Source organism: Coregonus clupeaformis, chromosome 40 (genome assembly GCF_020615455.1).
Source record: "Coregonus clupeaformis isolate EN_2021a chromosome 40, ASM2061545v1, whole genome shotgun sequence".
Taxonomy (NCBI): domain Eukaryota; kingdom Metazoa; phylum Chordata; class Actinopteri; order Salmoniformes; family Salmonidae; genus Coregonus; species Coregonus clupeaformis.
In genome coordinates, this window is record NC_059231.1 from 18731297 (window position 1) to 18875475 (window position 144179).

The window sequence follows — 144179 nt, forward strand, 5'->3', positions numbered from 1 at the left end:
AGCTCACAGAACGGGACCGCCGACTGCTGAAGTGCGAAGCGCGTAAAAACAATCTCTCCTCGGTTGCAACAATCACTACCGAGTTCCAAACTGCCTCTGGAAGCAACGTCAGCACAAGAACTGTTCGTCGGGAGCTTCATGAAATGGGTTTCCATGGCCGAGCAGCCGCACACAAGCCTAAGATCACCATGTGCAATGCTGGAATGGTGTAATGCTCATCACCATTGGACTCTGGAGCAGTGGAAGCGCGTTCTCTGGAGTGATGAATCACGCTTCACCATCTGGCAGTCCGACGGACGAATCTGGGTTTGGCGGATGCCAGGAGAACGCTACCTGCCCCAATGCATAGTGCCAACTGTAAAGTTTGGTGGAGGAGGAATAATGGTCTGGGGATGTTTTTCATGGTTCGGGCTAGGCCCCTTAGTTGCAGTGAAGGGAAATCTTAATGTTGACATCTTTCATTTCTTTAATTCTATACTAAATGTCTATCGAGTCTGTGTGTTTTGTAACAGTTTGCCTTCAAATTGGAAGGACCAGTGCCAGTATGTGTTATCCTCAAACACAGAATCCCAGAGCTCACATGTTATTACATTGAGAGTTTCCCTGAGTCATGGCAGTCTGCAATAAACAGATGTTAAAACACTATTATATAATTATATCCTCCCACACGTTCTGGGATTGTGTGTATGTGGGACAGTTACAGTGGGGGAAAAAAGTATTTAGTCAGCCACCAATTGTGCAAGTTCTCCCACTTAAAAAGATGAGAGAGGCCTGTAATTTTCATCATAGGTACACGTCAACTATGACAGACAAATTGAGATTTTTTTTCTCCAGAAAATCACATTGTAGGATTTTTAAAGAATTTATTTGCAAATTATGGTGGAAAATAAGTATTTGGTCACCTACAAACAAGCAAGATTTCTGGCTCTTCTTTAAGAGGCTCCTCTGTCCTCCACTCGTTACCTGTATTAATGGCACCTGTTTGAATTTGTTATCAGTATAAAAGACACCTGTCCACAACCTCAAACAGTCACACTCCAAACTCCACTATGGCCAAGACCAAAGAGCTGTCAAAGGACACCAGAAACAAAATTGTAGACCTGCACCAGGCTGGGAAGACTGAATCTGCAATAGGTAAGCAGCTTGGTTTGAAGAAATCAACTGTGGGAGCAATTATTAGGAAATGGAAGACATACAAGACCACTGATAAGCTCCCTCGATCTGGGGCTCCACGCAAGATCTCACCCCGTGGGGTCAAAATGATCACAAGAACGGTGAGCAAAAATCCCAGAACCACACGGGGGGACCTAGTGAATGACCTGCAGAGAGCTGGGACCAAAGTAACAAAGCCTACCATCAGTAACACACTACGCCGCCAGGGACTCAAATCCTGCAGTGCCAGACGTGTCCCCCTGCTTAAGCCAGTACATGTCCAGGCCCGTCTGAAGTTTGCTAGAGTGCATTTGGATGATCCAGAAGAGGATTGGGAGAATGTCATATGGTCAGATGAAACCAAAATAGAACTTTTTGGTTAAAACTCAACTTGTCGTGTTTGGAGGACAAAGAATGCTGAGTTGCATCCAAAGACCACCATACCTACTGTGAAGCATGGGAGTGGAAACATCATGCTTTGGGGCTGTTTTTCTGCAAAGGGACCAGGACGACTGATCCATGTAAAGGAAAGAATGAATGGGGAAGGAAAGAATGAATGGGGCCATGTATCGTGAGATTTTGAGTGAAAACCTCCTTCCATCAGCAAGGGCATTGAAGATGAAACGTGGCTGGGTCTTTCAGCATGACAATGATCCCAAACACACCGCCCGGGCAACGAAGGAGTGGCTTCGTAAGAAGCATTTCAAGGTCCTGGAGTGGCCTAGCCAGTCTCCAGATCTCAACCCCATAGAAAATCTTTGGAGGGAGTTGAAAGTCCATGTTGCCCAGCGACAGCCCCAAAACATCACTGCTCTAGAGGAGATCTGCATGGAGGAATGGGCCAAAATACCAGCAACAGTGTGTGAAAACCTTGTGAAGACTTACAGAAAACGTTTGACCTGTGTCATTGCCAACAAAGGGTATATAACAAAGTATTGAGAAACTTTTGTTATTGACCAAATACTTATTTTCCACCATAATTTGCAAATAAATTCATGAAAAATCCTACAATGTGATTTTCTGGATTTATTTTTCTCATTCTGTCTGTCAAAGTTGACGTGTACCTATGATGAAAATTACAGGCCTCTCTCATCTTTTTAAGTGGGAGAACTTGCACAATTGGTGGCTGACTAAATACTTTTTTTCCCCACTGTATACTGTCCAACAATAAGATCTGCCTACATGACAAAACAATTCTAGGCTTGTGTTCTTTTCACTGTCCAGAGTCCCTCTGCATGGGCCCGTGGGGCCATTGTGCACTACAGCCCAGTAAACCCACTACAACATGAAACACAGGAGGTCAGGTGTAGAGGAGAGAGGGATAATGGAGTCTTTGTTTCTAGGCTGTTTTAATTGTGTTGACACTCCATGACTTAACATCCTGCCGTCGACGTGTGCCAAACTGGAGATGGTGGTGCTCTCTCTCTCTCCCTCTCTCCAACACACAGTCTGCAGCTGATCACCAGATCTGGGTTCAAATAGTATTTGTTTTCTTAAAACAAAAGAGGGTTTTGATTGAATCTACCACGAGTGCCAGGTGGGTGGGGTTTGCACTTTTGGGACTATCCCATTGTTTCATTGTGCCCGGCAAGCTCAATCGAGTACAGGTTAATGGCCCAATGGAGCCGTTTTTATATCAATATCAAATCATTTCTGGATAACAATAAAGTACCTTGCTGTAATAGTAATGCAAACCTGCTGATTAGAAGGTCCTGTGTAGATTGTATTTTCAACCAGGAACTATCAGGAAATAACACTGATCAAATTTGTTCACAGTTTTACATTGTTAGTTTCATCAGCTGTTGTACAATATGATACAAAACACAGGAAAAGCTTTAAGTATTCGAAAGAAAAAAAAATATTACTTGAACCTAGGTTCGAAGACTGCATGGCATGGGGACAGTGTGTTTCTTCTCTATCCCATATTATGAATCCACTAGGCCAATGCGGGTCCCTCTGGGTTTTCCATCCCTGCTGAGATCATGTTGATAGTAGCCTAACTGCCATAGTGTGTCTCTCCTAGAGAGGATGTCAACATAAAGTCAACAGCAACTTCAACGCATGTATCACTTTACTTATTTTATAAGATCTTGGGTCGTATGATGTAAATGCATTTCCAAAACTGTAACACAGGGCAATGGATGCACATGTGGTTCCCCTCAAATTTGTCAGAGGTTTATTTTGTCCATCTGTAACACCCTGTCTGTGCCAGATTTGTCCATGATGTACATTAAAAGTATCAAGCGTTTACTGCTTGATACTGATACTCTCTCCATCCAGCAGATGGCGTTAAAAAGCAATGTACTGTTTATGAGAGTGCGGTTAGTGGACGTCATCGGCCATTGTTACTCCAGAGATGTCATGTCCCATAATGTCCAGCATGTGGAGCCACATGATAAGATATCTTCTCCTGCCTAATAAAAGGAGAGAGCAACAGCATGGCTTCTGCGCAGATAGTTCTCCATCTATTCTCTCCATCTTATCTGTTAGGTAGATCTACCTCTGTCTTTGCCCTCCCAGGACATATATGTGAATGTGATATGAATTCAGAGACAAATGGTCATAGTTTATGCTACCTAACTCAGGACAAATATTATGTCTCTGTGTTAGTTTAACTGGACCTGTTGTTGTGTGTGTGTGTGTGTGTGTGTGTGTGTGTGTGTGTGTATGTGCATGCATGCATGTGCATCAACATTTACAAAGGTAGATTTGATGTGATGGACTGCTCACACATGCTCTGTTGAACACTACAACACAGTTGGCACGATGGGCGCGGGCATGGGAGCGCAGTGGGATATGCATGGAAGCGTGTGGATGCCAATGGTGGGGCCTGATGATGATGAGGGCACACACACACACTAACACACACATACACATACTAAAACACACACACACACGCACTAACACACACACACTCTAACACACACACACACACACACACACACACTTTAGTGACACAGCCTGCGTGCATGTTAAAACCTCCCGGTCCCCGTATTGTCTTTGGGTCCAGACAAGGGAACTAGGCTGCAGTATTTACCTCATAAAGACATGCTAATCCATACTGAAGACTAGGTACTGCTGAACCTTTTTCTGCTGTACCCTCCAAAGAAAAGAGAGGAGGCTAGCTATGTTTGCTGCTACCGGTTAATAAGAGAAGAATGGGTTAGTAAATTGGCTTTATAATATTTTTACAAAAGCAATTTGACTACCTTTGGGGTCCGGCGTTGTTTACAATGTGTCACAGCATTGTTCATTGTGACTGGTCTGGAGAAAGGCCTTTGTGCTTCTGAAACCTCAACATTAAACAGTCAAATATATCCTTTCTTTTTGTTTTCTATAGTATAAAGGCCTGTAAGGGATACGCTTTACTGTGTACTGCCCATCTTAATTCTTCTCTGCACAGCATTGATAGGACGTGAGTGTTTTAGGTTATTGTGAAAACAATAACAGCACTGACTGGATAAGCTAAAAAAGCATGTTGAAATTTGAGTGTTGACTTTGCGTCTGTGCTTTCCTCTTTTTTGAGGAGATACATGGGATTGGGTAGAGTAACAGGACAGTCAGACAGTTGAGGGAGAGTTGTTATGTGGAATGTCCCTCAGAGGAATCAAATGATAATGTCTCGCTTTGAGAAGCTCATTTAACATTCCTCTAATTCCAGTCATGTCAGTGATTGTCAGATATTGAATTTCTTCTTGGAAGCGGGAGTGCAGTTTGGCTGGCCCCAACCAAACGCATAAGCTCTCGTTGTACCACGTGGTCGAGGTCCCAGGCTATAAGTGAAGTTAGAAACAGTATTGAAAATAGCAGACACATCCAGATGGTGACCTGCTGATGCTGTGAGTTGTTGGTCAGTGCTGTCCCTCAGGATGTAGGCTGGTAGTTGCGGTCAGTGCTGTCCCTCAGGATGTAGGGTGGTAGTTGCGGTCAGTGCTGTCCCTCAAGATGTAGGGTGGTAGTTGCGGTCAGTGCTGTCCCTCAGGATGTAGGGTGGTAGTTGCGGTCAGTGCTGTCCCTCAGGATGTAGGGTGGTAGTTGTTGGTCAGTGCTGTCCCTCAGGATGTAGGGTGGTAGTTGCGGTCAGTGCTGTCCCTCAGGATGTAGGGTGGTAGTTGCGGTCAGTGCTGTCCCTCAGGATGTAGGCTGGTAGTTGCGGTCAGTGCTCTCCCTCAGAATGTAGAGGATGACGACTGGACTGAGTCATCTGGAAACTTCTGAGGTGAGAGATGGGAAGTGAAGAAGTTGAACAGAGCTGAAAGAGTGTAGGAATGGAAAGAGGAAATGAAGCAATAGCCTTAAGACAGCAGAGAAGTTAAAACAAAAGGGGGATGTAGGAATGAAGAATAGAAACAGGGTAGAAGTGAGGTCAGGTGTCCAATGGGAGCAGGTTTCTCAGAGGAGTGTGATGAGAGGTGAGATGTCAAGGTCCAATAGAGTACAGCCTGCTACTGCCTCACACACACACAGGTTATGTCCTGCTACTGCCTCACACACACAGGTTATGTCCTGCTACTGCCTCACACACACACAGGTTATGTCCTGCTACTGCCTCACACACACACAGGTTATGTCCTGCTACTGCCTCACACACACACAGGTTATGTTCTTCTATCCTTGTGGGGACCTAAAATGAATTTGCATTCAAAATCCTATTTTCCCTTACCATAACCCTAACCCCTTCCCCTAATTCTAACCCTAATTGTAACACTAACCCTAAACCTAACCCCTAAGCTTAAAATAACATTAGTCCTCATTGGGACGTGGGAAATGTCCCCACGAGGGAGAATTGTCCTTATTTTACTATCCTTGTGGGGACTTTAGGTCTCCACAAGGATATAATAACCATCCCACCACACACACACACACACACACACACACACACTTCTCTTCCTCTTCCTTGTCCACCAGGCATTCTGCAAAGACAAACATGAAACATGCCAGTCTGATCAGCCTCAATGCTATAATGTCGCATTTCCCTCCCTGCTCAATATAACAATGGAGAAGACATTGCAATGAAGTAACTCCAAATAAAAACCCACACATTTCTCTTCACCCTATCCTCTGACGGCATGACTGATGTTTACTTCTAACATACCCCTCCCCTATAGCGAGCACTGAGGCGTGAATAGCATCTGTCAGGATTTCCCGTTGAAGGACAATAAATGTAATCAATCAATCAATCAAATTGATTAAGCAGAGTCAGTGATTGGCCCTATTACCACTGACTTCTACTCTTAACATCAGCCCTTTCAATCCCCCTCATTACTGTCCAGACACACAGTTAGTTATCTTCAGTCTACATCACACTCCAGACCCACAGTCAGCTTCAGTCTACATCACACTCCAGACCCACAGTCAGCTTCAGTCTACATCACACTCCAGACCCACAGTCAGCTTCAGTCTACATCACACTCCAGACCCACAGTCAGCTTCAGTCTACATCACACTCCAGACCCACAGTCAGCTTCAGTCTACATCACACTCCAGACCCACAGTCAGCTAGTCTACATCACACTCAAGCTCCACAGTCAGCTAGTCTACATCACACTCCAGACCCACAGTCAGCTAGTCTACATCACACTCCAGACTCCACAGTCAGCTAGTCTACATCACACTCAAGACTCCACAGTCAGCTAGTCTACATCACACTCCAGACCCATAGTCAGCTAGTCTACATCACACTCCAGTCCAGTCGATTAAGCTTAATTAAAGTATTGATTGTGTTAAAGACAGCTGATTGGGCCTGATCATTCAGAAGCCTTGGAGGGTTGTTGGATATTGCACAGGCCTCAGGAGTTATTGTCCTTTACTGTTCAACACACTACTGCACTGACCTTAGGGTTAGATTGTGGCTTCTATCAATGTAATTGTCTAAATAATTTATAATTCCCCATATATAGTGCCTTCGGAAAGTATTCAGAGCCCTTGACTTTTTCCACATTTTGTTACGTTACAGCCTTATTCTAAAATAGATTAAATAAATACAAATCCTCAGCAATCTACACACAATAACCCATAATGACAAAGCGAAACAGGTTTTTATTTCTGCAGCATTGAAGGAGCCCAAGAACACAGTGGCCTCCATCATTCTTAAATGGAAGAAGTTTGGAACCACCAAGACTCTTCCTAGAGCTGGCCGCCCAGCCAAACTGAGCAATCTGGGGAAGAAGGGCATTGGTCAGGGGGTTGACCAAGAACCCAATGGTCACCCTGACAGAGCTCTAGAGTTCCTCTGTGGAGATGGGAGAATCTTCCAGAAGGACAACCATCTCTGCAGCAATCCAACAATCAGGCCCTTATGATAGAGTGGCCAGACAGAAGCCACTCCTCAGTAAAAGGCACATGACAGCCCGCTTGGAATTAGCCAAAAGGAACCTAAAGACTCTCAGACCATGAGAAACAAGATTCTCTGGTCTGATGAAACCAAGATTGAACACTTTGGCCTGAATGCCAAGTGTCACGTCTGGAGGAAACCTGGCACCATCCCTACGGTGAAGCATGGTGGTGGCAGCATCATGCTGTGGGGATGTCTTTCAGCGGCAGGGACTGGGAGACTAGTCAGGATCGAGGGAAAGATGAACGGAGCAAAGTACAGACAGATCCTTGATGAAAACCTGCTCCAGAGCGCTCAGGACCTCAGACTGGGGCGAAGGTTCACCTTCCAACAGGACAATGACCCTAAGCACACAGCCAAGAGACAACGCAGGAGTGGCTTCGGGACAAGTCTCTGATTGTCCTTAAGTGGTCCAGTCAGAGGCCAGACTTGAACCCAATCAAACATCTCTGGAGAGACCTGAAAATAGCAACGCTCCCCATCCAACCTGACAGAGCTTGAGAGGATCTGCAGAGAAGAATGGGAGAAACTCCCCAAATACAGGTGTGCCAAGCTTGTAGCGTCACACCCAAGAAGACTTTGAGGCTGTAATCGCTGCCTAAGGTGCTTCAACAAAGTACTGTAAAGGGTCTGAATACTTATGTAAATGTGATATTTCAGATATTTAATAAATTAGGAAACATTTCTAAAAACCTGTTTTTGCTTTGACATTATGGGGTATTGTGTGTAGATTGATGAGGATGTATTTTTAAAATCAATTTTAGAATAAGGCTCTAACATAACAACATTTGGAAAAAGTCAAGGGGTCTGAATACTTTCCGAAGGCACTGTTTTGTTTATAGATATATTATTTTAAATCTATATTTTTAAAATATATTTTCCTTCTTTATTATTTTCCCCTAACCTTACCACCCCCTCCCCTAATTGGAGTAAACTTAATGGACAAAAGTACTTAGGCTTCTACTTCCAGCTTATACATACTATGTACATTTCACAGACACAGAAATATTCTACATTAGTTATCGCTTTTTTTGTTTTTAGTCCCAGCCTTCAGCTACCCTCAACCCCTCCCATCTATCACTGAAGACCATCCAGTTTTGATTTCTAGCTGCCATATATTTTTCAACTGTGATGTTTCACAAAAGTTCTGAACCTTTCTATTCTCATAGTTTTTATTCTCATAGATTGTAAATTAAAGATAAACACTTTTGCTAAGAGTATTGTTATATTATAGATGGATTGACTATGACTTTTCAAATCACCCAGCAGTACTATTTGCAGAGTTAGCTCCAAGTAAATGTTTCACTGGCCTTACTGGAAGTCCCTATAGCCTCCAATTTAACAGTGCTCTCTGTAAAGAACTAACAAATAGTGCCTACAAATATTTCCATGTGTTTATTGACATTACTTTGGGTTGTTAGTTCTTCTATGAATCTTATTTGCAGTTCATTTGAACACGGAAAAATATGCTGAATTTATGCAACTAATACAAATCTGGTTTAGCTGAGGAGAGAAGCACATGGTGAGGGTCGTCATGGGCGACAGCAGAGTGCTGGGAAACCAGGGAGGTGTTTCTTTAATGCCTGCTACGTTAGGGAGGTGTTTCTTTAACGCCCACTACGTTAGGAAGGTGTTTCTTTAACGCCTGCTATGTTAGGAAGGTGTTTCTTTAACGACTGATACGTTAGGTTAGGAAGGTGTTTCTTTAACGCCTGCTACGTTAGGTTAGGAAGGTGTTTCTTTAACGCCTGCTATGTTAGGAAGGTGTTTCTTTAACGACTGATACGTTAGGTTAGGAAGGTGTTTCTTTAACGCCTGCTACGTTAGGTTAGGAAGGTGTTTCTTTAACGCCTGCTACGTTAGGAAGGTGTTTCTTTAACGCCCGCTACATTAGGTTAGGAAGGTGTTTCTTTAACGCCCGCTACATTAGGTTAGGGAGGTGTTTCTTTAACGCCCGCTACATTAGGAAGGTGTTTCTTTAACGCCCACTACATTAGGTTAGGATGGTGTTTCTTTAACGCCCGCTACATTAGGTAAGGAAAGTGTTTCTTTAACGCCTGCTACGTTAGGAATATGTTTCTTTAACGCCTGCTACATTAGGTTAGGAAGGTGTTTCTTTAATGCAAGCTACATTAGGTAGGTGTTTATTTTATGCCTGCTACGTTAGGTTAGGAAGGTGTTTCTTTAACGCCAACTACGTTAGGAAGGTGTTTCTTTAACGCCTGCTACGTTAGGAAGGTGTTTCTTTAACGCCTGCTACGTTAGGTTAGGAAGGTGTTTCTTTAACGCCTGCTACATTAGGTTAGGAAGGTGTTTCTTTAACGCCCGCTACATTAGGTTAGGAAGGTGTTTCTTTAACGCCCGCTACATTAGGAAGGTGTTTCTTTAACGCCCACTACATTAGGAAGGTGTTTCTTTAACGCCTGCTACATTAGGTTAGGATGGTGTTTCTTTAACGCCCGCTACATTAGGAAGGTGTTTCTTTAACGACTGATACGTTAGGTTAGGAAGGTGTTTCTTTAACGCCTGCTACGTTAGGTTAGGAAGGTGTTTCTTTAACGCCTGCTATGTTAGGAAGGTGTTTCTTTAACGACTGATACGTTAGGTTAGGAAGGTGTTTCTTTAACGCCTGCTACGTTAGGTTAGGAAGGTGTTTCTTTAACGCCTGCTACGTTAGGAAGGTGTTTCTTTAACGCCCGCTACATTAGGTTAGGAAGGTGTTTCTTTAACGCCCGCTACATTAGGTTAGGGAGGTGTTTCTTTAACGCCCGCTACATTAGGAAGGTGTTTCTTTAACGCCCACTACATTAGGTTAGGATGGTGTTTCTTTAACGCCCGCTACATTAGGTAAGGAAAGTGTTTCTTTAACGCCTGCTACGTTAGGAATATGTTTCTTTAACGCCTGCTACATTAGGTTAGGAAGGTGTTTCTTTAATGCAAGCTACATTAGGTAGGTGTTTATTTTATGCCTGCTACGTTAGGTTAGGAAGGTGTTTCTTTAACGCCAACTACGTTAGGAAGGTGTTTCTTTAACGCCTGCTACGTTAGGAAGGTGTTTCTTTAACGCCTGCTACGTTAGGTTAGGAAGGTGTTTCTTTAACGCCTGCTACATTAGGTTAGGAAGGTGTTTCTTTAACGCCCGCTACATTAGGTTAGGAAGGTGTTTCTTTAACGCCCGCTACATTAGGAAGGTGTTTCTTTAACGCCCACTACATTAGGAAGGTGTTTCTTTAACGCCTGCTACATTAGGTTAGGATGGTGTTTCTTTAACGCCCGCTACATTAGGAAGGTGTTTCTTTAACGCCTGCTACATTAGGTTAGGAAAGTGTTTCTTTAACGGCCGCTACATTAGGAAGGTGTTTCTTTAACGCCCGCTACATTAGGTAAGGAAGGTGTTTCTTTAACGCCCGCTACATTAGGTAAGGAAAGTGTTTCTTTAACGCCTGCTACGTTAGGAATATGTTTCTTTAACGCCCGCTACATTAGGTTAGGAAGGTGTTTCTTTAACGCCTGCTACGTTAGGAAGGTGTTTCTTTAACGCCCGCTACATTAGGTTAGGGAGGTGTTTCTTTAACGCCTGCTACATTAGGTTAGGGAGGTGTTTCTTTAACGCCTGCTACATTAGGTAAGGAAGGTGTTTCTTTAACGCCCGCTACATTAGGTAAGGAAAGTGTTTCTTTAACACCCGCTACATTAGGTTAGGAAGGTGTTTCTTTAACACCCGCAACATTAGGAAGGTGTTTCTTTAACGCCTGCTACATTAGGTTAGGAAGGTGTTTCTTTAACACCCGCTACATTAGGAAGGTGTTTCTTTAACGCCCACTACATTAGGTTAGGATGGTGTTTCTTTAACGCCCGTTACATTAGGTTAGGAAGGTGTTTCTTTAACGCCCGCTACATTAGGTAAGGAAAGTGTTTCTTTAACACCCGCTACATTAGGTTAGGAAGGTGTTTCTTTAACGCCCGCTACATTAGGTTAGGAAGGTGTTTCTTTAACGCCTGCTACGTTAGGAATATGTTTCTTTAACGCCTGCTACATTAGGTTAGGAAGGTGTTTCTTTAACGCCTGCTATATTAGGTTAGGAAGGTGTTTCTTTAATGCCAGCTACATTAGGTTAGGAAGGTGTTTCTTTAATGCCAGCTACATTAGGTAGGTGTTTATTTTACGCCTGCTACGTTAGGTTAGGAAGGCGTTTCTTTAACTCCTGCTACGTTAGGTAGGTGTTTATTTTACGCCTGCTACGTTAGGTTAGGAAGGTGTTTATTTTACGCCTGCTACGTTAGGTTAGGAAGGTGTTTATTTTACGCCTGCTACGTTAGGTTAGAAAGGTGTTTATTTTACGCCTGCTATGTTAGGAAGGTGTTTATTTTACGCCTGCTACGTTAGGGAGGTGTAGATGACAGAATTAAAGGGAGACAAGACCAACTTTTCTCTGTTTCTATATGATCAGAGGACCATACATGAGGACGGTGGACTTCTGCTTATTGGTTGAGAGGGAGAACAGATGTTTGAACACATGCACACACAGACACAGCTGCCCTGGCACCTGAGTTTCAGAGCCAGAGACCCCCCAATTCATTCATGCCTTTCTTAGTTAACGTTCAGTGTCACCTTCCACCACACGCAGTTCATTTCCTTCAAAAAACAACTACAGACTGGCTGTTTATTTGTGTTATTTCAAAATGTGCCGCTGCTGCTGCTAGGAAGTATAATTTCACGATTGCTGCACAGGTGAAACTGCACAGGTAAAAATTGCAAGAGGGTCACCACAGGGAGTAAAAGTCAAATAAGTGGGCTATACTTTTGCTTTTACGTCACCCATTTATCCTGCTCTGTGTGCAGGATGACGTGTACATGTAGTAGTGTTGTAAATCTATTGGTCTCCATTGGTGAATTATCAGTGCTGTACAGGAAGGATGCTGGAGAACGTATATTTTACTGTTGAACTCACAAAGGTCTGGGCTAATGCATTTCCCCACAGGGTGCTAAGACACAAGTAACTGTGAGACAGTTATTATGTGACTCTTATTAGGTTTGGCGCACCCACACACACACGCTCCTTCTCTCTCCCTTTGTCTCAAACACACACACACACACACGCACATCTTGCTCACCCTCACAAAAAAGGTCACAGAACCCATTTGACGAGGAGTCGTCCCTCCCATCTCACACTGTAGCACTTTCATTACTCCAGTGCCATGTTAAAGTCCTGCCTCTTCCTGTGGGAATGGGTGAGGGAGAGTTATGTCCTATGTCAACACGGTTAACAGACCTTCCCAGTCTCTCCACCCACCCACCCTCACAGCATGACAGCAGGGTTAATGCAGCCATAATGAATAGTAGCCTGACAATGACCATACGGGTTGGATACAGCACAAACAGATCTGGGTCCAGGCTAACTAAACAGATCAAGACTAGAGTGCAAATGGAGTGGAACAACAACACAATGAGAATAGAGAGATTCTCAGTCACTTTATGAGACTCTCCTAATAACATCATCATCTGTTGTGCAAAACAAGGGTAAGAAAACGATTGTTCTTTTAATGTTCAGTACCATGATGCCAAAGTCGTCATCACCCCAAAAAATTTGCTCTTTTTATGTCATGAACCTGAACGACATTATTGAATATTTCCACATGTTATGAAGAAGGATGCATAGTTGACTGTCGGAAAAGGCATTTTTCAGAGTAAAAAAAACTAAAATATAAGTTGATGCCTTGTCTGTCTGTCTGTACAATGTATATATATTGCTGCTTAGGTGAAAGAGGAGTTATAGTTCATGTACTATAAAGTTGGTAAATTCACTCAAATTATCAGTGACAGACAGGGTTTCATTGTTCTGTCTACAAAGTTCATTTTGTTTATATAACATCCGCTTGTTAGCTGGAGAAAAGACTCGGAGCAGCACATATTATTATCTTTGTTCTCTTTAAACAAGTTCCAGACCAGGAGCCCATGAATGTTGTTGCTCGTCCTCTAGACTGTATTCTACTGACATCAGTAAATCCCACAGAGCAGACCAGAGCTCAGTAAATCCCACAGAGCACACCAGAGCTCAGTAAATCCCACAGAGCAGACCAGAGCTCAGTAAATCCCACAGAGCAGACCAGAGCTCAGTAAATCCCACAGAGCAGACCAGAGCTCAGTAAATCCCACAGAGCAGACCAGAGCTCAGTAAATCCCACAGAGCAGACCAGAGCTCAGTAAATCCCACAGAGCAGACCAGAGCTTTCAGTCACATCTCATCACGTCATGGCAAAGGCCACAGGTTCCCCAGAAACAATCCAGACTACTATTTTCACTTCTGTTTTAGTCCGTCATAAGTCCTTGGCAGATCAGATAGATGGTTGAGTTCATTTCTTCATTTCCCAGCCCTCCTGGTTCTCTACTTGGACCGGTCCTGCCGTGCCCCCGCCACACCAACACCCCCGTGTGGAGGAGGTCAGTGGGCTGCTCCGTTGTAAGACTTGCTGTACATACTGAAATCTGTTTCTACGTAGTCGTTGGAGATGGGCTGCTTGTACAGGGGGTTGGAGGCCTGGGGGGAGAGAGAGAGAGAGAGAGAGAGAGAGAGAGAGAGAGAGAGAGAGAGAGAGAGAGAGAGAGAGAGAGAGAGAGAGAGAGAGAGAGAGAGAGAGAGAGAGAGAGAGAGAGAGAGAGAGAGAGAGAGAGAGAGAGAGAGAGAGAGAGAGAGAGAGAGAGAGAGAGAGAGAGAGAGAGAGAAAAAAAGGGGGAGAGAGAGAGAGAGAGAGAGGGATGGAGAGATAGAGAGAAAGGGAGAGAGAGAGAGAAGGAGAGAGAGAAAGGGAGAGAGAGAGAGAGAGAGAGAGAGAGAGAGAGAGAGAGAGAGAGAGAGAGAGAGAGAGAGAGAGAGAGAGAGAGAGAGAGAGAGAGAGAGAGAGAGAGAGAGAGAGAGAGAGAGAGAGAGAGAGAGAGAGAGAGAGAGAGAGAGAGAGAGAGAGAGAGAACGAACGAACGACAGAAAGGAAGAAAAATGGGTCAGTCAGTTGATTAAACTGCACATGTCGAGGCAGGGTGGACATTTGAGCTGCAGCCTCTGAACTTTGGAACAGTCAGTGTTCCAAACAGTTTTCCAACTAACTGACAGCTCTGTTGTCAAAGAAGACGTCTGATGGTTTCAATCAACATACGTTTTTGCTCCGGCGGATGCTTCAACATAGGCTATTCACATTGATCACATATTAAGTGGTCATACCGATCGTATCATACACAACTATGTTCCCATTCCAGATCCCACATATGGCTTCAGTCAGCTGGAGTGTTATGATATAAGGAAACTGTTCCAAAAGTACACCACAATGAGATGAAATTACCTTTAAATTCCACAACTATTAGACGTCTACATTACAAAACATTTAAAATGGAATGTGCATATATCCTATCCTTCTCAGACAGGCAGGAGTCTCATTACTTATATAGATCTACTCTGGCCCCAAAACAGTCAGTCACAGTAATTCAAATCCATTCATTTGATAGATAGTCAGTGTAATAGATAGGATGACTAAAATTTAAATGTAAATGATAGTTATCCTTCTCATTGATTCCCATAACTTACAGTATTTAGCAAAAAAACTGTCAGTCTCATAAATTCAACCTTTCATATGTAAATCACTGAAGTAGGCAGGTTAATCCCCTTCCTCACCATCTCGTATCGTGCGCGGGAGCGTGCACTTTGGAAGCGGGCGAACTCTCTGCGATCGTGCATGGTGATGACCAGCTTCCAGATGGCCAGCAAAACGATGCCCACCAGTAGGATACTGCCCACTACCGCCAGGAGGACCGTAATGGCGTCCGGCGCTGCGCCACACTCTGGAGACAGGAGGGGAGGCACAAACAAACATAAACAAAGGTTTTTAAAAATCAGATATACACAGCAACAAAGAAAATACTAAAAGATATAGACAAGATAAATATAGAACGAGAGATATAGACAGGAACATAGAAAGACAGACATAGACAGGAAAAATATAGAAAGAGAGATATATAGACAGGAACATAGAAATAGACCTATATAGGCAAGAGACAGACAGGAAACACAGAAAAAGGCATGGACAGGATACAAAGACAGGAAGGGAGATATACACAGGAAAGTCACAAACTAACAAACATAAACAATGGCTCTTAAAAAACACGCCTTGTTTACACGATGACAAATAAATCTAATATCATAACCACACTGTCCAATAGAATGCATGTCCACAAGAGGGCCAGCCCAGACTGACACTCGCCAGATAATAATAATAAACAGATAGGGTCTATTTTCGTACATCAGCAACATATGGCCTTCTCTGTTTGTGTTTTCTTCCTCCATTTCTGTGAAAACTAATGTATGAGGAGAAGCAGCTGGCTGATGGGTTATGTCCATGTTTTCTGTAGCAGAGGATAGTCTTTGACCAGTACTGACCTGGCTCTTTGAGCGCTGTGAGGACTGACATGCCGTTGGCGTGTTCAGAGTACGTGAACTTCATCACACACTCGTTCTCCGTCTTGTACAGGCAGAGGACAGCGTTGGGGTCGTCTGTTTCTGTGAGAGGGAAGAAAAGAGAGGGAGAGAGGCGCTGCTGAGACACATGCAATAAAACAGCTGGCTAAACATACTGCTTCAGGGAGAGAGGGAGGAGAGAAAGAGAGAGGGAGGAGAGAAAGAGAGAGGGAGGAGAGAAAGGGAGAGGGAGGAGAGGAAGAGAGAGGGAGGAGAGGAAGAGAGAGGGAGGAGAGGAAGAGAGAGGGAGGAGAGAAAGAGAGAGGGAGGAGAGAAAGAGGAGAGGAAGAGAGGGAGGAGAGGAAGAGATAGGAGGAGAGAAAGGGAGAGGGAGGAGAGGAAGAGAGAGGGAAGAGAGAAAGAGAGAGGGAAGAGAGAAAGAGAGAGGGAGGAGAGAAAGAGAGAGGGAGGAGAGAAAGGGAGAGGGAGGAGAGGAAGAGAGAGGGAAGAGAGAAAGAGAGAGGGAGGAGAGGAAGAGAGAGGGAGGAGAGAAAGAGAGAGGGAGGAGAGAAAGAGGAGAGGAAGAGAGAGGGAGGGGAGGAAGAGAGAGGGAGGAGAGGAAGAGAGAGGGAGGAGAGAAAGAGGAGAGGAAGAGAGAGGGAGGAGAGGAAGAGAGAGGGAGGAGAGAAAGAGAGAGGGAGGAGAGAAAGAGGAGAGGAAGAGAGAGGGAGGGGAGGAAGAGAGAGGGAGGAGAGGAAGAGAGAGGGAGGAGAGAAAGAGAGAGGGAGGAGAGAAAGAGGAGAGGAAGAGAGAGGGAGGGGAGGAAGAGAGAGGGAGGAGAGGAAGAGAGAGGGAGGAGAGAAAGAGGAGAGGAAGAGAGAGGGAGGAGAGGAAGAGAGAGGGAGGAGAGGAAGAGAGAGGGAGGAGAGGAAGAGAGAGGGAGGAGAGGAAGAGAGAGGGAGGTAGGAGAGGAAGAGAAGAAAGAAAACAAGAGAGAGATCCAACAACAACACTGTGCAAAAACTGATCAACATGTATTGTTTTATTGGGAAATCACTCTTGGATGAGTGAGTGATTGCACTCCACAGTAAGGACAGAGATTTGCTTTGCTTTCTTGTCCTTGTTTTTGCAAACTTTTTCAAATATTCTGACTGCCTTGGGGACTGACTGAGGAGTCAGACTACCTCCAGTCCCATCCCCTCCAGCCTTTCACACTCGCTTTCTGCCATAGCCCCCTCCAGCCTTTCACACTCGCTTTCTGCCATAGCCCCCTCCAGCCTTTCCTTCTCCCCTTTGCTTTCGGTGCGAGATAAGTTTCCGGAATGTACATGAGGAGTCCATTAGGGGAAGTCAGATGGTTGGAATAACAGAGAGAGAATGCAGTGAAACAGAGCAGCCCTGGGACAGGGAGGGCAGAGCTGGGCCAGGCGACACAGAAGGAAGGGCCTTAAAATAGTTTAACAAACCATTCATATCATGAGCCAGATTTTCTACGTCTCCGCCAGGTATGCCATCATGATAATTCCCCGACAACTAACATTAACTTATTTATACATTCCTAGGCACAAGTTAAATATATCCCGCAATGCTGAGGTGGAGCGAAAAGCTTTTTTACGGACAAAAGCCCTGGGACTCTGTTTCACTTACGGGTCATGCTTTTAAAAGACATCACGCGATAACAGTTTAGCTTTATGGGTGCAGGTAGAGTTACATGTTTGTTTTGAGGGCGCGGTAGGGAGGAGGTAGGTAGGAGGGCATCTAAAGCCTGTCGCATGCTCCCCAGTCAAAACAGTTTGTGCATTCGGAAAATATTCAGACTTCTTGACTTTTTCCACATTTTATTATATTCTAAAATGGATTAAAATGTTGTTGTTTTTCTCCCCTCATCAATCTACACACAACACCCCATAATGACAAAGCAAAAACAGGTTTTTATAAATTTGAAAATGTATTTTCTTTTAATACCGGAAATAAAACATTTACATAAGTATTCAGACCCTTAACTCAGTACTTTGTTGAAGCACCTTAGGCAGCGATTACAGCCTTTGATTGGGTTCAAGTCTGGCCTCTGACTGGACCACTCAAGGACAATCAGAGACTTGTCCCGAAGCCACTCCTGCGTTGTCTCTTGGCTGTGTGTTTAGGGTTGTTGTCCTGTTGGAAGGTGAACCGTCGCTCCAGTCTGAGGTCCTGAGCGCTCTGAAGCAGGTTTTCAACAAGGATCTCTCTTTACTTTGCTCCGTTCATCTTTCCTTTGATCCTGACTAGTATCCCAGTCCCTGCCGCTGAAAAACATCCCCACAGCATGATGCTGCCACCACCATGCTTCACTGTAGGGATGATGCCAGGTTTCCTCCAGATGTGACGCTTGGCATTCAGGCCAAAGAGTTCAATCTTGGTTTCATCAGACCAGAGAATCTTGTTTCTCATGGTCTGAGAGTCTTTAGGTGCCTTTTGGAAAACTCCAAGTGGGCTGTCATGTGCCTTTTACTGAAGAGTGGCTTCCGTCTGGCCACTCTACCATAGGCTTGATTGGTGAGAGCTGCTGAGATGGTTGTCCTTCTGGAAGATTCTCCCATCTCCACAGAGGAACTCTGGAGCTCTGTCAGAGTGACCATCGGGTTCTTGGTCACCTCCCTGACCAAGGCCCTTCTCCCCCGATTGCTCAGTTTGGCCAGGCGGCCAGCTCTAGGAAGAGTCTTAGTGGTTCCAAACTTCTTCCATTTAAGAATGATGGAGGCCACTGTGTTCTTGGGGACCTTCAATGCTGCAGAAATGTTTTGGTACCCTTCCCCAGATCTGTGCTTTGACACAATCCTGTCTCAGAGCACTACGGACAATTCCTTCGACCTCATGGCTTGGTTATTGCTCTGACATGCACTGTCAACTGTGGGACCTTATACAGACAAGTGTGTGCCTTTCCAAATCATGTCCAATCAATTGAATTTACCACATTTGGACTCCAATCAAGTTGTAGAAACATCTCAATGATGATCAATGGAAACAGGATGCACCTGAGCTCAATTTTGAGTCTCATAGAAAAGGGTCTGAATACTTATGTAAATAAGGTATTATTTTTGTATGTAAATTAGCAAAGAAATCTAAAAACCTGTTTTCGCTTTGTCATTATGGGGTATTGTGTGTAGATTGATTAGGAATTAAAAAATATATAATTTTAGAATAAGGCTGTAAAGTAACCAAAGGTGGAAAAAGTCTGAATATTTTCCAAATGCACTGTATATTATGACAATGTTTTGGGACGTTTTTGTTCGTTTTGGTGTTCAGCAGGGTTTTTTAGGCTTTTTGCGTACACAAAACATTTTCTTGAAGCAACTCGAAATTCGGTAGCCGAAGTCTACGCCCCTTTGTTGGTGATTGGTCAAAAGTAGGGGTGGGAACTATGGACGGGATACTTCAATTAAGTGTTTTCACTTGAGAAGTAGTGCACCAAACATTTTAGGTAGAATTGCTCGACTAAGACCTCTGCAACAACGTCAAAATGAATTACAGATTTCTTGATTTATCTTAGATGAATTCTGACTATTTTGAGGAAGTGTTACTGGATATGTTGTTGCTACGGTGGCTCAAGAGGGACTAGTTTTTCAAGCAAATGTCATTAGGGAGTATGCGATCACAGACGTTCGCTTCACCTTGCCGAGTTCTGCTAGAAGCAAACCAAACCTGTTGTTATTATAAGCTGCTATCGGGAGGACAGAACAGAAGATATCCATATGCTCTGCCACGACAGACCCAGACTGACACTCGCCAGGTAATAACATAAACAGACGCCCACTCTGGACTGGAGAGGGTATATTTATTTTCATAATTAAATACAGATACGTGATGTGGGGGCTGTATTAGCACAGAGATGGACAGACACTGTGTGTGTGTATGTGTGTGTGTGTTCATGTGTGTCATGGGGAATGTGCTTTACTTTGGTCTGAAGCTTCCCTGTCAGAGCAGCTGGGTCATGTCACATTATCTAAAACAGCTGTAACAGTTGTATGTATGGCGTGTTTTGGCAAGGCTGTGAGTGTGGGAGACAGCTAATAAACAAAGGACAAGGGACGTGGTACAGTATGTAACGCATCCTGAAACTGTTGCAGATGCTAACCACAGATGTTGATACTCCTCTCTATGTGTGTGTTTGCGTGTGTGTCTGCAGGCCAGCTGATGTTAAAGAAGGGATCCAGCTTAGTTGTTTACTCACTAAGCGTTTCCAAGGTGATGATCTCATCCTTGCAAAGCCGCTGGCAGGTCTGGTTGTCGGACAGTCTTCCAGAGCTGAAAAGCCGGCATTCAATGCATTCCCTGGAGTGGAGACAGAGATATGGAGGGAGGGAGGTAGAAAGGAAGGAAGGAAGGAAGGAAGGAAGGGAGGGATAGATGGATAGAGAGATAAAGAGAGAGAGAGAGAGAGAGAGAGAGAGAGAGAGAGAGAGAGAGAGAGAGAGAGAGAACAGAGACACAGAGAGAGAGAGAGAGAGAGAGAGAGAGAGACTGAGTGTGGCATAATGACATGCATCATACGCATGTTGTGTTCACAGGAGCACAGAGGTGAACAGACTGTGTGTGTGACCAGGCTTTGAGGTTAAGGTCAGGTTAGGGTCAAGGGTCACACTCTAAAAGGTCACCTTTTACCTCTCTGAAATAAGAGCCATGTGTGACGATAGGAGCATGTTGTGAGGGTACCCCAGTCCTGACTCCTGACTGATAGCAACAAATTCAAATCAAAGTTTATTGGTTGCGTACACAGATTTGTAGATGGTATCGCAGGTTCAGCGAAATGCTTGTGGTTCTAGCTCCTACAGTGCAGTAATACACACATAATCAACCCCAAAAATAAAGACAATAAGAAATATCAGAAGGAGCAATGTCAGAGTCCGGTATATAAATATACACTCAGAGGCCAGTTTATTAGGTACAACACCCCATTCACGTAAATGGTTCGCACCTACAGACAGTAAGTCAAGTTACCGTGGCTTGCTATATAAAGCAGGCAGACAGGCATCCAGTTACTGTTCGATTGAACGTTAAAATGGACAAAACAAGTGACCTAAGCGACTTTGAGCGTGTTATGATCGTCGGTGCCAGGCGAGCCTGTTCCAGTATCTCAGAAATGTCCGGCCTTCTGGGCTTTTCACGCATGACAGCGTCTAGGGTTAACCCAGAATGGTGCGACAAACAAAAAAACATTCAATCAGCTGCTGTCCTGTGGGCGAAAAAGCTTGTTGATAAGAGGACAACGGAGAATGGCAAGAATCGTGCAAGCTAACAGGTGGGCAACAAACAGGCAAATAACGGCGCAGTACAACAGTGGTGTGCAGAACGGCATCTCGGAACGCACAACTCGTTGGTCCTTGTCACGGATGGGCTATTGCCGAATCCTGGTTCCTGTTGCGTTATACTGATGTAAGAGTCAGGATTTTGCGTAAGCAGTATGAGTAAAATTGTCCCATTCTGCCTGCTGTCAACGGTACAGGCTGGTGGCGTAATGGTGTGGGGAATGTTTTCCTGGCACACGTTAGGTCCCTTGATACCAATTGAGCAACGTATCCATGCCCCAAAGAATAACACATATACATATATATATATTCACACATATATATATATATAATAATAATAATAATAATAATATGCCATTTAGCAGACGCTTTTATCCATACATTTTTACGTATGGGTGGTCCCAGGGATCGAACCCACTACCCTGGCGTTACAAGCGCAATGCTCTACCAATTGAGCTACAGAGGACCATATATATATTTATATACACACATATATATACACACATATATATACACACACACATAAACATATATACATATATATACAGTCGTGGTCAAAAGTTTTGAGAATTACACAAGTATTGGTCTTCACAAAGTTCGCTGCTTCAGTGTTGAGATATTTTTGTCAGATGTTACTATGGTATACTCAAGTATAATTACAAGCATTCCATAAGTGTCAAGGGCTTTTATTGACAATTACATTAAGTTTATGCAAAGAGTCAATATTTGCAGTGTTGACCCTTCTTTTTCAAGACCTCTGCAATCCGCCCTGGCATTCTGTCAATTAACTTCTGGGCCACATCCTGACTGATGGCAGCCCATTCTTGCATAATCAATGCTTGGAGTTTGTCAGAATTTGTGGGGTTTTGTTTGTCCACCCACCTCTTGAGAATCGACCACAAGTTCTCAATGGGATTAAGGTCTGGGGAGTTTCCTGCCCATGAACCCAAAATGTCGATGTTTTTTTCCCCGAGCCACTTAGTTATAACTTTTGCCTTATGGCAAGGTGCTCCATCATGCTGGAAAAGGCATTGGTTGTCACCAAACTGTTCTTGGATGGTTGGGAGAAGTTGCTCTCAGAGGATGTGTTGGTACCATTCTTTATTCATGGCTGTGTTCTTAGGCAAAAATGTGAGTGAGCCCACTCCCTTGGCTGAGAAGCAACCCCACACATGAATGGTCTCAGGATGCTTTACTGTTGGCATGACACAGGACTGATGGTAGCGCTCACTTTGTATTCTCTGGACAAGGTGTTTTCCGGATGCCCCAAACAATCGGAAAGGGGATTCATCAGAGAAAATGACTTTACCCCAGTCCTCAGCAGTCTAATTCCTGTACCTTTTGCAGAATATCAGTCTGTCCCTGGTGTTTTTCCTGGAGAGAAGTGGCTTCTTTGCTGCTCTTCTTGACACCAGGCCATCCTCCAAAAGTCTTCACCTCACTGTGCGTGCAGATGCACTCACACCTGCCTGCTGCCATTCCTGAGCAAGCTCCCCGATCCCGCAGCTGAATCAACTTTAGGAGACGGTCCTGACGCTTGCTGGACTTTCTTGGGCGCCCTGAAGCCTTCTTCACAACAATTGAACCTCTCTCCTTGAAGTTCTTGATGATCCGATAAATGGTTGATTTAGGTGCAATCTTACTAGCAGCAATATCCTTGACTGTGAAGTCCTTTTTGTGCAAAGCAATAATGACGGCACGTGTTTCCTTGCAGGTAACCATGGTTAACAGAGGAAGAACAATGATTTCAAGCACCATCCTCCTTTTAAAGCTTCCAGTCTGTTATTCTAACTCAATCAGCATGACAGAGTGATCTCCAGCCTTGTCCTCGTCAACACTCTCACCTGTGTTAACGAGAGAATCACTGACATGATGGCAGCTGGTCCTTTTGTGGCAGGGCTGAAATGCAGTGGAAATGTTTTTGGGGGATTAAGTTCATGTTCATGGCAAAGAAGGACTTTGCAATGAATTGCAATTCATCTGATCACTCTTCATGACATTCTGGAGTATATGCAAATTGCCATCATCAAAACTGAGGCAGCAGACTTTGTGAAAATTAGTATTTGTGTCATTCTCAAAACTTTTGACCACGACTGTACATATACATATATATATATATACATACATACATACATACACACACACATATATATATATATACACACACATATACACAAACATACATATATATATATATATATATATATATATATATATAGACATATTTATACATATATATACACACACACATATATATACAGTTGAAGTCGGAAGTTTACATACACTTAGGTTGGAGTCATTAAAACTCGTTTTTCAACCACTCCACAAATTTATTTTTAACAAACTATAGTTTTGGCAAGTCGGTTAGGACATCTACTTTGTGCATGACACAAGTAATTTTTCCAACAATTGTTTACAGACAGATTATTTCACTTATTATTCACTGTATCACAATTCCAGTGGGTCAGAAGTTTACATACACTAAGTTGACTGTGCCTTTAAACAGCTTGGAAAATTCCAGAAAATGATGTCATGGCTTTACAAGCTTCTGATAGGCTAATTGACATCATTTGAGTCAATTGGAGGTGTACCTGTGGATGTATTTCAAGGCCTACCTTCAAAAATGTCTAAATGCCACGTTCGTCTGTACAAACAATAGTACGCAAATATAAACACCATGGGACCACGCAGCCGTCATACCGCTCAGGAAGGAGACGCGTTCTGTCTCCTAGAGATGAACGTACTTTGGTGTGAAAAGTGCAAATCAATCCCAGAACAACAGCAATTGACCTTGTGAAGATGCTGGAGGAAACAGATACACAAGTATCTATATCCACAGTAAAACGAGTCCTCTGTAGCTCAGCTGGTAGAGCATGGCGCTTGTAACGGCAAGGTAGTGGGTTCGAGCCCCAGGACCACCCATACACAAATTCTTTAAAAAAAAAATGTATGCACGCATGACTGTAAGTCGCTTTGGATAAAAGCGTCTGCTAAATGGCATATTATTATTATATTATAACCTGAAAGGCCACTCAGCAAGGAAGAAGCCATTGCTCCAAAACCGCCATAAAAATGCCAGACTACGGTTTGCAACTGCACATGGGGACGAAGATCGTACTTTTTGGAGAAATGTCCTCTGGTTTGATGAAACAAAAATATAACTGTTTGGCCATAATGACTATCGTTATGTATGGAGGAAAAAGGGGAACGCTTGCAAGCTGAAGAACACCATCCTAACCGTGAAGCACGGGGGTCGCAGCATCATGCTGTGGGGGTGCTTTGCTGCAGGAGGGACTGGTGCACTTCACAAAATAGATGGCATCATGAGGAAGGAAAATTATGTGGATATATTGAACATCTCAAGACATCAGTCAGGAAGTTAAAGCTTGGTCGCAATGGGTCTTCCAAATGGACAATGACCCCAAGCATACTTCCAAAGTTGTGGCAAAATGGCTTAAGGACAACAAAGTCAAGGGCGGCAGGTAGCTTAGTGGTTAAGAGCGTTGTGCCAGTAACCGAAAGGTCGCTGGTTCTAATCCCCGAGCCGACTAGATGAAAAATATGTCGATGTGCCCTTGAGCAAGGCACTTAACCCTAATTGCTCCTGTAAGTCACTTTGGATAAGAGCGTCTGCTAAATGACTAAAATGTAAAATGTATTGGAGTAACCATCACAAAGCCCTGACCTCAATCCTATAGAAAATGTGTGGGCAGAACTGAAAAAGCGTGTGCGAGCAAGGAGGCCTACAAACCTGACTCAGTTACACCAGCTCTGTCAGGATGAATGGGCCAAAATTCACCCAACTTATTGTGGGAAGCTTGTGGAAGGCTACCTGAAATGTTTGACCTAAGTTAAACAATTTAAAGGCAATGCTACCAAATACTAACTGTGTGTATGTAAACTTCTGACCCACTGGGAATGTGATGAAAGAAATAAAAGCTGAAATAAATCAATCTCTCTACTATTATTCTGACATTTCACATTCTTAAAATAAAGTGGTGATCCTAACTGACCTAAGACAGGGAATTGTTACTAGGATTAAATGTCAGGAATTGTGAAAAACTGAGTTTAAATGTATTTGGCTAAGGTGTACTTTCCTTCTTAATGCGTTTGAGCCAATCAGTTGTGTTGTGACAAGGTAGGGGGGTATACAGAAGATAGCCCTATTTGGTAAAAAACCATGTCCATATTACGGCAAGAACAGTTCAAATAAGCAAAGACAAACGACAGTCCATCATTACTTTAGGACATGAAGGTCAGTCAATAAGGAACATTTCAAGAACTTTGAAAGTTTCTTCAAGTGCAGTCGCAAAAACCATCAAGTGCTATGATGAAACTGGCTCTCAGGAGGACAGCCACAGGAATGGAAGACCCAGAGTTACCTCTGCTGAAGAGGATAAGTTCATTAGAGTTACCAGCCTCAGAAATTGCAGCCCAAATAAATGCTTCACAGAGTTCAAGTACAGACACATCTCAACATCAACTGTTCAAAGGAGACTGTGTGAATCAGGCCTTCATGGTCGAATTGCTGCAAAGCAATTACTAAAGAACACCAATAAGAAGAAGAGACTTGCTTGGGCCAACAAACATGAGCAATGGACATTAAACCGGTGGAAATTTGAGATTTTTGGTTCCAACCGCCATGTCTTTGTGAGATGCGGTGTGGTTGAACGGATGATCTCCGCATGTATATTTCCCACCGTAAATTATGGAGGAGGAGGTGTTATGTTGTGGGGGTGCTCTGCTGGTGACACTGTCTGTGATTTATTTTACCAAGAAGGAGAGCGATGGAATGCTGCATCAGATGACCTGGTCTCCACAATCCCCCGACCTCAACCCAATTGAGATGTTTTGGGATGAGTCGGACAGCAGAGTGAAGGAAAAGCAGCCAACAAGTGCTCAGAATATGTGGGAACTCCTTCAAGACGGTTGGAAAAGCATTCCAGGGAAGCTGGTTGAGAGAATGCCAAGACTGTGCAAAGCTGTCATCAAGGCAAAGGGTGGCTATTTGAAGAATCTCAAATATAAAATATGTTTTGATTTGTTTAACACTTTTTTGGATACTACATGATTCCATATGTGCTATTTCATCATTGTTATGTCTTCACTATGATTCTACAATGTTGAAAATAGTTTTTTTAAAACTTTCATGAGTAGGTGTGTCCAAACTTTTGACTGGTAGTGTGTATATACAGTGGGGAGAACAAGTATTTGATACACTGCCGATTTTGCAGGTTTTCCTACTTACAAAGCATGTAGAGGTCTGTAATTTTTATCATAGGTACACTTGAACTGTGAGAGACAGAATCTAAAACCAAAATCCAGAAAATCACATTGTATGATTTTTAAGTAATTAATTTGCATTTTATTGCATGACATAACTATTTGATACATCAGAAAAGCAGAACTTAATATTTGGTACAGAAACCTTTCTTTGCAATTACAGAGATCATACGTTTCCTGTAGGTCTTGACCAGGTTTGCACACACTGCGGCAAGGATTTTGTCACACTCCTCCATACAGACGTTCTCCAGATCCTTCAGGTTTCGGGGCTGTCGCTGGGCAATACGGACTTTCAGCTCCCTCCAAATATTTTCTATTGGGTTCAGGCCACTCCAGGACCTTGAGATGCTTCTTACGGAGCCACTCCTTAGTTGCCCTGGCTGTGTGTTTCGGGTCGTTGTCATGCTGGAAGACCAGCCACGACCCATCTTCAATGCTGTTACTGAGGGAAGGAGGTTGTTGGCCAAGATCTCGCGATACATGGCCCCATCCATCCTCCCCTCAATACGGTGCAGTCGTCCTGTCCCCTTTGCAGAAAAGCATCCCCAAAGAATGATGTTTCTACCTCCATGCTTCACGGTTGGGATGGTGTTCTTGGGGTTGTACTCATCCTTCTTCTTCCTCCAAACACGGCGAGTGGAGTTTAGACCAAAAAGTTCTATTTTTGTCTCATCAGACCACATGACCTTCTCCCATTACTCCTCTGGATCATCCAGATGGTCATTGGCAAACTTCAGACGGGCCTGGACATGCGCTGGCTTGAGCAGGGGGACCTTGCGTGTGCTGCAGGATTTTAATCCATGACGGCGTAGTGTGTTACTAATGCTTTTTTTTTTGACTGTGGTCCCAGCTCTCTTCAGGTCATTGACCAGGTCCTGCCGTGTAGTTCTGGGCTGATCCCTCACCTTCCTCATGATCATTGATGCCCCACGAGGTGAGATGTTGCATGGAGCCTCAGACCGAGGGTGATTGACCGTCATCTTGAACTTCTTCCATTTTCTAATAATTGCGCCAACAGTTGTTGCCTTCTCACCAAGCTGCTTGCCTATTGTCCTGTAGCCCATCCCAGCCTTGTGCAGGTCTACCATTTTATCCCTGATGTCCTTACACAGCTTTCTGGTCTTGGCCATTGTGGAGAGGTTGGAGTCTGTTTGATTGAGTGTGTGGACAGGTGTCTTTTATACAGGTAACGAGTTCAAACAGGTGCAGTTAATACAGGTAATGAGTGGAGAACAGGAGTGCTTCTTAAAGAAAAACTAACAGGTCTGTGAGAGCCGGAATTCTTTCTTACTGGTTATTGATCAAATACTTATGTCATGCAATAAAATGCAAATGAATTACTTAAAAATCATAAAATGTGATTTTCTGGATTTTTGTTTTAGATTCCGTCACAGTTGAAGTGTACCTATGATAAAAATTACAGACCTATACATGCATTGTAAGCAGGAAAACCTGCAAAATCGGCAGTGTATCAAATACTTGTTCTCCCCACTGTATATTTGTATATATTTATACAGTACCAGTCAAAAGTTTGGACATACCTACTCACCCAAGGTTTTTTCTTCATTTTTACTATTCTTTAACATTGTCCATTGCTTGTGTTTCTTGCCAATGCAAGTCTCTTCTTCTTATTGGTGTCCTTTAGTAGTGGCTTCTTTGCAGCAATTCAACCATGAAGGCCTGATTCATGCTGTCTCCTCTGAACAGTTGATGTTGAGATGTGTCTGTTACTTGAACTGTGAAGCATTTATTTGGGCTGCAATTTCTGAGGCTGGTAACTCTAATGAACTTATCCTCTGCAGCAGAGGTAACTCTTCCTTTCCTGTGGCGGTCCTCCTGAGTGCAAGTTTCATCATAGCACTTGATGTTTTTTTGCGACTGCACTTGAAGAAACTTCCTTGAAATTTTCCGGATTGACTGACCATGTCTTAAAGTAATGATGGACTTTCGTTTCTCTTTGCTTATTTGAGCTGTTCTCGCCATTATATGGACTTGGTCTTTTACCAAATAGGGCTATCTTCTGTATACCAACCCTACCTTGTCACAACACAACTGATTGGCTGAAACGCATTAAGAAGGAAAGAAATTCCACAAATTAACTTTTAAGAAGGCACACCTGTTAATTGAAATGCATTCCAGGTGACTACCTCATGAAGCTGGTTGAGAGAATGCCAAGAGTGTGCAAAGCTGTCATCAAGGCAAAGGGTGGCTACTTTGAAGAATCTCAAAAATAAAATATATTTTGATTTGTTTAACACTTTTCTGGTCACTACATGATTCCATATGTGTTATTTCATAGTTTTGATGTCTTTACTACAATGTAGAAAATAGTAAAAATAAAGAAAAATCCTTGAATGAGTAGGTGTGTCCAAACTTTTGACTGGTACTGTACATGTCCCAACCAGAAGCCATGGGTTAGAGGCAACATCCGCACCAAGCTAAAGGCTAGAGCTGCCACTTTCAAGGAGCGGGACACTAATCTGGACGCTTATAAGAAATCCCACTATGCCCTCAGACGAACCATCAAACAGGCAAAGCGTCAATACAGGACTAAGATGGAATCCTACTACACCGGCTCTGACGCTCGTCGGATGTATTTGTATTTGTATTTATTAGGGATCCCCATTAGCTGCTGCTAAGGCTGGGGTCCAAACATTAAAGCACTTACATTACATATAAACAAAAGATAAAACAGTACATCATATAACATTATTACACCACTACATATCTACAATACAAAATGTTTAATATCACAATGTGTGCATATGCATGTGTCTGTACCTTTGTCTCTTCACAGTCCCCATTGTTCCATTTTCACCTGATTCTACTGCTTGCATGATGGGGCTTGCAAACTTTTATGGACTACAATGGGAAACCCAGCCGCGAGCTACCCAGTGACGCAAGCCTACCAGACGAGCTAAATGTATTTTATGCTCACTTCGAGGCAAGCAACACTGAAGCAAGCATGAGAGCACCAGCTGTTCCGGACGACAGTGTGATCCCGCTCTCAGTAGCCGATGTGAGCAAGACCTTTAAACAGGTCAACATTCACAAGGCCGCGGTGCCAGACGGATTACCAGGATGTGTACTCAGAGCATGCGCGGACCAACTGGCAAGTGTCTTCACTGACATTTTCAACCTCTCCCTGACCAAGTCTGCAATACCTACATGTTTCAAGCAGACCACCATAGTCCCTGTACCCAAGAAAGCGAAGGTAACCTGCACAACAGATCCACAGATTATGTAATCTCAATCGCACTCCACACTGCCCTTTCCCACCTGGACAAAAGGAACACCTATGTGAGAATGCTGTTTATTGACTACAGCTCAGCGTTGAACACCATAGTGCCCACAAAGCTCACCACTAAGCTAAGGACCCTGGGACTAAACACCACCCTTTCTGACGGGCCGCCCGCAGGTGGTAAGGGTAGGCAACAACACATTTGCCACGCTGATCCTCAACACGTGGGCCCCTCTGGGGTGCGTGCTTAGTCCCCTCCTGTACTCCCTGCTCACCCACGACTGCGTGGCCAAGCACGACTCCAACACCATAATTAAGTTTGCTGACGACACAACAGTGGTAGGCCTGATCACCGACAACGATGAGACAGCCTATAGGGAGGAGGTCAGAGACCTGGGAGTGTGGTGCCAGGACAACAACCTCTCCCTCAACATGAGCAAGACAAAGGAGCTGATCGTGGACTACAGAAAAAGGAGGGCCAAACACGCCCCCATTCACATCGACGTGGGCTGTAGTGGAGCGTGTCAAGAGTTTCAAGTTCCTTGGTGTCCACATCACCAACAAACTATCATTGTCCAAACACACCAAGACAGTCGTGAAGAGGGCACGACAACACCTTTTCCCCCTCCTTCGGCATTGGCGTTTTGGTGCAGCCCCGAGATGAATAGAGCTGCCTCGGGAAGTTCAAACAAAGGATCCAGGTCAGGGAAGTTGAATTTCTGGTGAGTGACCGCCGATCTAATATCCAAAAGTTATTTCTGGCTGTAGATCGTACAAGAAACGTTCTGAGTAAATAATGTAAGAAAAATTTAAAATTAATAAAAAAATAATATGTTGGCTAGGAGCTAGAAACAGGACGACCGTGTCTGTCGGTGCCATCAGAATTTGTTCTTAACTGACTTGCCTAGTTAAATAAAGGTTACAAAAAAAACAAAAAACAAAATCCCTGGGATAGCCTGCTGATACACACTGAGACTGATTTAGGAGGAGTGATGAGATTGCAGAGTTTGGGTCATAACTGTTAGTTTCTTCGGGGGTCACGAATGGAATGGGATCTTAACATATTGCTCATGTGTCTTGTCTTACAGAACTAATTTAGAACTAATCTAGTGTGAGTTATATACGTCTTAAATTCTATTTAATGCATCGTCATCGATGCATGACCATGCTCCCGAGTGGCGCAGCGGTCTAAGGCACTGCATCTCAGTGCTAGAGGCGTCACTACAGACCCTGGTTCGATCCTGGGCTGTATCACATCCTGCCGTGATCGGGAGTCCTATAGGGCGGTGCACAATTGGCCCAGCGTCGTCCAGGTTAAGGGAGGGTTTGGCCGGGGTAGGCCGTCATTTTAATTAAGAATTTGTTCTTAACTAACTTTGTTCTTAACTGACTTGCCTAGTTAAATAAAACATTACAAAAATATGGGTCCTATCATGACGGGTCAAATATCACCAAATATCAGGTTCACATTAGAAACCCCTGGACACTTAGGACATGGCTGACCCTGATCTGCCTTCCTCCCTCTCTTCTCGCCCCTTATCTCTCCCTCCCTCTCTCTCTCTTCTTGCCTCGTATCTCTCCCTCCATCTCTCCCCCCTAACTCCCTCCCTGTCCCATACCTCTTTGTGCCACAGGCATCAGGGCAGGTGGGGCATTTCTCGCAGGTGTCCCCGAAGGCCCCTGGTTCAGTGCACTGGCAGCGCCCACACGCACAGCTGCCTCGCCCGCTGCAGATTTGCCCGTCGTCAGATACACAGGATGAGGTGTCAGTGGAGCAGTTACAGTTGTCCCCGATATAGCCCGCATGGCACTTACACTCTCCACAGTGGCACTCTCCGTGACCTGAGGAAGAGAGGACAGAGGAGGGAGATTGTGAGGATAGTTCTTCAAACAGAGTTTCAAATGGTATAAAAACTGGTCAATACGTTGGCGCCAATGTGATTTACACAAGATAACAAAAAACACAGAGATAAAATAATTTCTGAGACAAAGTGATTTGAAAAAATACACATCCATGTTCACACTTCTACAATAGGCCATTATCTTGAGAGGAAGAATTTCCAAACATTAACAAACCATCTGTAGACAATACAGCCAATCACACACACTTCATAATCTGCTTAACCCAAACTGTTATGGATCACAAAATCTGTGAAAAGCTGTTTCCTGGCCAGAAATGCATCTCCAGTGATGAACAACTAGACTGGATCACTTTCAGTCAGTCATTTCAGTCAGAGGAGAGCTTGGGCCTCTAATGCCGACAACGAGCCATGAAACACTAACAGTCTTTATAGGCTCAGTGGAGTCAAAATGCATTTCCCCCCCCCGTTTTATATCATATTGTACAACAGCTGATGAAACTAACAGTGTAAAATTGTGAAAATATTTTATCAGTGTTATTTCCTGACACTGTAGTTGCTGGTTGAAAATACAATCTACATAGGACCTTCTAATCAGCAGGTTTGCATGGGCGGGAGTTTCGGCTTTCAATGGTGACATTACCATGCAGTAAATTGGTTAATAGACCAATAAAAAGAGAGTTCCAAACCTCTCTGCCAATAACAGCTAATTTTCAGTTTCCCCCTCCCCACTCAGACCACTCCAAGACAGCCCTAGTAAAATTCTTGCTTGAGAATTATTTTTGCTAAAAAGCTATTTTTTGCCAATTTTAATGGAAATCTATCACAGTAAGGTACTTAATTGTTACCAAGAAATTATTTGATATCAATATAAAAATGGCTGCATTGGGCCTTTAATGGAACAAAGCTTATCGATATCGGAAGCTAGGAACCAGAGGTCAACCAAGCGGTAGCCCAAGGGTGTGATGTCACAGTGGAAATAATCACTGTTCAAATACTGACTTGTCTTAGTAGCGGCCCTGTGTCAGTGTGTGTGTGTGTGTGTGTGTGTGTGTGTGTGAGAGAGATGGGGTGGCCTTGTGGCAGATCTCACAGTAACAACAGAGAAGGTTGGGTTCTTCAGGCAAGAGAAAGAACAGCTGTAATTAAGCCCCAACTGCCGTGCTTCCACGATGACTTTAAACCAGTTGTTTCCACAAGGCCCCACAACGAGAGCGTTCACACTATGCCGCTGAAAAAAAGCAAAAGGCAACCAGCACAGAAGCAGAGAGATGGCAAGCCTCACTGTTACACAATTAGTCTACTTTTGATGATCAAAGACCAATACAATAGAAAATAACAAAATCTGAAATAAAGCAACTTAAAAGGCCACGTTTGGGACAGAGGCACTAGACAGGGGGGTTAGTCTGACCTGGAAGTCTAACAGCACAGCTGTTGAACTGAGCCCCACCACACCACAGCTGGTAGCTGGAGGTTACTGTCTGAGGTGGGAGTCTACTGCTGTAGGAGAGTACAGGAGGTAGAACTGATCTGCTCCCAGATCTGCTCCTACAGACCTCAACCCCGTTCAACCCTGTGAGCTCTAGTAAAAAGCAGGATGTCTTCCTTATGGAACAGAGTGACCTCGAAGGTTCTTTAGAATCTCCACCTGCAATACTTATCTATCTAGACATGGGATAGATGTAGCTGTAGCTCAGTTGGTAGAGCATGGCGCTTGCAACGCCAGGGTAGTGGGTTCGGTTCCCACGGGGGGCCAGTATGAAAATGTATGCACTCACTAACTGTAAGTCGCTCTGAATAAGAGCATCTCCAAAATGACTTAAAAAAAATAAAAAAAATAACAAAGTAAGGGGACACTGGGACAGGCCTTTATTGCGTGAGACAGAGCTTTCTCAGGCCCCTTCTAACAGAGAAAAAGCCAAGTCTGGTCTGATCTTCCAAGAAAGCTCTCCTAATGCAATCCAGCTGTTTTTGCCTAGTTCTCCCTCTCCTCTAATAGCAGGAGAATTCCTCTGAGATTAGGTATTAGGAGAGCCTTCCCTCATTTGGCTTATAATCTGGTGATCCCTGCGCGCACGACCCACGTGGAGTTCCAGGCTCCGGCAGCTTCTGGAACTGCCGTTCTGCGGCCAACAAGGCAGAGTTCATCTCAGCCTATGCTACCCTCCAGTCCCTCGACTTCTTGGCGCTGACGGAAACATGGATTACCACAGAAAACACTGCTACTCCTACTGCTCTTTCCTCGTCTGATCATGTGTACCCCGAGAGAATCTGGTCAGCGCGGCGGTGGCACAGGAATCCTCATCTCTCCCAAGTGGACATTCTCTCTTTTTCCCCTGACCCATCTGTCTATCTCCTCATTTGAATTCCATGCTGTCACAGTCACTAGCCCATTCAAGCTTAACATCCTTGTCATTTATCGCCCTCCAGGTTCCCTTGGAGAGTTCATCAATGAGCTTGACGTCTTGATCAATTCCTTTCCTAAGGATGGCTCACCCCTCACAGTTCTGGGTGACTTTAACCTCCCTACGTCTGCCTTTGACTAATTTCTCTCTGCCTCCTTCTTTCCACTCCTTTCCTCTCTGCCTCCTTCTCCCCCCCCCCTACTCACAAGGCAGGGCTTGACCTCATCTTTACTAGATGCTGTTCTTCTACTAATCTCACTCCAACTCCCCTCCAAGTCTCCGACCACTACTTTGTATCCTTTTCTCTCTCGCTCTCCTCCAACACTACTCACTCTGCCCCTACTCAGATGGTAATGTGCCGTCACAACCTTCGCTCTCTCTCTCCCGCTACTCTCTCCTCTTCCATCCTATCATCTCTTCCCTCTGCTAAATCCTTCTCCCTCCGATCTCCTGATTCTGCCTCCTCAACCCCCCTCTCCTCCCTTTCTGCATATTTTGACTCTCTATGTCCCCTATCCTCCCGGCCGGCTCGGTCCTCCCCTCCTGCTCTGTGGCTTGACGACTCATTGCGAGCTCACAGAAGAGGGCTCCGGGCAGCCGAGCAGAAATGGAGGAAAACTAGACTCCCTGCGGACCTGTCATCTTTTCACTCCCTCCTCTCTACATTCTCTTCCTCTCTTTCTGGCTGCTAAAGCCACTTTCTACCAATACATTTCAAGCCTCTGCCTCTAACCCTAGGAAGCTCTTTGCCACCTTCTCCTCCCTGCTGAATCCTCCTCCTCCTCCCCCTCCCTCCTCCCTCTCTGTGGATGACTTTTCAAAATGGTTGACGACATCCGATCCTCATTTATTAAGTCAAATGACACCGCTGGTCCTGCTCACACTGCCCTACCCTATGCTTTGACTTCTTTCTCCCCTCTCTCTCCAGATGAAATCTTGCGACTTGTGACGGCCGGCCGCCCAACAACCTGCCCGTTTGACCCTATCCCCTCCTCTCTTCTCCAGACCATTTCTGGAGACCTTCTCCCTTACCTCACCTCGCTCATCAACTCATCCTTGACCGCTGGCCATGCCTTCCGTCTTCAAGAGAGCGATAGTTGCACCCCTCCTCAAAAAACCTACACTCGATCCCTCCGATGTCAACAACTACAGACCAGTATCCCTTCTTTCTTTTCTCTCCAAAACTCTTGAGCGTGCCGTCTGAAGCCAACTCTCCTGCTATCTCTCTCAGAATGACCTTCTTGATCCAAACCAGTCAGGTTTCAAGACTGGTCATTCAACTGAGACTGCTCTTCTCTGTGACGGAGGCTCTCCGCACTGCTAAAGCTAACTATCTCTCCTCTGCTCTTATCCTTCTAGACCTATCTGCTGCCTTTGATACTGTGAAACATCAGATCCTCCTCTCCACCCTCTCCGAGTTGGGCATCTCCGGCGCTGCTCACTCTTGGATTGCGTCCTACCTGACAGGTCGCTCCTACCAGGTGGCATGGCGAGAATCTGTCTCCGCACCACGTGCTCTCACCACTGGTGTCCCCCAGGGCTCAGTTCTAGGCCCTCTCCTATTCTCTCTATACACCAAGTCATTTGGCTCTGTCATATCCTCACATGGTCTCTCCTATCATTGCTACGCAGACGACACACAATTAATTTTCTCCTTTCCCCCTTCTGATAACCAGGTGGCGAATCACATCTCTGCATATCTGGCAGACATATCAGTGTGGATGTCGGATCACCACCTCAAGCTGAACCTTGGCAAGACGGAGCTACTCTTCCTCCCGGGGAAGGACTGCCCGCTCCATGATCTCGCCATCACGGTTGACAACTCCATTGTGTCCTCCTCCCAGAGTGCAAAGAACCTTGGCGTGACCCTGGACAACACCCTGTCGTTCTCCGCTAACATCAAAGTGGTGACCCAATCCTGCAGGTTCATGCTCTACAACATTCGCAGAGTACAACCCTACCTCACACAGAAAGCGGCACAGGTCCTAATCCAGGCACTTGTCATCTCCCGTCTGGATTACTGCAACTCGCTGTTGGCCGGGCTCCCTGCCTGTGCCATTAAACCCCTACAACTTATCCAGAACGCTGCAGCCCATCTGGTGTTCAACCTTCCCAAGTTCTCTCATGTCACCCCGCTCCTCCGCACACTCCACTGGCTTCCAGTTGAGGCTTGCATCTACTACAAGACCATGGTGCTTGCCTACGGAGCTGTGAGGGGAACGGCACCTCCTTACCTTCAGGCTCTGATCAGACCCTACACCCAAACGAGGGCACTACGTTCATCCACCTCTGTTCTGCTAGCCCCCCTACCTCTACGGAAGCACAGTTCCCGCTCAGCCCAGTCAAAGCTATTCGCTGCTCTGGCACCCCAATGGTGGAACAAGCTCCCACATGACACCAGGACAGCGTAGTCACTGACCACCTTCCGGAAACACTACAAAACCCTACCTCTTTAAGGAATACCTGGAATAGTATAAAAGTAATCCTTCTACCCCTCCCTCCCCCACCCACCCATAAAAAAAATTGGTTGTCCCACTGGCTATCATAAGTTGAATGCACAAATGTGTAAGTCGCTCTGGATAAGAGCATCTGCTAAATGATGTAAATGTAAATAATAAACTTTACAGACTGGACAACAGGGAGCTAACAAACCAGCCTGAACATTACAGCACAACAACAGAGCTGAACTGCTAGCATACAGATTGCTGCTTCATCTATGGAACACCTACTAGGGTTATTTTGTTAAAGTTGTTCTAGAATCTAGAGAAGGATTCCATTCTGTTGTGGGACAGTAGAGATGTACACAGACTGACAGACAGGGCAGAGAATGTAGGCCACCTAACAAATTGAATTAGTGCTGTCTATTGGAGTAGGATGTTCACTTTGTTTTAAGGGCATACATCTCAATCATGGGTCATGAGTTCCAGCTTGAAGTGCCCCTTGGAAAGATGGTGCCTAAAAGCAATAAAAAGACAAAGCCTAAAATACGCTTTTCAAAATTAAAGAGGACAGTCGTTAAAGCCCTTTCAATTTGATCATAAACATATACATTGCCTTCAGACAAAAGGATGAATTGCCTTCATACCCCTTGACTTATTCCATATTTAGTTGTGTTACAGCCTTAACTCAAAATGGATTAACTATATATATATTTCTTACCCATCTCCACACAATACCCCATAATGACAAAGTGAAAACATGTTTTTAGAAATTGTAGCAAATGTATTGAATATGAAACACCTTTGGCAGCGATTACAGTCTTTCTGGGTAAGTCGCTAAGAGATTTCCACACCTGCATTGTGCAACATTTGCCCATTATTATTTTCAAAATTCTTCAAGCTGTCAAATTGGTTGTTGATCATTGTTAGACAACCATTTTCAGGTCTTGCCACAGATTTCCAAGTAGATTTAAGTCAAAACTGTAACTCAGCCACTCAGGAACATTCATGGTCTTCTTGGTAAGCAACTCCAGTGTAGATTTGGCCTTGTGTTTTAGGTTATTGTTCTGCTGAAAGGTGAATTCATCTCCCAGTGTCTGGTGGACAGCAGACAACCAGGTTTTCCTCTAGGATTTTACCTGTGCTTAGCTCCACTCCATATTAAATTTTTTATGCAGAAAAACTCCCCAGTTCTTAACAATTACAAGCATACCCATAACATGATGCAGCCACCACTATGCTTGAAAATATGGAGATTGATACTCAGTAATGTGTTGTATTGGATTTGCCCCAAACATAACACTTTGTATTCAGGAAAAAAAGTGAATTGCTTTGCAATAATAATAAATAAATAACAATTTAGGGGGTAGATCAGCTTAATATTGCAGATAGATTGTAACTTCCATCAATGTAATTGTCTGCATCACTTCCAATCCCCCATGTTTTTATGGACAGTACCAAAACAAATGATCTAATGATTCTATCTCTTCACAGAAAAATCTGCAGAGCTGGGAAGATTGTATCCCCCATATAAATAACATTATATTGGTAGCAAGAATTTTATATAATAATTTAAATTGAAAGATTCTAAGTTTTGAATCCGGTGTCGTTTTGCGTATCAGTTCTAAAAACACTATGCCATGGGATCGGTATGTCAAAAATCTCTTCCCAACTATTTTGCAATCTATATGGGACGGCTGTCAATCCTTTGGTCCTTAAATGAAACTGGTATACTTTTTTATTTATCACAGTTTTCTTTAACCAATTATGTTCTTTAATGCAAGGCCGACAGACAAGTTCCTTACTTACATTTTTTTTACAGTATTACTTAGTGCCTTGTTGCAAACAGGATACATGTTTTGGAATATTTTTTATTCTGTACAGGCTTCCTTCTTTTCACTCTGTCAATTAGGTTAGCATTGCGGAGTAACTACAATGTTGTTGATCCATCCTCAGTTTTCTCCTATCACAGCCATTAAACTCTGGAACTGTTTTAATGTCACCATTGGCCTCATGGTGAAATCCCTGAGTGGTTTTCTTCCTCTCCGGCAACTGAGTTAGGAAGGACGCCTGTATCTTCGTAGTGACTGGGTGTATTGATACACCATCCAAAGTGTAATTAATAACTTCACCATGCTCAAAGGGATATTCAATGTCAGCTTTTTTTTAAAAACCCATTTACCAATAGGTACCCTTCTTCGCGAGGCATTGGAAAACCTCCCTGGTCTTTGTGGTTGAATATGGGTTTGAAATTCACTGCTCGACTGAGGGACCTTAAAGATAATTGTATGTGTGGGGTACAGAGATGAGGTAGTCATAAAAAAATCATGTTAAACACTATTATTGCACACAGAGCGAGTGCAATTTATGTGACTTGTGAAGTACATTTGTACTCCTGAACTTATTTAGGCTTGCCATAACAAAGGGGATGAATACATTTTTAATGAATTTGTAATATATACAGCTGTGGAAAAAATTAAGAGACCACTGCAAATGTTTCTTAAATCAGCATCTCTACATGTATGACAGCCATTCCATTCCAGTGTCTGTTGAATTCCATCACAGGCACACCTCATTCTACTGAACTAGGTACTGATTAGGTGATCACATGAACCAAATCTTATTTAACGAGGAAAAGTATAAAAACCACTGCTGTGGTCATCACTATCCTCTTGCAATAGGACCAGCTGGATGGCAAAAACAGTGCTAACAGTACCTCAAAAGTAATGTTAATCAAAAAGTAACTATTGACCATGCCAAAAGAGTTGAAAAGGAAAGTTTTGAGTGAGGAAAAGAAGGGTTCAATTCTGGCTTTACTGGCAGAGGTATATAGAGAGCGTCAGGTTGCTTCCATCCTTAAAATTTCAAAGACGGCGGTTCATAAGAACAAGGTCAAGCAGCAGACATTGGGGACAACAAAGCTACAGACCGGCAGAGGGCGAAAACGACTCTCTACTGACCGGGATGACCGCCAACTCATTCGAATGTCACTCAACAACCGTAGGATGACATCAAGTGACCTACAAAAAGAATGGCAAACGGCAGCTGGGGTGAAGTGCACGGCGAGGACGGTTTGAAACTAGGGGTAGGGCTGAAGTCGTGCAAAGCTAGAAAAAAGCCCTTCATCAATGAGAAGCAAAGAAAAGCCAGGCTGAGGTTTGCAAAAGACCATAAGGATTGGACCATAGAGGACTGGAGTAAGGTCATCTTCTCTGATGAGTCCAATTATCAGCTTTGCCCAACACCTGGTCGTCTAATGGTTAGACGGAGACCTGGAGAGGCCTACAAGCCACAGTGTCTCGCACCCACTGTGAAATTTGGTGGAGGATCGGTGATGATCTGGGGGTGCTTCAGCAAGGCTGGAATCGGGCAGATTTGTCTTTGTGAAGGACGCATGAATCAAGCCACATACAAGGTTGTCCTGGAAGAAAACTTGCTTTCTTTTGCTCTGACATTGTTCCCCAACTCTGAGGATTGGTTTTTCCAGCAGGACAATGCGCCATGCCACACAGCCAGGTCAATCAAGGTGTGGATGGAGGACCACCAGATCAAGACCCTGTCATGGCCAGCCCAATCTCCAGACCTGAACCCCATTGAAAACTTCTGGAATGTGATCAAGAGGAAGATGGATGGTCACAAGCCAACAAACAAAGCCGAGCTGCTTGAATTTTTGCGCCAGGAGTGGCATAAAGTCACCCAACATCAATGTGAAAGACTGGTGGAGAGCATGCCAAGACGCATGAAAGCTATGATTGAAAATCAGGGTTATTCCACCAAATATAAATTTCTGAACTCTTCCTAAGTTAAAACAGTAGTATTGTGTTGTTTAAAAATGAACATTAACTTATTTTCGTTGCATTATTTGAGGTCTGACAACACTGCATATTTTTTGTTATTTTGACCAGTTGTCATTTTCTGCTTTATATGACAATATTTATATTTGGAATTTGGGAGAAATGTTGACAGTAGTTTATAGAATAAAACAAAAATGTTATTTTTACCCAAACACATACCTATAAATAGTAAAACCAGAGAAACTGATAATTTTGCAGTGGTCTCTTAATTTTTTCCGCAGCTGTAAATACAGTATCTCACAAAAGTGAGTACACCCCTCACATGTTTGTAAATATTTGAGTATATCTTTTCATGTGACAACACTGAAGAAATGACACTTTGCTACAATGTAAAGTAGTGAGTGTACAGCTTGTATAACAGTGTAAATTTGCTGTCCCCTCAAAATAACTAAACACACAGCCATTAATGTCTAAACTGCTGGCAACAAAAGTGAGTACACCCCTAAGTGAAAATGTCCAAATTGGGCCCAATTAGCCATTTTCCCTCCCCAGTGTCATGTGACTCGTTAGTGTTACAAGGTCTCAGGTGTGAATGGGGAGAAGGTGTGTTAAATTTGGTGTCATCACTCTCACACTCCCTCATACTGGTCACTGGAAGTTCAACATGGCACCTCATGGCAAATAACTCTCTGAGGATCAGAAAAAAAGAATTGTTGTTCTACATAAAGATGGCCTGGGCTATAAGAAGATTGCCAAGACCCTGAAACTGAGCTGCAGCACTGTGGCCAAGACCATACAGGGGTTTAACAGGACAGGTTCCACTCAGAACAGACCTCGCCATGGTCGACCAAATAAGTTGAGTGCACGTGCTCAGCGTCATATCCAGAGGTTGTCTTTGTGAAATAGACGTATGAGCGCTGCCAGCATTGCTGCAGATGTTGAAGGGGTGGGGGGGTCAGCCTGTCAGTGCTCAGACCATACGCCGCACACTGCATCAAATTGGTCAGCATGGCTGTCGTCCCAGAAGGAAGCCTCTTCTAAAGATGATGCACAAGAAAGCCCGCAAACAGTTTGCTGAAGACAAGCAGACTAAGGACATGGATTACTGGAACCATGTCCTGTGGTCTGATGAGACCAAGATAAACGTATTTGGTTCAGATGGTGTCAAGCGTGTGTGGCGGCAACCAGGTGAGGAGTACAAAGACAAGTGTGTCTTGCTTACAGTCAAGCATGGTGGTGGGAGTGTCATGGTCTGGGGCTGCATGAGTGCTGCCGGCACTGGGGAGCTACAGTTAATTGAGGGAACCATGAATGCCAACATGTACTGTGGCATACTGAAGCAGAGCATGATCCCCTCCCTTCGGAGACTGGGCCGCAGGGCAGTATTCCAACATGATAACGACCCCAAACACACCAAGACGACCACTGCCTTGCTAAAGCAGCTGAGGGTAAAGGTGATGGACTGGCCAATCATGTCTCCAGATCTAAACCCTATTGAGCATCTGTGGGGCATCCTCAAACGGAAGGTGGAGGAGTGCAAGGTCTCTAACATCCACCAGCTCCGTGACATCGTCATGGAGGAGTGGAAGAGGACTCCAGTGGCAACCTGTGAAGCTCTGGTGAACTCCATGCCCAAGAGGGTTAAGGCAGTACTGGAAAATGATGGTGGCCACACAAAATATTGACACTTTGGGCCCAATTTGGACATTTTCACTTAGGGGTGTACTCACTTTTGTTGCCAGCGGTTTAGACATTAATGGCTGTGTGTTGTGTTATTTTGAGGGGACAGCAAATGTACACTGTTATACAAGCTGTACACTCACTACTTTACTTTGTAGCAAAGTGTCATTTCTTCAGTGTTGTCACATGAAAAGATATACTCAAATATTTACATAAATGTGAGGGGTGTACTCACTTTTGTGAGATACTGTATATACAGTGGGGAGAACAAGTATTTGATACACTGCCGATTTTGCAGGTTTTCCTACTTACGAAGCATGTAGAGGTCTGTAATTCTTATCATAGATACACTTCAACTGTGAGAGACGGAATCTAAGAAAAAAATCCAGAAAATCACATTGTATGATTTTTAAGTAATTAATTTGCATTTTATTGCATGACATAAGTATTTGATCACCTACCAACCAGTAAGAATTCCGTCTCTCACAGACCTGTTAGTTTTTCTTTAAGAAGCCCTCATGTTTTCCACACATTACCTGTATTAACTGCACCTGTTTGAACTCGTTACCTGTATAAAAGACGCCTGTCCACACACTCAATCAAACAGGCTCCAACCTCTCCACAATGGCCAAGACCAGAGAGCTGTGTAAGGACAAATAAAATTGTAGACCTGCACAAGGCTGGGATGGGCTACAGGACAATAGGCAAGCAGCTTGGTGAGAAGGCAACAAATGTTGGCGCAATTATTAGAAAATGGAAGAAGTTCAAGATGATGGTCAATCACCCTCGGTCTGGGGCTCCATGCAAGATCTCACCTCGTGGGGCATCAATGATCATGAGGAAGGTGAGGGATCAGCCCAGAACTACATGGCAGGACCTGGTCAATGACCTGAAGAGAGCTGGGACCACAGTCTCAAAGAAAACCATTAGTAACACACAACGCCGTCATGGATTAAAATCCTGCAGCGCACGCAAGGTCCCCCTGCTCAAGCCAGCGCATGTCCAGGCCCATCTGAAGTTTGCCAATGACCATCTGGATGATCCAGAGGAGGAATGGGAGAAGGTCATGTGGTCTGATGAGACAAAAATATAGCTTTTTGGTCTAAACTCCACTCGCCGTGTTTGGAGGAAGAAGAAGGATGAGGACAACCCCAAGAACACCATCCCAACCATGAAGCATAGAGGTGGAAACATCATTCTTTGGGGATGCTTTTCTGCAAAGGGGACAGGACGACTGCACCGTATTGAGGGGAGGATGGATGGGGCCATGTATCGCGAGATCTTGGCCAACAACCTCCTTCCCTCAGTAAGAGCATTGAAGATGGGTCGTGGCTGGGTCTTCCAGCATGACAACGACCCGAAACACACAGCCAGGGCAACTAAGGAGTGGCTCCATAAGAAGCATCTCAAGGTCCTGGAGTGGCCTAGCCAGTCTCCAGACCTGAACTCAATAGAAAATCTTAGGAGAGAGCTGAAAGTCTGTATTGCCCAGCGACAGCCCCGAAACCTGAAGGATCTGGAGAATGTCTGTATGGAGGAGTGGGCCAAAATCCCTGCTGCAGTGTGTGCAAACCTGGTCAAGACCTACAGGAAACGTATGATCTCTGTAATTGCAAACAAAGGTTTCTGTACCAAATATTAAGTTCTGCTTTTCTGATGTATCAAATACTTATGTCATGCAATAAAATGCAAATTAATTACTTAAAAATCATACAATGTGATTTTCTGGATTTTTGTTTTAGATTCCGTCTCTCACAGTTGAAGTGTACCTATGATAAAAATTACAGACCTCTACATGCTTTGTAAGTAGGAAAACCTGCAATTTCGGCAGTGTATCAAATACTTGTTCTCCCCACTGTATATATATATATTGTGATGTCACGAGAGGCTGTGTCCTGGAGGGACGTTACATCCCCCTGAGGTGGCTGCAAACCCAGACAGCTATGGCTCCATCTGCTGGTATGGTCGGGAACCCCACCCCTCTATGGCCAATCTTCCCACGCAGCTGAAACAAATGAGGAGCTGATGAGCTGAAGGTTTGGGAAGGGAAGAGACACAGTCTCCAACCTGGGCTCTCTGGAGGACAAGAGTGCTGCCCGTCCACTTCCATGAGGAATATAAGGATTTGGAGATACTTACCTTTGGGAAATACTCCCCTTTGGATATATGCACCTGTGGAAATACGTGTGGGACATTTGGAAGGACGTTTTGCTGGGTTGGCCACTAGCTGCAACGTGGAATACAGTAAGACTGGGGAAAAGTTATTTGAGCGAGGAGAGTTATGATTTTGGATGTGGAAGAGACATCCCTGAACTGTTAACCCTTAAAGAGCCACCAGAGAACAGAATTGTGTTATACTTTCGTTAGTTTCCCAAGACCTTTAATAAAATCCTTGTTTTGGTTGAACCTGGTCTCCTTGCACTACTTGAGCAATCCCGCTGAAAGCTGTGTAGCCTCTCGTGACGTCACAGATGGTGGAGAATACAGGCACGCTCAAGCGTTAATAGTGCATGTCAGAGGAGGATACCGAAGGTTTGATCACCCAGTTTTCCAAGTTGGCCGTAGGCTCCCCGCCGACTGAAATGGAGGACATATTGAAAGCCCTTGTTGCTGGCCAGCAAGCCCAGATGCAAGCAACCGTGGCTCTCTTGGAGGAGCAAAAGACAGCCAACCTTCTGAAGGCAGAGGAATTGCAGTTGCAGAGACAGATGGTTGTCCAAAATACCCGCCCAATAAAGGCAAGTGACTTTATATCTAAGATGGGAGCTACCGATGACATTGAGGCATACCTGCATGCATTTGAGGCCACGGCCACTAGGGAAGCCTGGCCCAAGCAACAGTGGGTTGGTCTGTTAGCCCCCTTTCTAACCGGAGAATCGCTGAATGCTGTCCGGGACCTGGGCCCTGACCAGGTTACTGACTATGATGCCCTGAAGTCTGAGATCCTCAGCAGATATGGACTCACAAAGTTTGGTATGGCCCAGCGCTTTCACAGCTGGATCTTCCAACCAGACCAACCTCCTCGGGCGCAGATGCATGAACTTGTCCGAATCGCAAGGAAATGGCTGGATCCGCAGAGGAATACAGCAGCGGCGGTGGTGGAGGCCGTTGTGGTGGATCGTTACCTACGCGCCCTGCCTTATGAGGCAAAACGGTTCATCAGTCAACAGGCCTTGACCACGGCTGATCTGACTGTGGAAGCTGTGGGAAAGTACCAGGCCACAGCGGAGATGCTGAATGCTTCCCGAAAAGACCCCAGGAGGGCGGCCCCACCACAAATGGGAAGAACCCGTCCAAAGGACCCCAAGGTCTCGAACCCAGCCACGTCAGGACTTATCCCGGCTCCAGGGGGAGCCAGAAACCAGGCGGGTCCAAGAAGAGTACACCAGGAGGGGGAAACTCGACAGTGTTACCGGTGTGGGGAGATGGGACATATCTCCTGGCAGTGTGGGAAACCAGCCGATGAACCTATGCCCACTGCGGAGTCCTCCAGCTCAGCACCCACACACCGTTTTGCCTCGCTCTTGGGAGTCGTAGATGGCGGCCCAGATCGACCCCCCACCTGCCCGGTAACTGTGAATCACCATGATGTGGAGGCCTTACTGGATTCTGGTAGCCGGGCCACCCTGGTGCGTAAGGATTTGGTGGGCCCAACGTGTCTGACCCCGGGGAAAGTCCTCCCAGTTTCCTGTGTCCATGGGGACACCAGAGAATACCCCATTACTGAACTTACAATGACCAGCACACGGGGAACCATACACACGACGGCGGGGGTGGTTGATTCCCTCCCCGTCCCTGTCCTAATTGGACGAGACTGCCCAGCCTTTTACCCACTCTGGAGAGAGTCTCAGGAGAGGATAACCCGAGTACCTCGGAACCGGAGAGGCAAGACTCATCCTGGGAAGGCTCCGGTGCAATCCTCCGAGTTACTCACTCCCGCCCGGGCTCTGATAGGGATGGCAGGTGCCCAGACCGACACAGAGACGGAGCTACAGAATCTGGACAAAGAACTGTCTGGTCTGAAGGGGACCGCTGAGAGGTATCGTTTGTTAAAGCAACAGTTAGACATGAAGACAGAAGAGTTAGATATCCTCCAGGCTAAACTCCAACAGAGCTCCTTCCCTAAGCAACAGGAGGAGCTGGAGAGGCTGCGCAGGACCATCGAGGAGTGTGAGGAGACCCTGCGCAGTAGTAAGGAGGTCCAGAAGAAGGCAGAGGAGAAGTACAAGGTGTTGGAGAACAAGATGAAGAATGCGGAGGCAGAGAGAGAGAAGGAACTGAAAGCTGCTCAACAGAAGCTAAACTCTGCTAAAACCAAGGCGGATGCGTTCAGTAAGAAACTCAAGGAGAGACAACAGGAGGCTGAGTCCCTGGTCCTAGAGTTGGAGGAGTTGAAGAGAGAGCAGTCTGGCAAGCACCACGGCAATGCGGACGCCCTCTCCCGGCGTGATGCCTTCTTCGCTGCCTTTACCCGACGAGGACGTCGGTCCCGAGGAGGGGGATGTGTGATGTCACGAGAGGCTGTGTCCTGGAGGGACGTTACATCCCCCTGAGGTGGCTGCAAACCCAGACAGCTATGGCTCCATCTGCTGGTATGGTCGGGAACCCCACCCCTCTATGGCCAATCTTCCCACGCAGCTGAAACAAATGAGGAGCTGATGAGCTGAAGGTTTGGGAAGGGAAGAGACACAGTCTCCAACCTGGGCTCTCTGGAGGACAAGAGTGCTGCCCGTCCACTTCCATGAGGAATATAAGGATTTGGAGATACTTACCTTTGGGAAATACTCCCCTTTGGATATATGCACCTGTGGAAATACGTGTGGGACATTTGGAAGGACGTTTTGCTGGGTTGGCCACTAGCTGCAACGTGGAATACAGTAAGACTGGGGAAAAGTTATTTGAGCGAGGGAGAGTTATGATTTTGGATGTGGAAGAGACATCCCTGAACTGTTAACCCTTAAAGAGCCACCAGAGAACAGAATTGTGTTATACTTTCGTTAGTTTCCCAAGACCTTTAATAAAATCCTTGTTTTGGTTGAACCTGGTCTCCTTGCACTACTTGAGCAATCCCGCTGAAAGCTGTGTAGCCTCTCGTGACATCACAATATATATATATATATATATATATATATATACACAGTGAAGGAAAAAAGTATTTGATCCCTATCTATAATTTTAATGGTAGGTTTATTTGAACAGTGAGAGACAGAATAACAACAAGAAAATACAGAAAAACGCATGTCAAAAATGTTATAAATTGATTTGCATTTTAATGCGGGAAATAAGTATTTGACCCCCTCTCAATCAGAAAGATTTCTGGCTCCCACAAGTCTTTTATACAGGTAACGAGCTGAGATTAGAGCACACTCTTAAAGGGAGTGCTCCTAATCTCAGCTTGTTACCTGTATAAAAGACACCTGTCCACAGAAGCAATCAATCAATCAGATTCCAAACTCTCCACCATGGCCAAGACCAAAGAGCTCTCCAAGGATGTCAGGGACAAGATTGTAGACCTACACAAGGCTGGAATGGGCTACAAGACCATCGCCAAGCAGCTTGGTGAGAAGGTGACAACAGTTGGGGCGATTATTCGCAAATGGAAGAAACACAAAAGAACTGTCAATCTCCCTCGGCCTGGGGCTCCATGCAAGATCTCACCTCGTGGAGTTACAATGATCATGAGAACGGTGAGGAATCAGCCCAGAACTACACAGGAGGATCTTGTCAATGATCTCAAGGCAGCTGGGACCATAGTCACCAAGAAAACAATTGGTAACACACTAAGCCGTGAAGGACTGAAATCCTGCAGCGCCCGCAAGGTCCCCTGCTCAAGAAAGCACATATACAGGCCCGTCTGAAGTTTGCCAATGAACATCTGAATGATTCAGAGGAGAACTGGGTGAAAGTGTTGTGGTCAGATGAGACCAAAATCGAGCTCTTTGGCATCAACTCTACTCGCCGTGTTTGGAGGAGGAGGAATGCTGCCTATGACCCCAAGAACACCATCCCCACCGTCAAACATGGAGGTGGAAATATTATTTGATTTGGGGGTGTTTTTCTGCTAAGGGGACAGGACAACGTCACCGCATCAAAGGGACGATGGACGGGGCCATGTACCGTCAAATCTTGGGTGAGAACCTCCTTCCCTCAGCCAGGGCATTGAAAATGGGTTGTGGATGGGTATTCCAGCATGACAATGACCCAAAACACACGGCCAAGGCAACAAAGGAGTGGCTCAAGAAGAAGCACATTAAGGTCCTGGAGTGGCCTAGCCAGTATCCAGACCTTAATCCCATAGAAAATCTGTGGAGGGAGTTGAAGGTTCGAGTTGCCAAATGTCAGCCTCGAAACCTTAATGACTTGGAGAAGATCTGCAAAGAGGAGTGGGACAAAATCCCTCCTGAGATGTGTGCAAACCTGGTGGCCAACTACAAGAAACGTCTGACCTCTGTGATTGCCAACAAGGGTTTTGCCACCAAGTACTAAGTCATGTTTTGCAGAGGGGTCAAATAATTATTTCCCTTATTAAAATGCAAATCAATTTATAACATTTTTGACATGCGTTTTTCTGGATTTTGTTGTTGTTATTCTGTCTCTCACTGTTCAAATAAACCTACCATTAAAATTATAGACTGATCATTTCTTTGTCAGTGGGCAAACGTACAAAATCAGCAGGGGATCAAATACTTTTTTCCCCTCACTGTGTATATATATATATATATATATATATATATATATATATATATATATAAACAATTCCACTTTGACATTATGGAGTATTGTGTGTAGGCCAGTGACCCAAAATCTAAATTTTCAACATTTTCATTTCAAAATGTTGAAAAAGTGAAGGGGTGTGAATACCTTCTGAAGGCACTGTACAGCGTGTGTAAGAAGTTTCTAGTAAGTGGAATTTGCTTTTCTTTATTAATATTTACCCCAAAATTGCCCTGAGTGAGTAGTAACCTAACACATTTACAGAAGTGTCACATACACCAGGGCCTGTTTTAAAGGGTTCATGCTGTTGTTTATAAGGACCATATTTTAAGAGGTGAAAAAGTTGAGTCTGGTCAGATTAAAATCGTTCCTTTGGTTTACGGTCACGTCGCCGCGCTCAATGACTGTGGGTTACTGGTGGCGGCCAGTAGCACAACCATGATGGGTGTGTGTGTGTGATTTACTATCCTTGTGGGTACCAGAAGTCCTCACACAAGGATAGTAAAACAAGGAAAATGTTCCTGGTCCCCACGTGAAAAAATTATATTTTAGGCTTAGGGGTTAGGTTTAGGGTTACAATTAGGGTTAGGGTTACAATTAAGGTTGGGGTTAGAGGTTACAGGTAGGTTTGGAGTTAGGGTTAGGTATAGTTTCAGGGTTAGGGGTCTGGGTCTGGGTTAAGGTTAGGCTTACGGTTGTTTAGGGTTATGGTTAGGTTTAAGGTTAAGGCTAGATTTAGGGTTAGGAAAAATAGGATTTTGGATGGGAATCTATTCTTTGGTCCACACAAGGATAGCAATACAAAACTGTTTTTGTGTGGTGTGGGTGCCTCCTTGGTCTGGTGGCTGAGTCACTATGAGAGAGGCCTGGGAACATGTCCTTAAGAGAGAGCACTGCACCTCTGGGAAGTTCATAGGTAGAGACTGAATCTCCCTTTATAGTGCACTCCTTTTGACCTGGACCCAGTGCTCTGGTAGAAATGTGTGTACTTTAAAGGGAATAGTGTACCATTTGGGACACAGTCTGAGGCAAGATTACAGTAGATTAATCTTGGAGGTAATGCTCACTTTACTGTCTACCTAGCACACCGCTGTCTCAATGTTACGGCTTCTACTGTATGATATTGTTTTCAAACACTGAGGCAAGTCCTGACGCGCTGCCATCACACCCGTTTCCTCCATTGCTCTCTGCTCTGCTGCTCATTATTAAATGTGTGTGTGTGTGTGTGTGTGTGAGAGAGTGTTTCATGTAACAGTGACGAGGTTCCTAGATGAGGATCAGTAGAGCTGGTTTAATGCTGTGTAATCCTGTATGTAATGCCCCAGTGAGGGATATCAAGTACTTATTCTGATAGCATCAGGGTCTTTGATACCATTTGAGCACTTCCTTTGTAAGATCAGCACTGGTTGACTCATGGTCACAGAGCCCTACTAACTAACCTTTGTCCCTGTGTGACCTTTTACATCATAGGACCAGCTAGCTACAAGATGTAGATAGAGAAGAACATTAATCATCTACCTCACAATGCCTGCAGTCACTTGGGTACTGTAGGTATATTATTTTGTGGACAGACACGTAGTGTTTGTCAACAGACTGTGGGATGTGACGACTAACAAGGACTTTTGTTTGGTACTAAGTTTTTTCTGTCACTGATAATTTAGACAAATCACGATTTCGTAGGTGTTCGCATCTTTAGTAGGCTTGGACGGTATCCATAGTCATACCTTCATACCGACCTTGTGCCATCCCGGGATATTCGGTAATACCGGAACTCAAAACAAGGACCGCTATTTTCAAACCCTGGAGAGCCTCTGTAATCCGAAGGTTAGCAACGCTAACAAGTACATGTAAAATCATGTAGAAAATGCTAAATATATGCTAACAAGCGCATTGCGAACATTTTATACAGTCTCTGATATAAGCTATTTGTAGGAGAGACATCCCAGCTCCTACAGTTACACAAGTGACAAAAAAATGCTACTCACAGTTAGCTGCACGCACAAAACAATTATTAGACAGCAAGGCTCTTGGTCCAGGAGGGGATTCTCTGCTGTTACCAAGCGAAGCTTGATTTTGGAAGAAGCTAACCACTTAGCTAGATAGCTAACTAGCTAGTAAATTAGCAAACCAAATTAGCGTGCTGCACAACAGTGTGACTCACAAGGCTCTGGTCTCTCGTCGTTGTGTACTTGTAAACAAACACCACGTGACTGGGGACTACCTGTAAGCTTCATAATGAAAAATTATGTCACAGGTGAAATGAAAAACACGATCTTCTTTATCTCCTAACGTATTGCACAAGTTGACTGCAGGTATTTACTTAAAAAAGTAAAGTAGCGACAAATATTCAAATGTAATAAAAAACTTCAAAGAAATAGTTTAAATGGAATTGAAAAACCATCCCATAGCCCCGAATCATATTGAACCCCTTTTAGTTCCACATAGAACCTCTGGTTCCAAATAAAACCATTCAAAGGGTGCTATTTGTAACGAAAAATTGTTTTATCTGAACCATTTGGAACCTTTTTAAGGAGGGTTCTCCTACTGGGAGAAATGGCTCTACATCACTTTTTTTCCCTGAGAGTGTACCGCCCTGCTTCCGCTCCTCATTCTAGTATCTTTTCTAACACAACTCCCCCCAGAACTTAATCGAGCATCTGACGCAAGTAAGCAAGATTTTAGTTCTTGGTCTCCGAGATTACTCTAGGTATAACATCAGGTGCTACAATACTATGGGTAATTTTCTGGAATTCTGGACAAAAAACCCCCACTTACAATGGATATTGGAGATTCTCCATTGGGCATGGCATGGTTCACCAACAGACATGCATTGAAAAAGCATAGGGTAGTGTGGGGTTACTTGGGTAGAAATAAATAATTAAAACACCCAACTGTACGTAACAACTAGCACACATTCCAAAATCATCAATAAATTCCTCTCACACCCTGAACCAGATGCATGTTTGGAGTAATGCATGGGTACTGCTCTGGCGCTGTTTATCATCATAGTATGCGTCCCAAATGGCACCCTAGTGCACTAAATAGGGAATAGGGTGCCATCTGGGATGCATCATAGTCTTGTTGTTGTTGTTATTCATCAGCATTTTATATTTTTTTACCCTTCCTAATGACCTGGTCATCCTGACACCAGGCCAGCATAATGTGGCTGAGAGAGCAGACATAGGTCCAGATAAACAGAGCCATAGTGAGGGGAGCGCCGACCCACTTCATTTCAGGCAGACAAGCTTGGCACGCTGCAGCAGCTATCTGCAGCCATTTTTTCTCCTCCTCTCTCAGCTCTGCATGCTCGCTCTCCCTGTCAGGATGCAGGTCAGTGAGTTAACTTAATGCACATCTCGCATCAATGCCACTCCGGCCAAACAACAGCTCTCTGGCTGAGAGCCATGGAGAGAGACGGGCAGAAAAGTACCAGCCAACGTGTTGTCTATCCCTTTCACAGCCAAAGTCCAGCTAAGCCCAGCAACAACATCTCTTGGCAGGTTTGTTGTGGTGCCATATTCTTTCAATTTTTTAATAATGGATTTAATGGTGCTCCGTGGGATGTTCAAATTTTCTGATATTTTTTTATAACCCATCCCTGATCTGTACTTCTCCACAACTTTGTCCCTGACCTGTTTGGAGAGCTCCTTGGTCTTCATGGTGCCGCTTGCTTGGTGGTGCCCCTTGCTTAGTGGTGTTGCAGACTCTGGGGCCTTTCAGAACAGGAGTATACAGTGGGGAGAACAAGTATTTGATACACTGCCGATTTTGCAGGTTTTCCTACTTACAAAGCATGTAGAGGTCTGTAATTTTTATCATAGGTACACTTCAACTGTGAGAGACGGAATCTAAAACAAAAATCCAGAAAATCACATTGTATGATTTTTAAGTAATTAATTTGCATTTTATTGCATGACATAAGTATTTGATCACCTACCAACCAGTAAGAATTCCGGCTCTCACAGACCTGTTAGTTTTTCTTTAAGAAGCCCTCCTGTTCTCCACTCATTACCTGTATTAACTGCACCTGTTTGAACTCGTTACCTGTATAAAATATACCTGTCCACACACTCAATCAAACAGACTCCAACCTCTCCACAATGGCCAAGACCAGAGAGCTGTGTAAGGACATCAGGGATACAATTGTAGACCTGCACAGGGCTGGGATGGGCTACAGGACAATAGGCAAGCAGCTTGGTGAGAAGGCAACAACTGTTGCCGCAATTATTAGAAAATGGAAGAAGTTCAAGATGACGGTCAATCGCCCTCGGTCTGGGGCTCCATGCAAGATCTCACCTCGTGGGGCATCAATGATCATGAGGAAGGTGAGGGATCAACCCAGAACTACACGGCAGGACCTGGTCAATGACCTGAAGAGAGCTGGGACCACAGTCTCAAAGAAAACCATTAGTAACACACTACGCCGTCATGGATTAAAATCCTGCAGTGCACGCAAGGTCCCCCCTGCTCAAGCCAGCGCATGTCCAGGCCCCGTCTGAAGTTTGCCAATGACCACCTGGATGATCCAGAGGAGGAATGGGAGAAGGTCATGTGGTCTGATGAGACAAAAATAGAGCTTTTTGGTCTAAACTCCACTCGCCGTGTTTGGAGGAAGAAGAAGGATGAGTACAACCCCAAGAACACCATCCCAACCATGAAGCATGGAGGTGGAAACATCATTCTTTGGGGATGCTTTTCTGCAAAGGGGACAGAACGACTGCACTGTATTGAGGGGAGGATGGATGGGGCCATGTATCGCGAGATCTTGGCCAACAACCTCCTTCCTCAGTAAGAGCATTGAAGATGGGTCTTGGCTGGGTCTTCCAGCATGACAACGACCCGAAACACACAGCCAGGGCAACTAAGGAGTGGCTCCGTAAGAAGCATCTCAAGGTCCTGGAGTGGCCTAGCCAGTCTCCAGACCTGAATCCAATAGAAAATCTTTGGAGGGAGCTGAAAGTCTGTATTGCCCAGTGACAGCCCCGAAACCTGAAGGATCTGGAGAAGGTCTGTATGGAGGAGTGGGCCAAAATCCCTGCTGCAGTGTGTGCAAACCTGGTCAAGACCTACAGGAAATGTATGATCTCTGTAATTGCAAACAAAGGTTTCTGTACCAAATATAAAGTTCTGCTTTTCTGATGTATCAAATACTTATGTCATGCAATAAAATGCAAATTAATTACTTAAAAATCATACAATGTGATTTTCTGGATTTTAGATTCCGTCTCTCACAGTTGAAGTGTACCTATGATAAAAATTACAGACCTCTACATTCTTTGTAAGTAGGACAACCTGCAAAATCGGCAGTGTATCAAATACTTGTTCTCCCCACTGTATATACTGAGATCATGTGACAGATCATGTGACACTTAAATAAAGTCCACCTGTGTGCAATCTAACTAATTATGTGACTTCTGAAGGTAATTGGTTGCACCAGATCTTATTACAGTATGAAAAATGTATGCACCCACTAACTGTAAGTCGCTCTGGATAAGAGCGTCTGCTAAATGACTAAAATGTTAAATGTATTTAGGGGCTTCATAGCAAAGGGGGTGAATACATATGCATGCACCACTTTTCCGTTATTTTTAATTTTTTGAAATAAGTTATTTTTTTCGTTTCACTTCACCAATTTGGACTATTTTGTGTATGTCCATTACATGTAATCCAAATACAAATCCATTTAAATTACAGGTTGTAACGCAACAAAATAGGACAAATGCCAAGGGGGATGAATACCTTTGCCAGGCACTGTATATAGTGTATATAACACTATTGTGCCAATAGAAATCATACATGACGTCATTGACAGGACAGCGGTGTGCATACACAAACAAAACATGACCACACATCTTTTACATACCACACAGATTACTTATGGTGCAGTCCGTTTTCACAATAACAGATTTTTTGTGCCAAAAGAGTCTAGCACATTGAAAATGAGTAACTTTTTATTCTCTGGGGAATTTTGATTGGCAGTGCCTGCTAAAGGGCTATTTTTACGAATCCTCCAATCAGAGCGCAGATATTGGTCATGTGATCAGACTACCATTTCAAAAATATTTAGGAAAACATGGTAGATGTTTTTGAGCTCAAGCAAGAGAAAAATCTACTCCCATGTTGGAGTGAAATGTTCGCCATTCACGCCTCACTACACTATTTTATCATGATTCGTTAATACATACATACTTTCAGGTATCCACAAGTTTGCACCTATACTTGCAATAACTGGGGAGATGGGCTGGGAACCCTGTGAGGTGAGATGGAAGGCATGTATGGTGAGACTTTGGAATAGACTGTTGGATACGCCAACTGCCAGAATAGACTGTTGGATATGCCAACTGCCAGAATAGGAAAGTTTTTCAATGGGATCTATCCATAGGGGGAGCCTGGGCAACTGAAATGTCTGACCTTTTTCAAAAGGTTGACTGTGAACATCTGTACGAAAACCTAAGTAAGGGAGACATAGATTAGGGGAGGGAATGGTAGGGGAGGGAATGGCCGGCAGGGATGTAGTTCAGTTGGTAGAGCATGGCATTTGCAATGCCAGGGTTGTGGGTTCGATTCCCACGGGTGGCCAGTATGAAAAAAACCTGGAAAGCATTTCAATTAACAGGTGGGGGGGTATACAAAAGATAGCCCTATTTGGTAAAAGACCAAGTTCATATTATGGCAAGAACAGCTCAAACAAGCAAAGAGAAACGAACTTTGAAAGTTTATTCAAGTGCAGTCGCAAAAACCATCAAGCACTAGGATGAAACTGGCTCTCATGAGGACTGCCACAGGAAAGGAAGACCCAGAGTTACCTCCGCTGCAGAGGATAAGTTCATCAGAGTAATGGACATTAGACTGGTGGAAATTTGCCCTTTGGTCTGATGAGTCCAAATTTGAGATTTTTGGTTCCAACCGCGGTGTCTTTGTGAGACGCGGTGTGGGTGAATGGATGATCTCTGCATGTGTATTTCCCACCGTAAAGCATGGTGGAGGAGGTGTTATGGTGTGGGGGTGCTTTGCTGGTGACACTGTGATTTATTTAGAATTCAAGGCACACTTAACCAGCATGGCTACCACAGCATTCTGCAGCGATACGCCATCCCATCTGGTTTGGGCTTAGTGGGACTATCATTTGTTTTTCAACAAGACAATGACAACACACCTCCAGGCTGTGTAGGGGCTATTTTACCAAGAAGGAGAGTGATGGAGTGCTGCATCAGATGACTTGGCCTCCACAGTCCCCTGACCTCAATCCAATTGAGAAGGTTTGGGAAGAGTCGGACCGCAGAGTGAAGGAAAAGCAGCCAACAAGTGCTCAGCATATGTGGGAACTCCTTCAAGACTATTGGAAAAGCATTCCAGGTGAAGCTGGTTGAGAGAATGCCAAGAGTGTGCAAAGCTGTCATCAAGGCAAAGGGTGGCTATTTGAAGAATCTCAAATATAAAATATATTTTGATTTGTTTAACACTTTTCTGTTTACTACATATGTGTTTTTTCATAGTTTTGATGTCTTCACTATTATTCTACAATGTAAAAAATTGCAAAAATAAAGAAAAACCCTTGAATGAGTAGGTGTGTCCAAACTTTTGACTGGTAGTGTATTAATGTATATTATTTTACTGCTTTAGGGATATAATTATTGTTTGGATAACCTTATTTACTATTATGTATTGATTTTTACCGTAACTTTTTTCACTCTTTATGCGATGCGCACTGCAGAGAACACTGGAAGAAGAATTGTCACTGAATTACCACAGTTAATTATTGTAATGTTTGTTTATGTGTCAATTAATCCCATAAGGGATTGGTTGCCAATTGGCGATTTGACACAAAAATTAAATGTCATACATTCATTAATTCATTCATACATACTGTGTTCAGTTTGTCATGTTTAACTGGTGAAAATATCCACGGTTAATCAGTTAGCATGCTAACCAAAACCCATGCTAAGTAAACTGAACAAATAGGATAATGAACAAAAAGGATAATTCGCTAGCTACATATACATTTTAGTCATTTAACAGATGTTCTTATCCATCTAGCTAGCCATGTAGATTTTACATTTAGTTTTAGATAGTTTTTTTGTATGTTTAACTAGCTGGCTAGCTGGATGAATACCATTTAAACTTCCTAGCTTAGAATTGTAAAGTAAAACGTCTAGTAATCCTTATGTCTACATTGCCATTGACTTGACTGGCAGTAGGTTGATTGATGCCCACCTCTTTGTTACTTGTTAGTTAGCTGATAAATTCCAGTACAGATGTGGCAGTCAACTGGCAACAAGCTATAGGAGATGACTAAACTGAGGAAACTAAGTTAAGTTGAAATATGCTTCATATGAAATATATTGTTCATGTCTATGTTGCTCATTGCTCATCATTGCGCTAGTGTCTCATACCCCACTCCGTTGCCAGCAACACTGTTCGTTGCCAGCCACTGCGAGGACGATGAGCTGTCCGTCCTGTCTCCCTGTAACGCTGTCTTAGGCGTCTCATAGTACGGACATTGCAATTGCAGTCCTAATGCCTCCTTGCAGCATGCCTAAGGCACGTTCACGCAGATGAGCAGGGACCCTGGGCATCCATCTTTTGGTGTTTTTCAGAGTCAGTAGAAAGGCCTCTTTAGTGTCCTAAGTTTTCATAACTGTGACCTTAATTGCCTACCGTCTGTAAGCTGTTAGTGTCTTAACGACCGTTCCACAGGTGCATGTTCATTAATTGTTTATGGTTCATTGAACAAGCATTGGAAACAGTGTTTAAACCCTTTACAATGAATATCTGTGAAGTTATTTTGACTTTTACGAATTATCTTTGAAAGACAGGGTCCTGAAAAAGGGACGTTTCTTTTTTTGCTGAGTTATTAGGCTACTCCACTCTAAAATAATTCTGGCATCCATACAGTGCCATTTGATAATGCAAAGAGACATCACTTACAAAACACCAAAACGTTTTATGAATGACATTCAGTGATTGTCATTCATTAGGCCTACACAAGTATTGTAACCTGAATTGTTGCGTACACTGCTGTGCGTGAGCGTCTCGGTCACTCATCTCTGCCTTGGCAAAATCTCAGTGTTATCATCGAACCACACTGCATTTGAGTCTATTCGCTCATTTTTCATGCAGTTGTCTTGGAAACTTTGTTTTAATTATTGTGATAGTCTCATGTTTTACCGGTACGTTGTACCCCCACTATTTATTTTGCCAGTACCGGACCGGCTGACTTTCATCCCTGATTATAACCCAGATTACATATCCCCTATGTGGTGTTGCCGTGGTCACACAGGGATACTAGAATGTCCCCTGTAGCTCAGTTGGTAGAGCATGGCGCTTGCAACGCCAGGGTTGTGGGTTCGTTTCCCACGGGGGGCCAGTATGAAAAATGTATGCACTCACTAACTGTAAGTCGCTCTGGATAAGAGCATCTGCTAAATGACTGAAATGTCAAATGTAGAAGCTCTCCATGCTGATAGCCAGCCAGACTTCCTCCAGAGGCAGTGACTTCCTTCCATTCCTAGTGAAAACATGGCCTCTGCACTCCCCAACCCAATGCCCCAGGTTTCCGGTCTAGAAGTACCCAGAGTATTACAATTTAGCTGACGGCGAGCAAAAAATACAATTCCCATAGACGGCCCCCATTGAGAAGTCAAATTAGAAAATTGGAAATAAGACATTAGTCATCACCTTCGTATACAACACATCCATCCTGCTCTCAGTTGAGCACAGTGGTGTGAGGAATGAGGATGGTCACGAAGGGAGAAAAATAAACATCTTTAGATGATGTCAAACCTCAGCCCAGGGTAGTAGGGCTGATTCATGGTAGGGCTGAGATGATATGGGTAGAGATTGTGGAGAGGAAGTAGGTAAGTAACATCATATTATCAAGTCAGTCAGTAGGTAAGGATGGAAGCTGGGCCCTGCTGCACTCCAGTGGTAGGGCTGACTGATGGAGCGGAGATGGAGAGAGGAGATGTAAGATTGAGGCCTTAATGCGCTCCACAGTGTCACAGACTGAAGCTATAAAGACGTACTGTAGACTGGAGACATAGGCGCCTGTTTAAAGACAAGCTTCCTTTATGATCCATTTACAAGATATGGGAAAAGGCCTTGTCATGGATATTACTGGGAGTCTTATGGTGGAGCATTTTGATGTACAGAAAAAAACGTATTCTGAGATGTATTTTTAGTAGGGGTGGAGTCTGAGTCAATCACGCTATTTTACAAGGTTGAAAGACAAAATGAGAACTACTGTCGTAGCAAGCTTTGAAAATACACTTCAAAGGGCTAGATACATCTATTATTGCACTGGGCCACTCCCTTTGCTTGGGAAGTCTTTTCAAAATACTGCCTCTAATGAAGGCTTTGACGGCAGAACAATATCACCATAACCACACAATTTAATTATATGTTTTCAAATTAGATATGTCTTGCAGTCGCAGAGTATTTTGGTCTCTACAGTACAAAGAGCTGGCAATTGCCATAAAAAATATATATAATAATAGTAATCATAATAATAATAAAGAGCTGGCTTGTGATGACTAAGCGATTCATTTTGTTATCCAATAGCAAAGTATAACAAAGGTAAACAAGGTTTCAAATGCAGAATGCATTGCGTCTGTGTAACCTCAGTCCGGGGTTATGCTATGGTGGCCATTTTCTTTTTCTTGGTTACTTTATAAGGACCCTGCTGTGGATACACAAACAATATGCCTTTCTACAAATCTTGTTTAGAGCAATGGAGGAGATAGATTATGTTTTACTGTCTGCAGACTTTGGGGTTGTGGCTGGCTTACACACGCACCATACAAAAACCATCAAAAAGAATTTAGATTTACCATGAGGCTGATCTGTAGGGACATTCTCAATTCCCCATAATGACACCACATCGAAATATTGCACTCCCGGACAGTCAGCACGCTGCCAAAGAGTACCGAGATGGTTTCACGATGTGGGAGGAAAGCCACAAAAAACAGACAGACTGTAAGCACTAGGCACCACAACGTCTCAACAACGTGACAGTGGCTTCTGTAAACATATCAGCCAGCTATCTTCCACTTCAGTGAAAGAAACTGTGCTGTGAGACTTGGCAATTTCAACTAAAGCCTGTAAAGGCTTTCGCAAGTCAAGACAGGCCTTAGCAGCAGGCAGGCAGCAGTGCAGTAGTGCCATATATTAAGTGCCATATATTACACATTCAGAGATAACACACAGGGTGTCTTTGTACCGTCTGCCTCCCAATGCCTCAAGGACAGTCCTGCCCATATTTGATGTTGCTACAATGGGAGAAAAAAAAGCTAACTTGGGGGAGAGGGCAGAGGGGGAATGGTAATAAATGCCATCCAGTTTTAGCGTAGGGAAAATACCAAATGAGATTAACTGTTTTTGAGGTCAAATCCTCCTTGCTGTGTCCTACGATATAATATAATAATAATAATAATATGCCATTTAGCAGACACTTTTATCCAAAGCGACTTACAGTCATGCGTGCATACATTATTTTTTTGTGTATGGGTGGTCCCGGGGATCGAACCCACTACCTTGGCATAACAAGCGCCGTGCTCTACCAGCTGAGCTACAGAGGACCACATGAAGTGGAACAGCTTACATTGAGGCTCTGATACAGACAGCTGTGGGAGATAAGCAGAATTTGTGGATGGTGTGACTTGGAGACAAAGGAAAACACAGATTGAGTTGAGAGGAACGTGTGACAGGGCTGTGAGTGGGTGAGCCAGCGTGTAGCTATAGCCTAGTTTAACAGAGAAAGTACTTTGGCTGGGCCTGGGAGAAGCTAATGTCAGTGAGAGGGAAGGCAGCAAGCAGTGTGTGTGTCTGTTAGCCCAAACTTGAGGCACTGTCAGGAGTGTGTGTGTGTGTGTGTGTGAGAGAGATGGTCAGCCAGGTGCTGTCAACAGCACAACATCTGCTCTACTGTCAGCATCCAGAACAGAAGGCAGCGCTTCTTCAACAGCACAACATAGGGCAGCGCTTCTTCAACAGCACAACATAGGGCAACGCTTCTTCAACAGCACAACATAGGGCAGCGCTTCTTCAACAGCACAACATAGGGCAGCGCTTCTTCAACAGCACAACATAGGGCAGCGCTTCTTCAACAGCACAACATAGGGCAGCGCTTCTTCAACAGCACAACATAGGGCAGCGCTTCTTCAACAGTTCACTGCCTGAAACCAGAAGAGACGCAGAAGAGGCACTGCCAAGGTCGACCGATGATCCTCGTAGAAACAAACAGAGGCTCAAAATGTAAACAATGTCTGAAATATCCCTAATCAAGGGCCCATGAAGGAGCTATAGCTTGCTCAGCTGTGACACACTAGACTAGAGGCAGAGTACTGTGGTGGTGGTTAGGGACTGTTCCCTACCACACAGTTGGCTCAATTCACCTGTTTTATATAGCCTAGCTACCTTCCAAACTGCCCCCATATGGTGCAGACTGAGCTCCAATGTATTTCAGTCTACTCTGAAGCGTGCTGCTGTGTTTCACTTTGCTCTGACGTACACTACCAGACAAAAGTTTGGACACACCTACTCAATCAAGGGTTTTTCGTTATTTGTAAAAAAAATTACATTGTAGAATAATAGTAAAGACATCAAAACTATGAAATAACACATATGGAATCATGTAGTAACCAAAAAAGTGTTAAACAAATCAAAATATATTTTATATTTGAGATTCTTCAAATAGTCACCCTTTGCCATGATGACAGCTTTGCACACTCTTGGCATTCTCTCAACCAGCTTCATGAGGTAGTCACCTGGAATGCATTTCAATGAACAGGTGTGCCTTCTTAAAAGTTAATTTGTGGAATTTCTTTCCTTCTTAATGCGTTTGAGCCAATTAGTTTTGTTGTGACAAGGTAGGGGGGGTATACAGAAGAAGATAGCCCTATTTGGTAAAATACCAAGTCCATATTATAGCAAGAACAGCTCAAATAAGCAAAGAGAAATGACAGTCCATCATTACTTTAAGACATGAAGGTCAGTCAAGCCGGAGCATTTGCTGGTGACACTGTCAGTGATTTATTTAGAATTCAAGGCACACTTAACCAGCATGGCTACCACAGCATTCTGCAGTGATACGCCATCCCATCTGGTTTGCTCTTAGTGGGACTATCATTTGTTTTCCAACAGGACAATGACCCAAAACACCTCCAGGCTGTGTAAGGGCTATTTTACCAAGAAGGAGAGTGATGGAGTGCTGCATCAGATGACCTGGCCTCCACAATCACTCGACCTCAACCCAATTGAGATGGTTTGGGAAGAGTTGGACCACAGAGTGAAGAAAAAGCAGCCAAGAAGTGCTCAGCATATATGGGAACTCCTTCCAGGTGAAGCTGGTTGAGAGAATGCCAAGAGTGTGCAAAGCTGTCATCAAGGCAAAGGGTGGCTACTTTGAAGAATCTAAAATATATTTTGATTTGTTTAACACTTTTTTGGTTACTACATGATTCCATATGTGTTATTTCAAAGTTTCGATGTCTTCACTATTATTCTACAATGTAGAAAATAGTAAAAATTAAGAAAAACCCTTGAATGAGTAGGTGTGTCCAAACTTTTGACTGGTACTGTACATAATTAGAACCAAGGGTTAAAACCGGTTCAGGGAACAGAACAGAAAACCGGAAAATAATGAAATTTGAGGAACAGAACCAAAACCGAAATTGTTCCGGAATAGAACTGTTACTTTAAAAGAATGGGAACCGGTTAATAAACATTATTTTACGTTCCGGGCATTTTTTTCCAGTCCCTCAAAAATCGCAACAAAGCACCTGTGCATTGCAAAGCCCTCACTCTGTCACTCAGAAACGTATTCCAGTGTTTGCCTGCCAGCTAGAAATCTTTGCCAATGGGTGTGCGTGTAGGCTACCTGCCCCTCCCCTCTGAAGCATAGCGAAGCACCACCCCAACAAGTAATATTTTACCGCGAACACTGCAGTAGAAGCAAACTTACCTACTTTCCTCTGCGTGAGGCTACAATAAGTTGAGTTTCCCCGGGAAGCTGTGAAGTGCTGGGGAAGCTGTGAAGCCAGCTGTAGCCTATTGCATGATTGTGTTTATGAGTCTGTTATTAAATGTGTATGTTCACTGCTTTTCATTAAATCACGTATGGCTACAAATATTGTATAAACATTCCTTCATATGGGCACAATATTGTAACCTAGGTCTATCCTAGACCGTTTGGTCTGGTCCAACATTAAACCAACTCAGAAGTTCAAAGACATTTAACGTTCCTCCATAGAAGCCGCTCCTCCGTAAGTATAATTCTGTGGGCCTAATTCAGATCATGCATGTCATAACAAGTGCTCAAGGCAAGCTTCCTCCATCCTCTCGCTCTCTCATCACCCTCAAAATTTCGCGCCCTACACTTTGACTGGCAGCACAGTGTGTGTGTGTGTGTGTGTGTGTGTGTTTTTCTTTCATTATGCTTAAACCATGCTGTTACAGCAAAATACAATTTGCTTTTAGCAACTTTCCTATACAGATTAAAATCCCTTACCCACTCCACAGCAAGCTGCTGTATCTGCACTAATCGGTGAAGTAATTTAATGTCGAGCTAAATTAATATTTAAAAAACTATATTTCAGAGGTTTAAAAAGGAACAGAAAGGAACGATATAAACCGTTACTTTTTTTTTTGGGGTCGAACCGGTTCAGAACTTTATTTAGCTGGTCGGAACAGTGGAACGGAATGAAAAAAATTATGGTTCTGTTCCGAACTAAACAATTGAAAAATAATTTTGGTTCCAACCCCTGATTATAACCCACCTAAACTAGGCCTATCTGAAATGTGAAAATTATCAATAAAATCACAAGGTAGCAAATGTTCTGGCAAAGATATGTCTGTAGCACATTGCTAAACTGTATTTTATATGAATAATATTAACGTAGGCAGGCTACTCTGTTTTTACCAGGCAAAACCGGAGAAAATTAAACAAGCTCTTTCTGGTCACTCATCTGGATATGTGAGCCCGCCTTTGTGCACCAATGCTGATGACTGGTCATTGGTCAACAGTCAAGACACGCAACTTTTTAGTTCTGAAGCACAGATTAGATGTTTCTGAAACAAGAATTTGGTGCAATGCCGTAGGCCTATGGTAGTGACCATTTCCAATAAGCAAAGGTATAAATATAAAATACAAATGCTAGGCTACAGTGCCTTCAGAAAGTATTCATACCCCTTGACTTCTTCCACATTTCGTTGTGTTACAGCCTGAATTCAAAACGGATTACACGCAATACCCCATGATGACAAAGTGAAAAATTGTTTTTAGAAATGTTAGCAAATGTATTGAAAATGAAATACAGAAATCTCATTTACATAACTATTTACACCCCATGAGTCAATATATTAGAATCCCCTTTTGCAGCGATTACAGCTGTGAGTCTTTCTGGGTAAGTCTCGAAGACCTTTGCACACCTGGATTGTACAATATTTGCACATTATTCTTTAAAAGATTCTTCAAGCTCTGTCAAGTTGGTTGTTGATCATTGCTAGACAGCTATTTTTAAGTTTTACCATAGATTTTCATGCCGATTTAAGTCAAAACTGTAACTATAGCCTTGTCTTGGTAAACTACTCCAGTGTATATTTGGCAGCCACCACACCATGCTTGAAAATATGAAGTGGTACTCAGAGAGGTGTTGTGCTGGATTTGCACCAAACATAAGGCTTTGTCTTCAAGACAAAGTTAATTTCTTTGCCACATTATTATTTCTTTTTCTTTAGTGCCTTATTGCAAACAGGATGCATGTTTTGGAATATTTATATTCTTTACAGGCTCCCTTCTTTTCAAATCTGTTATTTAGGTAAGTATTGTGTGGAGTAACTACAATGTTGTTAATCCATCCTCAGTTTTCTCCTATCACAGCCATTAAACTCTGGAACTGTTTTAAAGTCACCACTGGCCTCATGGTGAAATCCCTAAGCGGTTTCCTTCCTCTCCGGCAACTGAGTTAGATAATTGTATGTGTGGGGTACAGAGATGAGGTAGTCATTCAAAGATCATGTTAAACACTATTATTGCACACATGCAACCTATTATGTGACTTGTTAAGCACATTTTTACTCCTAAACTGATTGAGACTTGCCTAACAAAGGAGTTGAATACTTATTGACTCAAGATATTTCAGCTTTTCATTTTTTATTAAAATATCTAAAAACATATTTCCACTTTGACATTATGGGGTATTGCGCGTAGGCCAGTGACACAAAATCTCAATTTAGTCCATTTTACATTCAGGCTGTAAAACAACAAAATGAGGAGGAAGTCAAGGGGTGTGAACACTTTCTGAAGGCACTGTATTTGTATGTAGCCTAGAGACAGTATTGCACTTGCAAAAAAACAGATTGAAACACACACACTCGGCTCCACCCCCAAAACCTTCTCACTGCGCTAGCTCATCCGACCTGTGTTGATTGACAGTTGGTCCAATCAGAGGGCCAAGTGTGTGTGTCAGTAGCCAATCTATTGTTTTGCAAGTGCAGTGCTGTCAATGGCTGCGTAGAGAGTAGCCTAATCCATGGAGACTGTGCCACAAAATGAGTGACAAAACGTTACAGATAATTTCTAGTCATCAGTCTCAAGTCAAAGTCCCGAATATTGAGGCTCCAAGTCGAGTCTCAAGTCACCAAGTCATGTGACTCGAGTCCACACCTCTGGACGCACATTCTATTCATTCTATTTCTATGGCAGCACATGCAGTCAGCGAAAAAGAGAAAATGTGCGTACATTTTTATTTATTTTTAATAATAATAATAATAATAATAATAATAATATTTTTTTTAAAAATGCTATTCAAATGGTTATTACGGAGACCGCGGTCATTTGGCTGGCCAATTACTGTCATCCAAAATTCTATGACCGTCACAACCCTATTTGGAACAATCGGTTGACTGTATTTGACCTAACAGAACAGCATGCAAACTGGGAATCTAACAGCCGGGAGGAGGAACTGCGCTGCTTGAGTGACATGGGGCGGGGCTTGGTGTGTGAGCGAAGCAGCCGCAAGAGGGGAAGAAAAACGGAGTAAACTATAAAAGCTGACGTTACACGCGGCTGAGATGCATTTCTAAATACTGCATGCGATATGGATCTCTTGCGATAAGAATATTACATATTGTCAATATTGCGATTTCGATATGTGAACATCATTAAATTGTGCAGTTCCAACACATCACTCCCAATATGATCCCCTTTTACCGAAACACAGGAGGATCATGAACGGGCATGTACAACACATCTCGCCGCGCCCCAGAACGCTCTTCTTTGTTAGAAAGGAGTCTTCTCTGGAAGAGGAGCAGCGGATGCTGCGAGCGCTGTGACTGACCACAGTCTGGTAGAGGGTGCCAAGACCAACAGAGGGAGATTTACTGTATAAAGCCCAGCCAGATGCCTCAGAGCAGAGACAGATACCATGATTGGAGTGTGGCACCCATCATACTCACCAGACCTGCTGGGTTTCAAATAGTATTTGTGGAGCAAACCCTGTTCATCTTGCACTCCAGGTAGGTTCAATTATATGCTCAAATATTTAAAATACTATTTGAACGAAGCAGGTCTGGTACTCACCTGAGACAAAAACAGACACATTAATATATCAATCTATCACAAATCCACAGGCCTGCTCTTCCCCCTCCCTCTCGGAGAGTAAACACTGACAGTGGAAAGTAGTCCCCTCTCAGGAGTCCATTCAAGTTCAAGTTTTATTGTCACATGCACAAGTACAGTGAAATGCTTAACTTGCAAGCTTTACCCAGCAGTGCACTAATCCACATCAAAATAGTATAATATATACAGTGGGGAGAACAAGTATTTGATACACTGCCGATTTTGCAGGTTTTCCTACTTACAAAGCATGTAGAAGTCTGTCATTTTTATCATATGTACACTTCAACTGAGAGAGACGGAATCTAAAACAAAAATCCAGAAAATCACATTGTATGATTTTTAAGTAATTAATTTGCATTTTATTGCATGACATAAGTATTTGATCACCTACCAACCACTAAGAAGTCCGGCTCTCACAGACCTGTTAGTTTTTCTTTAAGAAGCCCTCCTGTTCTCCACTCATTACCTGTATTAACTGCACCCGTTTGAACTCGTTACCTGTATAAAAGACACCTGTCCACACACAATCAAACAGACTCCAACCTCTCCACAATGGCCAAGACCAGAGAGCTGTGTAAGGACATCAGGGATACAATTGTAGACCTGCACAAGGCTGGGATGGGCTACAGGACAATAGGCAAGCAGCTTGGTGAGAAGGCAACAACTGTTGGTGCAATTATTAGAAAATGGAAGAAGTTCAAGATGACGGTCAATCACCCTCGGTCTGGGGCTCCATGCAAGATCTCACCTCGTGGGGCATCAATGATCATGAGGAAGGTGAGGGATCAGCCCTGAACTACACGGCAGGACCTGGTCAATGACCTGAAGAGAGCTGGGACCACAGTTTCAAAGAAAACCATTAGTAACACACTACGCTGTCATGGATTAAAATCCTGTAGCGCACGCAAGGTCCCCCTGCTCAAGCCAGCGCATGTCCAGGCCCGTCTGAAGTTTGCCAATGACCATCTGGATGATCCAGAGGAGGAATGGGAGAAGGTCATGTGGTCTGATGAGACAAAAATAGAGCTTTTTGGTCTAAACGCCACTCGCCGTGTTTGGAGGAAGAAGAAGGATGAGTACAACCCCAAGAACCCCAACCATGAAGCATGGAGGTGGAAACATCATTCTTTAGGGATGCTTTTCTGCAAAGGGGACAGGACGACTGCACCGTATTGAGGGGAGGATGGATGGGGCCATGTATCGCGAGATCTTGGCCAACAACCTCCTTCCCTCAGTAAGAGCATTGAAGATGGGTCGTGGCTGGGTCTTCCAGCATGACAACGACCCGAAACACACAGCCAGGGCAACTAAGGAGTGGCTCCGTAAGAAGCATCTCAAGGTCCTGGAGTGACCTAGCCAGTCTCCAGGCCTGACCCAAATAGAACATCTTTGGAGGGAGCTGAAAGTCTGTATTGCCCAGCGACAGCCCCGAAACCTGAAGGATCTGGAGAAGGTCTGTATGGAGGAGTGGGCCAAAATCCCTGCTGCAGTGTGTGCAAACCTGGTCAAGACCTACAGGAAACATATGATCTCTGTAATTGCAAACAAAGGTTGCTGTACCAAATATTAAGTTCTGCTTTTCTGATGTATCAAATACTTATGTCTAATCTCTAATCAAGCGCCGTCCACAGGGTATGGCATGGTGTTGCAAAATGGAGTGATAGCCTTCCTTCTTCAAGATCCCTTTTACCCTGTACAAATCTCCCACTTTACCACCATCAAAGCACCCCCAGACCATCACATTGCCTCCACCATGCTTGACAGATGGCATCAAGCACTCCTCCAGCATCTTTTCATTTGGTCTGCGTCTCACAAATGTTCTTCTTTGTGATCAGAACACCTCAAACTTCAATTAGTCGGTGCATAACACTTTTTTCCAATCTTCCTCTGTCCAGTGTCTGTGTTCTTTTGCCCATCTTAATCTTTTATTTTTATTGGCCAGTCTGAGATATGGCTTTTTCTTTGCAACTCTGCCTAGAAGGTCAACATCCCGGAGTCGCCTCTTCATTGTTGACGTTCAGACTGGTGTTTTGCGGGTACTATTTAATGAAGCTGCCAGTTGAGGACCTGTAAGGCGTCTGTTTCTCAAACTAGACACACTAATGTATTTGTCCTCTTGCTCAGTTGTGCAACAGGGTCTCCCACTCCTCTTTCTATTCTGGTTAGAGCCAGTTTGCGCTGTTCTGTGAAGGGAGTAGTACACAGCATTGTAAGAGATCTTCAGTTTCTTGGCAATTTCTCACATGGAATAGCCTTCATTTCTCAGAACAAGAATAGACTGATACCAGATACTCAACTAGTCTCAAGAAGGCCAGTTTTATTGCTTCTTTAATCAGCACAACAGTTTTCAGCTGAGCTAACATAATTGCAAAAGGGTTTTCTAATGATCAATTAGCCTTTTAAAATGATAAACTTGGATTAGCAAACACAACGTGCCATTGGAACACAGGACTGATGGTTGCTGATAATGGGCCTCTGTACGCCTATGTAGATATTCCATTTTTTTTTTTATCAGCCGTTTCCAGCTACAATAGCCATTTACAACATTAACAATGTCTACACTGTATTTCTGATCAATTTGATGTTATTTAATGGACAAAAAAAAGCTTTTCCTTCAAAAACAAGGAAATTTCTATGTGACCCCAAACTTTTGAACGGTAATGTGTATGTATGTATGTATGTATGTATGTATGTATGTATGTATATACATTGAGGGAAAAAAGTATTTGATCCCCTGCTGATTTTGCACATTTGCCCACTGACAAAGAAATGATCAGTCTATAATTTTAATGGTAGGTTTATTTGAACAGTGAGAGACAGAATAACAACAACAAAATCCAGAAAAACGCATGTCAAAAATGTTATAAATTGATTTGCATTTTAATGAGGGAAATAAGTATTTGACCCCTCTGCAAAACATGACTTAGTACTTGTTGGCAAAACCCTTGTTGGAAATCACAGAGGTCAGACGTTTCTTGTAGTTGGCCACCAGGTTTGCACACCATCTCAGGAGGGATTTTGTCCCACTCCTCTTTACTGATCTTCTCCAAGTCATTAAGTTTTCGAGGCTGACGTTTGGCAACTCGAACATTCAGCTCCCTCCACATATTTTCTATGGGATTAAGGTCTGGAGACTGGCTAGGCCACTCCAGGACATGAATGTGCTTCTTCTTGAGCCACTCCTTTGTTGCCTTGGCCGTGTGTTTTGGGTCATTGTCATGCTGGAATACCCATCCACGACCCATTTTCAATGCCCTGGCTGAGGGAAGGAGGTTCTCAACCAAGATTTGACGGTACATAGCCCCGTCCATCGTCCCTTTGATGCGGTGAAGTTGTCCTGTCCCCTTAGCAGAAAAACACCCCCAAAGCATAATGTTTCCACCTCCATGTTTGACGGTGGGGATGGTGTCCTTGGGGTCATAGGCAGCATTCCTCCTCCTTCAAACACGGCGAGTTGAGTTGATGCCAAAGAGCTCGATTTTGGTCTCATCTGACCACAACACTTTCACCCAGTTCTCCTCTGAATCATTCAGATGTTCTTTGGCAAACTTCAGACGGCCCTGTATATGTGGTTTCTTGAGCAGGGGAACCTTGCGGGCGCTGCAGGATTTCAGTCCTTCACGGCGTAGTGTGTTACCAATTGTTTTCTTGGTGACTATGGTCCAAGCTGCCTTGAGATCATTGACAAGATCCTCCCGTGTAGTTCTGGGCTGATTCCTCACTGTTCTCATGATCATTGTAACTCCACGAGGTGAGATCTTGCATGGAGCCCCAGGCAGAGGGAGATTGACAGTTCTTTTGTGTTTCTTCCATTTGTGAATAATCGCACCAACTGTTGTCACCTTCTCACCAAGCTGCTTGGCGATGGTCTTGTAGCCCATTCCAGCCTTGTGTAGGTCTACAATCTTGTCCCTGACATCCTTGGAGAGCTCTTTGGTCTTGGCCATGGTGGAGTGTTTGGAATCTGATTGATTGATTGCTTCTGTGGACAGGTGTCTTTTATACAGGTAACACACTGAGATTAGGAGCACTCCCTTTAAGAGTGTGCTCCTAATCTCAGCTCTTTACCTGTATAAAAGACACGTGGGAGCCAGAAATCTTTCTGATTGAGAGGGGGTCAAATACTTATTTCCCGCATTAAAATGCAAATCAATTTATAACATTTTTGACATGTGTTTTTCTGGATGTTTTTGTTATTCTGTCTCTCACTGTTCAAATAAACCTACCATTAAAATTATAGACTGATCATTTCTTTGTCAGTGGGCAAATGTACAAAATCAGCAGGGGATCAAATACTTTTTTCCCTCACTGTATAACACAAGAAATAAGAGGAAGATATATACAGGGTCAGTGCCAATAACACATTTCCAATGTGCAGGGATACTGTAGTATTTGAGGTAGATATGCACATACAGGCGGGGATTAGGAGAATGTGACTGGTAGCTGGATAAATAATAGAGACTGAAACATTCCTTTCTCTAGCACCCTGATCTGAGGAGCCATAGAGCTCCAACAGCACCATTTACACAGCTGTGGCTTTTCATCTTCTTCCAAGCAATACAGTTTGGTTTAAGAGTCCAGATCCAGGGGTTGAACCTGTGACCTGTAGCGACTTATGGGGGCTGAGGCACCACCCAGAATACAGCCATGTCATAAAAGACAGCAGAGTTTAGAATACGTTTTCAAAACATGCGTTGAGCCCACAAAATAAAAAGCAAATACTGTAAACACTTCCCACCTGACGTTTGGGGAGAACGTAAAGTTACTCACTTTGCTCAGGTGCAAATGTTTAGTGAATCTGGCGTTAAGTGATCTGTTATACTGCATTGCAAATTACATCTTAGTGACACGCCATAGGAGTTAATTCCTCTAGTGAAATAACCTTGTCTCACAAAGGGCTGAAATCCTAACTTGAAGTCCACCACAAGCAACTAGAATATCATTAAAATCCCTCCGATTACGTATACACCGAGTGTACAAAACATTAGGAACACCTGCTCTTTCCATGACAGACTGACCAGGGGAATCCAGGTGAAAGCTATGATCCCTTATTGACGTCACTTATTAAATCCACTTAAAATCAGTGTAGATGAAGGGGAGGAGACAGGTTAAAGAAGGATTTTTAAGCCTTGAGACGGATTGTGTATGTGTGCCATTCAGAGGGTGAATGGGCAAGACAAAATATGTAAGTGCCTTTGAACGGGGTATGGTAGTAGGTGCCAGGCGCACCGGTTTGAGTGTTCAAGAACTGCAACACTGCTGGGTTTTTCACACTCAACAGTTTCCCGTGTGTATCAACAATCGTCCACCACCCAAATGACATCCAGCCAACTTGACACAACTGTGGGAAGCATTGAAGTCAACATGGGCCAGCATCCCTGTTGAATACATTCGACACCTTGTCGAGTCCATACTCTATTCTGAAGGCAAAAGGGGGTGCAACTCAATATTAGGAAGGCGTTCCTAATGTTTGTACACTCAGTATACACACTTATTAAAAGTTATTGGCAACCTGCCCAGAGCTCTATCAAACAAATAATGTACAGTAGGAGAGCAGATATCATGAATATGATGATAACAATGCCCTTTGGTAGCCAAGGTAATCACAACTGCATACATGTATCTACAAAGAGGTAGTCATAACAGCCATTTGTAGTACAATTAGATATATCTAGAGAAAAGGGAGAGTGTGATGGCGCCAGGACAGCGTCGTTCCCTCACGACGCCAGGACAGCGGAGTCACTCACCACCTTCCGGAGACATTTGAAACCCCACCTCTTTAAGGAATACCTGGGATAGGATAAAGTAATCCTTCTACCCCCCCAAAAAAAACATAAAAAAATTAAATTAAATAAACACATTGTAAAGTGGTTATCCCACTGGCTATAAGGTGAATGCACCTATTTGTAAGTCGCTCTGGATAAGAGCGTCTGCTAAATGACGTAAATGTAAATGATGGTGTGGATTGATATAAATACAGTGCCTTTGGAAAATATTCAGACCCCTTGACTTTTTCCACATTTTGTTAGGTTACAGCCTTATTCTAAAATTCATTAAATTGTTTGTTTTCCTCATCAATCTACACACAAAAGCCCATAATGACAAAGCAAAAACAGGTTTTTAGTTTTTTTTTCTAATTTATAAAAAATATAAAATAAACTGAAGTATCACATTTACATAAGTAATCAGACCCTTTACTCAGTACTTTGTTGAAGCACCTTTGTCAGCGATTACAGCCTTGAGTCTTCTGGGGTATTTCTCGCATTGTTCTCTGCAGATCCTCTCAAACTCTATTAGCGTTGCTGCACAGCTATTTTCAGGTCTCTCCAGAGATGTTCGATTGGGTTCAAATCCGGGCTCTGGCTGAGCCACTCAAGGACATTCAGAGACTTGCCCCGAAGCCATTCCTGCATTGTCTTGGCTGTGTGCTTAGGGTCGTTGTCCTGTTGGAAGGTGAACCTTCGCCCCAGTATGAGGTCCTGAGCGCTCTGGAGCAGGTTTTCATCAAGGATCTCTCTGTACTTTGCTCTGTTCATCTTTCCCTCGATCCTGACTAGTCTCCCAGTCCCTGCCGCTGAAAAACATCCCCACAGATGATGCTGCCACATCCGTGCTTCACCATAGGGATGGTGCAGGTTTCCTCCAGACGTGACACTTGGCATTCAGGCCAAAGAGTTCAATATTGGTTTCACCAGAACAGAGAACCTAGTTTCTCACGGTCTGAGAGTCTCCAAGCGGTGCCTTTTACTGAGGAGTGGCTTCTGTCTGGCCACTCTACCATAAAGGCCTGATTGGTGGAGTGCTTCAGAGATGGTTGTCCATCTGGAAGGTTCTCCCATCTCCACAGAGGAACTCTGGAGCTCTGTCAGAGTGACCATTGGGTTCTTGGTCACCTCCCTGACCAAGGCCCTTCTTCCCCGATTGCTCAGTTTGGCTGGGCGGCCAGCTCTAGGAAGAGTCTTGGTGGTTCCAAACTTCTTCCATTTAAGAATGATGGAGGCCACTGTGTTCTTGATGACCTTCAATGCTACATAAATGGTTTGGTACCCTTCCCCAGATCTGTGCCTCGACACACTCCTGTCTCGGAGCACTACGGACAATTCCATCGACCTCATGGCTTGGTTTTTGCTCTGACATGCACTGTCAACTGTGTGACCTTATATAGACAGGTGTGTACCTTTCCAAATCATGTCCAATCAATTGAATTTACCACAGGTGGAGTCCAATCAAGTTCTAGAAATATCTCAAGGATGATCAATGGAATACCCCATAATCACTTTGTCATTATGGGGTATTGTGTTTAGATAGCTGAGGAATTTTTGTTATTTAATCCATTTTAGATTAAGGTTGTAAATTTGGAAAAAGTCAAGGGGTCTGAATACTTTCCGAAGGCACTGTACACTATTCTGCTTCCTATCCATCCTTTAACTACGCTATTATGCTTCCTGTCTGTCCTTTAACTACAGTATTGTGCTTCCTGTCTGTCCTTTAACTACACTATTCTGCTTCCTGTCTGTCCTAGGGGCAGTAACCTCAGATCCTTACCGTGACATGAAAGACATGGAAGTAGCCTACATGCCCTGTTGGCCACAGTGTTTGATGTGTACAGAGAGGTTCTGTAGCAGCAGTGATTAACCCTCTGCCCACTGAAGCAGCACAATGGACTTAAGAGAAGCTCTGAGAAGAGATCTGACCCCCTTTTCTGTGTCACGTTTCACTGCATATTTCAGAGAGACTCTCCTCTCTGCAGCACGCGAGTCTTGAGGTGCGTCCGGGCCCTGGTCAAAAGTAGTGCGCTACATAGGGAATACGGTGTCATTTGGGATGGAGTCTTGGAGTACCACTCATCAAATACACCCAGATGGTGCCGAGAGAGAGCTGTAGGTTTCCAGCAGCAACACCTGCAGTGCTTTGGGGGTTATTTATTACACGACAGGCATGGGGGGTTGGGAGGGAGATCCTTGTATTTTAAGTATTTCTAAGAGGCAAGACCGGCCCCAAACACAGCAGGCACGGGAGGAGAGTGGCTTCTATTGTATCTATAGTTAAAGGAGAGAGTGGAGAAACAACAATCCTGAGGGAGTATGGGTCTTTATCCTGGTCAGGTTCAGTCAGGTTTCAGGGGGGTTGGGAGGGGATGCTGGAGTTGAGGTGTTTCAGGGGCCTAGCAAGGGAGAGGGGAGGGAGACATGGGGTAAGGGACAAAACGATCTAACACACACACACACACGTACGCCAATATGTTAGGCACGTGTGTGCTCACTGCTCAGCTCCGTAGTTTACATGTTGGGCTGTCAGATTGACTACTAATGGCTGTGTGTTCAATTTACAACAAATAAAGCGCTAATTGACTCCACAGCTGTGCCAAAATGTTTAATGAACTGCTGCTTCAGCCTTGTAGAACCTTGCTCAAATTATGTTCCAATCAAAAACATTTCTGTGAATGTGCCAGATTTAGCCAGTCAACTAATTTTCAAATGTAGTCCCTAGGCAGGTAGCTAAAACCCAAACTGCTACCTCTCTGCTTATGGGTTACTGGATCTTACTGTACCCCTTATGCCTCTGGCACCACCTTACAGATGGTATTTAGTGCATCTGTAGTCTTTTTAATAGAGCTTGGGACTGTAAGGTTCTATCTGCATTTTTGTCCAAATTCAGTTACTGACATGGACTTGTTCTGTTCAATGTTCTCTACCTATGTAGTACTCTAAATAACCCAATTCATGTTGTTAAGTTCAAAGGAATACGAGATCAAAATTGTTGACACCATTCAAACCAATGAGTGTTCTGAACTTTAAAGCCAATTATTTACTTTAGTTTATTTAGTAAATATTTTCTTAACTCTATTTTCTTATAACTGCATTGTTGTTAAGGGCTTGTACGTAAGCATTTCACAGTAAGGTCTACACCTGTTGTATTCGGCGCATGTGACAAATAGGTCCCGTGTAGCTCAGTTGGTAGAGCATGGCGTTTGCTACGCCAGGGTTGTGGGTTCGATTCCCACGGGGGGCCAGTATGAAAAATTTATGCACTCACTAACTGTAAGTCACTCTGGATAAATGACTAAAATGTAAATATAAATACAATTTGATCTCAGAATCATCTTTTTGCAGATAGATACTTCGAGAGCTTGGTTCTAAGGAACTAACTTGAAGGGCTGAGGAGGAGAATGGGAGAAGCTGTAGGATAAAATATGGCTCTACATTTTGACACGTCAAGCAATAAAACCAAAGTGCTTGCGTGTGCTAAATGTTTTGCAAACATTGGACTAATTACAGGCTAGGATAACAATTTTTTTACAAATAGGCTAATCATGTCAGAGAGGGATTGGAAGTCGGCCAGATGCTCTCATTTCAATAAGGCACAGTCACGGTCGTGCCAGGCACAGGGGCACCCACAGGCGCACACACGCACGCACGCACGTGCGCGCACACACACACACAAGTTCCCATTTACTGTTTCAGTCCTCCATCTCTACCCAGCTTCTACAAGACTCTGAGGCTGCCGATTTATGGGGAGAAAGGGTTTGCGGTCTGGAAAACAAAGCCACGCTATTCCTGGCATTTGGTGCTATTGTTACTGAGAACCTGCTGTAGATGTGACAGAGTAGAAGACTTCAACGTCTAGGTTTACTGAGGCAGGCCTCGTCAAAGGCAGCCGATAGCTTTCACACACAGACTTTGATGCACAGAAAGAAGCAAAGAAAGTTTACCATTGCCTCAATTAACATCTTTTAACTCTCGCTCGCCCTCTCTTTCACACACACACACACACACACACACACACACACACACACACATAAACAGTTGGTAATCACCATTTCATACTTTACTGTAAGTGATACAGTACAGAGACTAATTCTATCCATACAGTACCCATCTGTCTACACTTCATTATCCTGACAGACTCAGCACAGGCCTCAGAAGACACCAAGGTAAGACTGCATGAGAATACAGAGAAATACATAGACCGTTAGTCTCAAGAGCACAGATCAGCCGACCCAACACACACAAACACACCACAGTGTGGCCCCCATAAGAGGGTACTGGCCCCATCGTTGCTCCTGTCAGACCTACTAACTTAGAGGCAGATGAATGCCCCTGACCTGACCCCATTTCTACAGGCCACTCACAAAGTCACAAAGAACAGGGCTGTCCTTGCACAGTCATAAGAGGTTATTTCAATGTGTGCTCAGTATCACAAGGTCAACCCTGTCCAACCCCTAGCCCCATACCCTCTAGGAACTTACCATTAGTTCCGTACATAAATATTATGAAAATTCCCTCTATCCTATCAGAGGGTAAGGTGGAACCTTGTGTTTAACATCTCCACACACCCCACCCGAATCACCCCTACCAACTCAAGTCTTCCATTCATGCAAAGTCCCGTAATGCCGAGACACTGGAAGCAGCGGAAGGTAAGACCAGGGTTTCATTCAAAGAGAGGATGATACAGGTTGGCAAAGTCAAGTATCTTTGTATTTAAAATTGCAGTAAAACATTTCTGGTTTAAAAAAAAGGTTACTACTACGGTACAACCGCAGAGCTGGGCCCACTCCTGTCTCTCTGCACAGCTGTCTTTTATGGAGTAAGCAGGAATCAATCACCTTGCAGGAAGGAGTCCCGGCCTGGTCCTGGCATGCCTTTTGGCCAAGTGACACAGTAATCACATCGAACGGAGGGAGGGAAGGAGGGTAGAGTCAAGGAGAGGGAAGATGGACAAGGCCACAGAGAGGAGGAGCTGCTTCCCCTGCCTCATGTAGTCCTGGCTGCTACACTGGTCTCTAGGCTAACCCGATCCCCTCGGCCACCTGTAAGTCTGCTCTCTAACCCCTGACCCCTACAGCCTACTGTGGGTCTGCTCTCTAACCCCTGACCCCTACAGCCACCTGTGGGTCTGCTCTCTAACCCCTGACCCCTACAGCCTACTGTGGGTCTGCTCTCTAACCCCTGACCCCCACAGCCTACTGTGGGTCTGCTCTCTAACCCCTGACCCCTACAGCCACCTGTGGGTCTGCTCTCTAACCCCTGACCCCTACAGCCTACTGTGGGTCTGCTCTCTAACCCCTGACCCCCACAGCCTACTGTGGGTCTGCTCTCTAACCCCTGACCCCTACAGCCTACTGTGGGTCTGCTCTCTAACCCCTGACCCCCACAGCCTACTGTGGGTCTGCTCTCTAACCCCTGACCCCCACAGCCTACTGTAGGTCTGCTCTCTAACCCCTGACCCCTACAGCCTACTGTGGGTCTGCTCTCTAACCCCTGACCCCTACAGCATACTGTGGGTCTGCTCTCTAACCCCTGACCCCCACAGCCTACTGTAGGTCTGCTCTCTAACCCCTGACCCCCACAGCCTACTGTGGGTCTGCTCTCTAACCCCTGACCCCTACAGCCTACTGTGGGTCTGCTCTCTAACCCCTGACCCCTACAGCATACTGTGGGTCTGCTCTCTAACCCCTGACCCCTACAGCCTACTGTGGGTCTGCTCTCTAACCCCTGACCCCCACAGCCTCCAGTAAGTCCTCCTGTAGGTCTAACCCCAGAGGAGGTCAAGTATGCTGGTGTCATTCACCCTTTCTCAATAGTCAAAAACATCTGTCCTCTCCTTTATTACACTCATCTCAAAAGAACTGGAGGGCAGATTTTCAGATATTTGAGAAAAAGCCTCAGTCTCACCTGCGAACACTCATTCATCAATACTACTAGTACCTATTTAATGTTCAATACCGACATGGGAGAGTTCTGCCCAAATAGGGGTGTCAGATCTACAGGCTGATACCTACTGCTCCGTTCTACTGATATGGTGGTGCAGTATTGTATCAAAAACAACAAGATTCACTTCCAGATGACTTACAAACCTCGCTGCTTTGATGAAAAGGCTGGCAGATTTTAAATGCTTTGAGCTAGAAAAGAGAACCCATCCAGAACACCGTGCCAATTTATTTCCTCTTTATTAAAGCCCAATGCCTTTCAGCAGTTCATCAGTCTGGATCCTACTACAGTTCAATCCAAACCAGCTTGCTCTTCCCAAAACAACACATCTTAGAAAATTAACTTTTATCAGCACGGCGTAACAGATCTAAACTGTGCACAATGCTGTTTAAAGGCATTTAACTGGAGGGGAATGGGACTCAGTACAGAGCAGGCATAACCATCTGTGTGTTTAGGAGACCAGTGCTGGTACACAGAATGTTTTTACAACACTGTTTAGTGTTTATACTCTGTGATTCAGTAGCCATGCCAGAGAAGTGTGGGAGAGGACTATCATTCTGAATCATTAGGAACTCATTATAGAATGAGAACCATGCACAGAAAGGAGAGGTGTGTGTATGTGTGTGAGTGTGTGTGTGTGAGAGAGCGACAGAGCGTACTGGACTGTTAATATTTAATTACTCCCCCCCCTCCCATCCCAGTTAACATGCTACCCCAAGGGCCTGCTTATGGTCCGACAGACAAACAACAAATGGCCATTTTGTATTCGCCTCGGCTCTGCTGAATAAATGAAACAAGGCACTTTAACTGGGTATAACCCACACAGTATTTGGGAATACACAAAGCACTGAGCGAGGCCTCTGTTACAAAGCGCTCTCTGTGGTTTGGTGGAACAGCTGTTAGCTTGGGGATGAGCAAGGGGGCCTGGGCCAACATCCAGCAGGTCTCGACTCAAAATGCACAGATGCTGCTTGGACTGGACCTGATGTTCTGGGAATCTAATAGGACAGCCTGTTTAGTATGTCACTCAGTTAGTTATATGGCCAGCTAGCAACCCTGCCTGCTGACCAGCATAATATACATCTAGGGCATGGGCTTCAAGCTAGACCCTCAAGATGGAGAAAATGTGACATCATTTGTGGTTGACATCAGCGCATGCATCTTTAAATCAAAAGCGTACATTAATGCTCTGGGGAAGAAAACTAATGAAAGAAAGATCAGGGGAATGTTGGTGGTTGGAGTAGTGTAGTTCTGTTAAGAATGGAACACAGAATGGATATTTCAGCTCTGGTTCTGATACTAGAAATGTATTCCTGAATCCTGCACACACCCACCACAACTCTCCTGAGTTCTAGAGCACTCAGTGTTAAAGCCAAGAGAACACAGGTCAGAGAAAGATAAGATAGTAAAACATGAACCTTGCATCAACATGAAAGCACAAGCCAACTTAGCCACACCCTGAATAACCACACATGTAAGTCTCTTGGGAGGTTTGTTGAAGGTTTCTTTCTGCACATACAGTGAGGGAAAAAAGTATTTGATCCCCTGCTGATTTTGTACGTTTGCCCACTGACAAAGAAATGATCAGTCTATAATTTTAATGGTAGGTTTATTTGAACAGTGAGAGACAGAATAACAACAAAAAAATCCAGAAAACGCATGTCAAAAATGTTATAAATTGATTTGCATTTTAATGAGGGAAATAAGTATTTGACCCCTCTGCAAAACATGACTTAGTACTTGGTGGCAAAACCCTTGTTGGCAATCACAGAGGTCAGACGTTTCTTGAAGTTGGCCACCAGGTTTGCACACATCTCAGGAGGGATTTTGTCCCACTCCTCTTTGCAGATCTTCTCCAAGTCATTAAGGTTTTGAGGCTGACATTTGGCAACTCGAACCTTCAGCTCCCTCCACAGATTTTCTATGGGATTAAGGTCTGGAGACTGGCTAGGACACTCCAGGACCTTAATGTGCTTCTTCTTGAGCCACTCCTTTGTTGCCTTGGCCGTGTGTTTGTGGTTGATGCGGTGAAGTTGTCTTGTCCCCTTAGCAGAAAAACACCCCCAAAGCATAATGTTTCCACCTCCATGTTTGACGGTGGGGATGGTGTTCTTGGGGTCATAGGCAGCATTCCTCCTCCTACAAACACGGCGAGTTGAGTTGATGCCAAAGAGCTCGATTTTGGTCTCATCTGACCACAACACTTTCACCCAGTTCTCCTCTGAATCATTCAGATGTTCATTGGCAAACTTCAGATGGCCCTGTATATGTGCTTTCTTGAGCAGGGGAACCTTGCGGGCGCTGCAGGATTTCAGTCCTTCACGGCGTAGTGTGTTACCAATTGTTTTCTTGGTGACTATGGTCCCAGCTGCCTTGAGATCATTGACAAGATCCTCCCGTGTAGTTCTGGGCTGATTCCTCACCGTTCTCATGATCCTTACAACTCCACGAGGTGAGATCTTGCATGGAGACCCAGGCCGAGGGAGATTGACAGTTCTTTTGTGTTTCTTCCATTTGCGAATAATCGCACCAACTGTTGTCACTTTCTCACCAAGCTGCTTGGCGATGGTCTTGTAGCCCATTCCAGCCTTGTGTAGGTCTACAATCTTTTCCCTTACATCCTTGGAGAGCTCTTTGGTCTTGGCCATGGTGGAGAGTTTGGAATCTGATTGATTGATTGCTTCTGTGGACAGGTGTCTTTTATACAGGTAACAAGCTGAGATTAGGAGCACTCCCTTTAAGAGTGTGCTCCTAATCTCAGCTCGTTACCTGTATAAAAGACACCTGGGAGCCAGAAATCTTTCTGATTGAGAGGGGGTCAAATACTTATTTCCCTCATTAAAATGCAAATACATTTATAACATTTTTGACATGCGTTTTTCTGGATTTTGTTGTTGTTATTCTGTCTCTCACTGTTCAAATAAACCTACCATTAAAATTATAGACTGATCATTTCTTTGTCAGTGGGCAAACGTACAAAATCAGCAGGGGATCAAATACTTTTTCCCCTCACTGTATATCAAGTACTGCATGAAGCACTACTGTTTTTTTTTGTTTTTTACAGAACATAGAACATAGAAATTAAATGAAGCACTACTGTTTGTCAGGATACTAATTTCCTTTGTACACATGCACACATACCCGAGCAGAGGATGCCTTTGTGTCGGGCGCAGGAGAAGTCGTCACACTCGCAGAAGGTCCCGTAGATCTTCCCGAACTCTGACTCGTAGCAGAGGCACTGGTTACAGCTGCACTCCCCTCTCCCACCACAGATCTGCTTCCCCTCCGCCTCCCTGCAGGCAGTCAGGTACATGCTGCCAGCCTCGCCCTCCTGGCACTCACAGCGGGCACCCAGGTAGCCCGGGTCACAGCGGCAGATACCACAGGTGTACTGTCCGATGGAGCTGCAGTGGGTACTGTTAGCCTGGGTCTGGTTGGTGCAGCCACAGTCACAGCGGTAGTCCACAGACACCTCCAGACGATCCTTGAAGCCCACGGGCTTGATGGTGAAGCTCTGCTGGGTACCTGGGGTGGGGCAGCCTCTGGCGTCTACACTCACATTGAAGGACACCTGGAAGAAAGAAGAATAGTACAACAGGGTCAGTATATGGACTGGACTAGAGAAAAAAAAGTTGCCACAATTTGAGAACATTTCTCAATCAAGGAGTTGGGCTTTACAAAAACCAATGTCATAGTGACTATTAGTCATAAGTGGATTTTTAAATGGCCTCCATGACCTGGAACCATTAGATTTACACAATCTTCCTCCATATGACACAGAACCTATTCTGCTCTCATTAGGCTTGGCTGGGACAGGACTGTGTACTACACATGACCTACAAGCTGTGTTTATACATGTGGACTTAATTAACTCAGACACACACCGAGACAGAGACACACAACGAGACAGAGAGAGAGCGGGGAAGAGAGAGATAAAGAGATAAGAGTTCAGGCGGATAGAGTTCAGAGAAGAGAGAAAGAGAGGGCGGATAGAGTTCAGAGGAGAGTTGATGTGGCTGAGTCAGTTGATTAATCATCCAATTGAAGCAGATGACACAGACAGGACAGGACCTCCACCCATTTGATTGCTCTGAGGAAGGAAGTCTGAACAAGAGAGAAACGCCACCCTCGCTTTAGCATGGCCTGTCTCAACATGAACTATTACTGTGCAGTGTTAGTCTCTCTGTAGCTCAACTGCCACTGCAGTTGTGTGTGTGTGTGTGTGTGTGTGTGTGTGTGCGTGTGTGCGTATCTGGATGAGGATGAGGCAGAATGTTATTCTTTGTGATTTCACTGCATTTAGATGGGATACTGGCGTAAATTCCCCCAGTTAAACTGATGTTACCATAAATCTACAAAACTACAGTATACATATCAGTTTCATAATCACCTTCCATGAAACAAAATTAAAATAAATAAAAAACTGAGAAATTCTGAACAAAGAAAACATAAGCATCGACTTCAATAACATAGCTCTGGATAAGTATGGTACCTTTAATCACAAAAGTTCAGCAAGGAGGAAAGCTAATCTACACAATATGACCAACAATATGGCCAACAATATGGCCAACAATATGACCAACAATATGACCAACAATATGACCAACAATATGACCAACAATATGACCAACAATATGAGAGTAAAGTATGCAGCACTAGAGGAAGTCCAAAGACTTGCCTGATAAGGTTCACTCAAGTTGTGGTCCTCTGTAGCTCAGCTGGTAGAGCACGGCGCTTGTAACGCCAGGGTAGTGGGTTCGATCCCCGGGACCACCCATACACAAAAATGTATGCACACATGACCGTAAGTCGCTTTGGATAAAAGCGTCTGCTAAATGGCATATTATATTATTATTATTATAAGTTTCAAGTTTTAATTTCACATGCGCAAGTACAGTGAAATGCCTTTCTTGCAAACTCAAAACCCAACAACGCAAAAAATCAATAACAAAAATTAAAAAAGAAGAAAGAAGAAATGTGAAGAACACAATAAGTAAGTAAGCATACTATACACAGGGTCATGTTCCAATACCATATTTACAATGTGCAGGAATACTGGAGTAGGATATGTATAGGGGTAAGGTGAGTGGGCAACAGGATATAAGATAAACAGAGTAGCAGCAGCTTGTATGTGAGTGTGTGTGTGTAGAGTCAGTATAAATGTATGTGCATATTATGTGTGAGTGAGCAGATGATGGTGTGAGTGTGTAGGGCCCTGTGAGTGTGTAGGGCCCTGTGAGTGTGGAGGGCCCTGTGAGTGTGCAGGGCCCTGTGAGTGTGCAGAGCCCTGTGAGTGTGCAGGGCCCTGTGAGTGTGTAGGGCCCTGTGAGTGTGTAGGGCCCTGTGAGTGTGCAGGGCCCTGTGAGTGTGCAGAGCCCTGTGAGTGTGCAGGGCCCTGTGAGTGTGCAGGGCCCTGTGAGTGTGCATAGACAGTGCAGAAATACAAATAAAAGGTAAATAAAGATACTAGGTTAACTCAGATAGTCTGTGTTGCTATTTAGTTAGTTCATTATCAATGTTATTGCTTGGGGATGGAAGCTGTTCAAGAGCCTGTTGGTGTCAGACTTGATGCACCGGTACCGCTTGCCTTGCGGAAGCAGAGAGAACAGTCTATGGCTTGGGTGGTTGGAGTCTAACGATTTTCTGGGCCTTCCTACCATACCGCCTGATATAGAGGTCCTGGATGGCAGGGAGCTCGGCCCCAGTGATGTGCTAGGCTGTCTGCACCACCCTCTGTAACACCATGCGATCGAGGGTGGTGCTATTGCCATACCAGGCAGTGATGCTTTAACCGACAGGTTGAAAAAGTTTGGCATGGGTCCTCAAATCCTCAAAAATAGCTATAAATCCTTCACGACTGTGCACGTTTGTTTGGACCATTTTAAGTCTTTATTGATTTGGACACCGAGGAACTTGAAGCTCCCGACCTGCTCCTCTACAGCCCAGTCAATGTGAATGGGAGCGTGATAGCTTGATCCCCCCCGGTGATCAGGCCATACCACCGCCGTGTCATCAGCAAACTTGATGTTGTTGGAGTCGTGTGTTTGCCATGCAGTCGTGGTGAACAGGGAGTACAGGAGGGGACTAAGCACACACCCGTGGGGCCCCTGTGTTGAGGGTCAGCGTGGCTGAGGTGATGTTGCTCGAACCTCAACCACCTGGGGTCGGTCTGTCAGGAAGTCCAGGATCCAGTTGCAGAGGGAGGTGTTCAGACCCAGAGTCCTAAGCTTGGTGACGAGCTTGGAGGGGACAATGGTGTTGAACGCTGAGCTGTAGCCAATGAATAGCATTCTCACATAGGTATTCCTCTTATCTAGGTGGGTGAGGGCAATGTGGAGAGCAATTGAGATTACATCATCTATGGATCTGTTGGGGCAGTATGCAAATTGGAGTGGGACTAGGGTGTCTGGGATGGTGGAGGTAGTGTGTGCCATAACCAGCCTCTCAAAGCACTTCATGATTACAGAAGTGAGTGCTACAGGGCAGTAGTCATTGTGGAATGAATCCCTTAGAGTTCTTGGGGACAGGAATGATGGTGGTCATCTTAAAACGTGGGGATTACAGACTGGGATAAGGAGAGGTTGAAAATGACCGTGAATATGCCTGCCAGCTGTTCTGCGCATGCTCTGAGAACGCCCCCTCGAATACCATGGGCCCGCGGCCTTGCGGGTGTTGACCTGATTAAAGATCTTTCTCACGTTAGCCTCGGAGAGCGAGATCACCCAATCCTCTAGGTCGGTGACGGCCCTCACACCTGGCACGATGTTGTTGTCAAAGCGTGCATACGGTTGGGTCTTCCTTTGTAATCCGTAATGGACTGTAGCCCCTGCCACATGCGGCGGGCGTCTGAGCCTGTGTAATATGATTCCACCTTATTCCTATAATGTCCTTTTTCTCGTTTGAATACACTGCCGAGGTCGTAGCGGGACTTCTTGTACTTATTCCTGTCCTCGGCCGTAGCCTCTGGGTTGTATACGATAGCTCTGTGTGCGGTAGCCCTGTGCTTTAGTTTTTGCGGCATCCTCTGTGTTAATCCAGGGCTTTTGATTGGGGAAGCAGTGAACCCTCACCATGGGGACAACGTTGCCAATACATTTTCTAATGAAGCCGGTGACGGAGGTGGTTTGCTCATCAATGTTATCGGCGGAGTTTCTAAACATATTCCAATCAGCGCTAGGAAAGCAGTCCTGTAGAATAATCTCAGATTCTGGTGACCATTTCTCAACGGAGCGAGTCACGGGTACTTCCTGTTTGAGTTTCTGCTTGTAAATAGGAAGCAGGAGTACGGAGTCATGATCTGATTTGCCGAATGGCGGACAAGGGAGGGTCTTGTATGCTTGCTTGTGGGTAGAATAACAGTGGTCTAGGACTTTATCGCCCCTAGTGGCATTTGAGACGTGTTGATGGAAGTTGGGCATCACGTGTCTTAGTGACGCAGAATTAAAATTGCCGGCAACTAGAAAGGCAGCCTCTGGATGTAGGTTTTCTTTCTTGTTTATAGCCTTGTACAGTTTGTTAAGTGCCAGCTTGTTATTTTTCTTGTCCTGAGGTGGAATGTATACACAGTCACGATAACAACTGAAAACTCCCTCGGGAGGTAGAAGAGTCGGCATTTGACCATCAGGTATTCCAAGATGGGTAAACAGTGGGTCGACACTTCCACCGCGCTGGAGTTAGCACACCAGTTGGTGTTGATGTAGAGGAAAACCCCTGCCCCTCTTGATTTCCCAGACTCCACTGTCCTGTCCGCCCGGTGTCCCAAGAGCCATGCTTCAGAAAAGCAAAGAACATTGCAGTTTCGAGAGTCCCGTTGGTAGCAAATCTGCGATCAGAGGTTATCCAGCTTATTATCGAGTGACTGTACACTGGCCACTAGAATGGAGGGAAGAGGTGGCCGGTTTTCCCGTCGCCTTAATCTCACCAGGATCCCCCCTTGCCTCTAACGCCGGCTTTTCCTCTTAGGTCGAATTACAGAGAGAGCCCAGGGCAGATGAGTTGAAGTAGAAGCTGGAATTGGGGTAAGCAACTGCCAATCTGATGTTCAAAAATTATTGTCAGTTGTAAGAAATAATAGCGGATACATTTCGTGAAAATAAAGTAAAAATAACTATAAAATAATCACAAAATAGCAAAGTTGGGTCGGAGCTTGCAAAATGGTAGCCATACAGTACGGCACCATCTTTGGGAGCCACTCTTCCACATCCCAGTGGTTCCAGATAAGGGAAGAAGCACCACACCTGTCTGCAGGAGGCCTGTGTGCTCTCTGGCCGTGTGGAGCCCTGAGGGGTAGTGGGAGGTGGGGATGTGAGGGGTTGGGGGAGGTGCCACATTCTCTGCTTTGAAGTTCAGCTCCCAGCAAAGACTCTGACACCCACAGCCCCTTGGACTGCAGCCCCAAAGCCAAACACTCGGACGTTAGGGCTGTGTTGATGTTGGCATCAGCTCCACACGCAACGCACAGATCTGAGTCTTCTGGGGAGAGAGGGAGAGAGCAGAGCTCTGTCACTCAGAATACAGGATCTCATCTCTCTCCATCTGGGTTTCCTTGGCTATATCTTCTTTCTCCCCTTCCTCCAACCCTGAGACCTGGCTGTAGACTACTATGTTATTAGATGCCATAGGAGTGTACAGACACGTCTCGGGGTTAGCCTTCCTCGTTCAATGAGAAGCGAACATCAACAGGCTTAGTGATGAAGAGGTCAGAGACCATGCTGAGAGAGCCTCTGTGTGTCCTAAAAGACTGAACAATATTGTACACTTCGAAGGCGGAGGAAAGACTAATACAAAACTGCTGCATGATAATAAGCAATGTGTGTTGGAGTGGCTTTGTGGAGGAGTAAACAGTCAAGACATCATCACCCTGCAACATCTTTCCAAACCAAACCTAGGTGGTCAATATCCTAAGCTACCAAGGAAACACGAGTCATGGAAGAAAGACAAATCAACAAAACGACTGTCTTCCACATGCACCAACATCACAACATTCATGGCTGAAGAACCATGACAGCAGAATTGTGGGACGTTCCTCCTGGGCAGTCCTCTACCTCGTCCACTACAGCGTAACACATAAGGCCTGTCAGCCAGTCCCTCTACCTCGTCCACTACAGCGTAACACATAAGGCCTGTCAGCCAGTCCCTCTACCTCGTCCACTACAGCGTAACACATAAGGCCTGTCAGCCAGTCCCTCTACCTCGTCCACTACAGCGTAACACATAAGGCCTGTCAGCCAGTCCCTCTACCTCGTCCACTACAGCGTAACACATAAGGCCTGTCAGCCAGTCCCTCTACCTCGTTCACTACAGCGTAACACATAAGGCCTGTCAGCCAGTCCCTCTACCTCGTCCACTACAGCGTAACACATAAGGCCTGTCAGCCAGTCCCTCTACCTCATCCACTACAGCGTAACACATAAGGCCTGTCAGCCAATCCCTCTACCTCGTCCACTACAGCGTAACACATAAGGCCTGTCAGCCAGTCCCTCTACCTCGTCCACTACAGCGTAACACATAAGGCCTGTCAGCCAGTCCCTCTACCTCGTCCACTACAGCGTAACACATAAGGCCTGTCAGCCAGTCCCTCTACCTCATCCACTACAGCGTAACACATAAGGCCTGTCAGCCAGTCCCTCTACCTCGTCCACTACAGCGTAACACATAAGGCCTGTCAGCCAGTCCCTCTACCTCGTCCACTACAGCGTAACACATAAGGCCTGTCAGCCAATCCCTCTACCTCGTCCACTACAGCGTAACACATAAGGCCTGTCAGCCAGTCCCTCTACCTCGTCCACTACAGCGTAACACATAAGGCCTGTCAGCCAGTCCCTCTACCTCGTCCACTACAGCGTAACACATAAGGCCTGTCAGCCAGTCCCTCTACCTCGTCCACTACAGCGTAACACATAAGGCCTGTCAGCCAGTCCCTCTACCTCGTCCACTACAGCGTAACACATAAGGCCTGTCAGCCAGTCCCTCTACCTCGTCCACTACAGCGTAACACATAAGGCCTGTCAGCCAGTCCCTCTACCTCGTCCACTACAGCGTAACACATAAGGCCTGTCAGCCAGTCCCTCTACCTCGTCCACTACAGCGTAACACATAAGGCCTGTCAGCCAGTCCCTCTACCTCATCCACTACAGCGTAACACATAAGGCCTGTCAGCCAATCCCTCTACCTCGTCCACTACAGCGTAACACATAAGGCCTGTCAGCCAGTCCCTCTACCTCATCCACTACAGCGTAACACATAAGGCCTGTCAGCCAGTCCCTCTACCTCGTCCACTACAGCGTAACACATAAGGCCTGTCAGCCAGTCCCTCTACCTCGTCCACTACAGCGTAACACATAAGGCCTGTCAGCCAGTCCCTCTACCTCGTCCACTACAGCGTAACACATAAGGCCTGTCAGCCAGTCCCTCTACCTCGTCCACTACAGCGTAACACATAAGGCCTGTCAGCCAGTCCCTCTACCTCGTCCACTACAGCGTAACACATAAGGCCTGTCAGCCAGTCCCTCTACCTCGTCCACTACAGCGTAACACATAAGGCCTGTCAGCCAGTCCCTCTACCTCGTCCACTACAGCGTAACACATAAGGCCTGTCAGCCAGTCCCTCTACCTCGTCCACTACAGCGTAACACATAAGGCCTGTCAGCCAATCCCTCTACCTCGTCCACTACAGCGTAACACATAAGGCCTGTCAGCCAGTCCCTCTACCTCGTCCACTACAGCGTAACACATAAGGCCTGTCAGCCAGTCCCTCTACCTCGTCCACTACAGCGTAACACATAAGGCCTGTCAGCCAGTCCCTCTACCTCGTCCACTACAGCGTAACACATAAGGCCTGTCAGCCAGTCCCTCTACCTCATCCACTACAGCGTAACACATAAGGCCTGTCAGCCAATCCCTCTACCTCGTCCACTACAGCGTAACACATAAGGCCTGTCAGCCAGTCCCTCTACCTCGTCCACTACAGCGTAACACATAAGGCCTGTCAGCCAGTCCCTCTACCTCGTCCACTACAGCGTAACACATAAGGCCTGTCAGCCAGTCCCTCTACCTCGTCCACTACAGCGTAACACATAAGGCCTGTCAGCCAGTCCCTCTACCTCGTCCACTACAGCGTAACACATAAGGCCTGTCAGCCAATCCCTCTACCTCGTCCACTACAGCGTAACACATAAGGCCTGTCAGCCAGTCCCTCTACCTCGTCCACTACAGCGTAACACATAAGGCCTGTCAGCCAGTCCCTCTACCTCGTCCACTACAGCGTAACACATAAGGCCTGTCAGCCAGTCCCTCTACCTCGTCCACTACAGCGTAACACATAAGGCCTGTCAGCCAGTCCCTCTACCTCGTCCACTACAGCGTAACACATAAGGCCTGTCAGCCAGTCCCTCTACCTCGTCCACTACAGCGTAACACATAAGGCCTGTCAGCCAGTCCCTCTACCTCGTCCACTACAGCTAGTCCTCTTCCTAACGAGGTAATGAGATTTAGGGGACATGTGAGTCACGAGGAACCCAGCTCGTTCAACCACGTGGCTTGTTAAGAAAACTAGTAGCTATAAGATAAAGCTGCTGGAGTAAAAAGGCGGGGAACGAAATCACAGGACATCAATGCTGTGATGGGGAGAGAGGGCTGGAATAGAGGGAGCAGCATATTAGTGTAGCGGAAGCTGTGTGTGTGCTTGTGTGCATGAGCAAAAGTTGATACAGCGGTGATGCGCTGGCTGCCAAAACACACTCATTTTAAGAAGATGTTGTAAACGGTAGCCCAGCAGGACATACTACTCTCAACTTTGACAATGACATTTGATAGTACTCTGAATTTGAAGACAAAATTATCTGTGGTAAATTCTATTTGATTCTTCTGACCCTGAAGAGGCTGTCTTTACATTTGAGAGATCATTGTTACCATGGAGAAATAATTATGATAGTATTCTTGTGACAACCCACATTTAAAATACCCCAAAACTAAGCAAAGCAGAAAATGTCCTACGATATGCGATTAAAATGCCTCTAGACTGTGCATTTGTCTCCTTCAATGTGGCATTCAACAACATACTCCCAACATACACTGGGTCTAACACACGTCTGTTACCATTGCGGTCTTTGCTCTTGCATCGCTTCTGGTTTCACCAACAAACTCTTGTTGGGAGGACATTGACATGCAGTATCAGGCCCCGCAGGGAGGCTGCAGCAAGAGACCCTGGTTCTGTCCCAAATGGCACCATATTCCCTATAAAACGGCACTACTTTTAACCAGAGCACTCTGGGCCGTGGTGAAAAGTAGTGCACTATATAGGGAATAGGGTGCCATTTGGGACACATTCCCTGTGACTGACACCTGGGACTCTTTCCCAATACGTTTTTCCTTGATTCCTGATGTCCTCTTTCCTCACCTCCTTCTCAAAAGGCATTGAAGGAGAAGGTCAGAGGGGAGGGAGCCTAGATCTTCTCCTCCAATGCAATTTGAGAAGGAAGCGAGGAGAGAGGATGCAAGGAATCGAGGATAGATTAATTGGTAACGAGCGCCTGGGCTTTCGCCTGCTTCATGTTGTCTTTAGGAGGACAGATTGGCACTCAGAGGCCTGCGCAGCAAATTCCCCCGCTGCAGAACAAAAGACAGAGTTAGACCCATCACACTGGCCATAGAGAGATGGGATTCCCCCCCATTCACTACCATTATTCATTCAGCCTCCACCCCCAGTCCCCCACTCCCCATCACTACATTCAATTAAGACACACAAGAATCAGTGAGGGAGTGAGGGAGACACTGGGGCTTTGGGAAGAACAATTCCACAGGGTCGGATCTCTGCGTGGTGGCGTGTACAAAGTAGCCCCTCGTTAAGAGTTTCAATAGATCCTGTCCAAGTCTCTAATTGAGCCTGAGGGTTTGAACAGTGCAGAATTCAAAGCGATTAAGATGTGCAGTGATCCCACATCCCCTGACCTTTCTTAGAGTTTTGTTCGCTGAAACAAAGGAAGAGATGAATGCATTCCATCTAAAATGCAAGAACATGTTGGAACACAATTAACCACCTGGGCCCGGTTTCCCGATAGCAATGGAACTTAGGCTTACGAGTGTTTTAACAGTGCATCTTTCCTGCAACAGCCAAAGCTGTAACATGCGTTTTCCAAAATACCACGCAGAGAGAGCGTTCGCTAAGTGCGTTGTTGAGGCATGTGTCGATACTGATAGGATCGAAAGAAAGGCAGCGCTGCTCTCGGATCAGCTTTCTCCATTAAAATCCTACCTTAACATTCAAATTATTCCACAATACTGATAACGGATCAGCGCCGGCTTATTCTAAATGCTTTCCCTATAATAATGCACTAAATCACCACTTGGCACATCATTGCGCGCCCGTTAGGCTACACATCATCGTCATTTGTGTTTGCTGTTCTCCAAATAGCATTTTAGAATTGTTTAATTATGTAGAAATGCAGTAAATGAGCTTCAACTTCCAAAAAGTTCCTCTCACATGACTTTACTGATAGCTCCTTTATTGAGGAAAAGTGTACTTACTATGACTGTGATATGTGGTTGTCCCACCTAGTTATCTTAAGATGAATGCACTAACTGTAAGTCGCTCTGTAATCTCCCCTGAAAATGAAATACTTTAGCCTTACAAATAGATAAACGTTAGCTACCTTGCCTTGAAGTTGCCCCCCCTTAGCCATTTCATCCCTGGTTCATTGAATGAGGAAATTATTTTATAAAGACATAAAAAGTATTTGGTTGTACAATAATTGTAATGTTGCAGGATCGCCAACCCTCCTCCAGGAGAGTCCTGGATGTGCAGGCTTTTTCTCCAGCCCTGCTCTAACACATTGTAAAGAATCTGTTGCTCAACTTTCCCTTGATAGGCTGACTAGCGTGTGTTTGAGCAGGGTTGGATCAAAAGCCTGCACACCCAGTAGCTCTCCAGATGGAGGGTTGACGGACCACATGTGTTTTGTATAGTAGCCCATCAGTGCAGTATTGTATTTTGTGGGGGGTTAAGTGCCTTGCTCAAGGCCACAACGGCAGGAGATATAATACTTGGGATCAGAGACCAGTATGCCTTCCATTGTCAATCCCAGTGAAAATGTTATTTTGTGAAGTAGTTCCTTGCATGATCAAACAAAATTTCCAGTCACCGTTTTGGACCATGGTGTTGCAGAACATTCTTTATTTTTGGACAAGTGACTTGAGCATTCGGAGAAGAAAAAAATTGTCCGATAGACAAGTGGCTAAAAAAAGTTATTGACAAGCCCTGTCATTTCTGTCCTAAAAATCTGATTTTATAACCAACCCTAACCTTTAGTGAAGACCAAAAATACTGAACAAAAATATGAACGCAATGAAACAATTTCAAAGATTTTACTGAATTACAATTAATAGAAGGAAATCAGTCAATTGAAATAAATAAATGAGGTCCTAATCTGTGGATTTCACATGACTGTGCAGGGGCGCAGCCATGGGTGGGCCTGGGAGGGCATAGGCTCACCCACTTGGGATCCAGTTCCACACACTGGGGAGCCAGGCCCAGCCAATCAGAATGAGTTTTTCCCCCACAAAAGGGCATTATTACAGACAGAAATACTCTTCCCCCCCTTCTCAGACGATCCAGCAAGTGAAGAAGCCGGATGTGGAGATCCTGAAATGCTCACTAACAGGGATGTAAACAAATGTGTGCACATTTGAGAAAAATAAGCTTTTTGTGCGTATGGAAAATGTTGGGGATCTTTTATTTCAGCTCATGAAAAATGGGACCAACACTTCACATGTTGCGTTTATATTTTTGTTCAGTATACATTTTTACGATACAGCCAATTTTGACTTTCCAGCTTGGCCACATAGCGCAAATCCACGGAAAGCCGGGAGGCCTATGTAAGACTCACCGTGTCTCCGATCTTGAGGTCGGCACACTTCCTGAGGCCTGGGAGAGGCTGTCCGTCCTGACAGGTGGCAGTGAAGGACAGACTGAGGTCTTCAGGTTGATCCCACACAGTCAGTTCCACCTTGGACCGGATGTTCTGGAGGGAGGACACAGAGAGAGCGAGAGAGAGAGAGCGAGAGAGAGCGAGAGCGACACTTATGAATAAGTACTTTTGACCTTAACATCAAAGTAGTAAATGTGTGATTTATTTGAAAACAAGACAGATGGTCCACTGGTCAACTATCCAAACCAAACACAAGTCTGATCAAAGACTCCTATCAATAGATCACATGAGAGTTAAAGTCTGTATATTAGAGCTGGCACAGAGGTTCCCTGGTGGTTACTATACTATTTGAGTGTTACATTCTTCCAGTACCCCTGGCACTGGATCCACTCAGAAACACCACCACTAAGCATTTTATAATGAAACCAGTAAGAGCCTGTAATCCAATCTGTTTCTGTTAGCAGTTGGGGTGGAAAAGAGAGAAACAGATGTATTGAATATTTGCTCGTTGGTGGTCATCCATATTTGACATTCTCAACACGGTTTGCCATAATTACCAGTTCTAGACTCAACTCTTGTGTCCTTAACTATGCAAAAACAAGTTGTTCCTCTCAACCACAGAAAGTAAAACACTTGACTGACAAAAAACGACACAGCTTGATTGGAATTGTTTTTAAGGAAAACTTGACTGAAACAAGAAAATTATCCGGCTTAAAAAATATTCTAAATACACGGAGAAAGACATTCTTTCATCCCTTAAAATGTTGTTTCCTCACAACTAGTCCAAAATAGTGAATTATATAACTGCCTTCCTGCAGCGCATTATAGACACAATCTGCCATTTCAACAGCCTGACTGCCACTTTGTTTGGTAAGCTGAGAGATGGGGCAGGGGCAATGTAGCCTAACCACTCAAATCAGACTGTAGCTTTAAGATCCCTTCTATGGCCAAAACGGAACCACAGTGGCTACCTAAAGGTGACCTAGAGTCAGGTTTTAGTCAACAGACCACAGCACAATAATACAAGACAAGTGAGAATGATGGATGCTTTGAGAATGGATTAAGAGAGTGTCTGCTATGACAATCAAATACTAACATCAAATTATAATTCAAGATCATTAGAAGCCCGGGCTTAACTTTGGTAGAATGAAGATTATAGATTTAGCATGACCCATCAATTAAAGTCTGGTGGTGATTTAAATCTCTGGTCTTATATTCTTTTTTGATCTTTCCATAAATGTGGTGTTTCTTGTTCCATATAACCAAGGGAAAATTTAATTACAATTCTAAACGAGGACAAGATGCAAATCTCCTAGCATACCAGTCTGTTGCCGTTTTTCCAGCACAGCAGTGACCTCAATTAGAACCATCTCAGTAATGTTGCCAGGACAAATATTTAGCAACCTTATGAAAAACTAAACCAATGAGTCTCTCTTCTGTCCCTCAAGTTGTCTCCTTGGATTAAAATCTTGAGTTTAAAATACACAAGAATGTGGATGCCTTTTCCAGCCCTTCTAGAACCCTTTTCAGCCCTTCCAGAATCCTTCCTTGAAAGTACTGGAATGATGGAATCTATTTCCTGTGTGGTGGACTGGGGAGTAACAGGAGGGTCTCAGTCTCAGGATTTGGGCCATAAACCTGCTTCTTGTTCCGTGACCATAAAGTACTAGACTACTGCAGAGTTACAGACACAGGGCTGTAGCGTGTGCCAGAAGTAAACCCCCAGAGCCCCACAGCAAATAGAGGGGCTGGGTCAGGGTATCCATCTCCAATGCTAAGGCATAAACATTCAACACTTTCTCTTCTCCTCTAGAGACCAGGGTCATGTTCAGTAGGGCACAAAAAGGAAAACAAAAAAGACAAGTTCAGGGAAGACCTGTCTTTTTCCCTCAGTTTCAAAACGTTTTTTCAACCAACTGTCAACCAACATCCATTTCAAAAGAGGACTGCTGAGACTATCTTTTCCTCTGAAGCACACACAATCTGTGCTCCAAATGGAAGAGAACTCTCCTTTACTTACATTGTAGGCGTTAACGATGAGTTGGATGATGTTCTTGGAGTCCTGATCCAGAATCTCCACTGTGGTTCCAGGTATCAGTGCTGTAAAATTCTGCATAAACACAAGATAGGAGAAATGTTATTAAATAAACAAATATTTGCAAGACTTCACACAATACAGGCCCCCATACTTACCAAACTGTACACACCAAACGGTACACACCATAAACACCAAACACACAGCTAATCTCAATACTGAACATTCAATTCAATAAAAATAATGTACCTTGTAAATGACATACAGCCTTTTTGTCACAGCGAAGATGAGATAGATGTTGTTTTCAGCCAGCTTCTCTCCCAGTAGAGCCAGAGAGGGGTAGTCCTACAGCGACATGGATAGATAGAAACATGGGAGCATGATGTTAGAGGCATTTCTTTAAGTTCTCACTAGTCTAGCTTCCATCTCACCCTGTCAGGAGGTTAGTGAAGAGAAGCCATTGCGCCCCTGATTCCAGTGTAGTGTTTACATTAGAGTCCCCAGACATTTCCTTTCTCACCAGCAGAAAGGACAAAGAACACTGAAGTGGTTTAGACCTATTAATTTACAGCTCTGCATTAGAGTTGTGCATTAAATGGTGAATCCTAACTTCTACTTAAGTCAAATTGTCACTATAGTCAAGGTATGACTGAGTGAAAATGTATAAGCATTGGATAAACAATCACTTTCACACAATCAGATTTGTGATTTTTGGCATCAGTAAGCCTTTATCATTGTGTAAATCCAAATCAATCAACAGTGAGATTTACACTTGAAATGGACCGTGAGGAGCATTTGCCTCTGCACCTTCTCCAGTTCAACGGTTTCCCTTAAAAACAGAGCTCTGTTCTGGGAAGTGCATATTCCTTTCGTCCCACAATCAAATGAGAGAGGAGAAACCTGTTTAGCCTGTTGCTGAGGATCTACCAATTATTTTGATTTGTGTTGGAGTACCTCCACTGAACTTAATGTGATGAGACGTACCATGACTACCAAGCCCAGAGCATCCAATGACACAGAGCAAATAACTAGAAACATTTAGTGATTCCGGGAGAAACCACCAGAATACCAGAATCCTTTAATCCACTTAACCAATTTTCATATCATTGAGTTTGATTGATTGAAATGCACATGATGTTAATTATGTTTTTCATTGCATTAGCTCTTTGGACAAATAGCGCTAGCTATGTAAACTCAAACTGTGTGCATAAAAATATATTTGTTTATATGATTCAGTCTCATCGTACTAAATAAAAAATCAGCTTCGCGCGGCTTTTATAATTTCTTTATGTCCTCGCTCAAGACATTTGACATTTTAGTCATTTAGCAGATGCTCTTATGATGTCAGTGACGTTATAGCTCTATGGTAACCATGTTATAATGATGTCAGTGGTGTTATAGCTCTATATCAGGGCTCTCCAACCCTGTTCCTGGAGAGCTACCCTCCTGTAGGTTTTCACTCCAACCCCAGTTGTAACTCCCCTGATTCAGCTTATCAACCAGCTGATTATTAGAATCAGGTGTGCTAGATTACGGTTGGAGTGAAAACCTACAGGTAGGTAGCTCTCCAGGAACAGGGTTGGAGAGCCCTGCTCTATAGTAACCATGTTATAATGTCAGTGATGTTATAGCTCTATAGTAACCATGTTATAATGATGACGTCAGTGATGTTATAGCTCTATGGTAACCATGTTATAATGATGTCAGTGATGTTATAGCTCTATAGTAACCATGTTATAATGATGATGTCAGTGATGTTATAGCTCTATGGTAACCATGTTATGATGATGTCAGTGATGTTATAGCTCTTTAGTAACCATGTTATAATGATGTCAGTGATGTTATAGCTCTATGGTAACATTTACATTTTAGTCATTTAGCAGACGGTCTTATCCAGTGCGACTTGCATACCTTTTTCATACTGTTAACCATGTTATAACGATGTCAGCGATGTTATAGCTCTATGGTAACCATGACTCCTGTCTTACCATCTTGGTGGAGCCACTGTACTCGTTCTTCTCATTCATGTGGCACTCCCCATCATGGGGCTGGACCAGGCCCCCCAGCTTACCGTCCAAGGCCAGGTGAGGCACATCGTCTGTGGCAAACACCAGCAGGTGGAAGGCCTCCTTCCTCCAGCCTATCCTCTCCTGCACAGGGGAAGAGAGATGGTCACTTCACTGAAAGTCTTAGAGACACCTAACTGGGGTCTAAATTAGTCCCCTCCAGTTTATAGTAGGCTATGTATAAATGCACACGGGATCAGTCCATGAGAGCAAAACAGATGTGAAAATGCAGGCTTAATAACAAAAAAGAGGTGGGTTCCTCAACTGATCCTAGATAGTTATTGATAAATTGTTTTTGGAATTTATTTGAGATATAACTGTTCTATAAAGAGTTTATAAAAGACCTTGGCACAACAACACAAACTCTCAGCTATACAGAGAGTAAGAGTTCCCGACCCTATAAAACAATATCACTCCACTAAGACAAGGAAGGAAACCCTATCACTTTCCACCAGCTCGACAACCACTGACCCACAGATAAACAAGGAGAGTAACACAAGTGTTTTATCCAGAACAAGGCCATTGTCAACGGGAAGCAGAGGCCAGCAAAAGATTGCAGAAGCAGAGCGCATTAGTCTCAACACAGTGCTGAGTAATGGCATGACACTAAACAGACCTGATCTTTCACCAGTGTGTAGGCATATAAAGGCACCCATGTGACGCCCAGCCCAGTGCATTATGTGCCACAGTATACAATAGAAAGAGATGTGTTGGCAGTTGGCATACAGAGTCCTTTTTTAATAACATGCTAGATACATTCCTGTCATATTCAGCTATGCCATGTTTCGAATGTGTTTTGGCTGGAGTTGTAGTTCACCATGTGGGGCACTGACAGTCATATTACCATGCCCATTTGCTATTGACATTCCTTGAAGGGAACCCCTTGTTTGTTTGTTTTTACAGGGGAACAAAGAGGCACATATAGCTGAATATTCTTCAATTGGTCAACAATGCAAATTATTCATTAGTCACAGTAAGTGAAACAAATATTTCAAAAAAGTATCGACCAACCACCAAACTTGTAACTGTCCAATCCAAGCTGCTACACCAAACGACATGGTAGAGCTGGGAGGGGAGGGAGTGAGTCATTCTCTTCCGGTAAAAAACAATTAACTCCTGTTTAGACAACAGCCCAACACTGGGATATGACTGGGCCTGTTTCTCTGTTAGCGAGTCAGTTATCTCCTTATTTAAACAGCTACACCAGACTACACTTCCTGTTCAACCCCCTGGTCGAAATCATTTATAGTTAATAGTGGTTGTGACTTGGGTTCATTAGGCTATCAGGGGGGAAAAAACTAGCCGGGAACAGGGAGGAACTACCTAGACTTGTCCAATAAGAAATGCTAATATTAGTTTTCCATTGCGTGTGCTAATGAACACTACCAGCACCTCAATCCATCATGTCTGCCTGACTGACCGCTCACAGGAAAAAAACTACAAGGACTTAACTTACAGCAGACCTGGTCCTGACTGGTTAGGGTTAGGTCAGGGTTAAGGTTAGGGTCAGGGTTATAGGTTGACATGCCAGTCAGTCCCGTCCCTTTAGTCCAACCATGGCCTCAGCTCACCTTACAGACGGCAGCCTGCAGGATGGCATCGAAGCCTCCCTCTGGAGCGTCCCTGTTGCGAGACACCATCTGTTTCTGCACCTCCTCGTTGAAGCGATCCACTTTGTCAGTCAGGGAGAGGAGGTGGCGGAACCCGAAGGAGGGGACACAGCTGGGGAACAGTTTGTATCTGTGGAGAGAGAAAGTTTTAATTAAAATGTTTAACTACATAGAGGATGCTATGCATGTAACAGACCAGGAATTGTTTTTCTGTGTTCGATTGAGCTCGTCTGGCCCAAATGGAACCAATTAAATGGTCCCAAATGTGCCAACCCTGGCAATCTGGCACATCTACACAGGCGCTCATTCAGGCAAACTATTTGAAATACTGTTTCAACCTAGGTCTGTTGGCTACATTGAGGACGTGTAAGTAATGTACGTAAAACAGTTTCCCAAAGAGGAAGACCTCTGGGACATTCTAACACAACCTTCATCCTGGAGGAAACACAGATCCTGAATTTGAGGCATTTGTATTGCTTGTTTTTGCAAGGAGGAGGGCAGGGCTGTGTTAAGGACGAGAGGCCCAGACGTCATGATCTGTCCTCTGCCCCTTTAATAGTTTCCAGCAGTACTGGCTCTTTGACTGCGACACACACAGTCCACATTCAGGACCCAGGGAATAACCTAGTTGGGCAGTGATGTGTGATGATGGCAGTAAGTTAGTGCAGCGTTATCTCACCTCCGGGGGAAATGTGGTGTGTGTGATCGGCTGCTTTTCAACCTCTATGTTTTATTCTGGTCCATTTCAGCCTGCCATCATCATCCACAACAAACCTCAGCAACACTAACCCTACAGTATGAGGACAGTGTCCATTTTGTGTCAGTTTCTTAGTATAATAGAAATCTGCACTTGCACAGCAAAAACCACAAAGTCACAACATGGACCCAAAATGCAGCTGTACTCTTCATTTTTATTCTCAATCCTACACCCAAACCCATGACCATTCTACAGTAAGCCAGTAGCAGTAGTGCCCTTCTGAGTCCTCACCCATTGCAGGGGTTGTCCTGGTACTTGGGGGCCGTGTAGGAGAAGGGGGACATGTTCTTGTCGACAAAGGATCCGAAGCCCAGTCTGAAGTTGCTGGTGAGTTTCCTCATCTCGTCGGCCAGCTTGGTGCCCAGGTTCCTGATGGTGTCCAGGTCGTCCTTCATGGACAGAGACAGGTCCATCAGGTAGTACAGGTCCACTGGGTAGTCCTCCACCTGGCGCACCTGCACTTTGAATGATGTCTGGTCACCTTGTGGGAAGGGAGGGGACATGGATAACATGTCATTGCTTTGATAGGTTGACAAATCAATCAGCACCCAAATTGTTCTGCTAGGTTTTATTTTTTTACATTTTTGTTTTCAATATAATATTTTGTTCTATATACAGCTCAGGACTCTCCACATCCTTAGGTTCAAACTCTGTTGCCTTGGCAGCACATTGCGCTCTGAGATGGTGGACTAGGCTTCCCTCATACTGTATGTAAAGTAGGTCACTTCTATTGTTTTCATGCCATACATGACACAAACAGACTGGACTACTTGGCTAGGACTGGGGGATTACCTGGCCGGAGACTGAGGGAGATCTTCTGAGGCATGATCTGGATGACATCATACTGGGTAGGCCCGGAGCCTTTGGAGCTGAGGGGTTCGCTCTTCACTACCGTGGTGCTGCTACTCGGACTCTCCATATGATGGGCTTCACAGCCCCTCTTCTGCAGGTTCTGACGCAGGTCACACCGCGACGTCAGGGTCCTCGCCCTGCCAAACTCCTGAGGGAAGAACAAAACAAATGGCACCTGTCATCCAGTGGAGTTAGTACACACTGGTCTGACTCAGCCCTGGCTTCAGTTGAGTATTGTAAGGTAATATCAAGGAGGGGGGAATCTTTTATCTTCTTCTTTTAGTTCTAGGTCTTCCATAATAGAAGGAGGTGTGGAGACAGTCCACTCTGCACAGAGATCAACTATGGTTCCAGAACTGCACTGGTACACTGACATGTTTTGGCTCTTTGAAACAACATGCCATCATCAAGCCTGAGCTTATGTAATATAACACAACCATATGAGAGCCCTCACCTCACTCACACTCAGCCAGCTATTGGGTTCAGTATGTCACATTTAGAAATGTAGTGTGAGGATTACTAGTGTCACCACCACGTGGTGTACTGTAAATCCAACACGTTGGAGGAATGTGGCACATGCCCTACCTCTTGCGCGCACCAGGCGCAGCTCGGGTGGATGAGGAGGCATTCTTCACAGGACATAGCGCTGCCACTCATACACACATTCAGACCTGAAAGTAGCAAAAGTAAAAGTAACCAACATTGTTCCAGAGATTCTATTTGATCATTCCTGACATTTGATTACCAGCCAATGAAACTCAGGTGGGATATGGCAAATTACAATTTAGTCTTGAATTATTTCTTACACGTCAGAGTGAAACATAGACCTTTGAAGCGATTAAAGAACTATGACTGATGACCTCCGTTTATAAATAGGCTATATAATTATAATATATATGATGTATACTTCAATGCAACGTGACAATAATGTCAAACATTTGAAAGAGAAAGATTGATAACCACAACAGGGTATTTAGTTTTCGAGTGTGTATGGCAACATTGTTGCAAGAATTCGCGGCTACTGTAACAACTGGCCCGATGTTAATACACCTATCGAGCGATTGGCTTCTAAAACTAAAACTAGTCAGCACTTTCCCGTGGAATACTGCCATTATAGGCCATTACAAGACACGTTTCGCGAGAACTGTGTAGCAAAACATTTAAGAAAAACTCTTACCTTGTGCAACATTGTGAATAAATATTTCCAGAATCATGCAGCCAAGAGCTGTACGGTAAAACAACTGCCATGGGTTCCACATAATTTCCTCGTGTTGGACCGTTATTCAAAAGTCTCTGTTTGTGAAGTTTTCTGGAACTGGTGTGGCACTAAAGTCTGCAGTCGAACCTTTCGATAGATGCACGTTCTGTCCTCTCGGTTGGTGCAGAGTAGTGAACACGTCTCTTTGTCACGTTTAAACTCCAGCAAAGCGAATTGTCCCGATAATGTTACGCGCCCTCAAAACAAACATTACAATTCATTGTCCCTCAGAAGAATTCCACATAACAGAAACAAAACAATATTTTTTAAATACTGGGTTCAGAGTCAAGAGCTGTGATTTTTGCAAATAGTTATGCAGAGCCAGCCTACCATGTTGTCCGTAGTTCACCCATAGCCGACATCGTTGGTTCTTGTTTTCCAATACTTTTCCATCCGTTATAAACCCTTATTTAGTGTGTAAATATTCCCTTGATCAAATTAAATGTAGGTAGAAGTTTGGCCTAAATGTAGAATAGAATTTCAGCTCACTAGAATAGCTTATCCCTACGAAGTTTGTTCTTCAGTCCCCAGTTATGTTAAACGCGTTGCCAGTTGGAGTCTCCGCCCACTGTTTAGGGTGACGCGTTAACCCTGTCCTTTGTTTACCATTTCACAGATGACTAACATGATGACCACACCGGCTCCGCGCATGCGTCCGCGTGTGCATGTTGAGTTTGTCTATCCCCATCAGGCACAGGTTGAAATATCAAAACGAACTCTGAACCAACTATATTAATTGGGGACAAGTCGAAACGTTAATGGACATTTAGCCAGCTAGCTTGCTGTTGCTAGCTAATTTGTCCTTGAATATAACAATTGGGTTGTTATTTTACCTCAAATGCGTCCTCTACTCCTACAATTAATACACAGATAAAAGGGGAAACCTAGTTCCTTTCTAGTAATCTCTCCTAGTTGTCCTCTTCTTCTTCTGTGGATTTTATATGGCGGTTAGCAACCAATTTTAAGGCGCATTACTTCAACCAACTGGACTGGAGTGTGGACCTCAGTCATCTTTCAATCACCCACATGGGTATATGCTCATAAAAAACAATGAGGAGATGGGAGAGGCGGGCCTTGCAGTGCTTCAAGTGTCTAAAATAGAACCAAGTTCTATTTTAGCGCCCGGCTATGCAGACGCTAGTTGACATGTGAGATTAGTTTGGATGAAATTATTGAATCAAAGCCTATTTATTATTGATCTGAAAATGTGGTAGGAGGCTCTGTATGGAAGGTGTGACGCAAATTGCGGAGCCTCTGGAGGCATGCAAAGGCCAAATTGAGCTCGGTACGAAATCGCAATGCGCCTCTCAAATTTTGTAACAATTCAGAGGGCTCCGTATTGACATGATTGGTTGACGGTAGGTGAGGGCGGGAGGTCCTGTATAAACACAAACTTCCTTGACAACTTCCTTCACAACAGCTCTGCGCTGCTCCGCGAAGCGCAATAAGTATGAATGCCCTGCAGAGGCCGTATCACCGTAAATGCTGCATGACCAATGCAGACGTCGGATTGACCATACAAGGCCTTTAACATGTATGTCTACATTTATTATGCAAGGCTCCAGCACACAACGCAGTCGGTGTGGTCAGCATGTAACACACCTGTCAAACTCATTCCACAGAGGGCCGAGTGTGTTTTCGCTCCTCCCTTGTACTTGACTGATGAATTAAGGTCGCTAATTAGTAAGGAACTCCCTTAACACCTGTTTGTCTAGGTCTTAAATGAAAGGAAAAAACAAAAACCAGCAGCGTCTAGGCCCGCCATGGAATGAGTTTGACACCCCTGCTTTAACACGTTGCATTGACACCTTGGTAGCAGACACACAAATCAAATCCATGACATTGACCAACAATAGTCAATAAAGAATAGGCAGTAGGCTACTGTAACAGCTGTAAGGTCACAATACCTTTTACATTTAGGGCTGCTACTGCCATTTGAGGAAATAGGCTTATTGAGGATATTCAATTAGGCTATTGGCCCAGTCTAAAAATAAATCCCAGTAAGTAGGCCAATAGCCAATATATTGATGGTATTATGTGAGAAGTAAGCTATACAGTTTCCACAAAAACGGTCTCTGCTTAGTCAATATATAACCTAATTGCCTAATGAGCACAGTCAGCAGTCATGTGATGTGATCTCTGTTAATTGGGTACCACCTGTTAGATACAATAGAGCGTGTGTACAGTAAATCCTCATTATCCAGAGGGCATGTAATCAGCACACCTTTTACATATGCATTGATACCCCAATGATTCACACCTCACTGGCCCGGCTCAGTCGAATATTCAGTCAAGTATTCGGCGATCAACAAAAACTTGGACGCTTGCACCACCTGGTGGCCATAAACAGAGACGTGAGAACATACACGATGATGATGAGAGATGTGCAGGGGTGAAATTAAGGTGGTACGATCCAGTACGGCGTACCGGTAAAACATGAGCCTATCACAATAAATAAAACAAAATGTCAAGAAAACTGTAGGCTATTACACCATTATTTATCATTACCGCATGTCAGAGGCATGAAAAAGTAGGGAATGGACTTGAAAACGGGTGGTATAGCCTACACTCCAAAATTGCTATATGGTTCAATGATAACACTGACATTTTGCCAAGGCAGAGATAAGTGGCCAACACAGAGACACGCGTGGACAGCAGTGAACGCATACATTCTGGCCTAATGACGATTTTCCAAATGTCACCTTTTGGTGTTTTGGGTAAAAGATGTCTCTTTCCATTCACAACTGTTTGGAGGCTGGAAATATGTTGCGAGTAGATGAACGTGTGCGGGTAGCCTAGTAAAACAGCCCTTTTAAGTGATTGTTTGACAACCAGATAAAAACATAATGACTGGTTGTGTTTATGCCACAGTAAAATGTAATACATTAAAAAAGATAAATTACAAATCTTTATGACTAGGCCCACAGAGATTTTATTGAATGAATAGGGATTCTATATGTAATTCAATGATTAGGCTCGCAAGCGCCTGCACACATAGGAGGTCCCATACCAGGAAAAAACGAAATCTACTTTCACCCATGGAGATGTGCTTGTACACAGTACACATACATACTGTATCAAGGCCAGTTGAGGTTGAGAGGTATTGACAGAGCAACTCAAAATGCACAACAACCCAGAACCCCCACAATTACCAAACTAAAGCCTCTTTTATTTATAGTAACAATAGACAAAGTGAAATCAATTCCATACTCCAAACATTCAAAAGGCATGGGGAAGGTTTTGTAGGCTTACTACTGTGAACTATCCTTCAAGACATAATTAATCAAATTGCCCTGTGAGCAACCAAAAAGATTACAATTAATTCCATCAGCTCAGAGATACTTTTAAACTTTTAAAATATAACTTATTCTGGTAGGGGCTGGTATCCTAGAACAACGTTTAGCTGAAACATGACAAAACATACTGCAAACTGCCATTGAAATAATACCATGGCTTTCAAAACACTTCTCTAAAGGAGATAGAAGCATTTTGTGTCCCACATGCAAATTGTGATGAACATAAGCTCTATGTAAAATGAAAATAGAACAACTTGCTAACTAAACATATGATTCCCCCCCATATTTTTCAGGCTCAAAAGGACATAAAATAATTTACTATGTACCATAATAAATAAAATAAAAAATCTTCACAAACTAAACATAGTGGATGAGTTGCTTACCTCATTCAAGGCCCCCCAATATAGTAAGTCCTTATCGTGTCAGCAGGTCAGAGGTCATATCTACAATGGTCTTGAGGGGCAAGCCGCTGAGGAACCCCTGGTGCTTGGCCCTCATCTCCAGCAGGGTGTCTGTGATCATCTGCCTCCCCCGCCTTGGGGTGGCGCTCTGACATACGGGCCATCAGCGTGTCGAAGCTGCCCATAGTGGGGGAGTCACACACGGTAGTCCTCTTCTGGAGGCTGAGCTGCAGTGGCTGGAGAGAGAGACACCAGATGAGAACAGAGACCAAAGACATGGGAGAGAGACAAGGATTATCCACGCATTGCAACAGATCAGCTTTAATATTGCAGATAGATTGTAACAACCATCAATGTAATTGTCTGCTGGCTGTGGGACCTGGCTGCTGCTGTTGGGTTTACCCCCCCTGGCCCTGGCTCTGACCGTGGCTCCCAGTGTTGCTGGGTCTGTGGATGTGAACCACATGCACAGTGGGTCCCAGCATACTATACACATCCATCTCACGCACTGTACTGTCAGCCATATTTGGACCACTCATGGTCACTATGGTAACTCTGCAGGAGGGATGAAGCCCTTTAATACAAAAGTCTCTAGTTGTAATTATGTTGAAATCTTGATAAATATGCCATTTAGCAGACACTTTTATCCAAAGCGACTTACAGTCATGTGTGCATACATTTTTACGTATGGGTGGTCCCGGAGATCGAACCCACTACCCTGGCGTTACAAGCGCCATGCTCTACCAATTGAGCTACAGAGGACCACATGATGTAACAACAGTTATGTTGCCTTGGAACGCTTGAACATTCCTTAACTTAGTTTCAGTCTACAGGGTCACTGTGGTTTTATTTTACCTGAGGTTGTTGCTCCCTTCAGATGCCTGATAGTTCTCAAACCAGAGCATTACTTCTCCCTGTAAAATCAGACAGACAGGGAACTTTTATTAGGATCTGCTGCCCTCTCTTGGCCAAATTACTCACACTTTCCCAATTCGATTCTTTACTTGAATCCTCACTTCCTATCTCCCTGCTTCCTTTCAAACAGAATTGGAGAAGAAGGCCCAAGGGGAGGAACCTTGGACCTTCTCCAAAATAGTTGATGCAATGGATGCAAGGAATTGAGGAAAGATTAATTGAGTAAGAGACATTGTCTCATACTGAGGCTTACCTCCGTTACATAATAATAATAATAATTATAATCCGTTACATCACAGGGTAGGTCTGTGACGCATAAGAAGGAGCTCTGATCCTTCTCCTTTTCCCCAATGACTCCTAAAGAAAAATATAAATGTATGTTTATAAACACTGCTTATGTACGTGTTGTGTGTGTGTTATGAATGTGTTATGAAGTCCTTATGTACCTACCAGTAGGTAGTGTTACTGAAACATCAAATTCAGCTAGATTCAGTCAAATACTGAACTACGACCCAATCCCAAACGATGCACATTGAAACATTTGAAACTCAAACATCTGTGAATGGAAAATCTTCTGTCCGTTATGCAGCTTTTTCCACTACCCAATACTTGCCATTTTCTCCCTCCTCCATGACCACAGCCAGACCTCCTTCCTTCAGCACCCCACCTTCAGGCCCAATGTCCTCCTCTGCCTCATACCATGCCTCGCTGGAGTTGTGGTCTTTGGTTCCACCTGTTGAGTGTGAGAGTTAGTCAATCCAGGTGGATCTGAACCAGCTCCGAGAACACTGTAGAACACTGTAGTGCAACGCATTGCATGTTTATTCATTCAACATGTCCATGGATGGATGAATGAATGAATAGGTCTCATTACCTAGCCTGGCCCCGCGGTTGGCCAGGGGCTGCTGGGGGAGGAGGTTGACTGCCTTCCCAGACCTGCTTCCCAAGTTTTTCGGGTGGACAACTGGACCTTCTGCCTTGGGGTGGACAACTGGACCTTCTGCCTTGGGGTGGACAACTGGAACTTTCCCCTTATAGGACCCTCCTGGCCAACCATCCCATCATCCTGTCCAAGGACCGATGAAAGAGACTGGGACACCAGTCTGTTTAACTCTCCCTCTTCTTCACCACCTACGCTGACGTCCTCTACGCGAATATCCTCTACCTGCAACTGCTGGGATCTCCTATCTGAGGCACTGGAGGATAGAAAGAAAAACATTTAAACAACAGCCAACTCCATTCATTCATCCATTCATTCTTTAATTAATTAACATACTTACCCAGACAGAGCATTTCCCAAAGACTCGTCAATTATCTGATTGCATAGTACATACCTAAATGTACTGAGAGGAAGGAGGGGTACCAGAGGTTATCGTTACTCATTGTGTATTTATTACTTTTATTATTACATGTTTTACTTTTCTATTATTTCTCTGTTTTTTCTCTCTGCATTGTTGGGAAGGGTCCGTAAGTAAGCATTTCACTGTTAGTCTCCACCTGTTGTTTACCATGCATGTGACAAATAACATTTTATTGTAAGGTGCCAAACTGCCCTATCTCCTCTCCTGTTCCATCTCTTACTCCTGGACCAGACGGTCTCCCTCGGGTGAGGTGTTGTAACGCCTCCAGCATTGCTGTTGGCAGATCCCATACTGCAGGGTCAGCAGGCTCAGCTCTGCCTGTGTGACACGCTGGGCACAGTCACATTGACCACGGTCCCAGTCACCGCAGCCTCCTCCATCTCTCACACTCACACCGTCTGCAGAGCTGATACAGGTAGGAGAATAGAACCATGGCGATTTTCATGAAAAAAAAGCAGCAATGGAGGTATAACAGAAATAACAGAATGAAAAGTGATTTTGTGAGATCCTCTAACTCTAAAATACCTTGCCATTTCCTCTTTCAGCTCTTTCAGTTCTTCTTGAGCAAATTTCATCTTGATGAATTCCTAAAAGAAAGACATTTACATATTGAAGAAATCATTGTGTTTCATTAAAAAATACATCTGAATGACCACTGTAAACGTGACTGGAGGACTGTTAACTGTACTGTACATCAGGTCTGTCATGTGGACCTCAGTGATGACACACTTGTCAGTAGTAGTTGTGCCCTGCGTTTGTGTGCCCTGGTTGCAGCCTGTTAGACTGTGGTCAATACAGACCAAGACGTCATATTTGGTGACCTTGGGTGAAGTATTTGTTGAATGGTCGGCTGTGCTCTGTCTAGCTTCTGTGACGCGTGAAGGCGAGAGATCAAACGTCTGGTTCAGGTTGACGGGAGAGCAGACAGACACATCATTCCCGTACTGTGCGGGCGTCACGACGGCCGCCGGTGCCCCACCAGTGCATAGATGGACTGCTCCTCTTTTTTCTAAGTCTGGTGTGCACTGAGACTCTCTCGGGACCAACCGGACTAATCCATCTTGGTTTGTCCTTGTCTCGTTTGAATCAGGTGTACCCTCATTACTTGCTTTATACATGAGAATACTCCCAACCTCTTCCATAATGCTGTGATAGGCAACGTTGTCATTCTCTGGCTCGTACCTCGAGGCCTCCTCCTCATTAGCCAGGATGCCGGGGCAGTTGTCATAAGTCCAATCACAGTACTCGCTGCAGTCTTCTGCGCAGGAAGACGCCATACTGCCTCCAGGTGGCTCCGCCTCCTCTGCTCCGCTGGGCTGCTCAGTGCTTCCCCTGGTGACCACGAGTGATAGTGAGTCGTCACAGTGCGGCTCCGCTGACTGGCTGGTGTTGATGCTGGTGTTGGTGGTGTTGTTACACAAGGGCACAAAGGCACAGTTGTATCATTGGAATGTGATACAAAAGGGCCAACGGTGCTTTAGGACCATGCGGACACCTCCGAGCGGTGGGGTAGGCTGTTTGGAGTGTTTATCTATTTAACTATAGCACTCCTGGTCCAACATTGGGAAGTCTGCTGTCTGGTTGTGCATGGACATTGAGATGGCCATGGACTCACCTTGGTCATGGATGGCAGACAGGCTCCTTTTCACTCCCCTTTGTCTTTGCATCTCCAGCTCCATATCCAGAGAGAAGCTAGCCTGGGCAGACAGGTCCTTACACATCATCACACAACTGATGTTAACATCCTGCCACCCCCCTTCTTCCCACAGCTGAGACAGCAGCTGGATCCTCCTGTTGGCCTGGAGAATCCTCTGTGGCTCCATATGGCCGCCACTGGTATCACCACAGGCTGACTGGAAGCTGTCCTGTAGGCTGACTAGACAGCCCACTGCTGGGGTAGTGGAGGGCTGCTGAGGCTGACAGGCCCTGAACTGTTGTACTGTTCCTGCTGCCACCTGGTGGTGGACTTGGACTGACTGGACTCCTCTGTGCCCTGAACAGCTGAACAGATATAGCTCCTCCTTCATGTTGTTGGGAAGAAAACCTAACTCTTTCTCCTCTTCTAAGAGGAATACAATAACATGGTAAAGAAACAATAGAGCTGAAGCAAAACAACTTTGATGCTGTGGTGATTAAATCAATGTCCTTTCATGGGATTACTAAAGTCCTCCTCCTACTACTACTATTTTATTTATATTTTAAAATGTAACCCTTATTTAACTAGGCAAGTCAGTTAAGAACAAATTCTTATTTACAATGACGGTCTACACCGGCCAAACCAGGACGACGCTGGGCCAACTGTGCGCTGCCCTATGGGACTCCCAATCAGTGCCGGTTGTGATACAGCCTGGAATTGAACCAGAGTGTCTGTAGTGACACCTCAAGTACCGAGATGCAGTGCCTTAGACCACTGCGCCACTCGGGAGCGGTGCCTTAGACCGCTCCTCCTCCTCCTCCTGTCTACTACTACTACTGTCTACTCCTCCTCCTCCTCCTCCTACTCCTCCTCCTCCTCCTCCTCCTCCTCCTCCTCCTCCTCCTCCCCCTCCTCCTCCTCCTCTATCTCCTTTCCTCCTCCTCCTCCTCCTACTGCTACCCTCCTCCTCCTCCTCCTCCTCCTCCTCCTCCTCCTCTCCTCCTCCTCCTCCTCCTCCTCCTCCTCCTCCTACTGTCTACTCCTCCTCCTCCTCCTCCTCCTCCTCCTCCTCCTACTGTCTACTCCTCCTACTCCTGCTGGCGACCAACAAATGTAGCAATCTGAATTGACACGAGAGAGAACATACTTGTTTAGGTTTGATGATGACATCGTCTGCGTAACAGCAGGAGGTTTCCAACACCCTCTCACCTGTTCTGTACACAATTTAGAAAAAGCAAATGTTATATTATCAAATATAAACTGTTATAAAAGTATAATAAAACGATTAATTTAGTAAAATATACAGAGTAAAGCAAGTACGGTATGTAGGTTATTATTTCTCAAGGATAATGGTCCTCTGTAGAGCATGGCGCTTGTAAAGTCAGGGTAGTGGGTTCGATCCCCGGGACCACCCATACGTAAAAATGTATGCACACATGACTATAAGTTGCTTTGGATAAAAGCGTCTGCTAAATGGCATATTATTATTATTATATTATTATAATTCAGCCTGGGCTAAAACAGAAAATAGTTCAAAGTCAAGAGCCATAACTCACGTTTCATATAAACCAGTTGTCTGGCTACTTCCTCTGCAGAAACTGCAGGGATAAGTACCAACCCAGCAGCTTGGGGTCTGTCAGCTCCAGGAAATGGGTCACTTTCACCAGGTCAAACACAGACCTGTAACGTACAGAGTAAGGCCTAGTTTGCGTCCCGATTCTCCAAACTTCTCCCAAAGTGTGCACTGGAACACTCCCATCTTAGATTTAAAAGGATTGGAATGGTGTACGTATTGGCTGGACAGAGTTTGTACCTTTGTTAAATCCATGACAGGGAGTTTGCAAGTGCACACTTCCGGAGAAGGGTGGAGAAATGGGATGCACAAACAGACTATTTGATGTTCATCATTCTCTCATTATAGTACAGAGAATGTGTTGAGAAGGAATTTCCTGCCATCCTCTATCGGCAAAGACAGGGGGGCTGTATTGAGGTAAAGGAACATTAATGCATGTCATGTACCAAAGCAATGAGAGGGAGACTACATAAATGGGTTGGACATAATATTAGTTATAAAAAATTGCCTAGTTCAAGTTAAAAAGTGACCGTCCATTCCATTGGTTATGAGATTTGTGTTGTAAGAGGAAGCATCCTTCTTGTGCTCTTTACTTTGAATAGTGTGTTTTGAACATTTGTTTTGAAGCGATTCCCTTTAACTTACCAGCCAACTCGTTCATTGCATTTTGAAACACACGTTGGTCATAAGGCACAATATACAGTGAGGGAAAAAAGTATTTGATCCCCTGCTGATTTTGTACGTTTGCCTACTGACAAAGAAATGATCAGTCTATAATTTTAATGGTAGGTTTATTTGAACAGTGAGAGACAGAATAACAACAAAAAAATCCAGAAAAACACATGTCAAAAATGTTATAAATTGATTTGCATTTTAATGAGGGAAATAAGTATTTGACCCCCTCTCAATCAGAAAGATTTCTGGCTCCCAGGTGTCTTTTATACAGGTAACGAGCTGAGATTAGGAGAACACTCTTAAAGGGAGTGCTCCTAATCTCAGCTTGTTACCTGTATAAAAGACACCTGTCCACAGAAGCAATCAATCAGATTCTAAACTCTCCACCATGGCCAAGACCAAAGAGCTCTCCAAGGATGTCAGGGACAAGATTGTAGACCTACACAAGGCTGGAATGGGCTACAAGACCATCGCCAAGAAGCTTGGTGAGAAGGTGACAACAGTTGGTGTGATTATTCGCAAATGGAAGAAACACAAAAGACTGTCAATCTCCCTCGGCAAGATCTCACCTCGTGGAGTTGCAATGATCATGAGAACGGTGAGGAATCAGCCCAGAACTACACGGGAGGATCTCAAGGCAGCTGGGACCATAGTCACCAAGAAAACAATCGGTAACACACTACGCCGTGAAGGACTGAAATCCTGCAGTGCACGCAAGGTCCCCCTGCTCAAGAAAGCACATATACAGGCCCGTCTGAAGTTTGCCAATGAACATCTGAATGATTCAGAGGAGAACTGGGTGAAAGTGTTGTGGTCAGATGAGACCAAAATGGAGCTCTTTGGCATCAACTCAACTTGCCGTGTTTGGAGGAGGAGGAATGCTGCCTATGACCCCAAGAACACCATCCCCACCGTCAAACATGGAGGTGGAAACATTATGCTAAGGGCGTGTTTTTCTGCTAAGGGGACAGGACAACTTCACCGCATCAAAGGGACGATGGACGGGGCCATGTACCGTCAAATCTTGGGTGAGAACCTCCTTCCCTCAGCCAGGGCATTGAAAATGGGTCGTGGATGGATATTCCAGCATGACAATGACCCAAAACACATGGCCAAGGCAACAAAGGAGTGGCTCAAGAAGAAGCACATTAAGGTCCTGGAGTGGCCTAGCCAGTCTCCAGACCTTAATCCCATAGAAAATCTGTGGAAGGAGCTGAAGGTTCGAGTTGCCAAACGTCAGCCTCAAAACCTTAATGACTTGGAGAAGATCTGCAAAGAGGAGTGGGACAAAATCCCTCCTAAGATGTGTGCAAACCTGGTGGCCAACTACAAGAAACGTCTGACCTCTGTGATTGCCAACAAGGGTTTTGCCACCAAGTACTAAGTCATGTTTTGCAGAGGGGTCAAATACTTTTGTAACATTTTTGACATTAATTTTTCTGGATTTTTGTTTTGTTATTCTGTCTCACACTGTTCAAATAAACCTACCATTAAAATTATAGACTCATCATTTCTTTGTCAGTGGGCAAACTTACAAAATAAGCAGGGGATCAAATACTTTTTTCCCTCACTGTACATCTGGATCATCACTGATGTATAGAACATCTGTGACATACAGTGGGGAAAAAAAGTATTTAGTCAGCCACCAATTGTGCAAGTTCTCCCACTTAAAAATATGAGAGAGGCCTGTAATTTTCATCATAGGTACACGTCAACTATGACAGACAAATTGAGGGGAAAAAATCCAGAAAATCACATTGTAGGATTTTTTATGAATTTATTTGCAAATTATGGTGGAAAATAAGTATTTGGTCACCTACAAACAAGCAAGATTTCTGGCTCTCACAGACCTGTAACTTCTTCTTTAAGAGGTTCCTCTGTCCTCCACTCGTTACCTGTATTAATGGCACCTGTTTGAACTTGTTATCAGTATAAAAGACACCTGTCCACAACCTCAAACAGTCACACTCCAAACTCCACTATGGCCAAGACCAAAGAGCTGTCAAAGGACACCAGAAACAAAATTGTAGACCTGCACCAGGCTGGGAAGACTGAATCTGCAATAGGTAAGCAGCTTGGTTTGAAGAAATCAACTGTGGGAGCAATTATTAGGAAATGGAAGACATACAAGACCACTGATAATCTCCCTCGATCTGGGGCTCCACGCAAGACCTCACCCCGTGGGGTCAAAATGATCACAAGAACGGTGAGCAAAAATCCCAGAACCACACGGGGGGACCTAGTGAATGACCTGCAGAGAGCTGGGACCAAAGTAACAAAGCCTACCATCAGTAACACACTACGCCGCCAGGGACTCAAATCCTGCAGTGCCAGACGTGTCCCCCTGCTTAAGCCAGTACATGTCCAGGCCCGTCTGAGGTTTGCTAGAGTGCATTTGGATGATCCAGAAGAGGATTGGGAGAATGTCATATGGTCAGATGAAACCAAAATATTACTTTTTGGTAAAAACTCAACTCGTCGTGTTTGGAGGACAAAGAATGCTGAGTTGCATCCAAAGAAAACCATACCTACTGTGAAGCATGGGGGTGGAAACATCATGCTTTGGGGCTGTTTTTCTGCAAAGGGACCAGGACGACTGATCCGTGTAAAGGAAAGAATGAATGGGGCCATGTATCGTGAGATTTTGAGTGAAAACCTCCTTCCATCAGCAAGGGCATTGAAGATGAAATGTGGCTGGGTCTTTCAGCATGTCAATGATCCCAAACACACCGCCTGGGCAACGAAGGAGTGGCTTCGTAAGAAGCATTTCAAGGTCCTGGAGTGGCCTAGCCAGTCTCCAGATCTCAACCCCATAGAAAATCTTTGGAGGGAGTTGAAAGTCTGTGTTGCCCAGCGACAGCCCCAAAACATCACTGCTCTAGAGGAGATCTGCATGGAGGAATGGGCCAAAATACCAGCAACAGTGTGTGAAAACCTTGTGAAGACTTACAGAAAACGTTTGACCTGTGTCATTGCCAACAAAGGGTATATAACAAAGTATTGAGAAACTTTTGTTATTGACCAAATACTTATTTTCCACCATAATTTGCAAATAAATTCATTAAAAATCCTACAATGTGATTTTCTGGAATTTTTTTTCTCATTTTGTCTGTCATAGTTGACATGTACCTATGATGAAAATTACAGGCCTCTCTCATCTTTTTAAGTGGGAGAACTTGCACAATTGGTGGCTGACTAAATACTTTTTTCCCCACTGTATTTCCCACCGTAAAGCATGGAGGAAGAGGTGTTATGGTGTGGGGGTGCTTTGCTGGTGACACTGTCTGTGATTTATTTAGAACTCAAGGTACACTTAACCAGCATAGCTACCACAGCATTCTACAGCGATACACCATCCTATCTGGTTTGGGCTTAGTGGGACTATCATTTGTTTTTCAACAGGACAATGACCCAACACACCTCCAGGCTCTGTAAGGGCTATTTTACCAAGAAGGAGAGTGATGGAGTGCTGCATCAGATGACCTGGCCTCCACAATCCCCCGACCTCAACCCAATTGGTTTGGGATGAGTCGGACCGCGGAGTGAAGGAAAAGCAGCCATCAAGGGCTCATCATATGTGGGAACTCCTTCAAGACTGTTGGAAAAGCATTCCAGGTGAAGCTGGTTGAGAGAATGCCAAGAGTGTGCAAAGCTGTCAATAAGGCAAAGGGTGGCTATTTGAAGATTCTCAAATATAAAATATATTCTGATTTGTTTAACACTTTTTTGTATACTACATGATTCCATATGCGTTATTTCACAGTTTTGATATCTTCACTATTATTCTACAATGTAGAAAAACCCTTGAATGAGTAGGTGTGTCCAAACATTTGACTGGTAGTGTATATATTTTTGTTTTGCTAAGAAATATTTGGGGGCAAATAAAATAAAACCACCCCCAGGCCAAATTCAGCCGCATGCTGCCAGTTGGGGAACCCTGATGTACAGTGTGCTATTCATTTAATCAGCAAAAACATGGATCGAAATGGTATAAGATCTAGATCTGGAACTAAAGCCAGGTTCGTTCGTTTGACAGAGAGATATTTCATATTTATAGGAGGTAGCTGGGCAGGTAGCTGCCTAGTGGTGGCTGTTCAGCAGCCTGATGGTCTGGGGGTAGAAGCTATTGGCCGCTGTTACAGTTTTTGCCATGATGCTCCTATACTGCCCGCGTCTGAGTGATGGAAGCAGGAAGAACAGGCCATGGCTCGGGTGGCTCAGGTCCCTGATGATCTCTTGGCCTTCCTGCGACACCTGGTGTTGTAGGTGTCCTGGAGGGCAGGCAGTGTGCACCCAATGGTGTGTTCGGCTGAGCATACCACCCTCTGTAGCGCCTTGTGGTCAGCGGTGGTGGAGTTGCTGTATCAGGCTGTAATGCAGTCCGACAGTATGCTCTCGATGGTGCTCTTGTAGACCACTGTGACGGCCCTCGGGGAAAGGCCACATTTCTTCAACCTCCTGAAGTTGTGTGTGTTTGTGTGGCTCTGTCGTAGCCGGCTGCGACCGGGAGACCCATGGGGCGGCGCACAATTGGCCCAGCGTCGTCTAGGGTAAGGGAGGGAATGGCCGGCAGGGATGTAGCTCAGTTGGTAGAGCATGGCGTTTGCAACGACAGGTTTGTGGGTTCGTTTCCCATGGGGGGCCAGTATGAAAAAAAAAAAAAAATGTTTTAAATAATGCACTCACTAACTGTAAGTCGCTCTGCATAAGAGCATCTGCTAAATGACTAAAATGTAAATGTAAATGTTTGTGTGTGTCCACTAGGTAAAGTCTGTTGAGCAATTCGGGATTAAGGACAGTGTGACAGCTCCTTGAGAGAGATCAGGATTGGGTCTGATCAGGGGTTAATGTGAAGATAAACATCTCACTCTCTCTCCCTATATATGTTCCTGTATTCTACTCACTGGTATTTACATCCAGCCTAATAGACCACATTTCATCATTAGTTTTATTTCATGAAATAATACTAACAATCTGCAGATAACCCAAAGAAAACACTTTGTGTAGTCCCAAACGCCAAGGCTTCAAATAGCCTATTTTAGTCTCAAAAAGAGGAATCGCCTGTTACAATGTTACGTCCACAGGAGGTTGGTGACTCCTTAATTGGGGAGGACGGGTTCGTGGTAATGGCTGGAGTGGAATTGGTGGAATGGTATCAAACACATGTGTTTGATGCCATTCCATTAGCGCAGTTCCAGACATTATTATGAGCTGTCCTCCCATCAGCAGCCTCCCCTCAGCAGCCTCATTACCAGTGGAGGCTGCTGAGGGGAAGACGGCTCAAAATAATATCTGGAACGGAGTCAATGGAATGGCATCAAACCATGTGTTTGATGTATTTGATACCATTCCCCCATTCCTCTCCAGCCATTACCACGAGCCCGTCCTTCCCAATTAAGTTGCCACCAACCTCCTGTGATCATTACATTATTAAAATGTTACTATAAAACATTCCTCTTCTTCTAAAACCAGGAACCACTCTGAGTTAGATTAGGGTGTGTCTCTTACCACTCCTACTGCATTGAAAGCAGCAAACTGCAGTGAGTCCTGGCCCTGTGACTAAAATCTCTATATGCATTAGCTGCTTGTCCCACATCTTGTTTTTCAGAGAGGGGATCAATAAGTCACTTTGGATGTAGTCATTAGCTGTCTGTATGGTCAAATGTATGTTGATGGGCCGTCCATTTAGTTTGTGCACACAGTCATAAATTGCTCTCTGAGCGATTTTCCGACCGTCTTTTCCCCACATGACTGTATGTGTGGTGTGAGAAACCGGGGGTGATATTTGACTCTGACTCTGCTGATTTTGATTAGTGGGCCAGTTCTATTTGGCAAACCTGGGTTCAAATAATATTTGAAATCTTTTAAATACTTTGAGCATTTGCTCTAGCCGGCCTGGAGTGCCAGATGGGCAGTGTTTAGAGTTTTGGGAATATTCAGTTGGTTCATTAAGCCAGGCAAGCTCAATCAAGCACAGATAAAGTATTTGAAATTATTTCTAATACTATTTAAACCCAGGTCTGCCATCTGCCCTGCACTAAGATTTCCAGGGAGGATTGAAGTGGGTGGGGATGAAGGATAAGTGGCTTTCTAAGTGTGGATGCTTCCACAGTGATCTGACATCTGATCAGACTCAATCTGATCATTGCATCCTCAGTAAGTGGATCAAGCCCATCAAATAGGGATCAGCGCTAAAACCTGATTGAGAGAGAGGGAGAGTGTGTGTGAGGGGGAGGGAAGACTTGCATTATTAGAAAGAGAGATTTCCAGGGAAGGAAGGTACGTACATTGATAAGACTTTGGTAATCAATTTCTGAAAATAAACTAGATTGTATTTATGGTCTTATTTTTTGAGTAGGCCTGGCCTACCACTGCAGTGATTATAGTCAACTACCTTCTCAAGCAGGTTTTCCAAGAAAGTTTAAAAACGACCCCCCACTCATCTATTTTACATACAGAAGTGCAACTGTTCTTCCAATGTAGCTCACAGAGTGCTGTAGTCCAGGACCTCAGAGTGCATTTTGCATACCTGTACATCTGAGACATACATTTCACATGAAAACAAAAACGTTTCTATCTCGTATTGTTTGACCTCAAACTGGGGAATAGTTTTAGTGATGGAATTGCAAGCTGAACTAGTCTCCTTTTGCACGTCCCTAGAGTTGCTCAGATATGTAGGCTAGTGTATCAGTATGTCGTGTATGTTATGATGGTTTTTGCAACTACACTTGAAGAAACTTTAAAAGTTATTGAAATGTTCCGTATGAAAAATTTATGCACTCACTAACTGTAAGTCGCTCTGGATAAGAGCGTCTGCTAAATGACTAAAATGTAAATGTTATATAGGTTGTTGGTACTCTCCTTCTGTCCTTTAAGACAGAGGTGAAAATGTATCATTTAAACTTGAAGTCTTGACATACATAGCCTAACATCTATCTAGATTTTGAAACACAAGGGCGAGCACAGAGAGTGTAGCAGAGTTCATTAAATAAACATCAGTTGTGACTGAGTGATGCTCCATACCATCAGGGTAGGCAGACTCACAGTTAGCGTCCCAAATGGCCCCTATTCCCTACAGGCCCTGGTCAAAAGCAGTGCTCTATATAGGGAATAGGGTGCCATTTGGGATGCAAACACAATGGGCTCTCCAGCCAACCCCACTAGCTGTCCAGATGCAGTTGATGTCAGGGCTGTGTGAGTCCCACTGGGGCCTTTAACAGCATTGAGAAGCACTCTTCTCTCTGCCAATCGATGGAGATTAAGCGAGAGAGAGAGATGAAGAGATAGTGTGAGAGAAGCGAGCCAGACAAGTGATGGCGGGCCTACCCATCTCTGGCACTGACACACTGAGCTTTGAAAGAGCACTGGAAAACTGGACAGGTTCAGAGGGCTTCCATCAACAGTCAGTAGCTAGCGAACATACAGGCAAATGGATAAGATTCCACCAACCGTACCATTGAATGCACAGTGGTGGTGGTGAAGGGAGCTCTTGTTTAAAACTTTCTCTCTCTTCTGATGCATTCCTTACTGAAGTAGACAAGCTGTAGTTTATGGTTGGTCTCTGTTGAAAAGGTAGTATTAGTAACAGAATCACTATCTGTAAATCACTCCTCTGTCCTGAACAGCTCCATGTAATCCTAGTGAGCTTTTACACTCGACTGAGGAAAGCATGAATCTTTAATTCATATAAATATTTAATACACAGGTTGCATTCTTGCTACATATTGGCAGGTTGACTTTTTTACTGCATCATAATATACAAATATGACATGAATATGCTAGTACTGTATCTAAAAATATGGTATTTTCAAGAATACTGTATTGTAAACCAACTCATGAAAATGCATTTAGTTGAACAGCAGCTAATGTTGGTCCTTGTACCGGCTCAGGGGATGTTCAACTCCTACGCAGAGTTAAAACTAGCCTGCTTGAGGAAAAATAAAATGACGACTTCCAAGAATCCTTCGGACAGGTCATCATGCCAGCCTAAAAAAAAAAAAAAAAAGCCAAACAATCTCACTGCCCTCATTTTACTTTAAGATGAAGACATTCTCTGTGGGGGAATTTTTATTGCAGCACCGTGCATACATAAAAACAACCATTTGCAATGGGAGAGTAGACTAATCTTTAACAAAGGAAATATCAAAACAGGAGAAGAAAAAAAAAGCAGCTTGTGACTTGTCAATAATTAGCAAAGCCAAGCACAGCGACCTTCAGTGCAGAACATCAGCAGACTTTGTCCCAAATGGCACCCTATTCCCTATATAGTGCACTACTGTTGACCAGGACCCTGGATAAAAGTAGTGCACTATAGGGAATAAGGTGACATTTGGTAACGCAACCTGTGTGTAAGGATGAGGAGGAGCAGGGAACAGGGAATGAGGAAACAGACCAGACCACAGGAAGTGAAGCAGAAAGGACAGTTTATTGTACCCAGTACAGATCATTATAAACTCAGCAGTGTAAGGTACACGTTGTGAAGAGGGAGAGAAGGTGAAGCCTATACAGGTTCAGACAACCCTAGGTCAGGGTAGAGACTAGAGGTGGATACTCACATTTCTTAATTGAGAGAACGTCTGAATTGGCACCCTACTCCCTATATGGTGCACTACTTTTGACCAGGGCACATAGTGCTCTTTTCAAAAAGTAGTGCACTATATAGGGAGTAGGGTACCATTTGGGATGCTCCCACACTACCCCTTTATAACCAATACTATTTTCTCGTTCTTTATCCTACCATTCCATTCACCAAAAATGGCCTCTAAAGAAAAACTATCTGCAGTAATAATCGTGTCACTGGGATACATATGTTATAGACAGAACTATACAGGCTTATACAATCAAATCAAAACAGATGCAGACTTAGCAAAAATATATATTTATATAAGTTTGTCCCCCCCCATTTAAGAAACAAACAAAATGCAGAGAACTTTCACAATGTGTCTTGTTTGTCCAGAGTAGAGGAAAGCCATATGTTAGTGGACAGTTTGTTTGAATATACCGTCATGCAAAGAGAAGCAGGGGTCTCTTGTTGACAACCTGCGATTGGCAGAAAGAGGACTCCAGGGAAAGGTGTAGAATCTCACACCTTCGCATGCAATGTCCTGAAAGATGCCATCCTGGTGCATCTAAGAAACTAGTACACTGACTGCCTAGGAAACATCAAGCACCCAATAAAATAAAAAATATTATTATAACCTTTTTATAACTTTAGGCGTGTATAAATTAAAAATCTCTGGGGAAAATATTGACCGAGGTGTCCCTTTTGGAAAATGAAAAAAAGATTCCTGCAGGGCATTTTGTTTTTGGGGAGGCAGAGCGCTGATTAGTTACAACTATTAGGCAATACAAGTAGAGTTTATGAAAAAAATACAATTGTGTAGAGTGTCAGTATAAATGAGAATGGACCAGACAGTCTGCACCCTAAATGAAACCCTATTCCCTATATAGTGCACTACTTTTGACCAGAGCCACATTGGCTTTGTAAAGTAGTGTATAGGGTCACTTCAGACGCAGGCACAGTCCTCGGAGCTAGTCTGGCTCCTCACAGGTAACCTTAGCTAGCCCAGCACAAACATTCATTCATTCCACTAGATAACACAGCCGGGCCGGCATTAAACACAAAAACGTAGGCCTCTGGTCTGAGGAATCCATCCATCTATTCTGAAACAACAGAATGTCCCAGTGGGTTAGAGTCCTACTACGTCTAAATCCTTAAGCAATTTAGAATAGCCAGCATACATTTCTATACCAAGTCTACAGAAACCAACAGGTCTGTGGGTTTAGAGAGAGATATAGATTTATCTATTTTACTATTTGTTTTATTTTTTTGCAAATCAAAGCCCTTGCTTACACAGATCTTATCGTTCATATGTAGCAGAAAAATAAATAATTATGTGGGACCAAAAAGGCAACTACAGACTAGCGCTGTATTTATAGATAATGTTTTTGTCAGAATTAACTTTTAATATACTTATTTTACTCTTTTAGAAAAAGCAGATTGTCAAAAATCAGAACTGTTACAATTCTTGCAGTCTACACGGAGAGATCTATCGGTCAGTCCTCCGGCATGTTGTCATCATAACACGGCCCCTGGCCCATCATAACTTCCACTTCGTCTCCTTCGCAACAACGCCAATTCGCCTTGAGAGTTGGCGGAGCCACTGGAGTCCATTCCACCCTCACTTCCACCTCTCTCTTGGTACTATAGATGATGCCAAGGAAGGTGGTTGGTGCAGGTTTCTCCTCAGTCATTTTAGGGGGAGGGTTAAGTTAATCTGTAAGTGGGCAGAATCGGAGGAGTAACTTAGCGGCGAGAGGGAGGTTTCGGGTTCAGGTTTGGTTTGATCCAGTTTCTAGCTCAGCCTCAGCCGTCTGAGCTTGATCTCTGGGTTGGGTTTAGGAGCAGTAGCAGGTGTGTCAGTACCCGTAGGGCAGACCTACACACTGCTCCCCAGAGTCCACCAGGTAAGGGGTGTTCTTGTCGTAGTGGGTGAGGGGTAGGGTGTCGTCGTCCACCCCAACGCAGGGCAGGCTGTCTGGGTCGGCCTTCAGGCTGGGCCTCTGGTTGTCAGGGAAGGCCATTGAGAACAGGGCCTCAGGGTCGCACACAAACTTGTACACATACCTCTCGCCAGCAACCTGGAATAGACCAATCGGAGAAGAACAAGTTAGTTAGACCCACAGAATCAAATAGAACACAATAGTTTAACATGATATAATATGCATCTCTATGGCTGCATCACCCTCCAAGGTTGTATTCAAATGAGCCAAGGAAGCATCAGGCTGTTTCTGAGGAGAAATGGGGAAGGATAGAAAGGGTGAACCTGCCTTTACCTTCTGCATGATTCCCTTCTCATAGTAGTAGCGCAGAGAACGACTCAGCTTGTCGTAGTTCATTGCTGGCCTGTTCTTCTGGATGCCCCAGCGGCGAGCCACCTGAAGAGACAGAAAATACTAATTCAGTCACATTGCCTGATGTCTTAAAAACAAAAAACAAATAGTGATTGAATGAGTACACCAACTTTTAATGTCCTGAACTACTACTAGGACCAGGGTAAGGAACTGACCTCTAAAAAAAGTAATTGTAAGAGATCTCTTCAAATCCCAGAATCTGTCATGTTTATCAATGAAAAAACTATTTCAACAACTGACCTCTTCTGGCTCAATGAGTTTGAACTCCATGCCCCGGCCTGTCCAGGCAATGAAGTGACCGTTGGCCGGGTCGTCCAATAGGGTGACCAGAAACTGCCAGAGCTGCAGAGAGCCGCGCCGCTGGTAGGGCGGGCCGTCACGGTACACTGATGGCTCCTGCTTGACCTTCCCTGTGGTGGTGGGGGGGAGAGTGAGCAATGTACTCAGGGGCGGCCTGGCCAGCTAGCATGTCGGGCAAATGCCAGATGGGCTGGTCAATTTTTTACAGGGTTGGGTTTTGCCAGGGACCTCACTATTATCACGATACTAAGGTGCCGATACAATATATTTATTGCGATTCTCCCGATTCTATATGTATTGCGATTCAATACTGTGATTTTATTGCCATTCCATTGTCTGAACATATTGCTCACCACGTCTGCTGCAGAGGGACAAGAGCCATGAGAAAATTATTTTTGATCAGTCATGGAAATAAGTGCTGATAACAAATTGGCTCCCTATTTTAAAAGGAGAACAAGCTATGAAGGAAAAATATTGGAGTTTTAGTGTAGGTACAGTCAACTAGCGCAAAAATGATATGATAGTTTTGACTATCGATCCCCCCCAAATCACACATTTTTTTGCCTAGCGGGCATGTCTAACTTGGGTTTTTGGAGCAAAATGATCATTATCTGGCTAATAAATCGGGGAATCAAGGGAAGAAATGGTCCGTGTGGGGGACTCAAGAACAAAATAACAAACCAGCGTGTTAGAAATGCCAGGGCCCATTTTTGGTCCCAGCCTGCCTGACTGTACTCCACTACAGTGTGGTGAGACATTCCTATGAGCTGTGGACTGAAGGGAGGCAGGCTACTCATTTTACACCCGCCTGCCATCTCTGCTGCTCAAAGCAGACTTTCTACAGTTCTCCTCTCTCTAGTCAGTGATGCAACAGACATACTAATAATCCTGTCCTTTCACATGCTGTCAGCTGCTGAGTAGAGACTGAGTCTCCTCTGTGCTGCTTGTAAAGCTCTCCACCCAAGGACGGGATGAACACCATGCTGCTCAAAAAGCTCTCCCCCGGCCCAAGGATGGGACAAACCTGTTCTTAATGTAGTCTTTCTTACCTTCAAGTCTGTCAGGAACCACGCAGGTATCGTCATAGTACAGGTGAGGCTCTCTGTCAAAGGAGAAACCTGTGATTGGGAGAGAAAGAGATTAGCTAGCCAGGGAGGGGGTGGGAATATGGCCTACATTTTGCTGTGGAGGTCAGCTACTATATTCCAGGGGGACTAAACTGCTCACAAAGCAATATAGCCGGGCAGCTTCCCAAGAGTGGAAAATTCTGTTGTGCTAACATTATGCAGGCAGCAGTGCTGCTGAGCGGTGTTGAAATGCTCACAGTGAAAACCTCATTGATAGATGCATCATCCCGAGAGACGTCATTCTAATGTTGACCTCTACCTTCCGGCATGTCCTATTCTCCAACCATGCAGCACTTTATAACCGCTCAATAAGTCACAACTAGAGGGTCAACAGCTACTAGTAAGCCCTTGTAACGTTTTTTTATTGCGAGAGCTCTGATGAGTAGGATTGCCTGTGTATTTATTACAGAGGAATAAACTTGAAACATGCCACTGCTAAGATGGGGGGGGGGGAATGGACACTTACTTTCATGGTTGTTTTGGTAGAAGGTCCCTGCTCTTCCAAATGTAGACTGACAGATAGGCACTTCTGTAACAGAGGGAGGACGAGACAGGTTAGTTACACTGACAGCTCTTCACTTTCCCATAAACACAACGTATCAACATCAACCTCTGACACCAGTAAATTTAGAATGCTGCTCTGCTTGCACGCTAGTAAAAGGAGATCATACATACAAGCAGTATTCATTTACTGCATGTGGTTGGGATATGTTCCATCTCAAAAGTAGTGCACTATATTGGGAATAGGCTGCAATTTCAGACGCATCAATTATCTGGCGAGCCGTCCCTACCAGGAGAGACAAAAGTGTGATGCGACTACGGTGGCTACTGGTTTAGCTCATATACATCCATCCAGAGAGAGACAGAGGCTGGGCCAGTGGACCTTTATGCTGACTTATGTATTTATAGGTTGTAAGAAGCTAAGAGGATTTGGCATTACATCACTGACCTCCCAATCATAAAGCTGAGGTAGAATGAGAGAGGGACAGCGCAAAGCTGGCCTGGGAGGAGGGAAGGAAAGGTGGGAGTTGGTGGCAGAAGAGGGACAACAGCTGGGGTGCGTGGGCATCGAGATAAAAAGTCAACAGAATTGTACTCCTCTTCTCTGGTGGGATTACTTCTAGGTAGTGTTTCTATCTGGACGAGGACATCTGGCAATAAGTCAATCTGTATAAGTCTACTGGATTCATTTCAGTGTAAATCTCAATGTAGTTGGTTGAGGAGCATCCTTGTAGTGTTCATACTTGCATTCTAGCACCCTCTAAACACAGCGTAGTGGCCCAAATCTATTCTAGGTAGCCCTATACTAGTGAAGTAGGTTTGTCTGTGGCTGGGCTTGGGGATGACTGACCCATTTGCTTTCCCCTCTGCTGAGGCTCAAGCCGCGCTAAGAGACCCATCTTTACTGGCCTGACTGTCAGAGAGCAGAGTGACTGTCGTATTTGGAAATGACACGGTCGTGTGTGTGTGTGTGTGTGTGTGTTACGAGTGCTGACGCAGGCCGGTGTGAGGAGAGAGGGTCTACACGGTTGTGTTTGTTCATGGTTCTGGGATTTGCCGCGCTAAAACTAACAGCCGCGTGCCAGCGAGCAAAATCAACAGGGACGGGCACATTCCCCACCCTCTAACCAGTCTGCTCACATGCAGCCTGGCTGGAGGGGACTAGACTAACTCTCCTAGGACAGCAACCTGCATCAGAGAGGCCCAAGGTTGTGTCCTGTTTCGCTTTCCTTTTGTCCTAAGGGTGCACTTGTTCACTCCCCTTTATGAAAAGAAAGGAATGGTGGAATAAATATGGTGGAACCTCATGTTTCCACCAATCCAACAGAGAATAGGAACCAATGTCAAGACTCACACCCCTCAAACCCCATGACAACCCTGTGGGTCAGCTATAAACTTATGACCCAAGCCTCTGTAGTGTAACCAACCGATCCAGAGCAGCCTGAAGGTAGCCAGCCACTTACCAGAGTCGAAGCAGAAGTCCCGGGGCTCCTGCTTGATGGCCATGGGGTGGAAGGCACACTGAGGGGGGCCCATGGAGGGGACACCCTGCTCGGTGTAGCGAGGGTCCAGCAGCTCCTGCTTGAAGCTGGGTGGAGGCACGGGACCAGGGACCAGGGGCTCAGACATCTGGCGGTGGTAGGGGGGCCTCCCGTCCCTGGGCAGGGTGCTGCGGCTGGTGGCCTGCTGCTGGGGCAGGAACTGAGAGCGAGTCTGGCTCTCAGAGGGAGGGAAGGGTAGACATGGCTCCGACATCTGCCTCTGGAACCTAGGGTGGAGGAAGACATGGGAGAAGGTAGGTGGATGAAAACTGTTCCTATAAACAAATGTTTGAACAGAGAGATTGAATGACCGTTCATTAGACTCTTGAACTACTGATGGCTATTGATGAAAACTGTAGCTTAAAAACATTTCAGTTTTAAAGTGAATGGAAACTGTTGATGAAAACTGTTTTAATATAAGAGACATACATTTACAGTAAATGCGAGTAAGAGTCTTCAACCATTGATGAACTACTGAGCGTCCAGCTTTAGACCAAGACGCAAGGCACACATGCAGGAGCCAAATGTACTCACTTAGCGAATATAAGCTGTAAATGAGATACTGGGGGCAGGTGTCAATAGCTAGCAGGTATAAAAAGATCCTCCACTGACAGTAAGACAGAGACAAGGTCAATGGCTTCTGGCTACACACAGATTCCACATTACTGGCTGGTGATGACATGCCCTGCGTTCCAACACATCCCATCAGGAGTCCTGTCACAGGTGGGGTGACGGGGGCGGTGGGTCGTTCCCATGGGGGTCAGGTTTAGACAGTCTCCCAAAGAGGAGTCCGTCAGTCATGATGCCAGCACACGCTACCAACCGTTGGACCTTTCCTCAACATAGGGGCACAAAGCCTGATAGTCTCCACTGGTCTTGGCGTTTAAAATGGCACGGTGTCTCAGAGTGCAATGGAAACATGAACTCCTGTCTTAGTGCGATGGATGTGTACATTTAGAGAGGTTAACCTAGGGTCAGGGGTCATCTATACAGACAGGCTCATTAGTTAGAATGTTAGTAAACATCTGGATGGAGTCATTCACCTGTTGACCAATGTTGGACGTTCATCTCATATAATCGTATAGGCTAACACCTCTGACACGGTTTCTCATGATAAACTCCTATACCAGTAAGCCTAGCCTCAGGCTCTCACCTTCAAGACTTGTTAAGAAGTAGAAGGTGCTCAACCAACGTGAGCAGATAAGCAACCTAAAAATGTGTTGACATCATTGGACAGGAAAAGGCGCAACGCTCGCTCACCATAAAAATACGCACTTTTATTAGACACGTTTAAAAGATTGACGTTTCGGCCTTCTTCAGAACCTTCAAGACTTGAAAGGATAGCATTGTATACAGTTAACCTAACTCGGAGTCTGACTGATGTGATTGGGTGAGAGGTGTTAGGACCAATCACCTGTGTTCAGAGCTGTAGGTACCATCCTGAATGAGGAGTGAGGAGGGGCAGGGCACTGCGTAGGGCGGGCTCTGGAGGGGGAGTGTCCTCTGCTGGTTGTGAGCTGGGCCAACTTCTTGGTTGTCAGGCTGCACGTGCTGCAGGGGGTGTGGCCCTTGCGTCTGGTTCTGATTGGGTATTTGATGAGGGGGAGGAGTCTGCTGGCTGAGTGGGTGTGTCCCTGGGGTGTTGGTAGAGTTGCATGGTGACACGGGTGTAGAGGGAGGGGTCAATGGCTTATAGCCCCCACTAGGTTCTCTCTCATAGGCACTGTGGAGGGAGAGACAGACCGGTCAGACAGAAAGCAAGAATCCTGGGCTCTTATGTCAGTGTGGTGAAAGGTAATGTGATGTAATGTGTATATGTATATATTTATACACACACACACACAGACATATACATATATATACACACATACATATAATTCCTCCTCCTCCAAACACAGCGAGTTGAGTTGATGCCAAAGAGCTCGATTTTGGTCTCATCTGACCACAACACTTTCACCCAGTTCTCCTCTGAATCATTCAGATGTTCATTGGCAAACTTCAGACGGCCCTGTATATGTGCTTTCTTGAGCAGGGGGACCTTGCGGGCGCTGCAGGATTTCAGTCCTTCACGGCGTAGTGTGTTACCAATTGTTTTCTTGGTGACTATGGTCCAAGCTGCCTTGAGATTATTGACAAGATCCTCCTGTGTAGTTCTGGGCTGATTCCTCACCGTTCTCATGATCATTGCAACTCCACGAGGTGAGATCTTGCATGGAGCCCCAGGCCGAGGGAGATTGACAGTTCTTTTGTGTTTCTTCCATTTGCGAATAATCGCACCAACTGTTGTCACCTTCTCACCAAGCTTCTTGGCGATGGTCTTGTAGCCCATTCCAGCCTTGTGTAGGTCTACAATCTTGTCCCTGACATCCTTGGAGAGCTCTTTGGTCTTGGCCATGGTGGAGAGTTTGGAATCTGATTGATTGATTGCTTCTGTGGACAGGTGTCTTTTATACAGGTAACAAGCTGAGATTAGGAGCACTCCCTTTAAATCTCAGCTCATTACCTGTATAAAAGACATCTGGGAGACAGAAATCATTCTGATTGAGAGGGGGCCAAATACTTATTTCCCTCATTAAAATGCAAATCAATTCATAACATTTTTGACATGAGTTTCTGGATTTCTTTGTTGTTATTCTGTCTCTCACTGTTCAAATAAACCTACCATTAAAATTATAGACTGATCATTTCTTTGTCAGTGGGCAAACGTAAAAAAACAGCAGGGGATCAAATACTTTTTTTTGTGTCTGTACACACGTATATATACACACACACATACATATATACATACAGTGAGGGAAAAAAGTATTTGATCCCCTGCTGATTTTGTACGTTAGCCCACTGACAAACTCTTTGCAGATCTTCTCCAAGTCATTAAGGTTGAGGCTGACGTTTGGCAACTCGAACCTTCAGCTCCCTCCACAGATTTTCTATGGGATTAAGGTCTGGAGACTGGCTAGGCCACTCCAGGACCTTAATGTGCTTCTTATTGAGCCACTCCTTTGTTGCCTTGGCCGTGTGTTTTGGGTCATTGTCATGCTGGAATACCCATCCACGACCCATTTTCAATGCCCTGGCTGAGGGAAGGAGATTCTCACCCAAGATTTGACGGTACATGGCCCCGTCCACAGGGGGACCTTGCGGGCGCTGCAGGATTTCAGTCCTTCACGGCGTAGTGTGTTACCAATTGTTTTCTTGGTGACTATGGTCCAAGCTGCCTTGAGATTATTGACAAGATCCTCCTGTGTAGTTCTGGGCTGATTCCTCACCGTTCTCATGATCATTGCAACTCCACAAGGTGAGATCTTGAATGGAGCCCCAGGCTGAGGGAGATTGACAGTCTTGTGTTTCTTCCATTTGTGAATAATCGCACCAACTGTTGTCATCTTCTCACCAAGCTGCTTGGCAATGGTCTTGTAGCCCATTCCAGCCTTGTGTAGGTCTACAATCTTGTCCCTGACATCCTTGGAGAGCTCTTTGGTCTTGGCCATGGTGGAGAGTTTGGAATCTGATTAATTGATTGCTTCTGTGGACAGGTGTCTTTTATACAGGTAACAAGCTGAGATTAGGAGCACTCCCATTAATAGTGTGCTCCTAATCTCAGCTCGTTACCTGTATAAAAGACACCTGGGAGCCAGAAATCTTTGATTGAGGGGGGGTCAAATACTTTTCATTTTTGACATGCGTTTTTCTGGATTTTTTGTTGTTATTCTGTCTCTCACTGTTCAAATAAACCTACCATAAAAATTATATACACTGATAATAATAATAATAATAATAAGCCATTTAGCAGACGCTTTTATCCAACGCAACTTACAGTCATGCGTGCATACATTTTTGTGTATGGGTGGTCCCGGGGATCGAACCCACTACCTTGGCGTTACAAGCGCCGTGCTCTACCAGCTGAGCTACAGAGGACCACTGATCATTTCTTTGTCAGTGGGCAAACATACAAAATCAGCAGGGGATCAAATACTTTTTTCCCCCTAACTGTACACACATATATAGATATATTTTTTACAGAGCTGTGTGTGTGTGTGTATATATACACACACACGCACACACACACACAGTTGAAGTCGGAAGTTTACATACACTTAGGTTGGAGTCATTAAAACTCGTTTTTCAACCGCTCCACAAATTTCTTGTTAACAAACTATCGTTTTGGCAAGTTGGTTAGGACATCTACTTTGCGCATGACAAGTAAATTTTTCCAACAATTGTTTACAGACAGATTATTTCACTGTATCACAATTCCAGTGGGTCAGAAGTTTACATACACTAAGTTGACTGTGCCTTTAAACAGCTTGGAAAATTCCAGAAAATGATGTCATGGCTTTAGAACATTCTGATAGGCTAATTGACATCATTTGAGTCAATTGGAGATGTACCTGTGGATGTATTTCAAGGCCTACCTTCAAACTTGCTTGACATGGGAAAATCCCAAAGAAATCAGCCAAGACCTCAGAAAAAAATAAATATATATATATATATATATATATATATATATATAAATATATATATATATATACATACACACACACCTCCACAAGTCTGGTTCATTCTTGGGAGCAATTTCCAAACGGCTGAAGGTACCACGTTCATCTGTACAAACAATAGTACGCAAGTATAAACACCATGGGACCACGCAGCCGTCATACCGCTCAGGAAGGAGACGCGTTCTGTCTCCTAGAGATTAACGTACTTTGGTGCGAAAAGTGCAAATCAATCCCAGAACAACAGCAAAGGACCTTGTGAAGATGCTGGAGGAAACAGGTACAAAAGTATCTATATCCACAGTAAAACGAGTCCTATATCGACATAACCTGAAAGGCAGCTCAGCAAGGAAGAAGCCATTGCTCCAAAACCGCCATAAAAAAGCCAGACTACGGTTTGCAACTGCACATGGGGACAAAGATCATACTTTTTGGAGAAATGTCCTCTGGTGTGATGAAACAAAAATAGAACTGTTAGACCATAATGACCATCGTTATGTTTGGAGGAAAAAGGGGAAGGCTTGCAAGCCGAAGAACACCATCCCAACCGTGAAGCACGGGGGTGGCAGCATCATGCTGTGGGGGTGCTTTGCTGCAGGAGGGACTGGTGCACTTGACAAAATAGATGGCATCATGAGGAAGGAAAATTATGTGGATATATTGAAGCAACATCTCAAGACATCAGTTAGGAAGTTAAAGCTTGGTCGCAAATGGATCTTCCAAATGGACAATGACCCCAAGCAGACTTCCAAAGTTGTGGCAAAATGGCTTAAGGACAACAAAGTCAAGGTATTGGAGTGGCCAACACAAAGCCCTGACCTCAATCCTATAGAAAATGTGTGGGCAGAACTGAAAAAGCGTGTGCGAGCAAGGAGGCCTACAAACCTGACTCAGTTACACCAGCTCTTTGAGGAGGAATGGGCCAAAATTCACCCAACTTATTGTGGGAAGCTTGTGGAAGGCTACCCGAAACATTTGACCCAAGTTACACAATTTAATGGCAATGCTACCAAATTCTAATTGAGTGCATATCAACTTCTGACCCACTGGGAATGTGATGAAAGAAATAAAAGCTTAAATAAAATAAATCACTATTATTCTGACATTTCACATTCTTAAAATAAAGTGTTGTTCCTAACTGACCTAAGACAGGGAATTTTTACTAGGATTAAATGTCAGGAATTTTGAAAAACTGAGTTTAAATGTATTTGGCAAGGTGTATGTAAACTTCCTAATTTATTTTATATATATATATATATATATACACACACACACACACAGAGAGTACCAGTCAAAGGTTTGGACACCTACTCATTCAAGGGTTTTTCTTTTGTTTTTAAATATATTGTAGAATAATAGTGAAGACGTCAAAACTATGAAATAACACATATTGAATCACGTAGTAACCAAAAAAAGTGTTAAACAAATCAGAATATATTTCATATTTGAGATTCTTCAAAGTAGCCACCCTTTAACTTGATGACAGCTTTGCACACTTGGCATACTCTCAACCAGCTTCACCTGGAATGCTTTTCCAACAGTCTTGAAGGCCTTCCCACATATGCTGAGCACTTGGCTGCTTTTCCTTCACTCTGCGGTCCGACTCAACCCAAACCATCACACGCCTGGAGGTGTGTTCGGTCACGGTCCTCTTCAAAAACTAAATGATAATCCCACTAAGCCCAAAACAGATGGGATGGCATATCGCTGCAGAATGCTGAGGTAGCCATGCTGGTTAAGTGTGCCTTGAAGTCTAAATAAAATCAGACAATTTCACCAGCAAAGCACCCCCACGCCATAACACGGAGATCTTCCGTTCACCCACACTGCGTCTCACAAAGACACGGCGGTTTGAACCAAATCTCCAATTTGGACTTGTTAGATTAATTTGGATTTTAAGAATAATGACTAAAGAATTTCACCCCAAACACAGTATAAATGTTAGAATTATCATGTAGTGTCAACCCACTAACAGAGGGGCGGTACTAACCATTCAAGGGGGAAGGCGGGAACTGTTTAAGTAAGCCACCTAAAAGGTGGGAGGAACATAGTGCCTTTGTTTGTCAAGGGGTATAAAAACAGTATGTTTGTGTTTTTGGCGGGAGAGCTCTCCCCATGAATAAACATACAAAAAATCCTTCTCCGTGGTTATGGACCTTGAATCATTGATGATTAAAACCAGAGCCTTACAACCTCTGGTAATGATTCAAGCTTAGGTCGAATTAGAGATAGAAATTCACATGACAGCACTCCAGACCAAAGGCCACATTTCCACCGGTCTAATGTCCATTGCTCGTGTTTCTTGGCCCAAGCAGGTCTCTTCTTATTGGTCTCCTTTAGTAGTGGTTTCTTTGCAGCAATTCGACCATGAAGGCCTGATTCACACAGTCTCCTCTGAACAGTTGATGTTGAGATGTGTCTGTTACTTGAACTCAAGCATTTATTTGGACTGCAATTTCTGAGGCTAGTAACTCTAATGAACTTATCTTCTGCAGCAGAGGTAACTCTGTGTCTTCCTTTCCTGTGGCGGTCCTCCTGAGAGCCAGTTTCATCATAGCGTTTGATGGTTTTATCGACTGCACTTGAATACATTTTTTAAGTTCTTGAAATGTTCCGGATTGACTGACCTTCATGTCTTAAAGTAATGATGGACTGTCGTTTCTCTTTGCTTATTTGAGCTTTTCTTGCCATAATATGGACTTGGTCTTTTACCAAATTGCGCCCCCCCCACCACCACGTCACAACAGAACTGATTGGCTCAAACACATTTAGAAGGAAAGAAATTCCACAAATTAACTTAAGGCAAACCTGTCAATTTAAATGCATTCCAGGTGACTACCTCATGAAGCTGGTTGAGAGAATGCCAAGGATGTGCAAAGCTGTCATCAAGGCAAAGGGTGGCTATTTGAAGAATCTCAAATATAAAATATTTTGATTTGTTTAACACTTTTTTGGTTACTACATGATTCCATATGTGTTATTTCAGTTTTGATGTCTTCACTATTATTCTACAATGTAGAAAATAGTAAAAATAAAGAAAAACCCTTGAATGAGTAGGTGTGTCCAAACTTTTGACTGGATGTAGTGTGTGTATATATAAATAAATAAAAATGGTCCATACCTGTAGCTGTAAAGGCACTTCTCTCCGTACGGCATGGGACTCCTGTCCTGGCTACAAGGAGAATTCTCTTTGGAAGGACTCAGTTCCCGTTTAATCTTGGATGGTGGGGGGCCATGAAACGTTACTGAGAAGAGAGAGGGGCAACACATTAGAAAACTGCTCTACCTAAAATCAACCTATAAAACAGAAGTGCAGACAGTCAGGGCTTATTCAATATCCTCCATCATTTTCAATGAATGGACATTGACAGTCTCTTGTCTTCCCCCAACCAGCACTGTGAGCCACTTCACCATGTCACATCCTAACCACGGCTGGCAGCCCAATAGAAAACCTCCATCAGTATCATACTATCACCACTGTCCGCTCCCGTCAGATTTCTATTACGGACCCAGGCTGCATCCCAAATGGTACCCATAGGGCTCTGGTCAAAAGTATCGCACTATATGGAATAGGCGGAGCCCTGGTCAATACCTATGATTCAGTGTGGCCGTAATTCAACCATTCTCAATGATTTTCCTCCACTCACTGTAACCATTAGCCCACTAGATCTCCAGTCTCACGTCGGCTCCCATTTCCGGCGCCACATAATGGGCCCGTGAAATCGGATACGCGGGCGAGAGGCGTAACAGGAGCTGGACACATCACCCTAACTGATGGACCAGTAAAGGGAGGGGTGACAGGGAACCAATAGGCATGTGAGCGGAGCATGCATGCTATAAAAGCCCAGAGCAGGGCCACATGTAGTATTGCCTCAGACGGAACAAATGAGAGCGAGAGACAGAAAACAGATGAAGAATGGGAAATGAAGGCACTTTCCACCCCACTCTCCTAGACAGGGGTTGAGATGATGGGAGGGCTAGGCTCAGTACAGTGCAGTGCAGGAGGAGAGTGTGTGGAGCACATTGGCTATCATGTGACGGATGACTGAAGGCAGGGCAGGGGCCACGTGGGACTGGTGAAGAGAGAGCCTGTGTTAGAGCCTAGCCCCTGTTTGGCTATGGGGTCGCTGCTAAACACACTATGCTGCACGCTCACACATGCACCCAAACAGCTGTGTCAAGAACTATACTGCACAGACACCTCACTGTGAGAAGACTATAGCAAGTCCTACTACACACCTCAGCATAGGCCTCACTGTCTAAACACACGTGACAGCAGCAACCTCAATAATATATTGCAGCAGCGCAGTCATTTACAGTATGCTAGGCTACCATGCAGATCGGGGTCCAAAACACCAACCACTAACAAAGACAGATGCCAGCGACCACACCCAGTCTCTGCTACCACATCAGACAAAAACAAACTGTAAAAGAGGGGGGACCATAAAACGCTCCACTGAACATAACTCAAATATTTCCCTTAGCTGCCATATAAAAGGCTCTGTGCACTGCAGACAAATGGGGGGAGGTGGAGCTGTACAGAGTCGGAGAGGGGACGAGAGAAGGGCTGTGTGTACTTGGACTCCATTGGATACGCCCACCCGCTTGAATCCATCCCACTCCAGAGGCTGAGTTTGAGTGCATGAAAGTGTGAAATCAGATTATGAGCTTGGCTCATGTGATGCCCCACGCCAATCGCCTGATTAAACTCAAAATGGGAGGGGGGAAAAGTCTCTTCCCAGAGTATAGAGGGATGTTTGAGGGTAAGAAGAATGGCGTCAGGCCCTGGCAGGATGAAATCCCTCTAAGGATGGTTGGATAGAGCGAGCGAGAAAGAGAGACCGGGAGAATAAGAGAGAGTGATCATCAGGGTTTGTTATCTTAAAGATTCTGAAGCCAGTAAAGACTTAAAGAATGAACTGAGTTAATAAAACTGGAGGGCAAATGGCTCTTTCAGTGCAGCACTGTAATCCTGAAGGCCTAGGTCTTTCAGTCAAGCACAGCAGCAGTACCAAGATCAGATCTTGCTACATTGTGTGCGTCGGGGAACTTGACGCCACCTCAACATCCCAACCTGGTATAAATAATACATCTCAGGTACTCACAGCTATCAGACTGGAAATCCGGGACAAACTGTTCGTCATCAGGCACCTGGGCTGTGGAGGGAGAGAAGAGAGCGTTAAACAGGTGGATACTAACTGGGCCTCCGCCGGGTGAACAACACTGGAACTGTCAAGCTCATTTTGATGTCTTTATTCAAAAGGAGCCTGTTGCTTATTTACAGGACTTTGCTCTAGTTTAGTGCACAGAAAGAAAACATGAATATTTCAAAATTCTCATTTTAGGTCAATCTGCCCACTTGCTCAACGCATCTCAATAACCATCTGGGAACACAATTCAATCATCCAAAACATTTTCCTCCATTTGGCCACACTCTTTCCAAAGATTATCCTTATTTTTCTGCCTGTATTGACGACAGCTACTTCAAGGGGAATTGTATTACTTTTCCAAAGGCGTTAGATATGGATGAAATTGAATTAACATAACCAATGTCTACCAGAGGGCAAGCGCTGTCGGGTTGTGCTGAGAGCAACAGAATACATCGAAAGAAATTCAGCAGACAAGGGAAGGGGAAGCATTCAGTATCAACTATGTGGTATACTTACTAGATAACTCACCTTCTGCAATCCAGATCTCCTGCAACTGACTGAGGTCTTGGAAGAGGTCTGAAACATACAAATATTTTTAAAACTGAGCCTATGGACTGCTGTTCAATGTCAGAATGGTAGGTAGATCGCACTTTAACAATCCACTTTAAATATGATAGGAATCAAAAGTATGGTTGTGTCGGGTGGCTCATGCTGATGTCAAAGGGCAATGAGTGACAAAGAAGTTGTCCAATTACCTTCCGTGTCCTGGGCGAGTTCTGTGTCTACAAACTTCCTTTTCCTGTTGTCTATGACTGGTCTGCTGTATGGTTCCTCCACATGAGATTTCTGATGCAACGATGAAAACACAACCAACTTGTTAGTTAGAGCTGTTTAGTGTGACTCAGAGCCGTGTATACATGTAAATATATGCCTCTGGTGTGACTCAAAATGTTCTTGAGAGAACGTCACATCACATCTAGTTGGAATGTTGACAAGCCTAAATCTATGGCTCTGTTTGAATATCTATACTAGAATACCATTTTAGAATCCGTGGCCAATACATTCTGATTCTGCATTCCAAGCAGTATGGAAGTTTGGATATTGGAACAGAGCCCATGACAACCACGCTTCTGATTGATAAAGAACCATAAAAATTGAATAATTATAATGGGCATTCCCATTCAACAGTTCTAGTAATTATATTTCTATGAAGATATGAGGGGCATGCTTACATTGGGTGGGACCATAAATGGGACTTGCTGGTCGTAGAATCCATCCATGTTATCCGGATCTTCAAAGGTTCCCAGAAAAAGGTATTCGCTTTAAAGCGATATCACAAAAGTCACTATATGTACTAGCTGTTCAACTGTGGACAAAAACAAAGACATATGTTAGTAGTTCAACTCTGCTAGAGTACTCGGTCATCCAGTTTCTTTCCCTAATATAGACAGACCTGTAAGCAAGCAGCCACTTCACTACAGCCCTATCAGAACCCCACTACAGACCTTTCAGAACCCATATAACCCGCACCTCCTCTTGCTCTTGTTGCCCAACACTGTTTCCTATTGCAACAACAGCTCTTTTAACTGAACATGCTGGTTTAGAGCATGCCCTGCATGCACAACATAAATACACTAGTTGTGTGACTTATGTAACTCTTACATAAGGCAAAGCCAGCCATCTGTTCAGGCGATTAGGAGACTGCAATCATAATCAGCTAAGACTGCGCAGGGGAAAACTTCAAGGATGAGTCTTTAACCCTATACTTTGAGGCATTTGATGCCAATGGGTGACACCGTATTGTATGGATCACACGTGTCATTTATTTATTACTCAAAAACTAGTCACTGAAGAACATTAGACAACATAGAAAAGCCAGTCTATAAATAAATCCAATAGAAACGTCTCGTTACAATATGCCTCTACGTACTGAGGCAAGTGACTCGTTTCATACTGACCTTTAAATATAAAATCTAGCACAGCTGCCATATCCCCTGGGCATAGTGAAGTTAAGTGCAATAGCACGTAAAGGCCGACAGAAAAGTGGCAAAGAGAAAGGGCTGGGAATAAACTAGTAGTAAAATCATGCCCTTCCACTCCACGCGATTAGCCCTCGTCTCCAAACCTCCTCGAGCATTACACGAGTCACTATACTTTCACCCGTTCATTCTCTTGATGGCCGTTTATTCTCTTGATGGATGACGAATAAAGTTACAGCTGGTCAATCATTAAAGCGACACATAGTAGCAACACATTGAAAATATGTATTTACTGATGCATAAAATATGCCAGTCCAATAGTGGACAATCATGACAAATATTTTAAAACCAAGTTTTGAAAACAGTGGCGTTGTCAATGGACCATATATCCAAAGTAGCAGGTTGGTAGAGCATGGCGCTTGCAACGCCAGGGTTGTGGGTTCGTTTCCCACGGGGGGCCAGTATGAAAATGTATGCACTCTAACTAAGTCGCTCTGGATACGAGCCTCTGCTAAATGACTAAAATGTAAATCACATAGCTTTATATTCCCCTCTCCCAAATGTAACTACAAAGTTCCCACGTTTGATCATGTAACTTGTTGTAGCCTAAACGTAGCTACAGATGGTTACTCCAGATAATGCAATTTAGCCAAATATTTTTGGTATCCATTACTGGGAGTTACAGGATAGGTACTGTTTGGTGAAGCAGAGAATTTGACCAATCTTAACCTTGCCATACTAGCTTCGTTCTGGATTCAGTCAAACGTATCTTCTAAAATGTCCGTGTCCAGTTGCATGGTGCGTTTGCATTTTAGAAAATGTTCAGTTATTAAAATATCAATGTTTTGTTCCATGAAGTAATCCAACAATGTGTACGACGCCATCTTGTCTATTTCAAATCTTCTCTCATTGATTGAGACAGGTGGGTCCACCCCAGAGTGCCTTATGTCATGATGACACTCACCTGTCTCGATCAATTCTATAATTTTTGAAATAGACAAGATGGCCTCGTACACATTGTTGCATTACTTCAGGAATCAAAAAAATGTATATAATGTATTTTAATAACTGAGCATTTTCTAAAATGCAAAGGCACCATGCACCTGCAACTGGACACCGACATTTTAGAAGATACAGGTTTGGCCGAATCCAGAACGAAGCTAGTATGGCAAAGTTAAGGTTGGTCAAATACTCTGCTACACCAAACAGTAACTATCCTGTAACTCCCATTAATGGACACCCAACAATCTTTGGTTAAATCATTATCTGGAGAAAAATATCGGTAGTTGGCATATAAAAGCAGCGAGTGGAAAATTGTAGGCAAAAAAAAGACAATAGCCTATATTGCAAACTGCCGATGAAAATCAAGCCTCCTATTGAGAAAAACTGAAATAGTATTTGCAACGCTATTTCTTTCCCCAATAGTTAATGCAAAAATATCCCACTAAATCTTAGCTAGTTCAAAGCAATTCATGAATTACATCCTATATTGCAAACTGCTGATGAAAATTAAGCCTCCTATTGAGAAAAACTGAAATAGTATTTGCAACGCTATTTCTTTCCCCAATAGTTAATGCAAAAATATCCCAATAGATCTTAGCTAGTTCAAAACAATTGATGAATTACATCCGATCGACCGTCACCCCCCCTCCCGGATGAATTACATCCGACCGACCACCCCCCCCCCTTCACCGGCCCTTGCTTTTTTAATGAAGTGAAACTCGATCCGTGTGGAACACTGCGAAGAAAAAACCTGACCTCTCCATTCATAAAATCAGAAACAGCCGACCGACCTCGGAGATAAGAAATATGCAGACTCAGATAAAGAATGAACAATACTACACAGCACAATTTTAAAAAACGTGTATAGTCCATGGCGCAACTTAATACAAAGCGAGAGAAGATGGTTGCCAAAGTAAATGTTTTCTTGGAGAAAGATGGCGATCCGTTTTCGCCCATGGCAGAGCTCTAGATTTGCTGTTGCAGGCGCTCGTAAACTTATTGATATTCCATCGCCACAGATGGCTATCCAGGCAAAATTACAAAAAAAACATTCAGATTTTAGGCTACTCACCCTGTGCGCGTTTCAATTCCTTTACAGTATGGAAAGAACGCGATACAAAATCCACAACAACAAAAAAATACACAAATGTCTCCGTTCTGTAATCAAATGCTGCGTTCCCTCCGACTCACAAAACTTGACTGAGCTTTTAGTTAATGATGGCTTGGTTTTCCCTGGGGCTCGAGTGGTACACAGAGGCACACGCTCATTGGCTCGTTGGCATTGTCCATTTTGTGAGTAACCAATGGGCATTATAAATGCATTAATTATATATGAAGTGCTCAAGGACCAATGGAAGCGTAGATGGTCAAACGTGGATCTGTCCTATTTTTTATTTTTAAATGAATGGCTGTGTTTCATTCATTTTTTTTCAGTCATCACCGCTGTGAGATATTTAAAGGGCCAGCTGTGTAATAACCTGGTAGGCTAATAACAGACAGTTGAAATCTACAAACCTACGGTTACAGTTTCACTTCAACAAAGTGTTTGTATGTTTTTGCCAATGACAGATAGGCTAGTCATTTTGAAACAGGATCTACACAAATTGATAATTTAATCCTGGGAATATTCAAATGACGCGAACAGTGAATGTGGCACAGTTTATGCACAGCTGCTTTCCTGCTGTAATGGTACTTTAACCTCTTAAGGATCTGACCCTTTTTTAACAATTTTCGCCTAAAATGACATACCCAAATCTAACTGCCTGTAGCTCAGGACCTGAAGAAAGTATATGCATATTCTTGATACCATTTGAAAGGAAACACTTTGAAGTTTGTGGAAATGTTAAATGAATGTAGGAGAATAAAACACATTGGATCTGGTAAAAGATAACACCAACAAAAAACCAGCACCTATATACCAGACAGTGTCAGAGGAAAGCCTAAAAATTGTCATACTCTAGCCACCCTAGTCATAGACTGTCCACTCTGCTACCGCACCGTACCGTACCGGAGCGCCAAGTCTAGGTCCAAGAGGCTTCTAAACAGCTTCTACTCCTTAATATTTAATATGATATATACTCCTGAACATCTAATCAAATGGCTACCCAGACAATTTCCATAGTCACTTTAATAACTCTACCTACATGTACATATTACCTCGACTAACTGGTGCCCCTGCACATTAACTCGGTACCCCCTGTATATAGCCTCGCTACTGTTATTTTTACTGCTGCTCTTTAATTATTTGTTACTTTTATTTCGTATTATTTTATATTGTATTTTTGAGTGTGATCTTTTTTTTTGGTGTTTACATTTACATTTTAGTCATTTAGCTGACGCTCTTATCCATAGCGACTTACAGTTAGTGCATACATAAATTTAATTTTGTATGTTTTTAGAATTTTTTATATATATTTTATTTTATTTATGAGTTTTTTTAATTATTTTTTTATACCCCATGTGGGAAACGAACCCACAACCCTGGCGTTGCAAACGCCATTCTCTATCAACTGAGTTAAAACTGCATTGTTGGTTAAGGGCTTGTCAGTAAGCGTTTCACTGTAAGGTCTACACCTGTTGTATTCGGCGCATGTGACAAATAACATTTGATTTGATTTGATCTTTGAAATGCAAGAGAAAGGCCACAATATAATATTGCAGTTTAGGCGCAATTTTGATTTTGGCCACTAGATGGCAGCAGTGTGTGTGCAAAGTTTCAGATTGATCCAGTGACGCGTTGCAATACTGGACTATTTTGTATCAAGTCTGTCCAAATGTGCTGAGTTGGTCAGTTGATACATTTTCAAGTACATAACTATAGAGAACATACAAAAATTATATGGTAATACAAAATGTAAGTTTACACACTCCCAGGAATGTCATACATGATGGATCATTAGCTTATACACTAACTTTCACACATCTAGATGGCCGGACAGGGTGGGTGTGGAGCCAGTGACAGCAGGGGTTCAAACTGTAGAAACCAGTTCCTACATTTGAATATAAAAATGGATTTTATCAAACAAAACTACGCTACATTTTATCTCTGGGACCCTTAGGATGACAAATCCCCCTGTAGCTCAGTTGGTAGAGCATGGCGCTTGCAACGCCAGGGTTGTGGGTTTGTTTCCCACGGGGGGCCAGTATGAAAATGTATGCACTCACTAACTGCAAGTCGCTCTGGATAAGAGCGTCTGCTAAATGACTAAAATGTAAAATGTAAATCAGAAAAAGATTACTGAATGTAAGTACATTATTTACCTTCAGAGGTGAATGTATCAAACCAGTTGCCGTGATAAGTTTCTTGTTGTTGTGCACTCTCCTCAAACAATTGCATGGTATTTTTTCACTGTAATAGCTACTGTAAATTGGACAGTGCATTTAGATTAACAAGAATTTAAGCTTTCTGGCCATATAAGACATGTCTATGTCCTGGAAACAGGACCTCTATACCAGGCGGTGTCAGAGGAATGCCCTAAAAATGGTCAAAGACTCCAGCCTTCCTACTCATAGTATGTTCTCTCTGCTACCGCACGGCAAGCCTAGGTCGAAGAGGGTTCTAAACAGCTTCTACCCCCAAGCCATAAGACTCCTGAATATCTAATCAAATGGCTACCCAGACTAATAGCTACTGTAAATTGGACAGTGCAGTTAGATTAACAAGAATTTAAGCTTTCTGCCCATATAAGACATGTCTATGTCCTGGAAAGTTTGCTGTTACTTACAACAGTCATGCTAATCACATTAGCGCACGTTAGCTCAACCGTCCCGTATACGGGACACCGATCCCGTAGAGGTTAACATAAGAAAAATAGCAATCCTAGACAGATCATACTCATAGGATCAACTTACATTTTTTTAGTTAACTGCTATAAGTAAATTAGTTTAAACCATATGATTCAATGCCAACTGTTATATTTGATTATTAGCAAACTTTTATTTCAAGTTGCAACCTATTTCTTTCAACACTCAACTTACTTTCCCCCTTTTGGTTTAAATTTTTTTATTTCACCTTTATTTAACTAGGTAAGCCAGTTGAGAACAAGTTCTCATGTACAACTGCGACCTGGCCAAGATAAAGCAAAGCAGTGCGATTAAAAACAACAACAACACAGAGTTACATATGGGATAAACAAAACATACAGTCAATAACACAATATAAAATATATATACAGTGTGTGCAAATGTAGTAAGTTATGGAGGTAAGGCAATAAATAGGCCATAGTGCAAAATAATTACAATTTAGTATTAACACTGGAGTGATAGATGTGCAGATGATGATGTGCAAATAGAGATACTGGGGTGCAAATTAGCAAAATAAATAACAAAATGGGGATGAGGTAGTTGGGTGGGCTAATTACAGATGGGCTGTGTACAGGTGCAGTGATCAGTAAGCTGCTCTGACAACTGATGCTTAAAGTTAGTGAGGGAGATAAGAGTCTCCAGCTTCAGAGATTTTTGCAATTTGTTCCAGTCATTAGCAGCAGAGAACTGGAAGGAATGGCGGCCAAAGGAGGTGTTGGCTTTGGGGATGACCAGTGAGATATACCTACTGGAGCGCATCCTATGGGTGGGTGTTGCTATGGTGACCAATGAGCTAAGATAAGGCGGGGATTTGCCTAGCAGAGATTTATAGATGACCTGGAGCCAGTGGGATTGGCGACGAATATGTAGTGAAGGCCAGCCAACGAGAGCGTACAGGTCATAATGGTGGGTAGTATATGGGGCTTTGGTGACAAAACGGATGGCACTGTGATAGACTACATCCAATTTGCTGAGTAAAGTCGTGGTCAAAAGTTTTGAGAATGACACAAATACTAATTTTCACAAAGTCTGCTGCCTCAGTTTTGATGATGGCAATTTGCATATACTCCAGAATGTCATGAAGAGTGATCAGATGAATTGCAATTAATTGCAAAGTCCCTCTTTGCCATGAAAATGAACTTACTCCCCAAAAAACATTTCCACTGCATTTCAGCCCTGCCACAAAAGGACCAGCTGCCATCATGTCAGTGAGTCTCTCGTTAACACATGTGAGAGTGTTGACGAGGACAAGGCTGGAGATCACTCTGTCATGCTGATTGAGTTAGAATAACAGACTGGAAGCTTTAAAAGGAGGGTGGTGCTTGAAATCATTGTTCTTCATTTACATTTACATTTACTTCATTTAGCAGACGCTCTTATCCAGAGCGACTTACAAATTGGTGCATTCACCTTATAGCCAGTGGGATAACCACTTTACAATATGTATTTATTATTTTTATTTATTTTTAATTTGGGGGTGGGGTAAGGGGGGGTAGAAGGATTACTTTATCCTATCCCAGCTATTCCTTAAAGAGGTGGGGTTTCAAGTGTCTCCGGAAGGTGGTGAGTGACTCCGCTGTCCTGGCGTCGTGAGGGAGCTTGTTCCACCATTGGGGTGCCAGAGCAGCGAACAGTTTTGACTGGGCTGAGCGGGAACTGTGCTTCCACAGAGGTAGGGGGGCCAGCAGGCCAGAGGTGGATGAACGCAATGCCCTCGTTTGGGTGTAGGGACTGATCAGAGCCTAAAGGTACGGAGATGCCGTTCCCCTCACAGCTCCGTAGGCAAGCACCATGGTCTTGTAGCAGATGCGAGCTTCAACTGGAAGCCAGTGGAGTGTGCGGAGGAGCGGGGTGACGTGAGAGAACTTGGGAAGGTTGAACACCAGACGGGCTGCGGCATTCTGGATGAGTTGTAGGGGTTTAATGGCACAGACAGGGAGCCCAGCCAACAGCGAGTTGCAGTAATCCAGACGGGAGATGACAAGTGCCTGGATTAGGACCTGTGCCGCTTCCTGTGTAAGGCAGGGTCGTACTCTCCGAATGTTGTAGAGC

The 144179-nt window shown here is 44.2% G+C and overlaps 2 protein-coding genes across 9 annotated transcripts; both read right to left on the reverse strand.

Annotated features, from left to right (window-relative positions):
* Positions 1-12944: 12944 nt before the first annotated feature.
* LOC121554961 (integrin beta-5) lies at positions 12945-102036 on the reverse strand. Of its 3 annotated transcripts, XM_041868694.2 has the most exons (16): positions 101790-102036; positions 101379-101656; positions 100787-100872; positions 100142-100349; positions 99581-99830; positions 98554-98722; positions 96905-97066; positions 95166-95261; positions 94902-94991; positions 92840-92974; positions 81099-81528; positions 31359-31581; positions 20141-20241; positions 15913-16032; positions 15151-15317; positions 12945-14025 (listed from the first exon to the last, which is right to left on the reverse strand). In XM_041868694.2, the coding sequence occupies exons 2-16, from the start codon at positions 101458-101460 to the stop codon at positions 13930-13932; spliced, it is 2415 nt and encodes an 804-aa protein (XP_041724628.2). In that variant the 5' UTR covers positions 101461-101656; positions 101790-102036; the 3' UTR covers positions 12945-13929. The 3 variants fall into 3 exon arrangements, with proteins under 3 accessions (XP_041724628.2, XP_041724627.2, XP_041724629.2); XM_041868693.2 differs by having other exon boundaries at positions 101379-102036; XM_041868695.2 differs by lacking the exon at positions 100787-100872 and having other exon boundaries at positions 101379-102036.
* A 17686-nt stretch (positions 102037-119722) lies between these two features.
* On the reverse strand, positions 119723-139527 carry LOC121554840 (ETS translocation variant 5-like). Of its 6 annotated transcripts, none has more exons than XM_041868530.2 (13): positions 139396-139527; positions 136575-136708; positions 136098-136188; positions 135871-135918; positions 135298-135348; positions 133314-133437; positions 127114-127422; positions 125622-125926; positions 124124-124186; positions 123580-123648; positions 122471-122640; positions 122153-122254; positions 119723-121957 (listed from the first exon to the last, which is right to left on the reverse strand). In XM_041868530.2, the coding sequence occupies exons 2-13, from the start codon at positions 136620-136622 to the stop codon at positions 121736-121738; spliced, it is 1602 nt and encodes a 533-aa protein (XP_041724464.1). In that variant the 5' UTR covers positions 136623-136708; positions 139396-139527; the 3' UTR covers positions 119723-121735. The 6 variants fall into 6 exon arrangements, with proteins under 6 accessions (XP_041724464.1, XP_041724463.1, XP_041724462.1 ...); XM_041868529.2 differs by having other exon boundaries at positions 122147-122254; XM_041868528.2 differs by having other exon boundaries at positions 135859-135918.
* Positions 139528-144179: the final 4652 nt, after the last annotated feature.

Excerpts from the sequence above, each read along its gene's own strand:
- LOC121554840 (XM_041868527.2), bottom strand. The coding sequence starts at position 136,622 with ATGGATGGATTCTACGACCAGCAAGTCCCATTTATGGTCCCACCCAAT. Across the intron at positions 133,438-135,297 it reads GGATTTCCAGTCTGATAGCT|TAACGTTTCATGGCCCCCCA; the intron begins GTGAGTACCTGA and ends CTCTCTTCTCAG. Across the intron at positions 121,958-122,146 it reads GAATCATGCAGAAGGTAAAG|GTTGCTGGCGAGAGGTATGT; the intron begins GCAGGTTCACCC and ends GGTCTATTCCAG.
- LOC121554961 (XM_041868694.2), bottom strand. The coding sequence starts at position 101,460 with ATGTGGAACCCATGGCAGTTGTTTTACCGTACAGCTCTTGGCTGCATG. Across the intron at positions 100,873-101,378 it reads TATTCACAATGTTGCACAAG|GTCTGAATGTGTGTATGAGT; the intron begins GTAAGAGTTTTT and ends TGCTACTTTCAG. Across the intron at positions 100,350-100,786 it reads GCGCCTGGTGCGCGCAAGAG|GAGTTTGGCAGGGCGAGGAC; the intron begins GTAGGGCATGTG and ends TTCTTCCCTCAG.